This window comes from Drosophila grimshawi, unplaced genomic scaffold, assembly GCF_018153295.1.
Source record: "Drosophila grimshawi isolate 15287-2541.00 unplaced genomic scaffold, ASM1815329v1 contig_311, whole genome shotgun sequence".
NCBI lineage: Eukaryota > Metazoa > Arthropoda > Insecta > Diptera > Drosophilidae > Drosophila > Drosophila grimshawi.
Window position 1 is genome coordinate 21,420,275 of NW_025063098.1, and position 144,179 is coordinate 21,564,453.

The 144,179-nt window shown below is 41.0% G+C and overlaps 4 protein-coding genes across 6 annotated transcripts in view; 3 read left to right on the plus strand and 1 right to left on the minus strand.

The window, feature by feature from the left end:
* Nucleotides 1–15,439: 15,439 nt before the first annotated feature.
* LOC6568299 (stAR-related lipid transfer protein 13) lies at nt 15,440–112,602 on the plus strand. Of its 3 annotated transcripts, XM_032740713.1 has the most exons (16): nt 15,440–16,464; nt 39,043–39,231; nt 51,477–51,518; nt 70,223–71,571; nt 75,711–76,408; nt 87,142–87,750; nt 93,347–93,981; nt 94,063–94,984; nt 95,512–95,554; nt 104,560–104,631; nt 108,271–108,422; nt 108,488–110,138; nt 110,201–110,687; nt 110,783–111,055; nt 111,123–111,302; nt 111,407–112,602. In XM_032740713.1, the coding sequence occupies exons 4-16, from the start codon at nt 70,248–70,250 to the stop codon at nt 111,519–111,521; spliced, it is 7,161 nt and encodes a 2,386-aa protein (XP_032596604.1). In that variant the 5' UTR covers nt 15,440–16,464; nt 39,043–39,231; nt 51,477–51,518; nt 70,223–70,247; the 3' UTR covers nt 111,522–112,602. The 3 variants fall into 3 exon arrangements, with proteins under 3 accessions (XP_032596604.1, XP_032596605.1, XP_001994880.1); XM_032740714.1 differs by lacking the exon at nt 39,043–39,231; XM_001994844.2 differs by lacking the exons at nt 15,440–16,464; nt 39,043–39,231; nt 51,477–51,518; ... (4 more) ...; nt 94,063–94,984; nt 95,512–95,554 and adding an exon at nt 98,395–98,539.
* On the minus strand, nt 81,773–85,593 carry LOC6568327. Its single transcript, XM_001994848.2, has 3 exons — nt 84,848–85,593; nt 82,915–83,309; nt 81,773–82,686 (listed from the first exon to the last, which is right to left on the minus strand). Exons 1-3 carry the CDS (start codon nt 85,414–85,416, stop codon nt 81,899–81,901), a joined length of 1,752 nt encoding a protein of 583 aa, XP_001994884.2. The 5' UTR covers nt 85,417–85,593; the 3' UTR covers nt 81,773–81,898.
* Nucleotides 112,603–122,789: 10,187 nt separating the features above from the next.
* Nucleotides 122,790–123,511, plus strand: LOC6568298 (male-specific protein scotti). The gene has a single exon (XM_001994843.2). It carries the CDS (start codon nt 122,970–122,972, stop codon nt 123,420–123,422), a length of 453 nt encoding a protein of 150 aa, XP_001994879.1. The 5' UTR covers nt 122,790–122,969; the 3' UTR covers nt 123,423–123,511.
* A 10,300-nt stretch (nt 123,512–133,811) lies between these two features.
* LOC6568297 (dynein axonemal assembly factor 5) overlaps nt 133,812–144,179 on the plus strand; it is a 13,028-nt gene continuing 2,660 nt past the window's right edge. The window contains exons 1-3 of the mRNA XM_001994842.3: nt 133,812–134,239; nt 136,775–136,999; nt 144,039–144,179. The exon at nt 144,039–144,179 is cut by the window's right edge and continues 2,660 nt beyond it. Of these exons, the coding sequence (XP_001994878.1) occupies nt 144,129–144,179 (51 nt within the window). The 5' untranslated portion in view covers nt 133,812–134,239; nt 136,775–136,999; nt 144,039–144,128. The remainder of the gene's footprint in view (nt 134,240–136,774; nt 137,000–144,038) is intronic.

Sequence of the window (144,179 nt, forward strand, 5' to 3'; positions counted from 1 at the left end):
ATGTATGAACAAAACTGATCTTAGAGACAAAAAAAAACTTGACACTTAAGATTTGAAATGTAAGTTATCGTTTATCACACGCAGATCAAGTTTATTAATTATATCGATAACTGCCATCCATTTACGATAACAATAAAATACAGAACTGTAAAGAGACAGGCTTTCAATTGATTTAGAATATGCCAAGATGCGTTATTGATCAGCTGCATCGATTTCCGTAAGATTGAATAAGAATCACAGTTTTTCATATTGAACAAACTACGATGGCCAACTTCGTTTCAGGGTATCTGCCAGTCGATTTCTCGCGACCAGAGCTCTCTTACTTATTTTATTATTTTTCTTTTCTATTTTGGCTGCCAATTTGTTGCCAGGCGGAAATAATAACAATAATTTAGCGCACTGTTTGCCCAAATCGAGTGAACATAATAGAGGCCATTATCCGCCTGCCATAACCAAATACAAATCACAAGACAAGTCCAAATTTTAGCCAATTTTTTTTTTTTGGCAATGGCGTCTTTATTGTGTTTGCCAGGACGAACTTATAAGCCTGCGGCCACCAAATGCACACACACAAACACATTGGCAATTTCAATTACAGTTATTTGCGGTTGATTTGAGTCTCGCATTGCATCATCATCAGTTGCAGTTGCTCAATTTGCATTATTATGGCCGACATTTGTTTGGGGCTTATTAGCTGAGATTCGCATAACTGTTTGTTTTTGTCTTTGTTGTTTTTTTTTTCTTTTCTGCGGTGTCAGCTGTGCACTTTAGAAAGCACTCACAAGGCTAGTTGTTGTATTGGTATTGTTGCAAAGTTGTCGGCTGATATGCTTGAATAACTTGCAGCTATGTGCCACAAGCGAAAGGTGGAAAGGTGTTGCCTTTTGGATTTGTATTGGATTTGTTTTGCGACGGCAGCATTGCACTGGGAATTGGGAATTGGGCACTGGGAACTGGGCACTGGGAACTGGGAAGTTACGCCATGCAACGAAAGTTGTTGGGTCACAACTTCCTCTATGGATACCAATAAATAGTCGAACACTCGTATAATGCATACACACTTCCCAAGACTAATGAAGCCGATTGCCAAGGGTTACTCACTGTGACTACACTCGAAAAAAATGTGCCCTTTAATTTTGGGAAGAAAATCGCCATAAAACCAGAATAAATATTTGTATTCTAAGAGCAATATCTAAATTTACCAAACATATTTTATTTATTTCTATGATATAATAATATAATTAATATAATCTATTTATTTCTATGATATAATAATATAATTAATATAATCAACTTTTCTCTATATTCTTCAAAACGAAGGCAGACAAATATAAAGTATTTCATAGTCTTGAAAATCTAAACCTGATATAATTTTATACACAAAAAAAATACAATTATTACTTTATCTCTTTAAAGAGAAACAAGTGCGTGTGAAAAATAGGTCATATTATTTTCTGTGAGTGTACAACAACTATCCGCATTAGCTTAACTACTTTTAAATGAGCTCTGAGCTCAACTCATTTATTTCAAATTGCGCTCGCTTACAGCACAATAACAAACAAAATTCAAAACAGTTTGCCCTGCCCTGCACTGCTATGCTCCTACTGATTGGCACATACACACATACACACACACACACACACACACACGAGTTTCTAATTGAAATAAATTGGTTGACTTTAAAGCTGAGACAAAAACGGCAGCCAACTCCAGCAGCCGCCGGCATGCCCTTGAATTAGCAACGAACTTAGCTTAAATTCACATAAATTGCTTCGCCCGCATATAGATAGATAGACAGACAAAAGCTGCTCGTCATGGCAACTCGGCGCTTTTGAATGGAACTCCAAACGCAGTTCGAAGCGCTCTTGTGCCTCTCGTGACCTTGAGCAGCAAGCCCAAGCCCAAGCACTGCACCTGGCACTGGCTGTGGCACTGGCACTGGCACTGGCAGTGGCAAGCAGCGAGCGGCAAGCGGCAAGCGGCAAGCAGCAAGTTGGAATCCATCCATTGCGGCCGGATTCGAATGTGTGTCAAATGCATCATGCGGCCGTCGACGATGCTGCAGACGTGACTAACCGACTTTCATGTCATAACTTACTGCGCTCTTTGAAGTTCAAGTTGGTGATCCACACCCCCTCCGTCTGTGCGACCAGAAGACGGGCGCATTGTCCATGAGCCATGAGCCGGTTCAATTAAGGGGCATAAATTATGCGGCAGCCGCAACGGCCGCCAAATTGAAATCGTAAATTAACATTTGCCAGACGACGATGTTGCTGTTGTTGCTATCTCTATTTGTGGCTGCAATAACTTTTACATTTTGACCAAATATTTTTGCAAATTTTCACTAAGCTCTGCCCACGCAGTCAACGCCCGATGGGTGAATGTTACAACAACAACAACAGCAACAACAACAACAACAAGAGCAACAAAACATTGCCGAAAATTGTCAACATTGCGGCAAACGAAATGAAAATGGTAGCAATTGGCGCAGACATGCAACTTGGCTGAAAAGTGACAGTTGCAAGTCAGTCAGCGGCTGCAACTTCGCTCTGCTGCCCCTTGCCTGCTGCCTCTTGCCTGCTGCCTGCCGCCTGTTACAAATTCCAACAGCTGCCACATTCGTACTCGGACTTGGACTTGGCCACGGCAGTTGGTGTCGCTCTTGGACCTGGCCAGCACTCGTTTGATTTTTTTATGTGTGACAGTTGCTTTATGTTACAATTTCCAGCATTACTTTTTATTTCAAGTGCAAAATTTATTGCCATTTGCCAAGGTGCACACCAAGTTTGCGCCAACTGTGCTACTGGCTAATCAGTGGCAATGTTCGTTGTCCGTTGTTCGCTATTCGCTGTTCATTTGTGCTGTGTTGTGCATTGCTGTGCTGCTCTGCTCTGCTTCCTTTTGGCTTTCACTAGTTAAAATAAGAGCACTTTTTTGTGCCTCTGTTCAGCTGGCATGCCTTTAAATTAGCACTACAAATCTGGCACTTGGCATTTTTCTCATTTCCGTATTGTAGCAGCAGCAACCAAGCACTGACACACAAATTGTATTTTCAGGTTTATGCAATTCTCTAAGCAATTCTAGAGCAAACCAGAGTGTTATGAAAGTCTAACCTTAGCTCTTTTTCTAACTTGTAGATTATTGGATAAGAAAAATGGAACAGCCCTAAAGTAATTTTTAGACTATATTGGATATGCTTTAATGCTTAACAGGCTAGAGAGAAAATACTTATACAAATGATGTGCTTTATAAAAATTGGCTGTGTTTGCCAGTTTTTATGAGAAGCTTGCAAGTCATCAGTCATCATTAAATTAAATTTTTCAAATATTTTCTAAACTGGATTATTGTATTGCCAAAGTTTATTGTCAGAATTGTTTGCTTAATTATTTAGCTTTTTCTATTCGCTGCTGCTGTGCTTGCAACATACAACCGCCCACCAGGACAACAGCTTTCTTAGCTGCTAAGCAAAAAAAATAAATAATATAAAATTAATGCCAATTGCATAATGCCAACATTTCTATGCTCTTCCCGTTGCCGCCAATCTTCCAGTGCCAAAAAGAAACCAAACTTTTCCTGTAACGAGCCGCCAACTCGCGTTGAGCTTTGGTAATATGAGCCTGGCCAGCAAATGCCACTAGAGGTTGTTGCCTGGTAATAATGACAGTATGTGTCACATTGCAACCCACACGCATTCAATTTTACTGCCATGGCACTGCAGCAACATCAGCAGCAGCAGCAGCAGCAACAGCAACAGCAACCACCAACAACAACGAGCCAGCAATTTTATGAGCCATTTGAACAGAGCCTCAGACTGGGTCCCTCCACAGTTATTGGTGTTGTTGTTGTTGTTGTTGTGGTTGTTGTTTCGTTTAGTTTTTGGCTTCACTCTTGGCGCAAATTTGATCCAATTGCGCACTCATTTAATCGTGATCTTTATGCGATTGTACAGTTGGATGTGTTTAGCCTTTTATGTCGAGCCAACCCAGGTCTGTCTGCTGAACAGTTTGTCGTTTCGCTGTTGGCTCCTTTTTGCTCATTGGCCTGAGCTGTGTGACCTACATAACTGGTAGTCGTCGTCGTCATCGTTGTTGTTGTTGTCATTGTTTAACTTAATTTACTTTCGTTGCTGTTGTTGTTGTTGTTGTTGCTGTTGCAGTGCAATAATTATGTAAAAACATGTAAAGCGTTTAAGGAAGTTAATTAAATGGAAAAATAAATGTGCAATCAACGAGCCTCAGCCGCAGCTTAATTGGCAATTGTGTGGGAGCTGAATGCACTCAGGATTGGGTATTCTTTTGTTTTGATGAACTGGCGACAATGACAAACTTTTTGTTGATGGTCAAGTGTAGTCAACAATGAAAATCAATTTTATTACTATGCATTTTCGCAACGGTATTTCAGTTATTGCTTCCCGCCGTATAAATGATCGTTTCCATCATTATTACCCAGCAGCCACTAGATGAGAAAATTGCTATTATCATTTGTTGTAACAGAGACCTTGCACCTAACTCGAATTAAAGTTCTTGTCTACAAATTAACATATTGTTAATTACAAGAAATCGATAAATTATTTTAATTATTAACTATAATTATTTTTTAAGCGTTGAGTCTCTCGATTTACGATCGCAAAACAACTATAAATAATTTTAATTTTAAACATCGATTGGCGTTCCCACATTTTTTTATTGACATTTTATTCCTTTCCTTAATATATATTTTATAACTCGTTAAGTAATGTTAAATCACATTAAGTCTGAGTAATGAGCATGTTCTAGTCGAGAACTTTTTTGTCTTCAAGTCAAGTTTGAAAATGAATTGTCAGAAGTGACTATTAAACAAGACTTTGGCATCTTATTGTTTATTCCATTAATAAAATATCATTGCCATTGCCAAAAAAAAAAAAAAAAATCGTGAATACATCCACGCTGATTACGAGAAGCTTTGGCATTATCTGTTTGTCTCATCGGAGCCGTCAAAATTTAGCCAGTTTTTATTTTTTGAGTATTTCGATTTTGTTGCTTTGATACGCCTCTTGAAAATCAGATTTGACATTAAGGCGTAGTTCAGGTTAATGCCATGTGGCATTGTCTAAAGCAAATTGTATGGAATTTATAATGCTGACAGCACTGTGTGAGACGCCTTGGTTATGTAATTAAGCCAGTTACCATAATTACCATAAATATAGACAATAATTTGGCATATTGAGGTGCACAAAGTTGTGTAATTAAGATGCGGCCGGATATGAAAATTGACATGATTAAGCGCAACTCTCCGCGCTGGTGGCATATAATTTGAATTTGCCCCACACTTTTCAACAGGTGCGGCTGTCAGACAGCCAAGCAGGCAAACAGACCGACAGACAGGCAGACAGGCAGACAGACATGCGACTCAACAGTGTCAAGGGCATAACTGAAGTGATCAGACAATATGAAATTGACTTACAAAGATTTGGCAACACTGCATTTTCATTTGAAGATTTTCGCATTGCTGGCGAAAGCCATCCAGGTGTTGTTGTTGTTGTTGTTGTTGCTGTAGCTGTTACTGTTGGTGGTGGCATGAATAAAACATTACGAAGGCGTTGCAATGCACCAAAAGAAACAATAACTAAAGGCGTTGCTGCTACCACTGCTGGCTGCCATTGCTGCCGTGGCTGGCCAAGCGGTAATACGTCAATAACCGTTTAGCGTACAAATTGAAATTTTTATTAGTTACGGACGGAGGCCAACAGCAACAGCAACAGCAACATCAGTGGCAGCAACAGCAACAAAAACGGTGAGCAAAAAGCAAACCAAAGCATTGGCCTGCCGGCGTTTCAAATAAAAAAAAAAGAAAGAAAGAAGAAAAAAAAACAGGCAGCGGCTGCAGCTACTTAGACAGTTGCTGAGGGGCGAGGGGCAGCGACAGTTGCAGTTGCAGTTAAAGCTAGTGCTGCTGCTGGAGGAGCAGGCCAAGGAAGCCACACGAATGCCGCTGCTCGTTGAGATATCGCCAGAGATTATGTTTTGTGGCGGTAGCAGCTGCCACCATTGTTTTTGATTTTGTTGTTGCTGTTGTTGTTGTGTTTGTCGCTGGCCTTTTGGCTTGTATCGCGGCGCTGGCATCTGTGCGATGTGCAACACTTGCAGACAACTTGGCGCTCGCTTCGATGCCATGCCACGAGTGAACGGCCTAACTGTAACTGTACATCAAAGTTCAGGCTCAGCCGGGTCGGCGCTGAATGAAATTTGTTTATTAAAATTAGCCAGCCAGTCGCAGTCGCAGTCGCACCTGGCCACGCCCAGGCAGCGCTGTCGCTACACGTCTATCCGTTTATCAGCCCGCAGGTGATTAAGCCGTCGTCCATGTATATTTGCATATGTGTGTCTGTTGCATGTGTTTCCTGTGTGGCTATTGCAACAACTGCCAACAGCCAACAGACAACAGCCACCAGCCAGCAACCAACAACTAATAGCCAACAATCAACAGCTGACGGCTGACGGCTGTGCTGCATCCTGCTGTCATTTGGCTACCTCACTTGTGCCACCCCAACGCGTTGGCCATGTGATAATGTCTTTGATATGTTTGTTGATTTGTGAATTATGCTGCATCAAGTATATATATATATATATATATATATATATATATATATATATATCTTGCGTGTGGGCAATTGTTTTTTCTCTGTTTTTTACCTTTTCTTTGTTGTTACATTTCCTACAACAACTAAATGAATTTTGAGGCAGCATCACATTTCCAATTCGATGGGGAAACCACTTTGTGACTATGTAGATTTGGGATCTAGGGGTACATAAAAATCCGTGCTGCTCTTAATATAACTTTGAAAATATCCTATTAGCAGGAAAGTGCTAATTTTGTTCAATAGTTCTGCCAGCTATACACAGCCTCTGCACTTGACAGCCCACTTTCGAGGCTTGGCCTGAGCAAGGACGTTTAATTATATGGTGGCTGCTAAGTCGAAACTGGCCCACAGCTTGACTCTGTATAATCTAGTCGCCGGATCGCGAGAATAGCACTCGAATCGATGGTAGCAGGGTACGCAGTGTGGCAGATCTGCGAGAGTTGCAACGAGTGCTGAGTGCAACTCAGTTGCAAAGTGGGTTAAGTGCAGTTGCTCTCGACTTGCAGTTTATGTTATTCGTGATGGCAGCTTTATGATTTTTGTTTTGCCAACAAACACTTTGGCAAATAAACAAAACAATCAGCAGAACAAACGTTGCAACACTTTTGCCTCGTTGCATGTGATCAAGGCCGCTATAAATAAAACCAAACAGCTGAGCCGCGTTGCAGCCTAAGTACTATGAATTACAAGTTTGTTATTTTTTTTTTCGCAAGCGGAAACAGTCAGTATGGAAACCAGACCAGTTGGTGTTGGCGTTTCTTGCAGTCAGTGCTGCTGCTGCTGTTGCTGTTGCTGCTGCTGCTGTTGCTGCTGCTGTTGCTGCTGTTTGCTGTTTAGCTAAGCGTAATGAGCCGTGCCCAGATCGTAGCTTAGCTTGGGTCTAGCTGGGCAACTGGGCATAGCTGCCTTTCACAATGTCAGGGTGTCTGGCGAAAATCTAATTAAATCTTATCGCGCTAATAATCAACATATATCTGCTAACTTTCTAAAGCCAAGAGACGTCTTTTCTATTAGCTGGGCTTATTATGAGAGCCTAATTACAAAGACGGATGCCACAAATGTTATTGCCACTGCACTACTAGCTTGGGCACTCTATCATCTATGCAAAAAGCCAGGCCAGAAGACAAAAACAAATGCCAACAACAGCCGCAAACTGGTTGCCACAGCTGACGGCACAGAATTATGATTTCAGAAAACAAAGTCGCGCATGGCAAGCGGCAACTTTGGCTTTGGCCGCCTGACTGACTTTTCCGCCATGCTTTGATTTATGTGGCAACTGTGACACGGCGGCATCGAGCGTTCTCTATAATTATAGTAGCCATATAGTCAGTCAGGGGGCAGTCCGCACCAGGTAGACTTTGTGGCGACTCAAATCTATGCTCGACTGCTTGTGTTGCCATTCAAAATTGTTTTTAATAGTATGTTAATCTGTCTGTGTGTGTGTGTGTCTGTGTGTGTGTGTTGTGGCTGCGGTTAAAGTAATTTTAGAAAACCACATTTGAAACCGCAATCAACTTTTGCCTTTAAAATGTTTAAAAATCGATATAAGACTTGTGCAAAAATGATCATATTTTACACTTAGCTTAGATGACCCTGATGTTGGGATCAAAAATAAATTTTTGGAAATAAAAATAGAATTAAATAACTTCTTAACGAGAGCTGAATGTGCAATAAAGTGTTCTGCCATGGGAGATATTTCACTATTATAGAATTGGGGACGACTTCTTAAATGCTTTAAGCATATCGTAAAAAAAATAGAATATAGATATTATTTGAAAGATAAGAAAATAGCCAAACTATTAATAATAATAAGGAGTTTCTGTGTGATAAGCAACGTCAATAATTGACCTTTTGATAAGGTCGATTCTTGCAGTTTCTGAATGATTTCCTTTTTATATTTATAATAGTTTAGAAGAGGAGTCCCGACGGGATTTGAAATAAATATAAGAAACAAGACGTATTTAAATATTTTTGGGAATGTTGTATTAAAGGTAAACGTTCTTAATTTTTTTATGCATTGATTTTTATACATTTAGAAATCAAACTAAAAAAAAACTTTTTGGCTTTCAGAGCGATTTTAATTTTAGGGGGATTTTCATTTTGGGGCAAGTCTTTTTTTAAGCTTACAAATAAATTACAAATACACAAAAATGTTCCTAAACACAATTCCAAAGTGTCTTCTCAATCGGACGGTGTGGCACAAAAGGCAAAACATATTCAAAGTGCTTCAATGCCATATAAATCACAATATTAATAATGCGTTTATTAACTCGAGTGAACTTCTAGGCTTGCTTAGTTGTATCTATAGCGTCTGTCAACGCGTTGCATATAGATTTGACTCCACACATCCACACAATTGTTTGCAACCACATGCTGTCAGCGGTTGTGTTGCTGTTGCTGTTGCTGTTGGGCTTAATGTTGTCAGCGGCGCATTTGCAACAGCTCATAGGCTGCACATTTCATTGCGGCTCTGAACTTAGTACCCCGGCAGATTCGCACTCTGTACAAATTCTGGAAATATGAGTTTCCTGGAATGTGGTTGCTGTTGCTGCTCCTGCTTCTGCTATTGCTATTGCTTCTGCTCTGGTGTTGATAGCAGTTTTTAGCCATGAGTTGGCGTCAAAAGACAGCAGCGACTAACAAGCCATAAATAAAAATTAAATGCAAAACAAAACTACGTCCGTTGTTGTTGTTGTTGTTGTTGTTGTAGTGTTGCTATTGTTGTTGCTGCAGCTGCGGGCTGTGCACTGCTGAAATAAATAAACCAAAAAAAAGGCCAACTTTCAATGCACCTCGATAAATGCTCAGGCGGGCGTAACAAGTACATAAAGGCAGAGCCGATGCCAATGGGCCACTGCTGCCGCTGCCAAAAAGCTGACCCATTTATGCAGATTTCGTTGGCGAAACAATGGCAATGTGCAACAACAGCAACAGCAACAATAACAACAACAAGAGCCACAGCAACAGCAACAGCATAAACAACAACCGCGGGAGCCGTGTTCGCCAGCAAGTACAGCACGCTTGTTATACCCAGTGATCAGTGGGGCAAACGGGTATGTCAACTGATAGTAACAGCCTATGAATACAATATTGGCAAAGTCTTAGAGATTGGTAGCAAGAGAAAGTTGGAGAAGAGGAAGTGGATCACACGAAAATTAAACTTTTGCTAATCCAAAATATATTTACCAATTATAGATTTTCGATCTTTAACATTAATTGCATGAAAGCGAAAGAATATTAAGCCATTTTCAATAACTCTTTATTGATTAACATATAAAATGCTGAAAGAGCTGCCGTAATGCACAGAAAGGCGAATCGGTGCAGCAATTCGTCTCTAGATTCATTACTTAAATATGATCACAGTATGTAAATATGATCACAGATGCGTGGTATGTTGCCGTCGAGCAGCGACGACTGCCGCATTGATACTTGTTTTCTTCTTGTGATGTTGTCGGCATACAGAATATTTAGTCATTTGTCATGTTGATTTATGCTCGTATTTACTCATTGGCGTTTAATGTTGTACAAGATTTTCACACGACGGCGGTCAGTTTGCAACTGGCAACTGGCAACTTGCGCTCACAGCTTGCAGCTCGCAGCTCGCTTGACCCAATGCTGGCGGCAACCTTGAGACCTCGGCCCCTGCCCCCGGAGCTTGCATAACTGGAATAACGGCATCTGCTGCTTCTTGTGCATGTCTGTGAGTTGCTCCTTGTGCGTATTTTAGCCACACATAGCACAGTTTTCAGCGTGATCTGTAAGTGTATACATATATATATATATATATAATTATGTACTTATGACTTTTGGGCTGTTTGTACAGCAATGTGTCTTCCTGGTCGCAAGTCAGTCTTTTGAAGGTGTCACTTGCTTGTTGTCTGGCATTTAAAGGATCTGCGTGTGTTTTATTCTTTATGGCTTATCTGCTGGGCAAACAGCACTTAAATATTTGTCGTATTTGCCTGCAACAAGTAACAAGTGGCTGGCAAGCGGAAGTCCACAAGAAAGGATCCCAAGCAAACAGTGAATGCTGCTTCATGGCAAGCACAAATAAATATACACATTTTGGGCTGTCATAGAACATTGGCAGTAGCCAAGCAGCCAGCCGTTGCCACTTGTAGCATTCTCAGGTTGTGCTGTGCGCATTTATCATGGAATTGTTGCCACTAAAGTCCGGCAGCTAACTGCTGACCATCAATAAAACGAAGCGCTGTAAATAGAAATGCATTTGGCGATCCTTTAAAGTTGCCAGCTGCAAGCAGCAAACTGCAAGCAGCAAACTGGGGCCACATGCGTGGGGTGGCGCTTGGATTAATGAGCGCGCCACGATTAGAATCCATTTGAATTAATGAGCATTTGAAGCGACTTTGATTTTGTTTAGCTACAAACACAAACAGCAGGCAGTCAGCAGTCAGTAGTCGGCGGTTGGCGGTTGGCGAACAAACACAAACACAGCACAAGCAAAAACAAAAGACTTAGGCAACGAACTTGATTTGGAGATTTAACTTGCGTAGCTGGCTGCTGCGTATCTGCTGTCCGTCTATCTATCTGTCTGTCTGTCCTTCTGTCTGTCCTTCTGTCTATTTGGCTGGCATATTAATTTCACATGCCCCGGCTATAATGAAAACCGATTTTATATTACCCGGCCGCCTGCGGTCGTTTACAATCAAGTTAACTGCGCGCATAGCCATAAAAACTTGACTTATCAAATGGCCCAAATGCCCCACCGGAGCAGGACTGCGGTGGATCCCAAGTGCACCATCATCCGGGGGCAGGCAGTGTGACCATTAACAGAACGATGTCGCCGATCGTTGAGCGAGTGCGCGAGCAATGGCAATTTTCACTTGGTGTGGCTCAGATGGGGGAAAACTCCCAACAAATCGCCGTACGACTTTATTGGCCAGCTGCCCGCTGTGCGCTAATATACAACTATCGCTTATCGGCTTTTATTTGCATTATTTATGCAAAATAGTGAAATGTGCGTTTACAGCTGTCACACACACTCTCACACACACACACGCACAGGGAAATCCACATGATATGATATTAATATTTACTGGAAAATTGATAAAATAACAAAATTAAATACATCCATTTGTGGCATCAGAATTACGGGGAAAAAGCTGTCGTTGTCGAGCAGCAGATATATAACGATCGTTCATTGAATCTATATAGTTAAAGGTTTTTCACTATATAGTTAGTGATTTTATATGTCTGAACTGCTGGAAATCTTTGCTTTGCAACGCTCTTTTGCATCTTTAGTTTGTTGCCACAAAATTATTTCAGTATAATTAAGCATAAAATTAAAAAAACTGACCGATTGTTCCAATGCAAACTATATGATATATCAGTCCAATATTGATAATGTTTGGAGCATAAAAACAGGCGCAACTAATGAGTTTCCTCAGTAAAGAAAATAACTAATTATCGAAAGGACAAATTGATATACCATATCAACTTGGCTAGTGATGCTGATTAAGAATATATATATATACTCTATGGAGTCGTAGACGTATCCGTCACGACAAAATTGTGATATTTATGTATCTATAAAACCGATCTTTAATCGAGAAGTCAAATTTTGATTATATTTTATTTGAAACTCTGATTTTTTCCAAACTGACCAGATCGAATCATACGTGTTGCATAAAAAGAATAAAAATACTTGTGAGTATTTATTATTATTAGGGGGGAAGCTGCACCGCGACCTATTTGATCTATTATGCCCCCTTCTGAGCCTATAGCTCTTCCATCAGCCCTAACTCCCGTACGAATGTGAGGATCTTTGTTGGGTTGAGGTCTTCTATGTCTCTGCAATTCGAAACATGCGTCCCTAGGATGCTGCTTCTTCTTCTCGTTAAGGCGACACATTCTGCTAGGATGTGCATCGAGGATTCCTCCTCTCTTTCACAAAACCTGCACAGATCGCGACTATATACACCCAATTTAGTTAGGTGACTCCTTAGTCTACAGTGTCCTGTCAATAGACCGGTGAGTATCCTAAGGCTGTTCTTTCGCATGGTTATAATTTGTTTGAATCGTACAAGATTATAACCACCTAGGAGACATCTGGCTTGTCGGAGTCCTACTGCCTCTGACCAGCTCTGTTGCCGTCTCTGCCTCTCCTCGTTTCTAAGTTCCAGTCGTATAGAGTGTCTCCCTATGCCGCAATACGGTTCTGCTTGTGAGTATTTACAGAAATATATATTATATTGGTAGAATAAAACACATAAATATATGCATTGCGTACTTTCGTTTATTCTTAACTATTTCAGTTTGGAAATGGACAAATGGATTAAAGATCTCGCATATTTGTGGCTGTCGCACAGAGGCCAATGTGCGTGGCAGTCATTGGCATTGAAAACTATTCAAAATATGCTCGAATCTATCAGTGTGGCATCTTTTTGTTTTCGTTTCTCGTTTCGCTGGAAATCAAAAACAAAAAACAAAAAGCAAAAAAATAAAAAGACGAAGTGAGTAAAAAAAAAAAACGCGAGACGGCGATCGATCAACATGCAACGCGAGGAACGCTTAGATTTCAACACAATGGGACGTCAGAGGTTTCGATTTCAAAGCCGCAACACGCAGGCACGTACCCGGGCAGATATGGGGCGGGGGGATTACTGTGATGTTGATGTGCACCTTTGATAAGGATGTGGAATCGCCGCACATACAAACAACAACAAAAAAAAGGAGACAGACGGCGACGAATACCAAACAAAAATCAAATAAAAGCAAGCAACTTCGAGCGGAGAGTGGAGAGCAGAAAGGGCTAATCCTGATGAATCTACTCGGCTAGGAGTCCTCCCGCGTGTTTCCTGTTCCCCCTCTCCAAGACATAAATTGTTTTGATTTATGCATAATTTTTTTTTGTCATTTTGTAATTTAGATATATAAAATTGGGCTCCTACACCAATTGTGAAATTTAAAATGCAACACGTCTGATTTTGCGTTTGAGCTGTGTCCAAGGAGCTGCTGCTGCTGCTGCTGCTTCTGCTTCTGCTGCGGGCAGCTCCATCTCCTGACCAGATCTGTGCGCTTGGCAGTTGGACGGAACTGAACGGAGTGTCTGGTAGTGAATGCTGTCGAATGCTGTGTTGCTTCTGGAGCCAGGCCGTTTCCAGTTGGTCTTGTGATGGATTTTGCGCTTACTGCCGCTCGTCGTCTTCTTTTTGCGAGTCGACTTTCTGGATTGCCGGGGCAGTGGCTCGGATTGAGCCAGGTTGAACGCTTGACATGATCTGCACTCCTGTTCAGTGGACAACTTATGCACCTCAGTGGGGGCTGCGATTGCCAGATCCGCGTGCGATGGACTCAGATGCAGCAGCGATTGGAGTCCGTGAAAGCTTTTGTTGCGCCGACGCTTGCAGATCATCTTCCGCTGGATCTTCCTCTTGCGACTCGTTGGCCTCCGGCCGCGTGCCGTCCTTCTGCTCTCCAGCACCAGATGCGCCAGATCGGAGATGTCTGTCGGTGGGCAGCGCATATCGATGGGATTCAGCGCTAGTCGCATATACTTTTCCTTCTGCTCCTCGGGCAGCTCGTTCCATTTCCGCAGAGCCGTTTTGCGCAACTGCGATAATTGGCAGGCCGTCACCCGTACTCTGCCCGGCTCCTCCAACTTGGCCAGCAGCAGATCGTTCAGAAAGTTCTCCAGCGGTATGGCCAATGCAATGGACTCCAAGATGCGTTCCCGATCGCGATTGATTGCGCTCCGTGTGAATGTCACACGGCGCTTCTTCTTCGAATTGCCCAATGCGTAATCGCAGATTCGCATTACGAAATTTAGTATGACGCCCATTGTGGAAAATCAGAATTTTTTTCAAAATCTGTAATTATTGTTTTTGTTGACAGCGCAAAGAAAAGAAAACTAAAAATTTTTAAGTTTATTTTTGTATTATATTCTATTTGTATGATATTGTACTGTACTGTAAGTCTACGTGGAGTCTACTTAAAATAGTACTCGTCCCATTTGAGATTGTTTCAAAGGCTGCTCTGATCAAAATGAAGATGTTGAACGAAAAAAAGTGCTAAGCCCAAAATCAAACAAGGCGCTATTCAAATTGAGGCGGGATGAAAGTGTTAAGATGCCTTCCTGGAAATTGACACCAGTCGTAAACATAAGATAGAAGACACTTTGCTGATAACAACTAATGATTTAAGACGGCGATAAACGCTGCGGAGGCTGGCTGCAACAAGCAAGCGATGCATGCAACAATTGCGTGCTGCCAGCTGTGAATGGCCCCATAAAACCCATAAGGGCGCAAACAATATGCGCACAACAACAAAACAGCTCAGAACCGAACTCACACGCATACATGCATGGACTGAGGATGAGAGAATCATTACATGGTGTTTTATTGCCGATTGTGTGTGTGTGTGTTTACATTGGAAAGTGTGAACACACCGCACGTGAACTTTTCCCATTTGGTTTTACTTTCGTTGATGATGAAAAAGTTCTGGCAACCGTTTCGACGCGAGCGCGCTCACTGGTTCCACTGCCAACAAGTTGGCGCCTCGAAACGGTTAAGCTGCCTAAGGCTCACTCTGTTAACGCGGCTCATGTTAATGTTTAGTGAGAGAATGAATGAAATCTATATATAATTAGCAAAATATGGCTATTTAAATATGCATATATAGCAAATAATTTAAAATTTGTTGACATTTCAATATTTTGAAAATACAAGTCAAATTTTGAGTTCAAAGAGCTCTGTTAAGCCTAACATGGGGGGTTGCATTTGTACGTGTGGAACATGTTCGATGGCAACATGAAACGATCGCGTTCGTCGCTGCCGATTGTTTGGTTGCAACCGTTAGTCGGCAACCGCTTGCCAAGCTAAGCAGATGTGCAGACGGGTCGTGAGTTAATTTTTCGTCGCTGATTCTCGAAACGAACCGAACCGAACGGGACCGAACGATTTATGAATGAGCGGCGCGCAGCGTGAGACAAACATTCATTATTCCCATACAACCATACAACAATCGTTCAATCTCGACGAGAACGTGAACGAAATTTCAAAAGCAAAACCGAGGAAAATACGATAAACAAGAAACACACACACGAAACGATAGCGCAGCGTAAAAGTTTATTAAGAAAGAAAACGTTTGTTATTGCTGCAACAACAACAACAACAACAGCAACAAAAACAACTGCGAGCACTTTGGTATAAACAAAAAGAAAAAAAAAAACGAGCGCGGAAATTGCAGTTGCAAACAAAACAAACGCTTCGATTGTCAAGAAATTCCCTTAATTTTTTTGCATTTCGCACACCTCCCCCCACCCCCACAACATAAAAGAAAAAACCAGGAAAAAATTACAGAAGAAAATATAAAGCTAAATAGTGCGTAAAAATCGGTTTTCTGATCGCTTCGCTTCCAGTTGCGTTGCGTTGCGTGCGAGTGTGTGTGAGAGTGAGTGTGTGTGTGAGAGTGCGTGTGTGTGCGTATGTGTGTGCGGGAGAGCGCGTCGCGTGTGTTTTTGTTTTAGATTACTAAAATTCTCGCATAAGCTGCAAACGAATGAAAAAAGAAAAAGGAAAGAAAAAAAAACATGTTGAAATAGAAATTGAAATCGAAATTGAAATGTTGAAAACCACAACAAAGTCAAATATGCGTCAAGTGAAAAGTGTGCTTTTTTTAAAAAACGCTTTGGAAATTGCACAAATATTTTAAATTAGTGAAAAGCAAGTCAAAATTGTCGATTGGTGTATAAATAAGAAATAAGAATTGTTTTGTGCGTATTTTTTTAAACTGAGTTTCTAGTTTCTCTCGTCTCGCCCTGCTACAACCCGTCTTGCTCTAGCACCATAGAGAGGCCGCCGAGCAGCTGCAAGCGCGTCAAAAAGGTACGTGTAAGTTTGGCAGAAGAAGAAGAAGAATATGGTGAAGAGGCATAGGTAGAAGAGGAGAAGAGAAGGAGAGGGAGGGGAAGAGTTCGACCCCATGCTGCTTATCAACGGCAGCGGGTAAACATAGGCTTATCTATGTCTCTCTCTCTCTCCCTTCCTCTCCTCCTCTCTCCCTTTCTCTTTGTGCGTGTGCAGTAACAACAACAACAACATACAACGTCTGCAAATGGCAAAGTTAATGCGAGTTGTTTCCTAGAACGCAACGTCAGCTTTTTTTTTTTTGTGGCTTAAGCGTTAGAAAACATTTACTTGGAGATTTGTTGCTGGATTAATGTGTGTGTTTGCCGCTCACTTTCACTTCAAAGCTAAACAAATTAACGAAAAAATTAATAAAAAAAAAAATAAAATAAGTTAAACAAGCAGAAGAGTGCACGACTAATTTGCTAATAGAAATGAATTAGGAAAGCTCGAGTCGAGAGCGCTGAACTAGCAGACATGGAAGTTGTTGCTTTTATTGCTTTCGAAAATCGATTTGTATCGATATTTGGGAAGCGTATGCAGTTGTCGATGAAGTGTTATAAATTTGATTTGTGTATGGTATATTTTGAACCTTAGTGTTTGCGAAATAACTACCAGTTAAGACCGACTTTCAATGTCTTACAATATATATATATGTGCAACAGTATGTAACAGTCAGAAGGACTCATCTTCGAATTTTATATATATTTTCTAAAATTACTTTGTTCAGATATACATAGCTATAGCGACTCAACTTTTGATGCAGTTGAAGAATATATATACATATGTTAAAAGATCGGAGATGCTTCTTTCTAATTGTCACAAGCTTTTGCATAAGTTCATTACATCCTTTCCACACATACACAATGGAGGACGAGATATCTAATATAATATTAACGAATTTTAATTGACGTGTAAATAAATAAATATATATATATATATATTTTATCGAGGATGAGTCATCGACCAAAAAAGGAATGCTAACGATATTTCAGCTGTAGAATATATCCTCCACATTCCCATAGACAGTAAATATTCTCTACGGAGAATTCTCAATCATGATTAAATATCTCAATGGATACTTTTCAATGGAGAATAAATATTTCGCATGGATATGCCTCAATTCTCAGTAATTATTCTCTATGAATAATTCAATGTGTAGGATTCTTTTTCTGCCTGTGACAAATAAACGGCACAGCTGAGTTACACCCATTGTAAGCATTATGCCAGGGTATATTTAAAACAGAAAACAGTCGCTACTCGAACCGGCATATGCCACACAAGCACCAAACACACACACACACACACACACACATAGAGAGCTATCACTATCACTATCGCAATTGGCCTGTGCCTGGCCTGGGTCTCTGTCTCCGTTTTCGTCTGGGTCTTGGACTGGGTTTGGGTTTGGGTTTTGGGCTATTTTGGTTTGTGTCTCCTTGTTTAGTCTGCTAGTCTGTTAGTCTGCTTGTCGGATAGTCAGATAGTCAGATAGTCATATAGTCGGCTGACTTTATCTTGTCAGCTCGTTGAGTGCTGGCTGCTTGAGCGACTCTGAGAACTGATATGGCGATAACCTATATTATGTATGTATACACGACGCATGTGCTAACAGTTAGTTAGTCGCATGCATTATCTGCTTCTCTCTACCAGTTTCATCACAGACAGCGATCCAAATCGTTTCATACTTGAGGCGACAACAACAGAAACAATAACAATAGCTTCAGCCGACTTTATCTCGCTGCGTTTCCGTCGATTTATATATTTTTTCTCCGATTGTCAGCGTTTTTCAGAGTCAGATCATGCAACGTAAATCGTTATAAGTCGTAAACACTTCTTCCTGATCGCTTAAGTGCTCGAACATATTGTTGAGGAATATAGTTCAGTTTCTGAGGTTTTTTTTTTTGCTCGGACTTGTTTATTTTTTTAGACGGCACTGATGGCAATTTTCAGATGTTTTCTTAATGAAATAAACAACAATGCATTAATGAGCTCTGCACTTCTCTGATTTGCATCGAAATATTTCCGGTCTCTCTTTCGATGCATGCGTCATCCATCATCCCCTTGCGTGCAACGCATAAGGAGGGAGTTCAACGCGATTTCGATTTCGATTTCTTAGTTATGTAGAACACAATTATATGAAGTTGGCACTTTTTTATAACACACAAAACACACACACACACCACCATCATAATCATAATCGTATATGTACAAACTGGTTTTCTGCCTTTTTGTATATAAATATATGCATATATATAAACCTATAAAGAAACACTTGTGCGTGCGAGTTGTTTAGTTTAACGGCAAACTCGAGTAAATAAAACTGAAACAATATGGGCTTGTGCCCACATATATATATATATATATATATATATATATATAGATATATTTATATTATTAATAACTGTTTGCCCGGTTTTTCGGTTAACTGCTGCCACACAGAGCTGATATTGCACTCGTCGCACAAGCTAAAGCAAACAGAATCCTTGTCTATAATTTTAAATCGATGCCAGATGTTCTCTGTCTCAAATCACGTTTATAACTCCCACCTCCCCACATTTATGGCAGGTTCATCAATTTATTTGTGGTGATAAATGTCGTACAGGAATTTACATAAATATACATACATATATATATATATAAATATATATATGTATAGCTAACGAACAAGTTTAGTTGACAAAATGATTTGTATGCCGATGGTGTTGTCGCTGTCGCTGCTGCTGTCGTCATTAACGGGAGGCGACACTGAGCGCCACCCTGAACTTACAACCTAAACAAACAGCATGATGACACATACACATTCAAACACACACACACACTGCTGGTTGGATGCAACAATATTCTATCCAAAAACAGCAAACTAATTCCAAAAAATGTTAAGTATAATTTATTTTTAACTGAGGTCATCAGCGACGTCGTCGTCGACGATTACAACAACGCCTTTAGTCAACAATTGCCTCTCTTCTCCGCTCTCTACCGCACTTCTCTCCGCTCTAATCTACTCCGTTGACTCGTAGATTCTTGTTGTTCTTATTTCAAGTTAATGTGCTCGTGTTGGGTTGTGATACCCTGTAACCACTCCAACTTGACAAAATAAGTATCGTTATGTTTTGCATCCTAAACGATCGCAGCGCCGAAGAAATTTTGACAGATGATAAAATTGTGTGGACGAGTTCAGATGTTGGCTAAAAACAGCCAAAAAATGTTATAAATAAAAATGCAAAATTCAAGTTATAAATTAAATTATATAAAGTTAATGGGGGAAATAGAAAATAAATATGTTAGTACTGAGAAAGAGTTCCTTCGGCAATTCGAGAAATAAGGCAAGCAAATCTTGTATGTATGCGAGGTAATTGCTAGTCTGGCATTATTGTTTAGATCACTCTTACTTGCTGCTATTGTGGCCGTTTTTCAGCTGTTGAACTCGAACTCTCACCAAATTATGCCACACAACGTTGCCCGCCTGCCTGCCTGCCTGCCCTCAAGCAGAGTAGAGCAGAGTGTAGGCCCCAGTCCCAGACCCAGTGCTATAGCTATAGCTTTTTCTTAGTGATATTGCTAGTGCTGATGCTAGTGCTGATGCTAGTGCTGATGCTGATGGTGATGCTGATGCTGATGCTGATGCTATTGCCCAGTGGCGTTGTGGGGCCTCGGTCGGGGCCAACAAACATTATTTGAAATATTTATGCTTGACTTTTGCGCCTCAATGACTTTTGAATTGCCTTGCCTTTGGCTGCCAGTATTAACACACAAACACACACATACATCGTTCTTATGCGTTCTGTGTACATGTGTATTTTTGTTTTCGTATATTTTTTTATGCTCCAGGGCCTAAGCAAACTCACATATGTTGCCTCAAATTGCAAGCAGATGCATTTTGAGCGACGAGATTTTCTCTCGCGTGTGGAAACATTGTCAACATCTGCTTGGGAAAATTTCAAGTTGTGGTATTAGATTATATACACATATTTTTTAATAAAAATTAAATTTTAGAATTAAATGACAATTATTTAAGAAAAAAACAATAATTTGAAATTTAACATTAATTGGGAAAAAAAATATATATATATAACAATAACAAATAATAATAATATTTCTCGCTGGTCAAGGTTTCTTTTTTATTATTATTTTACATACTCCGATATATTTCGTATTCGGCAAGCGAAAAACATATTCAAATTATAAAAATAAAGCAATAAACTATAAAACAATTATAATAAAAAAAATAAAAAATTTGAATGGTTCCGAAATATGACTTCCATTAATCCAATTTATATGCTAATAAGAATCATCAGTGTATTTTTAACATTTTGCTCAACATTCGTAGTTATTAGTCAAGCATTTTGAAGAGCTTCAATATTTGCTGAGCTCTTCTACAATTTGAGTCGCTGATTTACGTAAAAACGAGAAGCAAACAAGAAATGCTAAAAAAGTAATTAACATGTGAAAATGATGCAACAGCTAGTTTTTAAAGATGATTGTTGATGTTGATGGGGAATTCACGGCGGGATCTGTAGCCGCCGTAAAAGGCGAAACCAATCAACTGGACAACGCACACATTAAACACACATTAGACTGCATTTAATTTGTCAATATTAGCTCGTCAGCGCGACCCTCTTTGAGGGCTGAATGAATGGCTGGGAGAGAAATGCTTCGATCGGTTCTCAGGCCGCGCACTCTTCTTTTCTTTCGGATATTGGAAAGTGAGGCAAGTAACAGCAATAACTCTGCACGACACACGACAGGCAGACAGACAGACAGACAGACATACAGAGAGACTGACAGACAGACTGATGGACAGACAGACAGCTAGACAACCACACACAGCATGTCTGGGCCATTGAAATGGCTGGCTAAATGTCTGGGTCTCTATGTTGACCTTTTCACAGCTGGAATCATCATCTTTCACATCACTGTAGAGTTCTGCTTTTGCTCTAAGACTGGTTGGCGGTTGGTCTTACCTCCCCCAACCCCTGTCCCTATCCCCTTCCATTTGCTCCCCATACATTTGACGGTCCATTGCTCGTGCGCTTGTCAATTTCTGTCAGTTGCTTGTCAAAAAATTTGTTTGGCTGTAAAAATGCAGTGAAAATGTTAAACAAAAAGAAAAAAAGAAAAACAAAGCCAAAACCAAAACCAAAAAAGAAAAAATGAAAAAATAATAATAAAAACTACAAACACGATTTTCATGTACAAGTAAGTAAAGCGCACAGTGATTGACGAACTGAGTGACGGATGAAACGATCGACTAGTTGCATGTATTGGAAAAAATACCCTGTGCATACCCTGTGCATAATTAACCTTTTGCCCGGCTATGCATATTTGTCATACCTTCAGTCGATACGACTAGCTAACTATCTATATGTTCCCGCCCCCACTCTCTAGTCACCTGTCTGAATGTCTGTCAGTCTGTGTGTTTGCCACGTTTGCCTTTTTGTTTACGGCGTAATTTGTTTATGTATGTGAAAATGCAAACAATCACAACAACCGTGCTACGCAACAACCGTGATCAACGTCAAGCGCTGACTAATGCCCATGTACACCTGAACTTGGTATATGTAGACTATAGATATATCATTTTAGGCATATTTCCTTTACGGACACAACAATTTGCCAATTTGTCTATAAACTGACACGTCTCTCGTCGTTCTGCCTGGTGGTGTATGTGCCACAGTTTTTGATTGTGTCATGTTGACAAAAAAACAAGCCCTATGCTAATGGCGCGGGCGGAAATTTTGGAAAAAAACACAATTGGCATTATTAAATTATTATTATTACTGTTTTTTTTTTTAAATGAAATTCACGCATTATTAACTGTCATTTTTGGCACGCTAAAAAAGAAACTAAAGCCACAAAATTTGTCGCTATTTTTTATTAGTCTAATTATGGTATTATTATTTTTTTATTTCCATTCACATTTGTCGCTAGATGTGGGGCAATTGTGTACGCCAGGTGGGATAATCACAAGGCGTTCAATTGCTGTCAATTTTTGGTCATAATTAAATGCAATTAATTTTGCAGAAAAGCGGAAATGGAAAATCGTTTTGCGAGTTGTGCGAGCATTTCATATTGATAATAGGCGAAGCAAAAAAATATATATATATATCATAATAACAAACCATTTCTTAATGATAGACATTCACTTTTTACGGGTGCTCAAGAGTGTGTGTTTTAATGGAGTGAAATTTCTCGTAATTGACCGAGACGAGCTCTGACTTTTTAGGTGTGCATTTGACGAATCTTGACTATATTTTGCAACGATCTGTTGTTTTGTGTTTTTGGCAAGCCATCTTTTAGCTGCTTTTGATATGCTCCAGCAAACTTGGCGGTTTTAGCTGCTGCTGCTGCTGCTGCTGCATTTGTTATGCAAATCAAGTGCCTACATATATTTAGATACATATGAAAATGTGTATATGAACTAAGAAACAAAAAAGTCACCGCTTCACAGCCAGTCCGCAGAGCCGGCCAGACCAGACCAGACCGGAGCAGCGTAGCGCAGCGCAGAGCAGAGCTAGCCACAAAATTGAAATAAACTGAAACGGCGAACTGGTTGTGTAGGCAGCACACGTACAAGGTCTTCAAATATGGCTATTTTGTTGTTGCTGTTGTTGTTGTTGTTGCTTTTAGTCGTTTCTAAGCATTTTTCTTCTACATAGTAGTATTTTAGACGCTATAATAGCATTAATTTAGCATACGATTTCATATTTATGGCCATTGTACGCTGAAGTGCAATTCGCCTGTTTTTTATTTTCTAATTTTTTTGGTGTTATTTTTCAATTTGTGCAGTTGCCTTGTTGTCTCTGCCTGTGCCTCAGTCGCTGACACAGCCGCTGCCCTCTGCCACTGTGTGGGTGGCTTGTTGACTTGTGCACCACATTTTTGATTTTTAATTAAGTTTGTTTGTCGTTAGGGGTTTTTTTTTATTGTTGTCCGCTTGCTTTTAGTTTGCTTGTTTCCTATACAAAATAATTGTTTTCATATTTTTTCTTTATTTTTGCTTTTTTAAATGTTTTTATTTATCAAATTCAAGTCTTGTAAGCTTGCGTTTCCATTAGAACGTGTGAATCAGCTTTGGGCTGTGCAATTGATAATTGCCAATATATAAAAATTGATATCTACAAAAATATGTACATATGCATCTACAGATATAGATAAGTTCGAACACGTTCGCGTCCACTGCCTCATGTCGTGCCTATTTACCCCTAAATGGATGATTAATGCGCTGCGCTGGCGCCTTCATATACTTTTTATTGCATGATCTATCTTCATCGCATATATTGTACAAATATACATGCATATATTGTATAAATATACATGCATATATTGTACAAATATATATGTATATATTGTACAAATATATGATGTTAATGTTTACATTTTCCATAGATTACATTCGGTTTTCCTAACGATTTGAAATTTAATCACGCTTATAAATATATTATTTGTTTACATTTAATCTGTTGGGCTTTATCATTTGATTACAATGTGAATATTTGTGCTATATTTATTTGTATAAATGTTGTATAATATTTTCGTACTAACTTTGCATTATTTTTCATGTTCTCTTTTGCAGGTACGTGCTATATGTCATTCCTTAGAATAATTCCTACACAATTTTTGAATTGTAAGTAAAATTCAAAACAATATGCAAAATATTATTTGTCTGTATAACATATGCCGCAGAGCGCCGTCGCGTTAATGTTCTTGTTTTGACTAAAAAAGTAAAGTACGTAAAAATGAATACAAACACACAAAAAAAATGAAAAAAATTTCATAAACGTGCATTTTGTGAAAAGTGCTATCAACAGCAGCAGCGGGCCAAAAGCGACTAGCGCCATATGCGGCCAACCGAGCTGACCGAGAGACCAAGTGACAAACTGACAGAGCGATATAAAAACCATTTCCATTGTCTTGCAATGCTATTTTTTCTAGTGACTGCGGATGATGATTGTTCAAGATGACGTCATTGACGTCATCAAGCTGCCCCAAATGTTTAGCATAATTATCCGACCATAACAAACTGACACTAGAAACGTTGAGTCAAGAAATTCGCACTCGCTATATTTTTCAGACTCTTTAGATTTAATCAGCGCTAAAGGTGTGAGTCATCGGGCTGAGTCAAAGAAATGAAGCCGCACTTCGAAGTTATTGTTGTTGTGGTTGCTGCTGCTGATGTTTTGCCAGTTTTATTGTTGTGGCTGCATTTCCTTTTAGGCAGCCAAGCAACCAGCGAGCAGTTCCTGTTCGCCGGCTAAAAAGTCCATTAGGTATGTTAAGTACATTTTAGCAGGCAGTCAATAATAAAAAAAAGCCAAAGTAAACTATACACATTGACTGACTGACTGTCATTTTTGGGGTACTGTTGTCTCTCGCTTGTCTCTCTGCGCTGTGCCGCTGCATGAGCAAAGCAATGAATGAGTTCATCGTCAGCTTTTGCCATTTTCGCCGGCTGTGTTTTTGTTTAACTAAATAATAAGACATGCGGTCAGTCTGTGTGGCTTTTGCAGTGCGTGGGGTGTCCAGCAAACAGTTCACGTTTAGTCATCGCCATCGCCGCCGTGATCATCACGATTGGGCGTTACGAGGAAACCGACGACGACGAGCAGAGTGGCAGAGTGGCAGAGTTGCAAGCAAAGTTGATTGCACTTTGTCAACGTTGAAATGATAAGCTCACTGTTTAGTTTTTGCAGCGGTGAACAGCACAGCACAGCAGCAGCCCATTCCCAGGCCCAAGCCGAAGACGAGTCGGCAGTCAATGCAGATAAGAGCAGCTCATTCACTCAGATCGCGTCTGCTAGCAGAAAACATTTCCAATTTGATTTATAGCATGTAAATTTATGGAAATTTACTGCACGGCCCAAGAAAAAAACAAACGGAGCTCAGCTCAGCTGAACCATGCTCATGGCTTGATAAAGTGTAATACAAGCCAATAGTTTGTTATTTATAAACATACAAGTACTCTATATGTATATATATATATATACATATGTGTGTGTGTGTGTGCGACCAATTGCAGCACATTCCAATTTTATTATATCATGTGGCTGGCAACATTATCGCATATGGTGCGGCTACACATTATCGCCCGAGTTTCGCCTGCCGCATGCCGCATGCCGCCGGTCCATTTTGAAATTCTAGTCTATAGACGGTATGTAAAAACAAGTTGTAGAACAAGTTTTCAGACGCCTTTTCGTCGCCTCCACCTCCGCCCCCCCTATGTAGCCACATTGTGTTGCGAGTACTCGGTTATATCTACATATATAGCAGACAAGTCTTAATTACCCAACATTTATTTATATTTTTATTTTTATTAAAAATTTTCGTGTGCCTGCGGCGCTAATGAACTCCGCTGTCTTGTTAATAATTATTAAAATTTTTGCTGTTTTGTTTTCTTGTTGTTGTTGTTGTTGTTGTTAACCATATATATGTTTTTTATCTGTGGCTGCTGTGGCTGCTTTTAACGCGTTCAACTGGCTTTTGAATTGATTTCGGCAATTAAAAGCCTCTAAATGAAATTGAAAACGCTGAAAGCTACTCGCTCGCAAAAAAATTTCAAGTTATTATAAATATTTTTGTGAGACACTCGAGCGCTTTGATTGATGGGCGTTCAAGCAGCGTCAGCAATTGTTATACAAAATTTGTTAAAATTAAACAAAAAAAATGCCCAAAGATAATACTACACTTGAGGAGTGTTGTGCCTGCAGATACCCTCTTCTTATAGTGTTTTTTCTTTCAAATAAATTTTCAAAAAATAGCTTAGCTTTATTCAATATTCGTCTAAACCAAAAATATTGTTCAGCAGTTTTTGGGGGTGTAGATACGCTATTTCTGCTTCTAATTATTTTATAAATAATAGTTTGATTCCACTATCAACATTTCTCTCCAATGTCTGCAAAACATAATCTTGTTTCCTGAACATTTTCCTATAAGGTACAACATTCTCAAATTATGTTGCGAATATTAGAAATTCATTCCGAATATTTATCAAATTTCCCATCGATGTCTTAAAGGTATGGCAATATCAATGTCTTGAGTTTTGAATAATTGTGAAATAGTACAATCCGGCTATAAATCATAATCTTCTAAAAACTAAAAATATTTTGCTAAATTTTCGTTAAGTTTAGTTTTCAGTTACAGTTTATTTTGAAATACACTTACAGCCAGTTGTAAAGGGTATACATACACACACACACATACACACTCACATATGTTCAGCTTGGTTTTCTTTTTGGCAGCACACGTGCATGGCTTAAATACAATTGGGCTACTCTTATCACTTACCGCGCTTCATTCATTATGGGCCGATAATCAGAATTCAGTTCTCTTTCAATTTTTCTACAATATGTGAATATATGCATATGTGTGCTGGTTTTCTCATAGATTGTCCGCGTTTCATTTGGGTTTTGTTATTGTGTGATTTCCTCACTGTGTTTTTGTTTTGTTTTTATATTTTATTATATCGCTTTGATAAAAGTTGGCGTTATGTATATGCGACTTAATTAGTTTGCTATGCTTACGTGGGCAGCAAAGTCGCGTCGACCGGATCTCTCTAGGTGAGTCAAAAAAAAAAAAAAAACAAAGGAGGAGAAAAAAATTAATTAGAGACGCCGCACCACTGATAAGCAAATAAACAAATAAAAACAAATAAACATGCATGTCTATATGATGCATATATCTCGGGCTGTTTTAGCTGCAACAAGAAGCTGAGGCAAGGCATCAGGTAGAACTTTCTTCAGCTTACTTATATGTAAGTGGGTCGCCAAATAGAAAGGAAAACTCGATTTCATATTTTTTGTGTGTAATACGATTTGTTTTGCCGCAGCCCATGAAAAATTATTCGATGTCGCTTGAAATTAGCTTTCGTTTTGTGTATTTCAATTTGTATATAATTTGTGTGCCCGCATCCAAATCTGTCGTTCCCTCCACATGTGCGTCAGCCTTGAATAATTGCCAAAATTTTGCCAGGTTGTTTTACTTGTTGCTTTGAAATTTTATAGTAAAGACCCGATCGACTAATGGTAGAACGCCTACAAATTTTATAGTTGTTTTTGTTGATTTCTAGAAATCAAATTTCTCATATATATTCATCATCTAAATATATTGTTTGTGGCGCTCGCTGTAGATATATGTATATACATATAGTCTGACAGGCCAGAAATTAAGTTGGGAGCATCGTAAAAACTTATATGAAGTCTGAAAAGCTACAAAAGTCGCCACTTATAAATACCGTAATAAATTGGTTAAGGTCGAATCGCACATAAATCTCTGGAGGGGCAACAAAGAGCAACATTAAACGGCAGATAAAATACGAATGAATTTGTTATAGCAGCGCAATCCCAAAGATACCTATGCATAGAGAGCTTGATAACTGTAGAGGTTTCATTTTTTGTTTCATTATGTTTTTTATGAATGCAATCACACGTTTATTGAGGTCTTTAAACGTACCCAAAACAACATACAGATAGCTAGATAGATAGATTATGCATTTTTTGTTATGTTTTTTGCACTGAACGTGCGAGTGACGTCAATGACCATAAATTATGTAGAGTCTTATTTATAAGAATTATGATTTACAGTATAAGTGCAGAGGGCGACTATGTAAATATATTTGCATGCCAACAAGTCAATCAGCAACATGACGCTGATTAATTTAATCGCTGCCGCGGCCAGCGGCCAAGTAGCCAAATGGGATGGAAAACTGATTGCATGAACATTATTTGCGCTGCCTCATTATAGAATTTATAATTAAATGCAATTTTTATACAAGCACAACTACAAGGCGACTATGTGCGGAGCACTGACCAGCTCACAACTAACTGAAGCGATTGAATGCACACACACACACACACACACACACGAGCACACACACATACAGCGAACGTCCGTCAAATAACCGCAATTGTAATTATTTCTACAAAATGCGCTCGATACGCTCTGTTTGAAATAAACAACGAAAACAAATGATTAGATGCGAAAGCCATGTTGTTGTGGTGCCATATAGAAATGGGTAAATAACTATCCATATATATATATATATATATATGTGTGTGTGTGTGTGTGTGGACAATGTAACAAACGCGTTTGCTGATAGACGACGCACTGGCCGCCTGAGTGACCATTACAAATGTTCACTTAGCCGGGGCATAGATATGACCACTAAACCAAACCGACGCAACGCCTCCTCCCGCCTCACCTCCCTACCCTTCCCCCGCCGCCGGCTCCTAAAAACAGAGATGGACACTCGACGGAAATTCCGCATCGTCTGCCGCCGCTTGCAGTTTTGCCGTTTTGCAGTTTTTTTGGTGTCGTTGTTGATTATTTCTACAAAAGCCACTAATGGATTTTGATATGCACAACACAGCAGCTCGCACACACACACACACACACGCAAACACACACACACATGCACAAGTCGAAACACATGTACACTGGCAAAAATATCAAGAATTTCGTTAGTTTCTTATCAGTGTTGGCAATGCATTTAATGCGAATTTTCTTAAGCAAGCACAAAATTGTTGATTCAAGTATTTGTTTATTATACGTCATTAAAAATGTGTAACAGTTTTAAAGTCGAAATCGGCTTGATAAAAATGGCACCGTCATAATACCATATTATTGCAGTGCTTATTATTGCAGTGCTACCTTATTATTAGCGAGTTAGTTTGATTCACTTTTATTATTGTTTCAGTTGTTAGTAGTTTTAATAATCAAAAACTGTTTGCATTTAAATTCTATTCCAAATTCCTACCTCTTCAAGGAAAAACGATTAAAACACGAATCTTAATTTTTAGCTCGAATAATAAATGTAATTGTAATATGCAATGCAATTTTTTGCTGTGTAGCTAAGCACGCATGTGTATTTCTATTAAGATGATGCGCATTTTTCCACTGGCCACTCTCCAGTGGCAGCCACTCTACGCTTTAAGTTGCTACTTTTTATGCCTGCCTCGTGGCAAGCCGCTTGCGGCATGCGGCATGCCAGATAAAGTTCTTGCGCTTTTCGTGAAAGTGCAAACGTTAGAATGCGGACTGAGTGTGGACTGAGCGTGGAGTGAGGGCGGACTGAGTGCGGAGTGAGTATATAGTGAGTGGTACGCTGGCCCGTTTAATTATCAAAGACATTTTTCTCAACGGCCATCATTTTGGGCTTGGTCAGCTGCTGATAGTGCCCAAAGAGGAGTGGCTCTGGCTCTGACTCCAGCTATTGCTGTTGCAGCGGTCGTGCCTGGGGTCCGGTTCGATGTATTTAAGGCGAGGTCACTCCAATGGCTGATGGCCAAGTCGAATGCGAGACGCCTGTCAGACACTGATCGAATGTGCGATTCAGGAAGCGCTGCCAGTTGCTGGTTGTTTGCCAAATAGTTGCGGCATGTGGAGAGAAGAAAGGCAGACTGCAAAGAAAGGCAGCGGTTTGAACTTGGGTTAAACATTAAATGCGCCATGTCTTAAACAGCAATATGGCAAATACAAAAGGGCTGCCACACAGTGTTGTGTTGTGCTGTGTTGTGTTAACTCAACAAGGGTTTGGGCGTGGGTGCGGGCAGGGAGGGGCTGGGGGCACCGTAACGAACACTAAACTAATGGCAAGCGTAGCTGGCTGGTTGGCGTAGCACGGTTCAATGAATTACTTCATTAGTGCAGGCGTGTTCCGTGTGGCATGCGTTGGCCGGCGTCGCCATGTATCTCAAAGATGCACACACCACACCAGCCAAACAAACAGACAGCCAGCCTTTCTGTCAGTCTGTCCGTCTGCCTGCCTGGCTGGCTGTCAGACAACGTTGCTGCAACGCGTTGCCAGTGGCCAGCTCTGATGTTCCTGCTGGCCCTGGCCAGGGCTCATACACAAGTTGTTGCCGTCGCTGATCGCGTCAACTGTGCGTGGAAATTAGCTGCTGTTACCGACTCCTGCTGCCCGAGAGAGCGAGTGAGAGAGAGAGAGAGAGAGAGAGAGAGAGAGAGAGAGAGAGAGGACTCCGTCAGTCTATCAGCCTTAATTGCGGAAGTTATGAGCATGGAATTTTAATTATTTCACTCGACTGGCTGCTGTCGCGACTGCCGCTCAGATGCTCTTGCATTCTTAGCTCGTTTACAGTTAGTCTCAGAGTCAGTCTCTCAGCAATTTTATTTCATTTTTAGTTTTTGGCGCTTGGCAAACATCCGCCCCGAACCTTTTTGTGGCAGCCAAACACTCTGTCTGTCCCCGTCTGTTTGCATTCTTCATTTGTGCGGCGGCGTCGGCGGCAACATCGTCTGCTCGTGTGGCTTAGAAAGTGTCAAGTCAAATGATTGCGTTGAAGCTGTACCCAATTTTCACCATATTTAGTTCTAGACATTTCACCAAACGTGACACTTTCAAATGCTTTCAAAATGTCGACGTCCATGACGATTTCCCAAACGCCAGAGCTGCAATCTGTACACTCGAAAAAAGTTACGTACTTTAACATAGAAATTCACCATAGATGCTCGCAGCTTGACTTATTTTTTAGAAACTGCATTTTTGAAAATATTAGGTTTGTATTTGACTTTTTGAAAATATGAATTGTACAAAAATTGTATAGTCATTGCTCTTATCTATCTATTTTTTTCCAAAGTTATAAATGTATATTTAAACAAAAAACAAAAATATGTTTTTGGAGAGATTTCTTCATTCTGCGGCATATTTGTATACCCTGTTGTACACATTATAAATGGGCAAATGGTGAGTAGCAATTGTGCAAAATAATGTAACAGGCAGACGCATCCATTATAAGTATATATATATTCTTTTGTCCTTGTATTATTATGTCTTATATCCGTCTGTCTTTATGTCTGTCTGGAGCAAGCGACTTATTATAAATAAATAAAATAAAATAAACTAGATATGGTGAACGGAAATTTGTATACGATATCAAGTTTATTTAAAATTCTCGTAAACCATATCAAGTAAATGAAAGCTCGTATAGCATTGCAAGTTTATTTAATTTTACCAATAACTCCGTTTCGCGAATTTTGATACATATCGATATCAGATTGCAATAAGGTCATTTAAATTGCTTAGCGTTCGAAAATATATTTATAATCTTTATATATATACATATATATTACAGTTTGACATGTTATTGACTGATTTTTACAAATTTTGTCAATATTGGTTAAGAAATATCCAAGTTGATCTTGATTGATTTTTACCACTTGAGAACTGCGGTCATTTTGCACTCTAAAAATAATAATGTTTAACAGTTGGATGCAGTGTATCTGCGAGTCGAGCAATCTATCGTCACTTGGTTGGTCTTAGCGCAGTCTAACCCAGCAGCACACTGGATGAGTACCTCGCCATGGCTCTGGGACTTTCTGTGCCAAGCTAATTTGTTATGAGTGCGCGTTGTTTACTTATTTGCTGTATGTGTCGCAGCAGCTGAGCAGCAGCAGCAGCAGCAGCAGTTGCGGCAGTTGCAGCAGCAACTTGCGTTGGAGTTGCCTTCTAGAGGCCAAGTGGGCCCCCTTCGTCTCTGTTTAGCGCACAGAGTGCGCTGCTCTCTGCGCTGCTCAAAGCAGCATTCGGTGCCTAGTGCTCAATTTTTCACTTCGTCATTCTGGCAGTGTGGCAGTAAACTTCCTTGCTTGTTTTCAAATGCAGGCAAACAAAAGCATCAACACAAAAACTAGCTAAGAGCAGCCACTGCCCAGCTGATGTTGATGTTGATGTTGCTGTTGTTGTCGGCTGCCTTCTGCGATGGATGGAGACGTCGTTTAAGATTAAGACGACTTCTTTTTACAGCTGCGACGACTACAACGACGACGTTATTGTTGTTGTACTTGGAGCTTGTAGTCTTAGTTATAGTTGTAGTTGTTGCAGCATTAGTGTGCGTGTTGCAGTTGCTGCTGCTGCTGTAGCTGCTGATGCTGCTGCTGAGGTGAGTGATGATGATGAATGTGTTACAACGAAGGTTAACGACTTTCAGCTTTATAAACAACAACTTCAAGCTTGTGCCTGCAAACAATGCGGCTGGCAACAGCTGATAATGCAGACACTCTGCCGTGCAGCAACTGTATTGCATTAGTCTGACTAAGAACTTATCGAAAATGCCTTTTCAAATATGTGTGTGTGTATGTGTGTGCATGTGTGTATGTGTGTGTGTGTGGCTGCTAATTAAGCCGCCAACTGACTAATAATGAATGCAGTCGAGCGGTTTAGATGCAATTTAAATAAATGCGACAGCCAGTCGAACTTCTTTGAGTATGCTGGCCAACCAGTTTGGCTGTTGGCCAAAAAGGCGCGTTTTAAATTTCAATTTGTTGAAGAGTCAACGTGTTGTCAATGCTTGCGGCTGCTGCTGCTGCTGCTGCTTGAAAGTTCTTGCAGCAGCTCTCTCTCTCTCTCTTTCACTCACTCACTCGCTCCTAACAACTAAATTACACTTGTCTGCATGTTAACAATTTACTCACACACACACACACACACACGCACACACAGATGTGAGCAATAAATGTAGAAGTGATATCTAACCAAACGAGCAACACTCAACTGTAGTCAGTTAGTCACTTTGGCCAGTCAGTTTGTCTGTGTTGCCTCTTTGGCTCTGTATGCAGCAACAGCGGCATTGGCTTGGGCCAAGATTGCAATGAGGTTAGCAGCGCAATCTGCTCAAATATAGATAGCTAGCTAGTTAGACGCCAGGCAAACCGAAAAAAAAAAAAAAAGAGAAAAAAATACAAATAAACACAAACAAACAAACCAAGCACAGCTAGCTCTGTCGAACTAGCAACATGTGTAGCCATGTTGCAACAACAACAAAAATAACAGCAACTTGCCTGCTGCTTGGCTATTCTAATTGCGCACAAGCTTAGCAGCTTTTAGTTACTTTGTCGACTTTTAGCTGCCATCAAACCTGGCGTCGTTCTTGGCCAGTTTACGGCTTTTGCATACAGATACAGATACAGATACAGATAGACATGCATAGCTGAACATAGATGCAACACATGTACATATATGTGTTGTATATATGCAGATACTACTGCGGACAGCTGGCTCACTCGGCCCGATGTCGTTACAATAAATTGCCTGCCAAGTGTTGCCCAATAAATGTTCTATTGAATTTTGCAACACCTTGTCTAAAAAAGGCTAACTGACTAACTGTTCTGTCAAAATGTTGCGCCTGCCCACATTGACCCAGGCAACCGCAACTCCAACAGCAAGAAAAACAACACCAACAACAACAACAACAACACACAAACAGTAAACAGCAAAAAAAAAAAAAGAAAAGCAAACAACAACTTTTAAAGACCCTGCATTGCATGTGGCATAAAATTCAGTTGAAAATAATGACACACCCGTTTCAATTTATAGTTGGTGTGCGTCGCACACACACACACACACACACACACACACACACACACACACACACACACACACACACACACACACACACACACAAGCAGTTACAGATATACATCTCTCGGGCTCATACATAGATTTTTCACTTGAAAACAAAATGAAAATTACTGAACTGTAACCATATGTGGCTGGTTTCATGCTGCTTTATGGCTTTGTCAACTGTGTTTACCCTGTCTTTAGGTAGGGCTGCCTAACTATGCCGTCTATATGTAACACACACACATTATGCCCATTGAAAGGTCTCTTGAAGCTCTTGTCCATAAAACTTATGTTTAATTATGCTATAAAATACACCAAGCAACTGTTAATTAATTTGTGCAAATATGTGAAGCTAATTTTCCAATGGCTAATTGGAAATATTTTTTAAGGTTTTATGCATCTTTAATGTATTTCAATTTGTGCTCAATGCCCATTTGAGTGTTTTAGTGTCTTACACACATTTGACTGCGTTTGCTGTTGTTGTTGCTGCTGATATTGTTGTTGTTGTTGTTGCTGTTGTTGTGTTTATAGCTTTCCTATTGGTTTTCCATGCCCCACTTTGGATATAAATCATTTGCCAAACGACCGCCCACAATTTATTTGCTTTGGCAATGTTAAAAAGGTCAATTACAACTTATTGCCGGCTTTTCAAAAACCCATCAAACGTTCGACGTCGACGCTGCCGTTACGCTCTCTTGAGCCATGGGGACGGGGTCTCGTTTCGACTGTGTCTGGTCTATGGACCATGTCCCATGTCCTATGATCGTACAATTTTGATTAGCAGCAAACGACAGGCGACGTCAACAATTTAATTGCACATTTGCATTAGAGTGGAAAGCAGAAATGCAGTCTAAACCTGGGCCTGTCAACGATGCGGGACTGCTTCATGCAACGAGGTGGTGGGGCAAACAGCTACTGCTGCTGCTGCTGCGGCTGGTGCTGCTGCTGCTGCTGCTGCTGTGGCAGCTCCTGGCAAGCGGTTGCCATTACAATTGCCAGGCGCAGGCCAGGTTTGATTTCTTAATTGTCGCTAAATGCGGGACTGCCAAACATTGTCTTGAAACGACTTTGTCGTCGTTGTCTGCAGCCGCATTATCGTCGATCATTTTGTTTGCAATGAGTTTTTGTGGTTGTTGTTTTGTTTTGGTTTTGCTGGGCACACGAAATGAATGTTTGAGCATACACAGCTGTAAAGGAATTGTCGAACGACGATCATGGTGGTAATTTCAGCAATGGGAACGGAATTGGTAACGGCAAAGGCAACGGCAACGGGAACGGGAACGGGAACCGCATGCGCAATTGTCATGCCAGCTGCCTGTTGTTGCTGCTGCTGCTGCTGCCAGCAGTAGCCGGGTTGGGGTCGTATTTTAATTGCTTCAATTTTAATTTATTTCGATATTTCTCTATTTTTCTTCTCGAACCACTCAACACTTAAGCCAAACATTTTTAGCATGCTTAGTTGAAATGTTTTCGGTTTTTATGTGTCTTATGCGCAGACAACCCTCAACAACCCTCATGTGATATGGATGGCCTTTGTCTGCATGTAATTGAGCTACCTGCATAAGTTAGTTGCTGGGCCACGCAACAATATAAGTTGCGCAGAGGGAGCGGAGAATGCAATCGTCGTCACACTGTGCCAGTGGGGTCCGTTTTTAGTGTTGATAGATGGATCGCATGCGGCAGCTTACATTTTCCATGTCAGACCCATAAACTATGCTTTAATTATGCACGCATTCGATTATTATTATTGTTTTTTTTTTTTATTTTAAATTTTCGTTTGGTTTGGTTTCGTTTTGTGCTCTCAAGTTTTAGTTCGCACCCACTCTACTTAAAATGGATGGGTTTCGGATGGCTCTCATAATACTTTCACTACTTAAAACACTAAAATAACTTATATTTGGTAATTTTTGGCTCACTTAATTTACATTTAAATATAATTTTTCGATTTGGCTTTTAATATTTTTGTGTTGCGGCTGAGACCTGCCGACAGTTTCTAATCTCTTCGGGCTGCCCGTCGTTGACATCAAAACGCAGTTTTCAAAGCAGTTTGTTAATCGCCAAACTGTCACATAAACCTTACATTTTATTTGACAAGCACATGCTTGGCATACAAAAATCCAAAAATGTCTGCAGCAAAATGCGTACAAACAAATTTCTTTTCGATAACATGCACAAATACAACTCGTATCGACGACGTCGACGCCGACAGCGACGCTAGCAGCGACAGCGTCAGCGACTTGAAAGCACAACGCGGCGTATACGCAATGTTACAAATCGCTCTCGTGGCATATTAGTTGAAATTATGACAATTTTCCTAATACAATAATTCAAAATTATTTTGTGTATGGCGGACAGCTATTGGCTCGTTATTATTAATTCAATTTGCTTTCGATTATCAGCAGCTTAGCGATAGACTTTGTTTTTTTTTATTTTTCTGTTTGGCTCTTTGAAATGTTAATGCGCATTTTGGTTTTCTGGTGAGCTAATCTTTGTGATTTGTTAGCTGGCACTGGACTTTTGTTCATTGTTGTAATTATAATAATTTTTATGCAAATTTTTAATCGATTTATTACGTCAACCAAAACAGGTTTATACCCTGTATGAAGAGGATAAGTGAGTATATTAAATGAATTGACAGATAACCTTTGAACGAGCTACTGGATATCTCTGAGTTTTTCCACATATATTCCTTGTAACTTGTTCTACCTGCATAGAGAATGCCTTTTGGGGCTTGGCATGCGTCTGGGCCATAACTTTAATTGCGTTGCCTCAGACAGGAAATGGCGCGCTGAATTCAGCGACGAAACAAAACCACATCAGCAACAAATCTGGGACTTAGAGAGTAAGATAATTTTTGGTTGGTTGGTTGGCGGATATAAAATGCCATAACTCATGTGGCGGCAAGAACAACAATTTGATATCAAAGAGCTCTTGCCTCTGGATCGCATAAATTATGAACGGCTGGCGATTGTGCAGTCCATGGCAGAGTTAGGTGAAGTTTTGGTAGAGGTGTTAGAACATTTTGGTTTTTTCGATTTTGGCTTTCGAGAATTTATGGCGCCTTAAAGAGACAGATATGCTCGGTGCCATTAGTGATTTATTGTTCGACAACAATCGATTGTGAACTCAAGCTATGTCTCTCTTCCTCTCCCTCTCCGTCTCTCGCTCTCTTTCTCTTTTTTTCACACCATCTATGTGGAGAGTTTAGCTATAGCTTGACATTGAAAACAAAAGCCAAGTGTCGCTGAAAATGGGTTGTCTGTTGCTGTTGTTGCTGCCACATTGTTGGCTGGCCAAGCGTGTGAATACTGTTTTCGTTGCAACTTTCAAAGTAAAAAGAGACGCTGCAAATTAAGTCAAGGCTGTAGAATTGCATTACTCATAAAGTCAAGCTGCTATATTGAATTTCACATCGTTGCATCGTCAAGTACATTAAATTGCAATTCAAATTGTGCACACACAAAACTGTGGGTGACTGTTTGCCGTTTACGATTCCAAGGCATTGTTTCAGAGACCCAAAATTCTTATCAAGCCCCTTTAAATAATGTAAAGAAAATGTTGGCATGAATAGGAATTCATTGATAAGCACAAAATGTACAAATACATAAGCATAAATACATTAATGAAAGTATATATATGAACTAAACAAAGAAGGGTTGAACACTTTTTATCAAATGCATGTGCGATAAGATAAACAACACTTGAATTAAGCTACCACATATTCGGAATATTAAGAAAGAAAAAATCGACATTTTGTAGAAAATTATTGCAAATTTTTTATTTTTATTTTTTTTAGAATCTACTTGATCTGAAATCTATCATTGGAACGTTAAAGAAATTCTTTTCTGTTTGCTTCAACTCAAATTTATCGTTAACCCAATCTGAGCGACTACTCTTGGTTAGGTAATTGTCTTCAATCTGGTTATTCCACGCCTTGACTACTTGGAGCGCCATTAGATTTGTTTGCATTTCGAATAGCAGCTCATTCTCTTCCAGAAACATCACTTGATTCACCTTATTCAACAGCTGTTCCAACCCCAGCTCTTCTAACAGTTTACGCGCTAATATCACCGCAGTAAGCTTCGTCGGCATTGGGCCCTGTCTCGTTCTATACAAAAGACGAGGGCTGAGTTGGAGTTGTATCACATCACTAAGAACCGGAATTGATGTCCTGCTATCAAAGCTTGGCGAGACTAGCAGTAGTGCGACGAATATTTCCGAAGCTTTCATTTCGTGACCGAAAACACAGACGTCTGAGAAACAACTAAAGTTCACCATATACTGATAAGTCTAGCTTTCGATTTTCCTTATCAGCCTTATCCTTTTGACCTTTTAAAGATTATATTTTTAATTCGAATTGATCACTGATGTATGTATTTATTTTTAGAAACACAATCGGTAATTATAATACTTAACCAAATACTAATAAAACAGGGTGAGTAGTATTTGGCTTAATCATAGATTTGAATGGCTTTATTATTATGATTGCATTGTTGACTTTCAAATAATTTTGTACTGCTTGCAGCAATAAGAAAGTTGCAGCATCACACAAAAAACACATCTTTGAATGCTTTAGCCAAGCGTAATTAAATTGGAGATACCCTATAAATTATGGTCGCTTGGCTCACTTTCATGTATAATGAACTTTTTGTTTTTCAGATATATATATTTAACAATCATTAGACTTTCCTATCTGCATACCCCTTGTTTTTTTTTACACTGAACACTGAATGGTATAGGGTATATTGTGAAATAAAATTTATATAGAAAACTAAAAAAAGTATTTCACACACAAAGTTGTTGGTGGTGTTGTTGTTGGTTTTTAGATTTGGTATAAACAAACGAAGAAGTTTCCAGCTGTGCGCGTTGATTGCCATACGACACGATGCGTTTTCAAATATCTACAACAACTTGCAACAGAGTGGTTGTTGTTGTTGTTGTGGCCACTGCTCAAATAGCGCATACGCCGCATGCTCCCTTGTCGTCGTCGCAGCTGTTGTTGTTGCTGTTGCTGTTCGTTGGTTGAACCAAACAAAAATAGCAAAGATTGTAAACATTTTTTATTTTGTTGATGGTGTGTGTGTGTGTGTGTGGGGGGGGGGGGGTTGTTGTTGTTGTGGTTGTATACAACAACTGAAAAACATTGAATTTACAATTTACAATTAATTTTCATTGTTGCGCCTTCGTTGGTTTCATTACAGATTCGAAGCGTTTCTTCCATGGATTAAGGTGCATTTCATTTTTACAGCAGGCGGCCAGTTGTGTTTAGTTGTTCGTGTTTTTTGATATCGACACATTTCTCCATTGCTGTTGTGTCTGGTTTTGCCTTGGGCGCATGTCAATCATACGCAACGTTGTGCGTTGCTCAAAGCCAATCGATTGAAGTAAAGGTGAGTTTGCATTTACTTACTTACCTATGTATAAGATACACACGCGTACACATTATTAAAATGCATTGGAAAAGTGAAATTGAAAATAAACCTGAGGGAAATTCATTGTTTTGGTTGCTTGCTTACTTTTTTTCCTGTACTTTTGTTATTGCAGTTAGCAGGCCATGAAAAATTTCATTGGCATTTTTAATGACATTAAACCTTGAACTGCAGCGGCCATTATTAACACCCGGCTACAAACCAGCCGTGTATATGAAGTGCCAAAATTGATAAGCCAAATCAGAACTCGATTAAGTACACATTATTTTTGCTCTCTCTCTCTCTCTCTCTCTCTCTCTCTCTCGCTCGCTCTCTCTCTCTCTCTCTCGCTCGCTCTCTCTTTTCTTCTCTATATCGCTGTCGTTCTTAACTAAACTGTTTTATCTGAGCTGTAACTTTTTTGACTTCTCTCACCTGCTGTCAATTTGGCTAAAAATAAATTATTACTGCCTATAGTATATACAATATGATATCATGCCGTTTCGCTTTTGCCAATTAAAAAACCAGAAAATATCTGTTGTTGTTGTTGTTGTTGCTGTAAATTATGACTAGTGATAATCACACTACGTGGCATTTTGTTGTTTTGCTTACTTTTGAGAACTGTTTGCCAGCCATGAGTTTGGTCTAGTAATTAGCTGGTTGTACGTCGCATGCGTAGCTCAAATTTCAAAACTACATGCACTTTGCACAGATACTCAGCAGATGCTTCTTGTGAAGGCTGCTCGAGCGGCTGGGTGTGAAAAGATTTATGTGGCTGGCAAGCATCTTGCCGCAGTTATCAATGCGTTGGCCCCACAGCAGCCACTGCCAGGCAGCAGCCAGGCAGCAGTCAGGCAGCAGCCACTACCTCAGTATCCACCCCATGCCAACCCGAACCACAGACAACAGCAGAGCCACCACATCCACATTCAAGGCATCTTCAGCTTTAGCTTTAGCTGCATTGGCAGCCATTCACCCGACCGATATTCCAGTTTGTTGCATTTCTGTTGGTGGCATCTTCAGGCATTTCATTGTATTGGGCTTTTATTTATGGTCTGCTCAGCTTTATTTTTATGACTCTTCGATTTATATTGATTTGTAATTCACATAAAAAAGGCCAGAGATTTTATATGCAGTTGACCTTGTCCCTGGCAAGGATCGTTTATTTGTTATTGTGGTTGTTTTTTGGTTTCTCTTTGTCACCATGTGAATTATCATAGTTACAAAATACCGAAGGTCAATGCAGGTATAGCCTAAAAACAAACTATGCAAAATGAAGCTGCCGTCAGCTAGCAGTCCGAAAAAAAAAAGCAACAGAGTCGTCGTCTCACATTACCAGCCGCGTCAATAACAAGTGCAACATGGCATTGTTGTTGTTGTGGTTGTTGTTGTTGTTGGTGTCTGCAACACGTCAAAAACGAAGCCGTGGCCCGACCAGGTGCAGCCCCTGCCCAGCCGGGTGACATAACTCGAACTATGCGACGCCGACAGCGCTGCAAATTAACATTTTTGCATACCCTAACCGAGAGTGGTATAGCTGTAACATAAAGTTGAACATTCATTTTGTCTGTCTATAAGCTAATATAGGGTATTGCCACATACTTACATGGCTCGTTTTCCCTTTTATCTTTAGGTGGCATGCCACCTACAAGTGAGCCAAATGACAGCACTGGACATGCCATAGATAAATTCAAGCCCCAAAAACCGAGAGCAAAACACTTGTGTATGCAAATATTTTACAAACTGTTGTTGGCAGAACTTGTTAGAAAATTGGCATCAACAATAAAAGCAGCAACAGGCAAAAACTGCGCACATGACAATGTGTAAAGTTATGACAGTGTTTATTGCTGTTGTCGTTGTGGCTGTTGTCGTTGCAGCTTGTTGCATAATTTAGCTTTTTGCCTGGCTTTTATGCGCACCGCAAATAGCAAAATATTTGCTTTATTAATTAGGCAACGCTGCAATTGCATGCAATGTTTATCAATTAATAATATTTGCTTATGCCATGAATATTTCATGATTTAGCAATGCGTTTCGTGGTGAGCAACTATTTAACAGCTGAGGCGATTAAGACTCATGCACTTAGCCAAATGTCAACAAATCGGCCGGTAAACAAGTCAAAAGACAAAAAAAAAAAAAAAACAAGAAAAGAAAAGAAATCATCAGCATCACGTGTGGCATGCATTTATGATTAATGCCAAAGATGCGGAAGCCGATCGAACTGTCGGTGCAGTGACATTTAAGAGGGGCTAAGGGAATGACCAGTTTGTTTTGTTATGGTTATAAATTGTTGTTTGCTCGTTGGCGATTGCGTAAATACGCGAGAGACCAAAAAGGCCATTAACCGTTTAAGGGGAACGGCCTGCGGTACCAGGAAATAACTAACTAGATCAGCAATTGCAAAAGCCGCTTCCAAGAACCAAAATAAAAAGAAACATCATTGTAAAATCTACAAGGCAGCAAATTGAATTTCAATTAAAATGTGCCAGTGTGTGTGCGCTTTGTGCTTGTGTGGGTGGATTGGGCATTTGTCGACATACCTGTGAACATATATGGGTCAGAGTTAGTTATTAGCGGTCGGCCTATGCCATGACCATGCACTTTATGGGAATTTTTCAATGAAAATTTAGGCAAAGGCCGCTCTGCTATTTGCTGATTAAAGGCGCTTTGCCTTAATGCTGAGGCTTTCACCCGGCATGTGGGTCACCTTTCGCCAGCCAGTATTCCCATTCTGGCAACGGCAACATCACACACAGTTCGTAAGAGTAATGGATGAAAGAGCCCAGTGCTCCTAATGAACTTGTTCTTGCAGCCATTTGGTGGCAAAGTTTCCCCAACTTGTTTTTGGGTGTAGGTGTTTGACCCTCAGCTAACGATTTGTGTTGTTGTTTATTTGGAACTTTGAATTATGTAAATTTTGTTCGATTCCAAAATTCTTATTCAATTAGCTATTTTTGGGGCTTTTTTTTGTGAATCTTTTGCCGCAGCTCAATCAATACGAATTTAAATACATTAATCAATTCCCATTTCAAACATTTGCTTTATTTTTGTTATTCTGTTCGACTTGGGTCGCAAAAAAAAAGAACAACAACAACAACAATATTGAAAGAAAACAGCGACAATTTAATTATAACAACAAACAGCAGCGGCAACAACGACGGCTACACGAGTGTATCTGAAATTGATATCGTGACTTTGTGTAATTTGTAATTTACGATGAGATCACTTCCTCCAACAATGTATCAACTTAGACTCGGCCAGCCATCGTTTGTCGCCCTCTCTCTCTCCCTCTCTCTCTCTTTCTATCTCTATTTCCATTTCTATTCTCTTTTTGTCCCATGAGCGTGCCCCCAAACATACGTCAATTCGTCGCCGAGGCGCAACAGAGCGGATCGTAGCGGAGATGTTTTGGTATCTGGCTTTGTGCCTGTGTGACAAGATAAGCCTCGTAGTTGTTGTCGACGCTGCCTGATCCATAGTCCAAGCTACAGATCTGTTGCAATTCACTGTTTCAGATTCAGTTTGAGTTGCAAGTTTCTGTTTCTGTTGCTGTTGCTGTTTTTGGCTTGTGCCTGTTTTTCCATTGCAGTTGCAGCTAACTGACAACAGCGTCCTGCACATCAGCATCTTTCTATCTCAGCCAGCATCAATGGCAAAACGGCGCAAAAAGTTCAAGTGGCCCGAGACAACGCCAAATTTGCATTCGTATTCGCATTCACATTCACATTCACAATCGCTCTCGTATATGTGTATTCGGCATCGGAATCGCATCCAAAAAGCCATTGGCATTGGCATAGGATTTGGCTGGAGCCCACAGAGTCAGTCAGACAGTCAGTCGATGGCTCTTGGTTGTTGCCCGTTGTTGTTGGCTTGGCTCTTGTCTTTTCAAATCGTATAAATTAGATTTGGAATTCGGCTTTTGCTGCTCACTAATAAATTCAGAATGCGCAATTGAAATGAAAGCAGCAGGCGCATAAAATGTAAATCAAATGATTTTCTTCTGATTGGACATGCATTTGAAATCGCTCAGTTCTCAGGTCTTGCTCATTTGGCCAGAATGTGAATCTGCAATTGCATTTGCAATCAAACAAATTGTGTGGGGGCTTATTCTCTCATTTGGCCAATTATTGGAGTGAGAGCTACTTGGATTCAAGTGTCACTGAAAAAGTGTAGTAATCTTAAAACTATTCAAAGTATTCCTATCTATTAAAATGAAATTAAAGATGAAATAAGTAATACGTATTTACTATTTGTAGTTTCCATTAAAACTGCATCTAATTGTTACTAATGAGTAGTAAAAAAGTACTACAGATATCTTACATAATTTACATGTATATATAATTGGGGTTATCATTCTAGAGAGTTATGACTGTGAACAGTTGTTGCTATATTCTGCTATTTTGTACAGTACTACAGTATACTATATTAGCATCTACATGAATGTATATCGTATATTTCTATTCGCATTCTAAGCGTATATTTCAAAGCTCGAATATCTAGATTCAAGGTAATTTTAATCTACGCCTGACCCATTTGCGCTTGAGCTGTGGCTTGAAATTTGCCCAGTCCTTGACCTTAGCATTAATTGTGGTAGACTAACTCACGTCCACCTTTTATGGCTACCGCCTTTAAAATCTATTATTATATTGTTAAAGTGATCTCATTAAGTTTGTAACAAGCGCTTTGCGGCGCTCTTTTATCTCAGTTTGAACGTAGTTTGGTTTAATGGGCGGTTTTTTTTTTTTAACTCATCAAAGTTGAGCAAATGTACAAAAATGTTTATCGTTTCTGTGTTTATTTAGCTCTTCTTTTGGCAAACAGTGAAAAAGTTGTTTAATTAGTTGCAAGCCCACGCCCGAGATTCTCGATTATGTTGCAATATCAAGTGATTGCCTCACTGGCCAGAGATAGTCGGCTTTATAGCTTTATATTACGGCTGCATCGAACACAGTGTGTGACAGATTTAAAAGTGTCAGCAGCATATTTAATGCCTACACTTGGCCGGGGCTGAGAGCTGAGAGTTGAGAACTGAGAACTGGGGGCTGTCTGCTATACTGTGAATTGGCGGCCTACGTTCGTTCTATCCTATTGATTTGTCAGTGGATGGATGGCACTGCTGACTAGCTAGCTAGCTTGGTTGGATTGGGTTGGGTTGGTTTGGGTTGGCTGACTGACTGGCAGCCTCTTTAGGCGGCACAAATAAACAGCAACTGACAGTCGCCAAAGCTGCTTTACATGTGCAGCGAAGCGTGTGGGCAATGTCTGACAGTTGGACAGGCCCCCAGCCTCCAGCTGCAGAAACAGCTACAGCTTTAGCTTTAGCTTCAGCATCAGCATCAGTTTTAGTTCCAATATTCAGTGTGTATGACAGTTAAGAATGCCGCGAAAGATTCTCAAATGTGGCGCGTAGGTCGCTAATCAGATTTGCTGTTGCGATGTGCACTGTGAGAAAAAGACCTGTTTTAATTACACAATCGATAGGCAATTAAACGCTGGGTGGCCCATTGACCACTGACCACTGGCTGGCTGGTTAGATTGTTCGTTAGATGGCCTCGTAAAAACAAGAGTTCGTCATAAAAGTCAATTGAGAATCGAAAGGCAGACTCTCTGAGAGACTCTCAGACTCGCTTTTCATATGTGCCGCGGGTGCAACGCAGCCGCTTCGATTGCATAATTCCCAACGAAGTAATCACACACACATAAACATACACACACAGAGGCACAACAGAGTTAATTTCAGTAAAGGCAAACAAACCCAAAGCGACTGCGACGACGCAATGTGAGTCTCGGGCTTGGCTGTGTGGTCCAGACTCTTGCCAAGCCCAGACTGTTGTTTCTTGCGGTGGTGGTGTTGCTGTTGCTGCTGCTGCTGCTGCTGCAGGCGACGTCGCTTTGCGTGTGTTTGAGTTTGGGCTTGCAACTTGCAACAAAAAAAAAGAGAGAAATAACCTAAAATTACCGCCGCCAATTTAATAGTCACACTTGCAACAGCATAGCGCCCCAGCCCCAGTTGCTGCTGCAACAAAGCTGAAATTACAAAGTCTTGCAGCAGCAGCAGTCGCAGCAACAACACGCATGCCCCGCCTGCATGGCGTCGGCGTGTGAGGGCATTAAATGCTTCTTAGAAAAGTAAAGATACATTTTTTATTTTTTTATTCTTTTTCATTTTTCTTCTTTTCTTTTTTTTTGTACACATATCTCTAACAAACGTTGCCCGCTTGCTCAGCTGGTGGGTGGGTGGAGTATGCGTGGCGGGGTTACACACACACAGAAGTTTTCTCATTGCTGCCTCATGTTGGATGCATTGTATAATTTTGTTTAGTTACTGTAATAGTTCTTAAGAAAATGTGCAACCTCATCGTAATGATGTTGGTAAATACTCAAACGACAACAACACGCAGCGCAACGAAAGTTGAATGCAGGCGGCAGCCTAAAAAGGTTTTGGAGCTGGAGATAATGGTTAGCTGGGAATGGCTGTAATTTCAAGGTTATTTTTTAAAGACTGACACCCATACGACTGGGTTAAGGGCTGCGCTGGTCTTAGGGTTGCAAAAGGTTATACCTAATAGTAGAGTTCAATATCTCACGGCAGATGCATTCTCCGATTTCCAGAACAAAAGTCTAAAGTAATTGATACTTTTTATTCAGCTAATAGCATATCCCATAGCTCCCAAGCAGACCTCGTTTCCCTAAATGCGAACGCTGCCAAATTATATTTTCAACAGCGATCGATCAAATTCAAATGGAATCGCACACACACATACACACACACACACACATAAACAACACACGCACACAGAAATGCATATATGCAGGCCAGGTTAGGTAGGGTATCGTATGTCAACCGATGCATTCGCTGCGCATGCAGCAACTGCCACCGGACGGACAGGCAACCCGGTTAGATAAACAGACAAACAAACAAACAAATAAACGGGCGGACAACCAGACGCTGAGCGCCATATGTGCGTACACATACCGTTCGCTTCATACATAAAAACATGTCAGCACACACAAAAAAAATAATAATAAGAAAAACTGGATCCTATTGAAAAAATGGACAACATTTTATTGAATTATTAAAAATCATAAGGTCAACCTTTTGAAGAAACTGTAATCAAATTGTAAATTATTTTATTGTAAATAAACTTTTATTTTTTCTTCTCAAACTTTTTTTTTGAATGTTAAAAATTTACAAAAAGTATTAAAAACATTTCTGAATAGCTTACAAATTTGTCCATTTATCTTAAATAATTTAAAATAATAATGCATCCTTTTGAAGAGCGTGGTGAATGGTACATTATTTTGTTAAACAAATTGTTTACAAATTAATTATTTAGTATTAAAAACAACGTTTGCAATGAGTTTAACCATTTTTATATTAAGATAACAAGAAGTAGTTTGAGTAGAACTTTCTACAATCAAAGTTAATAGTTACTGAAGCCATACAATTTCAAACTGATTACAAAAATGTTGTAGTTTGTGCAAAGAAAATCATTTTCATTTTTTCTCAGTGTATGTTCCTGTTTGTGAGTTTAAATGCATATACTTACAATATATATATATGTATATGTGCATTAAACATACTGTACTGTATGTGGTGTACGTGAGTGTGCCATGAGTTGAGTTAAACATAAAACTACCGTTTGATCGATCGTTTTGATTAAAAATGCAACACATTTCTGTATGATCTGTCACAGACAGCAGACAGCCAGACAACCAGACATCGGCCTGAAAGCAGCCGCAAAAGTCTTTGACTGCCTCTCGGTTGCCCCTTGCCGATTGCCGCATGCTGCTTGCTGCTTGCTGCTGGCTGGCTGCGGTCGGCAGTGAGACAAGCGAAATGTTTGTTAAAGTGAAATTAACGTCGCCAGCTAACAGCCTACCAATCAACAATGCCAGCACAGTGTCCACCACCAGTGTGTGTGAGTGAGTATGTGTATCTGTATCTCTAGCTGCAGCTGTAGCTGTATCTATAACTAACTCGCCACCAATACAGCTGCAACACACGCATCATCTTTGTCTTTGGTGTGTGTGTGTGCGTGTGTGTGCGTGTATGTGTGTCTATGGCTGTTTTTATTTATTTATTTTTTTGCAGACAGGCAGCAGCCTTTCATTGGCATGCAGTTGTCGCCGTGTTGCCAAGTTGCCAAGTTTCCAACCATCGTATTTTCCGCATGATTGTTGTCGACGCTTCCTCAAGATATATATACTTACATATACATATAAATAAATATATATGTATATATACATCTATGTAAACCGAAGCCAGCAGCTCATCTGGGTTTGCCACTGCTTTCCAGTTTTGTTTTACAATTAATGAAATTCGATCGATTTATTAACTGAATATACTTTGTTTGTATTGCGATCCCTCCTAACCCCCACTTCATCATTTCCACTCGTCATATGTATGTGAGTTTTGACAATTTTTCAGCTGCATTTTGCTGTCCATTAACCTTCATTAGGCTTAGCAGTAAATTGTTTTTGTTGTTTTTGTTGTAATTGCACTCGTTATTTAATTTTCTTTTTGGTGTGATGTTTGAAATTGTCGTCGTTGTGTTGACAGTTTCGATCGTCATCGATTTCACAATTGAACTTTATTTATTTATTTGTTTCTCTTAATGAACTGTGTGAAACAAATTCGTTTTCGTAGTTTTACTGTACTATGTTGTGTGCAACCGCCAATACCCACCCACACACACAACCAATAATAAAAGCGGACCCTGGCCCCAAACATTTTGGCCAGGCTAGCGCTCTGAAGCTGTCTCTTTGTTTAGCTGCTTGTTGTTGGCCAGTTTGCTGGCGCATTTTTGTGTGCAGCTCAAATTGTTATTGCACAATTTTCGTTTTCGGGGAATTCAATGCAATTACCACAACTGGCCACAGTAGACATTGGTGCAAGGGGGAGTTAGCTTGAAAACCACTTGAAAAGTGTCGACAACAAAATGCGGCTAATTGTCGCCAGCAATTGTTGCGCATAACACTTTGTTTTTTTTCGCTAATTTTATGTTTTTCTTTTTTGTTTGCCGCCATAAATAAATACGTTTATTACCCACTGCTGCTTGTAATGCAACTAACGAAACTGATTTAAGGCCAAGAACCAGTCAAGTTAAAAGCAAAGCTTCTTTTAGGGCCAAGCACGTGACCGCTCCACCCTTTTAGGGGGGCGGGGTGAATGGCAACCAGTTTGTGATCCTTTTCTGGGAGCGTGGTCACCGTTTGGCTACTGGGAATTATCATCAACACCTTAGCATTCTCTGTCTCTCCTCTCTCTTTCTATCTTTCACTATCGGTCTCACGGTGTGTGTCTCTTTCTGCTGCAGTCAAACACGCAACCGGTAAAAGTGCATGCCTTGGCATTATCAAACTGAGGCATCAATCTGATGGGGCAGCAGCAGGCAACACAATTGCAATTTGCAATTGGCCTGGCCAATTACCAGGGGAAAATGGAGCATTGATGCCAAACTGAAAACTAGTTTGGCTAGCATAGAATAACTGTCTAAGGCCTAAGAGAGTGGCCAAGTCACTGCTGCCCAGCTGCCCAATGATTATGCAATTTACATGATGTTTTGTATACGCTAACCCCTCGGGGTGCTAAGTCGACTTTGTCAAGCCAATTGTATATGAAAAAGAGAGAGAGAGAGTGTGTGAGAGAGAGAGAGAGAAAGAGGAGTTAGATTTTCTCTAGTTGCGCCTGCAACTATCCCAATTGACCGGGTTGGATTGTTGTTCCATTTTTTCATTGCTGTTGCATCTGAATATAAATCATTTTTGAATACTGCCCAAATTAGAGACTAAATAATCATAAATAACTGGGTTAATTTGTAACGCTTGCATGCATGCGTAATGAACCGTTTAACCCGATTAGCAACAGAGCAACAACCGCTACAGAAAAAAAGAACTAAATACTTCTGATAGGTTTGTTCGTTCTTTTTTCTTTTTCTTTGGCTGTGATAAGTAGTTTAAAATTTCTCAACGAAGCGTACAAATAAAAAATCGAAAGAAAATCGATAGCGAAGGGAAAAGCTGGGGCACCATGGAAAAATGTTAATGAAAACGAAAATCAATTAACGCTGTCATACCAAAAAGCGAGAGGCCACAAAAAGAGTCGGCTATAAAAACACAGTCTCGAGACTCGCGATCTCTTGGCCCCCATCAAGTTCAAAGTTATAAATGTGCCACAGCGCGTGCAGAGTTTATTTAATTTTTTTTGTTTCGATTTTTGGTTTTTTTTTCATATGTGTTTGCCTTCGCTGACGGCATACAAAATCAGTTTCGAAAATCGTTTGCAATAGCATTTTGTATTTTTCTTGTATATTTACTTGTTGCTGTATTTCCTGTGCTGCATTTGAAAGTCACAGGCACAGAATTATTCTGTCATTGGCCGCCTGAGCTCGGGGATCAATTACCTTTCAAAACCAATTTGCATTTGAAATGCATAACAAAATCGTGTGCACACAATATTTTGGCAGTCACACGCTGTGCCCCAAGTCTGTGGCACTCTGCTTAGCAGTTTTCAGTTGTTCGATTTTTTCGTTTTTTTTTTTTTCTACTGTGTTTTGTTGCTCAGCAATCGCATTGTTTGCCAGCTGATTGGCAGGCTTTCAAATTGCAAAGCGAATGCTGCAAATGCAGGTGGCTTCAACTTCAACTGTGGCACCCACACAAATTGTCTTATCTTCCAGGCAGTTGCTCATTATTGCAACAGTTGCCGCAGCAGCAATAGCAGCAATGCCGTTTCTCGACTTTACCTATAGGTGTGTCAGTAGTTGCAACTGTTGCTGCTGCTGCTGCTGTTGCTGATTCGATCACGTGGCTCTGATCAATAAGCTCCAGGCACGCAAGCACTTTTCCCTCTCGCTACCTATCTCTCTCTCTCTCTCTCTGTCTGTCTTTATGTCGTCTCTTTTTCTTTGGCAAAAAAATATGGGTTAATGCGCAGGCAACAATTATTTGTTTTCATTGTTGATTGTATTTGTGTTTGTTATTTGTATTTGTTTATGATGCTTGACGCTGTCCGTTATTAACAATTTCTTTACTCTTACTTTTGATTAGGCAATGAGTTGGCGTTATTTGCATCGCAGGCGGATTAATTCTTGAAAAGTAAATCTGATGATGATTTGTCAACGCTCAAGTGGCATTTGATATTTGTGGGTTATAATAACAGATAGATGGAAACAACAGCGCAGCTTTCATTTTCAGGCTGGCAGGCCAAACATTGTGCAACATTTCCCATCGCCGCCTAATTGAATTCTTGCATGCGATGCGGCGGCATATGTTGCATGTATTTGTTTATGCATCACAATTACGGCAAATTAACAGGCGCATCTGTCAGTCTGACAGACTGTCAAACTGTGGCTCTGGCCATTTGTCTATTTTGTTACTTCCAATACAATGTAAATTATGACAGCCTGTCCATAATTAATCAAAGACTTAGGGCCGCCATCCGGCAGATGCCGGCCCCAGCCGAGCAATTGCCTGCTGCCATTTAGTCTCAATTAACACACGCAAATTATCCAGAGCTACCAATAGCCACAGACCATTGACCATCGAACCACTGACAGTGGCTGCTGTTGTTGTCCGCTGTGAAATATGCGCAGTATTTGAAAGTAAAAACAGTTCAGCACCTACTGGAATTTGTTATACTTGCATTTAGTATAAATGCGGAGCATTCAACATTCCCAGCCTTTTGTGTCACTCAACCAGTTTAGAAATTCTACTGCTTTTGAGTGACTGACTGACGATCTGACGGACTGTCTGACTGACTGACTGACAGTCGGCCTCTGCTGGCCATGGTGAAACCTGATGTGATACGTGTAGCGATTTGTATTTCAAATGACGTCTGGTTCCGTTGACTGAGCCAATGTCAGCTGATTGAATTGCAAAATCGAGCTAGCTCTGCTCTGCAATCTCCCTCCAAGATACATTTGGCAATCACCTCCTCTAGCAGCTGCTAGCTATTCTATCTGTCCTCCTTCACACATGCATATATCATTTGGCATAATGAATACCCAATCAGTCGACTAATCAACTAGCCAAATATTCGAACAGTGTTGAACAAAAGCTGCATACTAATTTTGCAAATCAATATACTTTACACATTCAACACTTGCCTTGATTTATCGGCAAATATTTATCACATCGATTTCTAGCGAAACTCTACTAAATTATCATATATAGCTTGAAAGTTGAACAGTTTTAACTAAGAAACTTTACCTTTCTCTTTGCAGCTTGAAGCTGGTAGATTTGCATGAAAATTGCAACCAAAAAAGGTATGTATACAATTGATTTCATTATTAACACGTAAGACGTTTTGCAAAACACCAGCAAGATGATCAAATATGCCATTTTGAACAATAAATATTTACCAGCTGCTGATGTCAGGCGAAGCTATTCATATTTTAACACCAAATCGCAATAAAGACTTCCAAAATAAAATATTTCTTACAAATAGCATAAGACCAACAACAAACCGCAGCAGCAACAGAAGATGACAAGAAATAAACAACAACAACAAGCACAACAACAACGTGCTGTGAGGCAGACAAAAATCATTTATGTTAATCAACACATGTTTTTCGAAGTCATTGGCCAGACCCGTAGACCATAGACCCGAAGACCAGAGGCCCGACAGATCTGGCTAATGTAATGTCTGCCACACTGGACTGTGTGTGCTTTTTGTTTTGTTTCTTTTTGTTTTGTTTTTTTCTATATGCATATTAAAATGCCCAAAAAACCGAAACAAAATAAATATATGCGACAAACGTGTTTTTCTCATCTGTGTGTTTTTGTCGCACAACAAAATCAAATTCAAATTGTGCGCCGTTGAAATTTGCGCTAATATTGCCATTTGTGTTACTGTTGTTGTTGTTGTTGTTAATATTGTTGCTGTTGCCGCTGGCAGCATTGATGGGCCAGTTTGGTGCTGATCGTGTCGTCGTTGTCGTTGTTGTTGCTGTTGCTGTTGCTGTTGAAGGTGTAGACACGAGAGTTATTTTGCTGTGCCGCCGACTTTATATGGCCGCCCCATGCCGTACAAGATATCTGCGTGCCTCGCTGTCGCGCTGCGGGTTTTCTAATTCTTATGCAAATATGCAGTGCCAATGCCGACGAGTTGTTCCCATAGCTGTTGCTATAGTTGCTGTAGCTTCTGTTGCTCCCAAACTCTCTTTATAAAGAAAAAAAAACTTGATATGTAAGTATTCTTCGCCCCTTGTACATGGCGCTGTTTTGGATTCTTGCGAAATTTCTGTGACTCAAATCGTCAAACTCGTCAAACACACATTTCAAAATCGAATTCACATTAATTTCTAAACGAGTTAAGCGCAAAAGGTGAAAACAACTTTTATGCGCTCAACTCTCGAAACCAGAGACAACAGAGAACAACAGCAATGACAACAACAATGATAACTAACACTTTTAAATAACCATAAGTGACAGAGCAGATAAAAGCTGCCCATAAAGTGGTAACTGACTCGCCATGTGACGTGAATGCGGCGCTTCTGTCACCGAGCAGATCAGAACCAGCTTGACACGAACAGCGCCACAACTGTAAAAGCAAACAAAACAAAAAATGTGCTCAACAACATTACGCATACGCCCCGTGATGTGTTTGTGTTTTTATTCCCAAGACATGACTCACAAAAGATGACTTGATATATGAGCAAAAACACAAAACACTGCACTTTATAATGAATTTCAGTTCAAAAGAAATTTATTTAGTCCACGTATTGACTGAACAATTTCCGATTGAACATTGCAAAATACCCATATCTTGGCATTTATTGGATTTTTCTAAGCCAATTTAATAAAGAAACTTATTTATTTGTTGACAATAAATGAGTTATCCATGCCATCAACTCAAATGATAACAGAACAACATGAATCCGGTTTATTATCTCACTTGAAGGCCAGCGTTGCTAATACGCACGCGATAATTTCGACAGCTACATAATTACCCAACTAATCAGTATTTATAGCATAGATAGAAATACCAATGTGTTTTTTTGGTGGTTGTTTTGTTAGTTTATAAACCTGTTTGTAATATTGGAAATATAAGTACATAAATCGTATGAAAATCGCTTCAGAAATCTGTTGATAACTACATATCAATAACCACCATAAATAAATGGGAAATCATATAACTTTTACTTCGGCTCATAGAAGACTTTCGGTTTTTTCCTTAAATAGTAGTTTCTTTATGATATTGTTTTTATTGCCAAGTCATTTCTGTTCTGTTCATCTGCAGCAGTCATAATGTGTCGCTCTTGTTTCCCATTTAAGCAGAACGCGTCTAAATATGCCCGCCTGTTGCTTGATTTGCGTTAATCTTAACGCCGCTTTTGTTATGCTGCCCCAAATGGAATGGAAGCCCGCGTCCGATGCCTTTCATTACCAGGCACAGCATGGCTCCAGCCATCATCTCTCCGCTATCCGCTCCCCTTACCACTGCTGAAGCTTGTTAATTGTGTGCGCTGCTTATGAACTTGACATGCAGAACGAAGGCAAAGCGTTGCATTCAAATCAGTCTATGGCTATATAGACATGCTGCACTCATCGGCCGCAATCTGAGTCCGTGAGTCCATCTGCTTTGTGAGCGGGGCCACAACATAAACTCACACTTAAAATCAATAAACGTAAACTGTGCAATGCCTGCCCACCTACGAGTGGTGCGTTGGACATGTGTAAGCTATAAAACTATAAAATAGCACAAACTTATGCATACAATAAGCATAAACAAGCCATGCATAAATCGGCCGCGACAAGCCCTACAAAACTATGCCGAAAAGAAAATGCCGAACTCCTTTCAAAGTATAAAGTTGTTCTTACATGGGTAAACAAGTATTTTTATTGCTACGCATAAAAGGATGCCCAACGGCTATGGACCAAGTCTCAAACACACACACAACGCCAACGGGTCTCCCCAACCATAAAGACACTTAATTGCCATTTTATTACCTCAACTATTAGGCCTTAACTGCTCGCCAGCACAGTCACAGTCTGTCCTTTATTAGAACGTGTACTCTCTCACTTGTCCTGTGCTTCATTTACGGATAAAAAATGAAATAAAAAAAAAACAAAGAATGGTTAGGGCACATATTGCACCACTATGCCACAATCAGAAGGCACACAGAAGAACAACATCCGTTGATGGTGGTGGCATGCAAAGTGGCTCTGGTCTGTGCGCCCTTCAACGACAGCAGTCCCCCAGTCGGCGATATCTTTAATGAAATCTGCATGTTTTGTGCCTTAACAAGCATTTTGCTTGTCTACTCTTGTCGCTCGCTGTCTCGCTCTCTCGTTCTCTCGCTCTGTCTCTCTCTCTCTTTCTCGCTCCTTCCCTGTCTTGAGCGTAGATGCGATCCTTTTGTGTGGGATTCCTTGCTAGGCAGACAGACAGACAGATCAGGCGTTCCATTTGCTGGCTTTGGCTGATCGCCAGCTTTGTTGTTGGCCAGGCAAATCTTGTTAGCGCAAATATTAACTTGTAAATATGATGATACCCCATGGAAATTGTATAAATCGCTGATAAATATCATTAGGTCTCAACTGCCAAACAACTGGCGAGACTCCATTGCTTTTATTTTTTCTCTTTATTTATTTTGTTGTTGTTGTTGTTGGTTTTGATGTTGCTGTTGTTGTTCTGTTGTTGTTCTGTTGTTACTTGCAGTTGTATTTGTACAAGTATTTGTATTGCAATGTGCCTTGCAATTCTATTAAGATTTTTATCTTAAGTGCTTGTTCAGCCTATTTGCAGCACTGCCAGAGAGCGTATACTTGCTCGTACTCGTAATTGTTTAGCAAATCAGTTGAGAGGGAGGGTTCTCTGTGCAATTGCAATAAGTGCTTTGCTCTTTCTGCAAAATGTTGTTCAGCTGTTGTTGCTATTGCTATTGCCATTGTTGTGCCTGATTGCACAGTAGTTGCTGACAATTTGCAATAACATTCGTTTATGGACAGGAAGTGCGTTAACTCAATTGAATTGAATACAATGCGAATGTACTATGGAGATGTGTAGGAACTATCATTACATAGTACTCGTATCTCATGTCTTATCAGTCAGCTGGCTGTCACCAGGAAAGGGGGTTTGTTTGCTTGGCTTAGCTCCTGGAAACCACCATTATAATGCCAAGCAGACCCAACACGCTTTGCGCTCGTAAATAACCGCATAGAAGCCAACCAACGAAAAATAGTTACTGTATCAACAAGAAAGACGTGACGAATGCGCTAAACGAGCTACTTTAGAGCGTGGGAGTTGCATTCTTCTCTCGAAGTTCATGGGAAACACTGCAAATGGCGCCATATCATTCTTGCTATGCCCAATCCCAGTCCCAGTCCCAATCCCTGTACCAGGCCCTGTTGCTATCCCGGCGATAGAGTCACTTAGCTGCTCATATTTCAAATAAAACGTGCACACAGGCTGCCTACTCATATACCTCATATATGCATTCAAGTTTATTATATATATATATATATATATGTATATACACAGACACAAACACACACAGGCAGACAGACACACTTGTCCATATTTGGGCTGCTAATCAGTGCCGCCCTATGGGGTTCCAAAGCCATTTGGTAGTAATTTGGAGCACTCAACGCGAGCAGCGGGCCAGCGGTGCTGCACAGTTGGAAATGCAGCACTTGGCTAACCAAAGCACACCACAGCCACAAAACGCTAAACATATCGCTGCATGGTGCACGCTGCGTATGCGCATTATTTTTCAGACGGGTTCAATAAACGATTAGCTGACCGCCCAGTTCTAAGAGACGTCGACGGTATTGTTGTTGTTGTTGTTGTTGTTAGTGCTGCTGTTGTTGTTAGTATTGTTGGCGTTGCGTTGCGTGTGCGTCTGCCAAAGTTATCGCGGCTTTTTACACTAAGACGATGGCTAATATGTCATTTGGTCATTGATACGTGCGACGACGGCCGAGCCGCCATGCGCATGCCGAACAACAAGAAAGAAGAAGAGTTAAAAGGGGCAATGTGGTGCAGCCTTTGGTGGTGGTGTGAGGGTAAAATGCGGCACCACGGTGCGACCAAAGCAAAACGCTTACTGTCAGTGTGAGGCGCGTATAATTAATTGCGCCTATCAATATCGCTGGTGTGTCGTGGTTGTTGTTGTTGGTGTTGGCTGTTGTTATTGTAGCTACAGCAAAAGCTGCACGCATATGGCCAAAGCCAAAGCATAAGCCAAAAAGTTGGCTGCGTGCTTAGCCAGGCCCCCATGGCCATCGGCAGCAGCAGCAGCTCATTGAGATAAGCCTGTCCGTTTGTACGCATTTGGATTTTGCATAAATCATGGTCATGCGAAATGTTATGTCAGCAGCTCTAAAATGAAGAAATAACAAGAAAAGGCTCTTCTATGTATCTACAATTTGGTCAGCATCCATATCGTTATGTCTTTGTTATTATACGACTTTGAATAATGTAAGTGCTGCTATTCTGAGGTGTTTGTTTGCTCTTCTTGCAGAGTAGCTAGATTTTTATTGAATACGCGGCTGTGCGGGAAACTAATGTTTTTCTTAAAATGTATACTGCTGATTGCTGAAATATTATCTATAAAATAAATTTGTCTAATGACCTTTATAGTTTAAAGAGTGAATTTTCCACACAATAAATGCTGATTTCAATGAATTTTCAAATCAAAAACCCCATTTTGGTGCCTACGTCGTAAATCCCAAAATATAAATATTGTAAAAAATGCCAAAACTCTTACAATACGTATATAAAGCAGTTAGTCTAGTTTTAGTCCAACAAAAGATAGTAGTAGAATAGAGTATTTGCGGTTCTTTGTAAAAGAGACAAAATTCCTAGCTTGTTGCGTTTGTTGCCTTATCAGAGAATAGAAAACAAGCCAAACAACAGGTAATGGGTCGTATCTGTAGTTACAAGTATTTGTGCCTGCTAACGTTATCGGGCTGCAATGAAAGTGACTGAAAGCAGCACAAAATTCTAAAGAATGTTATCAAATTCACCCATTTCCCGTTGGGCACACGGCAAACGTGTCTATAACAATCCAAAATCCAGGCCTTGACCTCCATGAGAGATTTTTATGGGCATTGCAGCCAAATACAAAATGCCAAATGCCAATTGTGCACAACAGGGCAACATCCATCTACCCACTGGCCGAGTGACTCACCAAATCGTAGCGGATGTGGTCAATAAAATTGAATGGGCTTGACTGAGTGTGGGTGACTTGGAATACACCTTTAAGGCAAAAAGCAGCGAACTGGAAAAAAGAAAAACCCTCAAGCAAACATGTACGCCAACTATTAAGACGATCAGCTTAATGACAATACAGGGCTCATGGGCCAAGTGACTCATGCGGCGCGTCGTTGGCCATAAAATAACCTAAGAGTTGCGCCTTATGTGCACCTTGTACTGAATGGACCTGAGGCATTCTGAATGGTTAGGGGCATTGTCGGTGGGTTGTTTACAATTGGCTGTCCATTGCTTTAACTGCCCTCAACGCTTGCTACCCTCATGCAGCTAAGGAGGGCAGAAGCCGCAAGTGCAACACGGACCCTGCAACTAATTTATGTATTATTTCTATTGTTGTTGCTGCTGTTGCTGTGGCTGCTACTGTTGCCTACTGCATGCAAATGTAAAATTTAAAATGATTGATGTTGCCACATTGCCTTTTTTTGTTGTTGTGGATTTTTGCTGTGCAACTGCAAAACAAAACAAGCAAATAAAAAGAAAAAACCATGCATAACGAAAAATTCTCTTTGTTCAAAATGTTGGCATTTTGAAGTGCGAGTAATTGCAGCTGCAATAGTTTTTCATGTTGTCTTGTCGACTGGCCAAGTTCCTCGGCATTTTGGCAATATTGTTGCTGTTGTTACTGCTGCTGCTGTTGCTGTTGTTGTTGTTGCTTTTGTCTTCCTTTCACAAGGCAGCCAAGAAAAATGGCTGTGGCATGCTGGCATGATGGGCACTTGAATGTTTGAAAATTATAGACTACTCTGTCGTATACATTTCACAGATGTCGGTCTAAACGTAAAAATCCAAAAAAAAACTGCAAATCCCACGAGCAATTGTTGCAAGCTAAGCTCAAAAAAAAAAAGAATATCTAACTTTACATTAGCTTACACCGGGGATAAGACAGACAAATGGCAAACTATTGAATTTGACAGCAATTACAAAGCTGGTAACAAGCTCGTTTTCAAAATTAAAAAACATATGTGTTCAAGTTTCTAACAAACCGGTAGTCACCTTGACAGTCCAACAAATCTATAAAACTATGCCCAGCAACACCAACAAGAACAACAACAGCAACAACTGCCAAAGCGGTAACAATATTATGCAAACAACATGTTTTATTAACAAAATACTCGTACCTTGAGACAAGGGCCTTCATTGCGTAGCAGCAACAACATGAAATTAAAAAATGTGGCTAATTACGCGATCGAGCCACAACAAATATATATATAAATATATATATATATATATATATATATATGTGTTATGTGTGTGTGTGAGTGCGTGTATCCACTGGTAATTACAGGTCGAGCACATGCCACATTATTCTTTTGTGCAATGAGCACGAACCCGCTCCATGAACCCACCACCTCCCCCTGCCCATGAAGCGCATACTGGTTGCCGCTTAGCGGATTTTATTTTCGTGTAAGTAGCTCTGGTAGATGCGGGCGCAGACGCCAATATCGACGACACTTGTGCGCATGTGCAGCCTCACATATACATACACACACACTCACACACACTAGCACACACACTAGCACGCACACTTACACAGACATACTAGCACACACACTAGCACGCACACTTACACAGACATACACAAACATACACATTCATTTTGCTGGCATAAAAAAGCTAAAAACTGCCGCTAGCACAAAACAAGCAACATAAACGTCAGTCAGGCTCGCCGAAAAACCGGTTCAGTTATGAAAAATTATGATTGTCACTGGTCGCTTGGTTCGCTCGGTTTCGTTTGTTGTTGCTGCTGCTGCTGCAACAACAATAACAGCCAGAGCAGCAGCGAAATAGCAACAAAAATGTGTAACAATTTCAAGTTAAACATGCGCATTGTTTGCCGCACTCGCTGCTCTTGTTGATGTTTTGTTTTTGTTTTGGTTTTTGGTTTTGCATTTACGCTAAAGGCAACACCAAATAGACAACAATTACAGTAACTACAACAACAATAACAACAACCACAAGAGCAATGCCAAGTGGGTCTCTATATAATTATTTGCCCACGTTTCGCATGTTTTGCCAGACTTACTGTCGTCGAAGTCGCTAACGTTGCTCTAAGGTGTGTCTGTACACAGAATGCTGCCACATTGATACCCTGTAGTCGAAAAAAAATTACAGAGTGGGCATTTGCAGACATGACTCAGCTTGCGAATGCAGGATATCTAAGAGTCGTGCATATTGATATGCCATGATGTGCACAATTTATTTGGCTAGGCGCAATGTGTCCAACATGTGTTGCCAGCAATTGCAGCAACAGCAACAGCAGCTGTTGGCAACATGATGCCAATGCCTCATTTGCTAGTGGCAATCATCAATTTGTATGCCGCGCGCAGTTGCAGCTAATTTAAATGATCGTCTTTTAAATTGCATTTCTATTTTAAATCGTCGGCTGCTTCTTGGTTGATTGTAATGCATGCTTTGAAGTGGAGCTGAAGTTTGCTTTTCGCAATTACGCGTGCAACATTTCAATTGAACAAATGCACTGCAGCGACATTTATTATGCGGCTTATGGGTTAGGGGGAATTGTGGGGAGGGGAGGGTACAGAATGTGATTGGTGCCCCAGACATCATACATTCTTGCGGAGAAACTAAAGGCGCAGCTCACTTGGAGCTTAGCTCGAATGCGCCTCAGTGTCCCTTTGGAAGCAGCAGAAGCACCAGCAGCAGCAGCTGCGTAAATTGTCATCAGCTGTCAGTGTCAGTTTTAATTAGTTTGTTTACAGCAGCAACAACAATAACAATCATAATAATAATAACCGCTACAGAGACAAAGACAAAGCCAAAGACGCAGACAACTCGCACTGCGCTTGCCCCATTGCGTTGCCTCAATCATGTCAATTTGGCTTCTCAGTACTCTCCATCGCTCTCACTCCCTTACTATCTGTCTCAGTCTACTCTTTTAAATAACTTGAAATTGTGCGTGTGTATGTGTGTGTGCGTTATACAAAATATTGTTTTTGTATAGATCAAACGGTCAATAATGCACTGGGTTAATTACCAGTCGCCAGTCTTCATCTATTCGAGTTGCGGCTGGAGCTGGGGCTGTGTCTGGGGATCGAGCAATGATTAAGTGCTGATTACGGAACGCATGGACCATGCTCCCAGTTCTTATCAACACACGAACAAGAACAAATTCAATGAGCTAATGCTTAGACCCAATTGAAAGTTGATCAAATGAGCAAAGTTTGAACTTTGTTTTCTAAGTTGTGTTCCAGAAAGTATATAACAAGTAAACTTAAACAAAGTAATTTTTCTAATTTAAAGATAGAATGGACAACCTCGAAAAGTTTATATTTAATTAACTTTAATATTTCGGCAATGTTTTGATAAGAAATATGAATTGAAAGTAGGAGTTTGTGGACTACATTTAACCACTTACAAGCTTAACTTCATACTTATATTTTCTACGTAGAGTAGATCTGTTTAAGAGTCTTGAATGCTTCCAATTTTGATTTTTTTAAATATTTGCAAGAGAGTATCGGCATCAAATTCCATTTGGCGAAATCGCGAGCTCATAAAATGTTATAAAAAAAAAATAAATTGAATAGATTTTTATGGCTGGGCAACATTGTTAATGTTGTTGCCATTTTTATTGTTTGTTATTGTGATATCAGCAAACAATAAATGTTAATTAGTAAAATTTATACGTTGTGGCCTATTGACACTTTTCCGTTTTTATTTTTGCCAGTTGCTCTGCCCATAAAAAATAAAAGCATTCAAAATAGCTGAAAACAATCTAGCTATAAATGCTTTTTGTTGTTGATTTTTTGTCTCGTGTTTGTAACACAATTCGCAATTAAGCGAATTTTGTTGTATGACAAATAAAAATAAAAAAGCAAAGCAAACAAAGTAAATGGCATATCGAGAATGTTTTTTGAACCTGTTTCGAGTTTCGCTATATGTGTGTATATATATGTACTTGATAATTATTTGCATATCTTCTGAGTTCTTAAGTCCTTATGCACGATGAACAATGGCAAAAGAATCCCTTGCAATACATAATTTATATAAATTAATATGAACTGCAAATTCGCTGATTAAAACCAACAAAAAGTCAATATCAATGTTGTGCGCAACGCAGGCGTCGCCGATGCCAACAAATTTTATCAAAAATTATAGCAGACTCTGCAAGTGGAGCTTACGAATACAATACCAAACTGAGTAAACAAGATGGGTTAAGACCCGGCACATTTTTCATTACAAATTGAGTCATTAAATTTATTTATACGCGACGAAAGGCACCAATGAATCCAATGAACCCACCGACCACTGCAGAGCAGTAAAAAGCACTTCCGCGTTACTGCAACTGCGACTCCCGGTTCTGGGTCAAATTTTTGGAGGAGCCTGGCAACTGGCAGCAGGCAACTGCAACTGCAAGTCTGCGACTTCATCTCCATTTCCCACTTCGACTTTGTTATATGAACATTGCAAATAACTGCACTCATATAAGTATCATTTTTTATGGCTTTTCATTATGGTCGCATATATAATTCTTAATAAGAAAGTTGGCCCCGCTGTTCTTTGGCTTTGTTTCGGTGCCTGCGCAGGCGCTACACAAAAGAAAAGAAACACAAAAAAAAAAAACAAAAAAACTGGCTCAAGCTATACTCACATATATCAAGTATTATATTTTAATAGGCCATGGCAAAAATTATTATGAATTTTGGACGCTTTGTGGGTCAACTGAACTTTTGATTTCACTCCAAAACAATTTGATCGGCGTGAAAACCGATTCAGCTGATAGTTATCAGCCGCTTGGCATCTATGATTTAGTATGCCGGGGCACTTGACAATAATTTACGCAAATAGCATAATTCGCTTCATGGGCGCAACATGATGACGATGAGGATGACGATGATAGTGACTGGCTGGCTGCATGGCTGGCTGGCTGTTGGCTGGTTGGCTGGGTGCTCCTGCAATGACTATAACTATGTACTTAAGGAGGAGTGCTCGACGCGCTTTCAACGCCAACGCTGAAATTGAAACGAGCCCAGATCCAGACACAGACAGAGCCTTCGACTCTCAATTGCATGTATGATGATGCTGCAGACTACGACGCCTAATGAGGCTTTTGTCTGTGAGCTGTGGGCTGTGGGCTCAGCCTGCTCTCTTCTGTGACTCACAATGATTTTCACTTGTAAGGAACTTGGCACTGGGACTGAAACTGGGCGTGCGTTTGTTATTTGCGTGCCGGCGCGCCAATCAGCTCTTGCATCTGCAATAACAACAATCACAACAACAACAACAACCACAACAAAAACAACAACAGCAACAACAACAACAACAAGCTGCTTGATAAGCAGCACAAGTTTGAAAAGCGCCGCTTACATGCACAAAATTCATGCTCAAAGATTGCAGCTGTGGTTTCTTTTAATTGCAATTGCAAAAGCAAGAAACAGCTTACAATTCCACGCACATTTACATTCACATTCACATCGATGGATGGGCCACAGATTGGCGATTGCCAAATGGCGATTACAGACTGCGATTGCTTTTAGTCGTATTGCCTCGCGCCATATCAAATGTCGACATCTCGGCGCACCGCCAACCACTTCAAACATCATCGGAGTGCACACCTTAGAATTATTGGCGCTAGACATGCAAATCCATGTGGCACGGCATCCACTCGTTCTCGTTCTCTTTCCTTGGTCGTTCTCCTTGGACAATCGGTGCAGCGACTGGAACTGCAACCGCTCCGCGCCACAGTTCGTACAAATTTCATAATCATCCAAGGAGCATAAATCAAAATCGCTTTATTTATGCGGCGACAGTTGTTACAATTCTATCAGCGAGCAGTGCTTTTGCCCAAAAAAAATAAATAAAATCAAAGAAAAATAACAAACAAATTGGGTTTCGGTTGATGCGTCCCCAATATGCAGACATGCCAAATGGTTTGCTCCAGCTCGTAAACGAGTATTTATTGAAATATGTTTTTTGGGGGCAGCAATTTCTAAACAATTGTGAGCTTCAATGGAGCCAACAGCCAGCAGCTGTATTTGTCTTTTCCTATTGCATTGTGTGTGGCAAGCATGCGAATGAGATGATTGAGTTGTTGCCACAGTGGCAAAGTAAACCATCTATAGAGGCTCAACTTGGGAAAATCTGGAAAAGCACTCGAAAATCTCATTATATATAATAGCTTTGCTGTGATTGAAAATGTAATACTCAATTTATCACTCAAAATTTCAAGAATAAATAAGTAAAAATCTTCAAAACGTTGCTAGACCATGAAATACCCTTTAAATTACTAAAGCTTAAATACTTGACAAAGTTATATGAATTACTATTAAAAATTTAATATTTGTTCTTTCATACACTGTGCTCAGAATTATAAGAAAGTATTATCTAATATTCTACTCTATGGGTATTATGATAAATAGTAATTCTCTGCTCGAGTGAATGCATTTATTTAAAATCCCCACATGCCTAAGCAGTAAAGAGCAGAACGAAAGTATTCCACAAAATGTAATTATGAAAACATGCACGTGAGAGATTTACAAAAGCTCATTAAAGAACGCTGCTGCAGATGTCAGGGAATAGAAAAATAAGGTGAACAAAAATTGAGACGACTTGAAAAATGTTTTCGGTGGTATTTGTGCAGCTTATTTACCTTTGGCACCTCATTATGACGACCCAAAAGCCACATGGCGTAACCGCAGACGACGACAAGGCCTCGCCCAATCATTTAGAGAACAATTACAAGCAAAGCTCTTCAAACAGATCTCTCAACGCACTTGCGGTATGCCATTGTGGAATTCATTAGTAAACAAAATAGTAAACAGAATGTGGCTGAGTGCATTAACCTGCAGCTGGTGCAGTAGCTTTTATCTATCTTGAGTGGGGCATGCATAGATATTAGTGGAAAGATCTAAGAGTCAACTAGGTCAATGGGCAGATTAGCGCTACATCGATTCCAATTTGAATTGATCAAATCGTTCACAGACTGATTGATTGCACCCAATTATTGGATGCTGCCTGTCGACTTGTTGTTAACGGGGTTATATAATAAATTTTCATGTGACTTTGATCAGTGCACAAAGCACAAAGCGCAGTCAAAGTAAACAAAACTGTAACAAGTTTTATGCATTGAATATCGATTTTGATGTGAAATGAAATGAATGCGTTCAATGTGTGTGTATGTGTGTGTGTCTGTGTGTGTGTTGTGAGTGGCTGTGCCGATGTTTATTTTGTTGTAAACATCCGGACATGCAGCAAAATGTTGCATATTGTGCAGGAAGCCAATGTCGAGTTATGGATGTTACTGTTGCCGCTGATGCCGCTTGCGGCAGCCTACAGGGCGTGCATTTTTCGGGGAAACGAATTTCGAATTTATTTGTCAATGAAGTTGCTTGCAGTGCACATGTCTACCAGACGAGTCCAGTCCAAGTATTCCGCGAGCAAATCTCTATAAGTTTTATATCTTTTTTTTTAGTGCATTTAATTACTAGTATGTGAACGCTTGTGTGGCAACGAAGTGTCTACAATTTATTGCACAAGGCGTGGCTATAGACTTAAATGCATATATGCATACATAAAAAGAGTACTTATTATTTTATTTTATACTTTTGTTTTTGCCAAAAATAATTTATGTCTCTGTTGTTTATTTGCAGGTATGTTATGCAAATGTTTTGCGCGATTTTTGCTCGCGACTCAGATGGGGTTTAAAGATAGCTGTGTACACACACACACTCACACACACACACATATATATATGTAAATGTGAGTATATAGAATTTAAGTTGAACGTGCCAATAGACTATTGCCATTTGACTGAGGTGCTGTTAGAAAAAGCATATGCGAAAAAATGAGCACCAAATTACGTATACGCAATGCGGATTTAAACAAAGAGTTTGTTGCTTAAGAGATTTGCATAGTTCACATAAAGTAAACAATTGTTTCAAAATATAAGTCAAACGGTGACTTACAACTAGCATTGGAATAATAAAATGTAATTTGAAGAAATTGTGTTGACAGCAAATGCAAACGTAATGTGAACACTCAGCTGCCAGCATACATGTTTAAATACATAGGCATGGTGGCGTACGATATCAATACATAAAATGTGGGTGCCACTCATTGTTGCAAGTGACATGCCCTCACATGTTGGCTGCTCCATTTGTAACCATTTAACATTCACTTGGCATCGCCAGTCCTTGACATCTTTAGCTGCATTATTTTAATTACCTTCAGCAGCACCATGGCCAGCAGTTTAATATGCGCAAATGCCATGCCAGCAGCCAATTCGATGTACGCAATTTGTCATCCTGACTGACAGTGTGTGTTTGTGTGGCTGAATGAGTGTGGCAAAAGCGGGACAGTGGCAGAGTCTGTGGCAATGTTTGGCGAAAATCAACAGCCATAACATGGTTGTCGTGGAAGCTTTGTCTTTTGCACTGCTTTAACTGCATATTTATGCTATTTATGCATGCGCGCGCATGCTTAATTACGAATCCGCTAAAACTGTCACAATCGCTGAGCGCTGAGCATTTGTCAAAGTTATCTCCCCGTCTTTGTGAATTTGTCAAGCATCAAGTTTTAGAATACTTGATGCTGCCATCAGGTTTGTGTGTACATAACTTAGCCAAAACATTCACATCCGTTGGCCTTAACTAGATCAAAAACGTTATGAAAGAAGTCTTGCGTAGTCTTAGCAAACTAAACAAGATTATGCATAGTGCATGAGATATTAAACATATGTGATCTTTTGCCAATGCGGAGTTATAAATAGGCAACAAAGTTAATTTCAATAAAAAGCCATCGCTGTCTGTGGCCTTTGGCACGGTGGGGCCCGTTGGGCGACTGTGTGTTGACTGGCAGAGTCGTTGAGCATTTGGCTGGAAGAAATGCCGCCCAAAATCCGAACGCATGTTAATGTTACCGTTGCGCATTGGCTGACTCATGACACGGATCGGGCCCGCTGTCATTTTGCCCATTTGCGTTGTCAGTTTGCTTGGCCATATACGAGCACGAGTGCTGGCGAGTGTACATACAAAAGGATTTGTCTGTGGCCAAAGGCGCTTTGATTAATTGCCGACTTAGAGCACGGCCATTCTCGTTAGGCCAAAATGACGCTGACACTGATGCTGACGGTGACGGTGACGGTGAAGCTGACGTGTAGAGATGTCGGTTGGCGGATGGCAGATGGCGTTGGCGTGAATCACTTGAGCCAAAAGGTCAGACAACAAGGTTGAAGAAATGCAAACGGAAAAATTAATTGCCAAGTTTGTCTGGGAATTGCGGAAATTAATTGGGCGAAAACCACAACACCGAAACTGCAACAAAGCAGCAATAAAAAGAGGAAAAAGATAAACAACAAAGTGTTGTATCGCAGCAAATTGGCAACAAATTCGAGTACAGCAGCTGCCCGGCACTGCACTGGGCCAATACTTGTTATAAATGGCAAATGGCAGATCCGCAAACCGTTTGGCTTCTGCGCATTTTTGCGTGAAGAGAGCGCATGAGAGGCCAAACAGCAGAAAGAGAAAAAGAGTCATTACCAGCTGGCCGGCCACGCAATGCAGCAGCCAGTCAATTCCCGGGGTCAGCGGGTTAATGGGCAGCATTAACGGGCCAACGTACGTGGCCAACAGCGCATTGGATAGCCTAAAGGCCGATGCTGAAGCTGAAGCCGGAGCGTTAATGTCTGTCGCTTTGATTGCCAATGTGCCCGTGGCTGAAGAAACTTTTCCCGCGCAGTATGCGCCTTTATAAATCTATTGGATATATATTATATTTTCATTTTCTCTCGCTCGCTCGCACAATGCTGCGGCTCTTTCTCGGTCCGCGATGCTTCAATTGAAAAGCGAAACTTTTTAGATGCACAACTGTAATGCACTTATAAAAGCTGGAGACATTGCGGCAATTTGTATGCGCTTTGTTGAACTGCTCATGCATATGATTGACTTATTGATTGCTTGATTGATCGATGGCCGGCCCGGCCAAAGTGACGGACCGGCTGACATTAAGCGGCTGCCATCAGCTCCCCTCAATTAGCCTAAACCGACAATTGCGCTGCGGGCCGGGTTCATAGAACTTTGCTACCGTTATTTCGCAGCCTTAGGTCCCAGCAAGCGTTTGCCACATTTTTCATATGCTAATTATAAGTATGCCAAATCGGGCGTCTAGACTTCATAAATAATCCAATCGAGTCATGTACGTGCCACGCATGCGCTCAATCAATCAACTACATATAGTAGCTACTCTACTCCTATGCACAGATATATGTGTATATATATTTAGTAGTTATATTTATACACATACATACATTTGTATTTATTTTTATACACGTCTTGAAGTGCATTGACAAATATGTATTTACGATGTCAAACGAAATGCATTGAAATGCATTGCGAAATGTGCGAAATGTGTTTTCCAGCTCTCGTTGCCATAAATTACGAGTTAAGCATGCGAGAAGGGTGCTCAGTGTCGGTTTTTGTTTTTTATTTGCTGTTTCCTTTATTTTCATGCATTTATTGTGCATACAAATAGTATAAAAACGGCAACAACAAAAACTGTCAGCCCACTTAAGTTTTAATTTATGCGTAAGTCTGGATTTAGTAGCTTTTCAATATTAATTTTGTGCTCTTTGTGACAAAAACAGCAACAAACAACAAGATCGAAGCATTGGGGTCATAAATCACAATATCATATATATAAGCACGCGATTATATGCCGCATTTGGATTTATTGAATATAAACAATGAAGGCAGCAGCCACTTTTTTCGGGGGGTTTTTGAGGTTTCAGCATACTTTGAGTTTTTGTCGTTTTTTTAATGACATTTCTCATGTGGTAATTGCCTTAAAGGGGTATATTAGGGGCATTTAATAGGTGTATAAAAAATAGAAAAACACGAAATGCGTACAGTAATAAAAGTATGATAACATTTTCTAGTCATTCGCAGGTTTCCATTTTTCAAAATCAATTAAAGTCGAAAATAGTAAAATGTGTGCATCAGGCATGTTACGAGCATGAGACACACATAAAAAGCCATACTAAATTAAAAAAAAAAAAATGTATGAGATCATTGATCCATAATAATATTTAACAATGGATTAAAATATGAAAGATCGTTAACCTCTGGACTTTCCTTAAGATTTGTGAATAATCCACCATATAGCATAATTTAATGCTGTCCAGTTCTCCCATTTGATTATAATCACTTTTCGGGGCTTATTGGTCATTAAATGAGACAGGCTCCATAGTTTGTGACATGCCATGAATGAAATATTGACAAATCGTTGGTAGCACACCCATTGGCAGCTTCTTGTGTAATTTCTCAACTTTAATAAATGAAGTTTAGTTGTAATATGAGACCCGTCGGCGATAAATAGGGCGTCACAAAGACAAAAACAAAGATAGCCAAATTTGAAATTTCCCAGCAGGCATATGGCGCATTTATTTATATGTATATATGTATGTATGTACATATATTTATGTGGTACTGACATCAACGGCTGAGCCCAGCGGACTTTACAAAATCCTATTAGAGCTGTCCGAATTCCCATAGGCGCACTAAAAGCCTTGGCAAAAAATTTAATAAATAAAAAAAGGAGAAATAATAATAAATACAAAGAGCGCTGTGCAGCTGTGCAAAGACTCAAAAATAACCGCCAGTTAGTGGCAAAGATCGCAGCACTCCATGTCGGCACGGGTACGGAGTCAGGCTCGAGTACGGCTACGGGTTGGGGTTGGGGTTGTGGTTGGGGGCTTGGGTGGGGACACGGGCTCGGCCCTGGGCCTGGCGCACACATGGTAAACAATTGTGTGCTGTGTGGCGTTTGGCTTTTAGGCTTTCGCCTTGTTGCGTGGGTGTATGTAATTTGACATCTTCATGAAATAATTAAAATTATTTATTGTTAATTTATTTTCGCTGTCGTTCGGCAATCGATAAAGTGAAAGATAAGCCGAGTGCATTAGACAATTGAAATTAATTTGTCATAGATTTGACAAGAGGCGTGGCACACACACAGTCTCTCACACAATAGCTGTAGGTTTGCTGGTGAAAGGAATTTCAGTGTGTTGCTGCGGCACTTTCACAAAAGCTTTTACGGCCGGCTCGAAAGGTCAGCGCCAACACGCAAGGATGCTTGCGTTAGCCAAGTTTCGAACCGCGCCGCATTAGGCAAGCGTCAGGCGTGGCACAGCTACCTGCTGCTCTCTGGCTGCCCTGCAGGCAAATATTTTGCTGCTGCTGCAGCGAATGCAATTAAATGGATGCAGACCGCGGCCATTGGCAGCTTAACGCGGCAGTTAATCATGCATCGACATGTGGCCGGAGCTGCTGCCAACTGCCAACTGGCGGCTGTTTGCCATCTGCTGCTTGCTGGCTGCCGGTTGGCAACATATTTGGCGGTCACTTCTAAGCCGCATTCGAAAGTGTTGCGCAAAAAGCAGTTTGCAATTAAAACATGTCGGCAACTGTTGCTCCTGTCGCCTAAACGAGGGGCAGCTACCATGACGCACAGATGGCGCTGCTCTCTGTGTGTGTGTATGTGTGTGTGTGTGTGAGTCGACTGATGTGCGCAGCGAATTTGGTTTTCAGCGCAGGCAGACAGAGTCGGCGCAGGAATGAGGAAACTCTGGTGAAAAGCTGAGATGCGTTGAGAAATGTGGTTAATTGATTTTTAGTGCAACTCCCATCCCTCCTCTTTTAATAATCCAATCTTTCTCTATCTCTCTCTTTCTGTCTTTGTTTGTCTGTCTTTGATACATATATGCAATTAATTTACGTTGTACTTTCTGTCTTCTGGTTGCAGAATCACACTTCATGGCCATACTACAATGACCAATGCTCGTGAGCTGACATTGATCGAGAAATGGGCTGACATTGCAACGCCGCCGACTCCGACGCTGCCAACGCTATCGCCAACATCGCCGCGAGCAATCATCAAGTTCTGCTGTTGTCCGCAACGCAGGCGCTACACTCTAAAGCCGCCCAAGTTCAAGTCTTCGGCAAATACGCTGCATGCTAGAAATATATTCGTTGATAGCGATTTTACATATATTGATGATGTGCCACGCGCCAGTCACAACAGCAACAGCAACGCCAATAACAGCAACAACAAGCGACGCCAAGATTGCGAAAGTGATTACGATTGCAATGATTATGATGATGATGAGCCAAATGATATCGCTGAGATCTGTGGCAACAACAAAAGCAGCAACGACCACGACGGAAATGTGGCGCTGATATTAATGAATCAACGAAATGTGCCTGAACAATGGCGGCAGGACTACAAAGACAACAGCAGCACCAACAACAGCAACAAGCGTAGCAGCGAACTAGCAGCAGCAAGACCAACAGCAACAACTACAAGTAAAACTTGCTCTGTCACAAACTGCCAGCAGAGTGGCAATGAGCAGCAGCAGCAGCAGCAGCAACAACTACAACTACAACAACAAAAACAGCAACAAACAACCCAAAGACTTAGCAATAGCTTGCAACAGCAACAGCAACAGCAACAACTGCAACATAGCAATAAGGAAAATACACTAAGCAACAACAGCAGCAAAAACAACAACTACAATAAGCCGCGCTGTAATTATTGTAAATTACCCGACGACGCCGAGCCCCAAACGAACAACAACAAAGACAACAACTCGAAAATTGATTCACCGAAGTCGTCGCAGAATAAAATGACAATTACGACAGCAACAACAACAACGAACGTGGCAGCAACGGCCACAAGCAGCGAGTGTGGGTTGACACTGCCAACAGCAACATCAACAGCGACAACAGCGACAGCAACGGCAACAGCAACAGCAGAAGAGTTTGTGGGTGCTGCCACAGAAGTACTGTGCAGCGATAAAGCAACATTGACAGCAGCAACAACAATATCGACATCGCCGACGCCGCCGCCAACACCAACACCAACAACACCTAAGCCCAGCATAGCAGCACGTCCGACTACACCCAGCCGCCTCAAGACTGTGATCAAAACGACAATGGTGAAGCGTAGTCCTAGCCATGACTCAACGCCGGCAACTGCGACGCATATGCTGCAACCGAACAGCTGCAACGGCAACAACACCAACAACAGCAATGGCCACGACGAGCCCAGACGTTCGGTTAGGGAGCGCATCGCCGCCTTTGCGGCAGGAAATGGTGAGTTTTTTTTTGTTTTTTTTTTGTTATTTTGTTCGCTCTGCTTAATCAGCTTTGGCAACTAAGTTGCGTTGTCGCCAGTGTCTGGGCGGAAATGTTGTTGCTGTGGGAAAATCGGCCACGAGCTGAGTACACAGTCATTAGGCTAACTAATAGCTAACAATAAGTTATTAATTGAGCTTTATGACTAGCTTCAGATTGCAAAACTGACGCCTAATTTCCGTGTGATAGACTTCTCATGCATCCCAAAGGGGCAACACACATTTAATGGTCAGCCAGCACATCGTCCAGTCATTTCCTGGTACTGAACCTTTACATCAGTAGGCTGAGACAACAAATACATATTGTGAAAAATATTCCGTAGTTGAATTAAATATCAGTTTCAGAATCTCCAGTATTTGAATCACTTTCAGGGCAATTACTTAAAATACTTAATGACATCAATTAAATGTAATTTAGTGACAATCTGGTTTTCTTGATCGTTCATTAACGATTTGCTAAACAGATTCTGGAAATTTCAGAATTATAAAATTCCTAAGTGATTAATATTTAATGTCAGCGAACACATGCAAGTTTTATTTTCGTTGTATTTATTTGCTTTTTATTAGCTTGGCGCATTAAAAATCAAAAGAAATTGACTGCAATTTCATATGAATTATGCATGACGTTGAGCTATGAATTTCCGTTAGCCTGACACACTCACATGGACACACCTTTTGCATAACACAGCCAGACACACATACAGGAACACATTCGACTCTATTACAAATCAATTAAATGCCTCAATGTTTAATAAAAAGCCACTTAAAGCGGCATGAAAAGTTTTCATGAAAAAGTCACTTCAAATTGTGATTAATAATAAAAGAAAATTTTTTTTTTATTATTAGCAGTACGTCTGCATTCGTCTGGCATTTGGAAATGTCGTAAAAGACCCGACATTTAACTGAGTTGCATAAAAAATTATTACCAACTGTAGCTGGGTGCAGTTATCCGACGCACTTGCGTCCCCAAATAAAAAAATATAAAAAACAAAAGAAAACACAAATACACAAACTGAAAAAAAAGACTGTCACCAACCGCAAAGTGCACCTCACTTGGCTCATGACTCGCACCACAGCCAACTCACAATTGCCACCCGCTGCCAATTGTCAGTTCTCGGTTATGGGTTTTGCACATGCCACCACAACAACAAGAAACACAGGAAACACGTACACCGCGATCGACGTCATGAACGCATATTATCTCATTTTGATAGGCAAATGAGGCTTGAAAGCCAAGCTGAACTGGACTCGACTCCAGCTAAGCTAGGCTCAGGGCTCTTGCCCTTAGCCAGCTGACGTATGACGGCTTAAGGCACCAATCTGTTGATCATCGCAACAGCGACGACGTTGTCCAAAGCGAACGGACGTTGTCAGCTCATAAAATGAGCGGTATTCATTTGGATCTGTTCAACCATTGATAATCGTTGGCATAATCATCATCATAATGGACGGGATGCCTCCTCTAACGATTCAGCGATTTTCATTGTATTTACAAAGGAGGTGGCAGCTTCTGCTGTTGCACACGTTTACTTACTTATTTTGTTTTCGCATTGCTTCTTTTTTGTATAATCCAAACAACAGCTGTAGAACTGCTGTTGCCATTGTTATTGTTGAGGTAGGCCTAAGAGGGAGTCGCCATTAGCAATATTTGCTTGAGTCATGCCCACACTCAATATACTCTTGAGAAACCCTCGCAGTTGTATGACATCTGCTCTGCGTTCAATGACACCACTCCCCCTGCCCCGCTAATGCCTTGTGCATTGAGCAAGTAATCACGTTTAAGTGACCTCAGTCACAGAATCAATCAGCGGCGGCAGCAACAACAACAACTACTACAACAACAATAATAACAAAGTAAACCACACGCCCATCCACGAACAATAGTCTGACGGACAGTGGCCATTTAGCGGACACACCCAGTAAACAATTTTATTTTAAGTCAATAAGCAAATAAGTACAAATATATTTTGTTTTCTCGCATTCGCTTTTGTTTGCATTTGTATTTGTATTTGTATTTGTATTTGTATTTATATTTATATTTGTAGAGTCGCAAAGTCTAAAAATTGCTTATGGCCAGCCATTAAATAGAACAAAGGCCGGGAGACTTATTTCCGCTCGTTGGCTTGTGCTAATTAAATGCCCAACTAAAATCAAGAAACTGTCAAACTGCGCACACATATGTCGCCAACTTGGAGGGCAAGCAAAATGTGGGGACCTCCCATGAACTTTCGACGCGTCTCCCACACACACACACACACACATAAACTCATATATGCATATATGTACCACAGAGCAGTCAGTTGCCAAATTTACCGTTAGCGTTGCACAATTGATATATTGCCAAAAAGGCAGAAGAAAACTGCAGCCCAGTGTGGGTCTGCTCTGCTCTACTCTGCTGTGCTGTGTTGTGCTGTGGCCTTTACTGGCCCAGCCTGGCCTGGCCTGGCGGCCTGCCAATCGCCACAAGACGATCAATTGGCGAACGCTTTCCAGCTGACTCCGGCCAGACCCAGACCCCCATAAAATGTGGCCAACTGTCGCTGTCTTCGGCCTGACTGACTCGTTTGCGTCGCTGATTTACGAGCTCGCCACGGGTCGTTGTGTTTGTTGTGTAACGCATGCGATTCAGAATTTTTAAATGCCAAACGCTGACCAGCAGCAACAGCAGCAGCCAAGATACAACCAAATCTTTGAGCCTGCCAACAGGCCCGTCGCATTTACTGTTGCTGTTGTTGCTCTTTTTGTTGTTGTTGTTGTCGACAAGTCGCGACGGTGGCGACGACATTTTAATCAACAAACTCAATCGAACGCACGCATGCGCAATAAAAACAAAATAAAAATAATATCAAACCTATAAAATCCACAAGAAAAAATATACATAACACACACACACATATACATATATCCATACAAAAATTGATACAAACATTCCCGGCCTGCAGGGTTCTCTTTTGGCATTCGATTGGGAGCTGGCGACTACAACGACTGACGGACAGACGCCAAATAAAAAGTTCACTTGATCTTCAGACGCTTTGCCCCTATGCGAATATTTAATGCGATTCATTGCGATACCTTTTTGCCTATTTGCATATCCACGTGGGCTGAAGAATTGCAATGAACTGCTGTATGTAGATATATCAACTATTTCTATGCATGGGTTACACACACTTGAGCACATGTGTGTATGTGTATTCAGAACCCTTGCTACCGAGCTTATATATGTATGTGGTTTTCAAAATGACAATTTTCCGTATGACAACGGAAACCAATAAGAAACTAAATTCAAATCGTAAAATGTTCAGGGATTTGTCCTCAACCGGAATTTAAATTTGATTGATTTGTCATAGCACAATGTTATGAAATTACACACTTTGTAGTATATTTGATGCGAGGGTGACTCGTATTCATTTAATAGCTGACACACTCGTATTTCACTTCTGGTTTGTAAGAACCATATCCGAGAAGAAATAAATCCATTGGCAGACAGTTGTTGGGTGCGGCAATGAGTGTACTGCAAAATAAATACATATTGTGTACAATTGGGGGCATCGATAAACATTGAGGAGTGTGAGCAATATTATCAAATATGCAAAGAATTGCTTGCCATTTTTATGACAGTCAGAAATTAATTAAATCATTTGCAAACACACACAGACTGCATACAGGCTGTCACAAATTGGAAAAATATAAGTCCATACACATGAGCCGAGTATGTTTCGTAAATTTATGACAATTTAAATGGCACACATTCGGTGAACAATTTGAGGCGATTAGCGCAGAAATTTTCGCGGATTTGGCTTAAAGTCGATGGCTGCCACATGGGGGCAGCCGCAACTTGGCACATTTTTTGCGCAATTGACGCAATTTTTCATTTGCTGTAAAAGTCATTATAGAAATGTGTCTTTTGGGCGCGCCATTTGTATGAAGTGTTGCCAGCAAAATATGAGCAACATGTTGAGGCAACAATAATTGCAGTTGAGTGTATATGTGTGTGTGTGTGTATGTGCATTGACAACTTTATTTCGCTCGCTGGAGAATAATTGCTAAAATTAAATACAAAAGCCCCCTCTTACACTCTACCTCTCTTTACCCTTTCAGAGCAACAACAACAACAAAAAATCGGAGTCAACGCGGCGCGGCAAAATAGCAGCGGCCAGAAATTTAGTAAAATTCAGTGCAATACAAATCAAAACACCATGACAAGCGATGTGAAAAGTGCAATTAGCAGTGGCAGTCACAGCAGCAGCAACAACAGTCAGCAGCAACAACATCAAACGCTTATCAACGGCAACACAACGCCGCCGGCAACGGCAGCAGCCATCACGTCAGTCTGCAGTGCGACTATCGCAACTGACACGACGCGCTACAAATCGGGATTAAGTGATGTAGCGGCCGACGAGGACGTTGATGATGCAGCCGTGGCAACATCAACAGCAATGGCAATGGCAACGGCAACGGCAACTTCATCTGCCACTTCTGCGCCAGCTGCAAGCGTTTTTAGCACCGGTTGTGCAACTATGCCGCGCACTCGCCAATACGGAAGCAATGTTGCAGGAGGAGCAGCCATGACAGCTGATAAGAAATTCTTAAGCCGTGTACCCTCCGCCAACACTTCAGCAACACCAGCATCAGTTTCAGCTGCACCACAGCAACATCATAAGCTGCAATTTGCGGATAAGGCCGAACTCAAATTGGCCACACTAGACAATCTGGACCTGGCGCACAGTCTCGACCTGATAGACGACGATGGTGAGGATCCGTACGGTGCACTCCAGGACTATTTGGAGCGTGTTAAGGTGAGTACTAAAAGTCGTTGTATAGCCCTTTCAATTAGCTGTGACCCAAAAAGATTGTTGTGTTCCCATGCCATGCTGGCCATGCAGCCGGCAACTGTTGCTGTTACACTTGTTTCTCGCTGCCAATATTCAATTTCATAAATTTTCATATAATGATAAGCGACAGTTGCTGTCGCCACAAACTTTTCACTTTGCCACGGCCTCAGCTAGTCCCCTTCCTGGCTATTACATGCGCTTGTCTCCCCTTGCTATACGCACACACAGTCTCTCTCTCTCTCTCTCTCTCTCTCTCTCTCTCTCTCTCTCTCTCTCTCTCTCGGTGGACTGTCAACACTGCGTGATTTTGCAAATGATTATTTTGCGTGACAGAAAAATGTGTTAAAGCAAATACAAACACTTGGGGCTCAGCGGCGTATTCGTAATGTGTAACGCATACGACGCGTTGCACGCTTAGCCTTTTTTGTTTTTCTTCGCGTTGCTATTTGCTGTCTCAGTTGCTGTTGCTGCCGTTGTTGTTGTCGTTGTCGTTGTCGTTGTCGTTAGCGCTGTCAGCGTCGTGTACATAAAATTTTATGTTTTTGTACCGGAAAGCGCAATATTACTCACACACACACACACACATTCACACTCAAAAGGCACATCGTCACCGTCAGCGTCAACGTCAACGGCCGACCGCAGCTTTAGGTTGTTTTTTTAATAACTGTTTCGCATGAAATTTGTCCGCAGCCCAAGTTGCTGCTCTGCCCATAGCGGAAGTAGCGCACGCACGGGTTCTTCATTAGCATTGCGTTTATGGTTCTACGCAACTTGACGCGTTCTTTGGGGCCCGAAGACTGCAGAAAACGCACGCAAGTCGCGCGCGCGCTTTTTAAAGATACTCGCTTTAGTTAACGGTTCAAATAGTTAACCCACAAAAGCGGACGCAGTTGTCATTCATTTCTTATTGAACTGGAAAGTCTGCTTATCTTTTCCTATCCATTTCAAATTGAATATTGCTCTATCCTATTGTTGCAAATCACAGTTTTATGATTTACTTTGACTTTTATGACTTTTCAATAAACAGCGAACAGTTAGTTAGAATGTTCATGTAGGTCTTCAATCAACAATCCTGTTTGCATAGTCATTTTGTGTGTCAACCCAACCACTCATATATCGATGGCTATTTGCGGGCGTTTGCGATGCGGTTTTGGCTTAACTCTGGCTGCCATTTTTGTATGGCTATTGACTGGCATTAGGTCGCCGATCTTGCACGCTATCTATGCACATTTTATAATCAGTGTCATCGCCTCAACACCCATCGCGCTGCCAGCCACGCCCTGAAAGGCGTTGCATGCGATGCTTGCTGCTGTTTTTGTTGTTGTTCTTGCAGTTGCTGCTGCTCTTGGTTTTGTTGCTGCCGTTAGTGTTGCTTAGCTGGCGTGGGCTGTCGGCTTATGGCTCGGACTCTGGCTCTGGCTCTAGCTCTGGCTCTGACTTTGGCCCTGGCCCCGCGTACTACTCAGTTATTAACGCCTTTTTTCATATTTCAGCTCAATGCGGCTAATTTTATTTTCTTCTTTTTTTTTTTTTTTGGCTAAATTGAAATTATTAGCCGGCAACTGTGGCTAATGATGACAAAATGTGTCACACTGCTGCCCACACGAGAGTGGGGGAAGTCGCTTTCTTTTGGTGGCCCCGCTGCAGCACCGTACACCGCGCGCGAGCCTTCATTTGTGCGACGCGCGTTTATTATGACAAATAGTGCAGCACTTTAGCCCCAAATTGCCGTTACTTGTAAGACTCGGGTAAGACGCTTGTTGTAGTCGTGGCCTTAGGCTTAATTTGCCTAGTTATGAAATGCGTTTTGTGGAGGCGGCGATGTTGTTGTTGTTGTTGTTGTTCGTCGACAATATTGTCGTTGTCGTCGTTGCCTGACCTATTTTAGTCGCGGCAACGAAGCGTGCAGCATATCGGGTGGGCTGCCTTTGCAACAGATGCAACATGACAAGCGCTGGCAACTCGTTTGCTTCGCGCTTCCTGCATCAATTAACGCTTGTATTGCATTTTGGCTATGCGCACACACACCAACACACACACTCTCGCAAGCACGCACGTACATAATCCATAATTTAACAACGGGCAAACACCAATAATAATTGGCGCTCGTTAACGGGCCGACGAGTTCATCAGCTCAATCATGCCTTCAACGTCTAACGTTTTTAGCCATTCAAAACCAAATCCGATAAGCTATCGACAACAACAACAACAATAACAAGGCTTGCGTGTGTTCTCAAACGATTTTAATTATAGATATTGACAATGCGGCAATCTGAAATTGAGACGTAAAACTCAAAAAACCAAATGCTGAGGCGGTGGCGGTGGCTGCAACTGCTCCCATAGGAATTGTCTCAGTTTGAGACGGACTGACGGACGGACGATCGGGCGGTTCAGTGAACCCACGAAAATATCAGCCAATTATGCGAATGCTGTTAATGAATGTGGGCGAAACGCTTTTTGCCTTCAACTTATCTGAGAGTCTATAACTTTATGCAACGGCTTGAGCTCAAGCTGGAGCTGGGTAATTTGCGCCTGTAACTGCGTCTGCGCAGCTGCCTAGAGAAAGTTGTCTTTGCCCAATTTGCAAATGACGTTTTTTTGTCAACGTCAACAGCAATGGAAACAGCAAACGGCAAACAGCAAATGGCAAATGGCAATAAAAGGCAGTGCCAGCGCGCACGTTACTATTTTTGTCAACCAGGAGTTGCCGCCGTGTCCCAATGCAGACAATAAACCAGAAATCGCAGCCATGCACCAAATGAATCCAAATAAACAAACAAAACAAAAACGAAAAAAACAAATCAACAGTGTACAGCCAACAATCAGCAGCAACATGTTGCTGTGCTGTCATTGCCACAAATCAAATGAAAGTGAAGCGACTCTCCAGCTGTCCGACTGTCCGACAGTTCAACTGTTTTACTGTGCTTCTACAATTTCACCAAGCAGCTATCATAATTGCAGACAGCAATTAAGCTGCTGTCAAATATTGCCAGCTACTCATGCTGCTCGTGTTACAGTTGCAGTTACCAGTTACCAGTTGCATGTTGCTGCCGTGCGCCCAGTTGAATCACCCGCGCCCCGAACGGAGATTGAGCCCCAGACTCAGTCGCAGTCTCAGACTCAGCCTCAGCCTGTGCCTGGCATGTTGTCAACAGCATTCGGCTCATTGCCGCACTGTTGACAATGCGTTGAGATTTTCCGACAAGCAAATCAGCTGCAACAAAACCCAAAACTATTGCCACAAAAATTGCGCCAATTTGCTGAGACTGGACTCAATGGTTGCTGCTGCCACACAGTTTGTGCTCTTGCTGGGCATGGACTTTCTTTTTGCACTGGCATACGGTTTGGGCCGTATGTTTTTTTTGTGACTGACTCGGCAAATGTCAAGTCCAAGTGACACAAAGTAGTTGCTGTTGTTGTTTTTGCAGTTGTGATATCCGTTTGAAAGTCTGTCAGCCTTAAAAGCGCAAACTCAAAGCCAATGAAATTTAATTTGTACAATCTTCACTTTTGACACATTTGGTTCAATACTCAAACACAAACGAGTAAAAAAGTTATGAAAAAAAGAAAGATGCGGATGGCCATAAGTTTCTGCAATATTTGGACACTTGAGTATGGTGAGTTTTTCACTTTTATTTTATTTAAGGTTGTGAAACGGATGTAGGTGTCGATTGTGTAAGGGTAAACAACTGTTCATACTATAGTATAAGACTCTGCGTCAGACCAAAATCATGATTATATGGCGTTAAGAGTTCCTAAACACATTCGTTAAGATAACATCTTTTTTGTGTAATCTTATTTTATACTATTCAGTTTGGTTTATTCAATAAGCATGTTCTGTATAATTCATTTTGAATGTATCTTCTGACCAATCGAAAACCCATTAAATAATCCTGTAATTTAAGTTATTTCTAAAAAAAACATATTTAGATATCAGTTTAATATTGATTACAATTTGTATCGATGTGATAGATAGCATTTCTAAAATTATTATTGAGCTCGTATTAGATAACCCACCTCACTTAATAACATTAATCCCCCAAAATTCTTACCCAACTCAAGGCAAACCTCATACAAGCATGACTGTATGTACGATCAACATATATGCAGAGCTGCACGTGTGATTGCTCTCTTGACCACTTTGGTGGATCACTCGAAGTGTCATTGCCCAGTTGAGTACCCACAGCATCAACTGCTGCATTCATTTTTCTAGCCAAGCAACGAGTTGGGTTCAGTTGTGTGGTGGTTGCCCCCAGACTGAAGTGCCATTGAAATTACGATGATCTTCATATGTTTTTGGACTGATCACAAACGTCAAGCTACCAAAACCCGAAACGCAGACGTTGATGCGCATCTGTTTAAAATGGGTATAGGTGTGTGCGTGAGTCTGTTTGCTGTGAGTATTATTTAACCAATTTGTTGTTGGCTGCTATGACCTTCAATGGTCATTTGTACAAAACAAAGAGTTGGCCTGGCCTGAACTAAGCTGACTGAGTGCCTCGCCTGGCCTGGCCTGGTCTGGTCTGGTCTGGTCTGACCAGCAGACTTTGCGTCTCTCCAAATATTTTGACGTTGTTGTCGATTTGGATGCCGACTGCCAGTCAGGCAACCAACTGGTCAATGTCAATGTCAGAAATTTGTTGAAGTGGAAAAATTCAGTTGCTGTTGTAACGGAGGCTTAAAAATTGTTTTGTATTTTTCTGTATTTGTTTTTTTTTTTTGTTTTTTTTTTGGTTTTCCTCTAGCTGCCAGCTTGATATTTTTAGGTTCAATGCTTGCTAATAAGCTAAAGCCACAGCCGCTTGATTGATGTGCGTTTTGGGGATTACATTGCAACGGCAGCCATGGCAGCAGCCTGACCTTAGTAGTCACAGCTCTGCTTCTGCTTTTGCTATTGCTGTCATTGCTGTAGCTTTTGTTGTAGCTGTTGCTGTTGATGTTGCTGTGTGTTGTTCTATCTAGCTGCATATCTGAGAAGCGGACATATCGCTGCCTTGGCATCGGCAACAGCAACTGCGTGCCACGCCCGCGTCGCCATGCTGCAGCTGTGTGGAGTCTGCGTCTGCGACGAAGTCTAAAGTTGAATTGCTGGCACAATGCTGATTGCATTTAGCGATAAATTAGCCAATGAATACAATTAAAAAAAAGAAGAAAACCAGCAACAAAAAGAAACAACGATGCCTATGAGGCTGCCAGAAGGGCAGAGACCTTCACAGCACAATTCTAGAAAGGCCCCAAGGGCAGTCATGTAACCTTCGATTATTTCGATTTACTCAAAATCAATTGCATGCTTTATTTTATTATCTTTTTGTTTTTTGGTTTATTTTTATACATTTTTACTGACCCTTCGTGCACCACAAAATAAAAACAAAATACGTAGTGAGAAACAACACTCGAGTGCCTTGAGGGAACTGGCCGAAATATGCGCTTACAAAACGATCGCCATCGCAGCATTTACATGTCCAATTGGCCATAATCAATGTCAATGTCAGTATCATGGCCGGCACTAGCAGCGTTTTGCACCCGCGTTAATTGTGTCTCGCGGGCATCGTGCACAGATCGGTGCCAGCGATGCTGGTAGCCCCCAGCTGGCCAGGATGTTTTCACCTGCTGTTGTTGCTGCTTGGACTGCTGATGGCGCATGCCCGGATTGACAATGGAGCGCAGGCGCTGTAAATTTGCTGACATTGATCTTGTCGGCTGCAATCTATTAGCAGACTGTGGCAGTTGCAGTTGTAGTAAACGTTGCAAGCTAGCGCCCTCAGTTGCATCGTCGGCTGACATTGATGGCTTGACTGATTGATCGTTACCATTAATTTCATGCGTTGACATTCTTTGCAGCCAGTTGTCGCTGTTGTCGCCTTTGTCGCTGTTGTCGTTGCTCTTGTCTCTGCCTGTAGATTGTAGTTTTCTCTGTAGTTTTCCCCACTTGCTAGCCGACAGCACATTTCGCTTGCCGCGATTCGGAAAGAATGGATCGTCAATGTTGTACAGATCGCGCAGATGCAGTTTTTTGCCGCGATGCGGAAAGAAGGGATCGTCCAGTTTGAAAATCTCGCGATGCTTTTTGCCGCGATTCGGATAAAAAAGATCGTCATACTTGAACAGATCTTTGACTTTATCGCGCTTGCCGCGATTCGGTACAAATGCCTCGTGGCGTTGCAAGAGCTCTTCCAGATCGGGTGAAGTGTACTTACGGCCTCGGGGTGGTATAAACGGATCATCCCTTACTTTTAAATCATCTAGTTAAGGGAGAGAGCGAGAGAGAGAGAGAGAGAACAAAAGGAGAGATAAGAAGAATAACCAATTTAATGCGTGCATCGAGTTCGAGGCAAGTTACAAATATGCCATGCCACATGCATTTTAAATTAAACGAAGCACACTCAAATAAACTAGAGGCTGTAGCACTTTGCAAATTCAACACCCTGCTACTCGATTCGCCCCGGGAATTATGATTTATTCATGCTCACCGCCCAATTGGTAGCTATCCTTTTGATCCTGCTTCTCGCGCCGCACCAGCACATATTGTGGCTCGTCCACAATCAGCGGCGGCTCCAAGTGCCCTGAGAAGTTGAACGTCTTCCAAATGAACATGCCTGGGTGATAAAATTCAGCGGCACTTGCGCTCAAATTATCATTCGGATGCTGATGGGGATAGAGCTGCACCATGGCCCAATGCAGGAACTTCGCCAGATCCTGCTCGCCCGTTAGCAGCATGAAAACTTCATTGTTCGAGTTCTTCACGTTTGTATCTTCATTTGAGTCGCTGGTATCCATGTCGCTGGTAGCATCATTATTGCTAGAATCCAACTGATCCTGCATATCGTACAGCTGATGTCGCAAACGGGCGACAGCTTCTCTATTTCTGTCGTAAAATGGAAATGGAATCGTTTGTAGTGCTGTTTGACATTCTATAACATCAGTTTTGAGATGCCAGAGTGAAGATTAATGATGTATCGTTTGTTGTGCGACGTCAGTTTAAGGATCGTCATTGTGCATCATCTTTAAAAACATTTGTCTTTTGATGGTGCGTGGGCTGCTCAGGTTTCAATTACACGTGCACGGCTGTCGCAACGTTTCTCTTTTCTCCACGCAGTGCCTGCCCCAAAATTGATGAACATGTCTGTGTACGTGGGCTGTCTTCAACAATGCCAGCCACTCAAGCAGCTGACCCAGAAAAGCCACCAAAGACCTCCCAGCCCCAAGATGCTATGCAGAATTAGCTGTTGGCTCTGCGTTAATCTTGCTGTCATGTAGGCTCATCCAATCAATAGACGATTTTAGGCAATTCCATTTTTATAAATTACTGTGTAAAATTACAAATTAAAGGCACAAAACAACTGAAAAATATGCGGGCTTAAGGCCAATTAATCGACGCATTTAACAAATCAACAAAGGCACGAAACGAAGAAAACAGAAGAAATGATTAATTGTAATTTAATAGCAGCTCCCAATACCAATCATATTTCAACGCAATACTCTTTAAAAAGCGTAATAGGCGGGTAAGCTAAACTACTTGAATCTGTTAAATTATTTTTGAATACGGGATAAAATACATAAATTATGATATAATATTTTAAAGATATTATTAATGTTACAAGATTAAGAGTTTCTTATGATATTGATAATATAATACAAACTTCCAATATACTCTTTTTACTTTGTCTGGTACACAGTATAATTAGTATGCAAATATTTGAATATCTAAAACCATTAAACTGGTAGCATATCAAATTAAACAGCTACCCAAGTATTGAGTAAATGCGTACATAAATTAAATATAATTATTACTAGCCACAATGAAAATTTACTGTCTGGCAAACAAAAAACCATTCTCACCTCTATACGGATGGCGAGAGGAGGGCTCCCTTTCAACTTTTAAGCTGAATGAAAAGTGAAGCTCAATGCGCATTGCAATTTGTTTCTTTTTTTTCGCTGTTTTGTTTTGGACCAATGAATTTGCTGACAGTTGTTATTTTGCGAAAATGTATAAAATAAATCAACATATGTATGCGATGCGGTGTTGCAGAAAACAAAACTGCAATCGTCGAACTGATTTTTTCACGCCCATTAATTGGTTTTGCGTGTTTTTGGTCGACAGCCAAATTGTCGACGATTTGTTGCTCATATTGTTAACTTTTCACATTGCGATTAAAGCATGGCGCCCGAGCGCTATACTCAAAAGGTTTTACCCCCAAACTGAACTGAACTTAACTTTAGACTTAACGCGCTTGATAAATTGCTGACCGGCTTTAATTGGCTTACATGCGATTTGAGTTGAGGAGAGAAAGTTTATTTATTTTTTTTTAGGGCACTTTCTGGTGCTACCTTGAACCCGTTACCATGTAGATTTAACCCGACTGATTACCACCCAGAGGCAGACACATCCTTAGCTTAGCTCACCTGACCGCCAGCATGGCGCGATTGTATTCCCGTGGACAAATACCATTCGTGGCCGGGCAGCGACTTGTCCAGTATTTGTGTGGCGGGGGCGTGGCATATTTGACTCCAAGTTGTTGGCCATTTCGCGGCACAATTTCCTGCGGTGCTGATTGCTGTCGTGCCTCTAAATCATAAGCCTCGCTCAGTGCTTTTCGATTAAAATCCGCTGGTCGCAGTTGCTGCTGCATTTCGACTTCGACGTCAGCGTCGTCGTCATTGTTGTTATTGTTGTTGTTGGTGTTGCTCTTGTAGGGCAAATTGTATTTACCCTCGACTGAAGCGGACTCCTTACTGTGCGCCATATCGCGCGGTGCATCGTTGCCATTGCCGCTGCTGTCAAACAGGACGCGTGCATCCTTTTTCCACAGCGGCCGCTCGTGGTTCAGCTTTTGTCTCAAGGCCACCGCCTCCGTAGCAGCGATAAGCGATGGTGGCAAAGATACGACCACATTGCCTGGGCCGTTGTTGGCGAAACCGCCGCTACAATAAATCGCCAGGCAGACACAGATCCAAACGAGCGTGAGCCTCATGCTGTCTGTGGACTCTGCTACAGTCTGGCTCTGGCTCTGGCTCTGGCTCTGTCTCTTCGAAGTCTGCCCCTGGGCTGCCTCGATCGGAAAAGGCTGTTCCAATTTTTGCTCGTCGGGCACTTTGAAGCTGTGCGACCGCTGTGTTCTGCTCTTAGAAACTGAAAGTGCCTGCACAGCAACTTCACTTTTTATAGCCAAGATGCTGTCCAGTCTGCACGTTGAGTTTTGGGAATACGCTCCGGACCTTTGGTACTGCATGTGGGCAACCAACCAAGTGTGTGTGTGTATTTGTTGCGATTGTTTGGCCAGCGCAGTCTACCATGAAATTAATAAAAAGAAAATGTTATTGTACTTTGACGCGTTTTGGCGAACTGGGAAATATGAATACAGTCTCAAGAGATCGCCCCAATGGCGAGTGCTGGAATATCAACTAATACACATTTATATGCCCTAACTTAACTGCCAACTATTTTGTAAGCAGCCAGATCAAGTTTAGACAGAGTATACTGATGCCACATATTGGAGTCGGTAGTTAAGTTAACCGTTACTTTAATGTTTGCCCATCACTGATTGCTCTGTTCTATTTCTATGGACCATCATGGGAAAGTCTGTTAAGGTGTAGTTGGCTTTTTTCTCCAACACAGCCTGGCTGCTGTACAAATTAGCTGACAACTTCTCACACGCGCAGGACAAATGAGGCAGCGTCTGTGCCAAAACATTCCCAGCGATAAAAATCATTGGCCAAGAGCAAGCGCTAGGACGCGCTACGTTCCAAGTTCCAGGTCGGCGCTTTCGTTTCATGGCGCAACCAATAGATCAGGTCTACCTTTGAGAATTTAGTACTTGCTAATGCCCGATCGCATTTGTCTGCTGCAAGGGCCAACCACAGCAACAAAAGCAAGAGCAGCAGCAGCAGCAGCAGCAACAACAACAACAACAACAATAAGAGAAACACAAACACAATTGTTGAGTAATGAGCTCGGCACGTTATTAATGTCACTGTGCCTTGGTACTGGGGGCAGATCTCGTTCCCGTTCCCGTTTTCGTTCTTGTTTCGAGTTCTCGTGCACTCGCAGCAGATTCTTTTGTATCTTAGGGCCACGATTTTTAATTAAGTAATTCGCTGACTTTGTTAGCCCTGTGGGTCCTCTGTCTGATCTTCTTTAGAAACTCTGCACTCTGCTTTTGTTGTAGCTTTTTTGTTTAATCTGGCTAACAAATTGCTTCATTTTAATTTATTTGCGTTTGTTGTTGCTGCTGTTGCTGTTGCTGCACGTCTTAGTTGTTCTTCTTGTGTCATTGATGTTGTTGTCTGCAGTTCGTGGCTGCAGTTTTCTTTTGCTTTGGAAAACCTTTTTGTATGCCTTTTGCGGTCGTGTTCTAATTTATTTGTATTTGATTGTGCCCATGTCTGTGTCGCTATGTAAGTAATGTCTGATCGTGTCTCTGCCTAACTGTCTGTCTGTCTGTCTGTATGTCTCTCTCCCGGTTGCGTTTGCGTCTTTTATGTTGGGCAAATTAAGCAAACATACATCATAGGCCGATCCATTAGAATCTGGCGCTTGGAGCACCGCAGAGAGCGATTAATAGACCTCTGCTTCTACCGACTGTCGACTATTTTACCTTGATATATGATCGCAATTAGAGCTCCTATCAAAACCAATCGCGGGCAACGCTCTGAATTTATGTGCAACTGCTAACTAACAACTGGTATTCTAATTGCAGCTGGAAATCAATGAGGTCTTCGAGCTACGCAAGGCGCAGCGTTTACAGCAGCAACTGCAGGAGCAATTCGAATCGGTACGCCAAGCAGCCGCGGCAGCCAAACAGCTTGATGAATTGTCGCGTTCTACGGAATCTGATAGCGGCTTTGACAGCAGCAGCACCACAGCAACAACAGCGGCCACAACAGCAGCAGCAACAACTGCGCAAGGCAACAGCAGCAAAACAGTGACAACTAAACTAAGAGCTTTGCCTCCAGCACCGCCAAGTCCAGAATCAGGCATCGTCTCCGGCACGAGTCGACGCCCTTCGACAATGACATTGCCAGCCGCTGGACAGCCGGATGATGTGCACATTTGGGCAAACAAATTTCTACGTGATTTGGACAATCTGATGGGTGGCGATAAGCTGCCACCGCATATAGCAGCCATTGTCGACTCCGATTCGGCGTCGACCAGCAGCTCGCCCACGTCCAGAACAGCGCCCATGCTGCTCTCGGCGGCAGCCAGCGCAGCACTGCAGAGTCGCTTTGGCAAGGGCCCAAGCTCAGTTGTAAGCGAAGAACAGCAGCAGAACGGTCAAAACGGACTCGTCTTGAAACCGGAGAAGCATGTAAGTTAAATGCAATCATAAATTCCCACACTATGATTTCATAATATATAAAATCGCTTGGATTCTCTTGTAATCTCTGGCACGATTTCAACATGCACATTTTATATAGGTTAGATAAAAAGCGCTTAAAACAAAGGCATTTAATCTAAAGCCAAACAATGTTGTCCACACATAATGCAAAGCCCCACGCCCTCTTTCTCAAAAGAAAAAAAGCAAGAAAACCAACACGAGCATATTCCCAAAAAAAAAACAGGAATGTTCTTCTCTGAAGAACTGCCGCCATATGTGCCATATGCTGTGCTTGGAGGCAGTGCCGGATGCGCAAGTGAAGCGCGTGAAATTTATGAGCAGCATTGATGCTGCTAGAAACTGACACAGTGGAGGGGCAGGCAGCAGAGGGCGGTGATAGACAGTCATTTCCAGAGTGCCACTTGAATGAGTTAAACTTTGAACTGTTGAATAGATAGAGAATTGATGGTTTATAAAACAGCGGCGAGTTTTACGACGACGACCAGTTGCATTTTGGGTTGAAATGTGAAAAGTAAAAGAATCGTTGACTGGCGGCGCTATAAAATGTGTAATAAAATGGTCTAATTAGAGAGCTCCTTAAGAGTCGAGTATTAAAAGTCAATTGATGGATGATTGTTCCAAAAGAGAACAATTTACAAACTCCTCAACTATGTATTGTTTTTATTGTATAGCCCAAAGCTAAGCTGATGAAACTGCAGCTATTACAACTCTTTTAGACTCAGACACAACTCAACTGCGGTCATAGCTTCAATTCACACACACACACAGCCAAACTCGATGACCTACTTAATCCAGACTAAACCATAAACCAAAGCCCAGAAACCTAAGCAACTTGTTAGCTGTCTCTGACTTATCATATCAAATAGATCTAATTAAAACATTTATAAGCCAAAGCAGCTCATAAACGGCACTGAGTTTGTGGTCTCCTGTTGTTGTTTAGTTATTTTGTTGTCTGTCGTCTGTTGGTTGTTGTTTGATGCATATGTTTAGCATACATTTCGCTCAGAGCTGGTTGTGATTATCTGTAGAAAAACCTCAACAAAAAAAAAAACACCAGCAAAGCAAATATTAATTTTCAAAACGCGTGCCAGTGGAAAAATACAACACCAAAATACCACTAAAACCAACAAAAAAAATAAAGCAACCAAATTAACAAGATAAGGCTCGACTAGAAGTTACTCTGCACCAAAGTTTGTGTAAAAAGCAAAGTCGAAGTTTTGATTAGTGTGGAAATTATTTTGATCTTTAGTGTCTGAGATCTTTGGATACATAGACAGAGACAGACATATATATTATACTGTTTTTTACAAGTTGATTCTACCCTTTCTGGGAACTGAAAAATCAAATCAAAATATAACTGAAATAGAGCTAACACGACTCATGGCTGGAGTAATTATTGTTGTATGCCGCCAAGTTTTTAACATAAGTTAAGCAATTAACTCTTACATTAACACTAGGACTACATACATATACATTAATATACGCTCTGCGCTATCCAAGCATATTTTCTGTGCTAATGATATGCATGCCTGCTCACCATCTCTACTCTGCACACATTATCTCCGGCGCTGTCTCTGTCTGTCACTTAGCGTGTCTTTAATTTTAAGCTGCAACAGGAAACTCATGTCGACTGTTAAATATTCCATGGCAGGCTTGTGAAATATTTGGCGCAGTTTCGGGCATGATTGCACGCTAAAAGCTAAAAGTGCTACCAGGCTGCTGGAGCAGCAGCAGCAGCTGTGTGAAATTGATTTCCTTTAGGAACTGCAGCAGGCAATGTGGGCGACTGTTTGACATTTTGCTGCTTTTGCTGCTGCTGCTGTTGGCCCCAAAACGTGGGCCGCCGAGCTGTCATATTTCGCAGCAATCGTTCAAGTAAAAGTGCCAATTAAAAGCGCTTAGCAGAAAACATGCAGGGCACTAATTAACGCAGAGAATGTGGTACACGCTCCAGGCACCACAGTGAGCCACTGAGTCTGTTAGTTAGTCAATCAGTCAGTCAGAGAGCTGGCATTGATTTATATGCAGTCGATGGCTGTATAAATCAAAAACAGCAAGCGGCAACCTTATCGAGGACACAAGTGCGTGCCTTGTTTGCCAATAAGAGCCCGAAAATGGCTAAAAAACCGACAAACTGTCAACGAAAGTAAAGCAAAAACAGATGTTGCTCTTTTTTTTCTTTTTTTTTTGGTTTGTTTATTTTTGTGTCTTTCTTTCGAAAGGTGGAGTAGCGAATTGGGTCAATATGCCGCCCTGCGGCTGAGATCCAAACGAAGATCAAGACGCTGCAGAGCAGTACACTTCACTCATGCCCAGCTGTCAGCACAGTGGAACTGGAGCCGGCTGCTGTGCCAGACCAAGTGGAACCGAACGCCCCAATTTATGTTGGATGTGCGATGTTTATGAGGCGCATTCAGATTGTGCTGCGAAAGTGAATCTTCGCATGTGTGGCTTGCAATGCCAGCGCAATGCAATCCGCGCTTAATGATGACGAGCCATGCAGATATGCAGTTGAGCAGTTGAGGCACATGTTGCACATGGGGCAGGTAAACACATAGGACGCGGGCACACAAAGCTTTTCACGCATGCCCGTTCTGATGGGCAACGTGTGTGCAACTTTGTTTTTGCAACAGCAACAGCAGCAGCAGCCGCAGCAGCATCAATGGACCGCGGACATTGGACAGTTTTGACTTAAGTAGAACTTGCAAATCACTCCAAGGCAAACAAACATGACGAGCAACAGTTTGGCCAGGAAAGAAGGCAAGAGGCAAGGCGTTGGATGAAGGCAAGGCAAGGCAAGGAAAGGAAAGGCAAGCCCCCTGGCAAAGATGTGCCTTAAAACGATGGGGCTGGGCAGGCGTTTAAGTGTTTTGATTTGATAATTATTATCAGTGGGCATGCGTGACCGCAGGCAGGCAGAGGCATGTCCAATCGATTTGCGATTGTCTGGACGGCGGGCTCGTACACATAAATATGTGTATCAAGTTGGTCCAGCTGCGGGTGTGGAGTGCGGATGGGGCTGAGTTGGAGCATTGCCTGCACTGCTTTCTGGGTCATACATCAATGAATGTGGAACATTGAGGCGTTGCCCATTGCATTTGTCATTAAATATTTTAATATGGAGACATGGCAAACGCATATTGACAGCTGAGAGCTGCAGAGGGGCGTACACAAATTTTTCTCTGTCCGCATAGTTTATGATCAATTAGTGGCATTTACAGTTGCCTATTTTCAATGCATTTCCCAGATAACCCCAGAGGGCTACGACAATATTTTATTGTGTCATTTTGTGTTCATTTTATTGCATTTTTCATTAACTAACCGAAGAAAACATTTCATTTGGCCATCGGCGATGAGATCGCAGCGCGTTGTCGCGTTTGTTGTGAGAAATCTTTACCATTTTATTGCATTTAAATTGGCTTTTGGCAGCGTTTCGGATATCGAATTCTACTGCAATACATATAAAATTGATTTTCCTTGTCACTCGACCCAATCGTAAAAAGCTTCAATTTCAATCACAACAAATTTCCAAATCGAAAATAAAAAAAAACTAGAGAATAGAGACTTGCAGGGAAACATATGTAAAACAAGTTCAACTTGAATGCATAACTGAGAATTTTGTTCAGTTTTTGATAAAATCGCTAAATTAAAAGAGCAACCGGCTGGTTGACTTCATCAATAAATAGCCGTAAAATGTAAAAGTTTTATTAGTCCAATCGATTTATACAATTTATAATCTACTGAAGAACATTCGGAGCTGTGGTGACTGGAAACTGGCGCCTGCTTGGCTATACATAGTCATGTGTGGATGCCCATAAAAGATGTGGTGGTTGGCCGCCCAATTAATGCGTCGCCAGCGAGAGTTGGCGGCTCATTAACACGCAGTTTGTCCGATCGCCATTGGGTATTGGCAGCGGTATCGGTATCATCGGAGTCAGTATATCGAACCTATATTAATAATTCATCGAAGGCAGCGCACACAGACTGCATTCGGGTAGCTGCTCCATAATGCATTACAAATTCGATTGTCGCAACAGCAACTGGAGCTGCAACTGCCACTGCAAAAAGGGCAGCAAGTGTTACCTTGGCTAGCCATAGTCCCTAAGGAGATGATTGCATGCATTCTCCTCCAGTCCAGGCACTCTGTCCGCATCCTGTGTACAAATAATTACATTATAGCTCTTTCTTATATGGCCACACGTCTGAGCAGAGCAGGACAATCAAATAAGTGAATACGATTCTGGGCTCGAATATGTGTTTATAATGCTGAGCAGAATATACTAGGCACATATCAATATAATTACTAAACATAATTCGTTACTTTTTCGGAAAACATTTTTGTTCGACAATCGCTTACATATTTTGTGCAAATTTCCACCTCATTGCCTTATATAAAACACATGATTTAATCATTATTTCGAAAAGCAGCAAGAGCAGGTCGCCAACCAAATACCCAACATTTCTTTCCCATCTCCCTTAAGCCCCGGTATTCTCGTCATATTCCTGTTACAGTTTTGCCAGTCTCGTTAGCCATTTTACTGTTGTTACAGTTTCGGCCGCCAAAAGCCCCCAAGGAACTGAGAGTGCTTCCAAGCAACAACAGCAGCAACAGCAGCTAAAAAAGCAACCTGCTGTACATTTTTTTCTTTCATTTTTTGTTCATTATATGCTTTGAGCCATACACACACATGCGCACTTCAGGCATTTTTTTTTTGCCAATAAATCATTTAAATCAATTTCCGCCTGTTGCTGCTTTTTAAATGAATTTTCGCTGGTCGTCGCCAGCGCTGACAACGCAAGCAAAAAGTAAATTGTCAATCGCTTGCCAAAGGCTTGTAAATCGAATTGACATAACGAACTTAGCGAATGCACCACAGGCGCAACTCCTTAGACCAATAAACGAATAACCCGGGACAGTTACTGGCTCTATACGTAATGCTGGACACTTTAAATATTCTGCATAGTTCGTGGAAGACCGGGGTCATATCATCTACAGCTTATAAATCATAAACCACAACAATAGGACATTTTTTTATACTATAAAAAGTGGTTGTATAAAAAAAAGTTACTTTTGCGTGTCGGCCACTTGAAATGGCTTTTAGAAGATTCCACAGAAAACTTACTTGCACCATGGAGGTTTTTTTTCTCTCTTGTTTTGTTTTTCTGTTGCGATTTGCATAAAATACAAATTCTGATTGTATTCGTACTTGGCTGCAGCCACTTGACAACGCTTAAAAATGCCATTGATATTTCCTTTGGCATTGTTTTTGTGCGCAAACTGTCTTCGGGGTATTGGCAACGGCTGAAGTCGTGAAAACGCGTTGGGTCTAGACACAGATAACCAGTCAGCAGACTCCCGCTTCCAGCTCAAGCTCATTATGCATTCAAGGTCCTTCGTCTAAAGGTTGAGGTTGCGTCCCCTTGAATCTGTCAGCGGTGTGCACTGTCGACTTTTCTATATTAAACTTGACTGACTATATTTTAATACGTTGCTTCCCTTCTTGACTCACCATCACTATAAATATATATCTCTCTCTCTCTCTGTCTCTGTCTCTGCGTGTTGCAGGCAACCATTCCATTGCAATCGTTTAACCTTGATTGCGGACGCAACGAGGCAGCAGCAGCCAAGCCAAAAGTTGTTGCCTATATGCGAACGCTGTCGGCGCCGGGCGGCCATGGGGCAGCACCAAAAGCAACTGTGGCACAGGGGGCACAGAGCCAGCGCAAAAGTCTGGCGCTGTCCGCATTTAATGGCCATGCAGAGACGTCGACAGCGGCAGCGACGTCAACAACTCATAAGCTGACAAATTTCCAAAGCGCATTGAAAATCGAAGAGCTCACAGCGGCGGCGGCAGCAAAATCAACTCCGACCACCATGGATGATTTGAAATCTAGGCGACAGCGTCAATTCGGTGGCTTGGACATGGAAACCGCTACCATGTCGATGCCAAAACGGGTGGGCATTAATCATGCAGCAGTCGCGACGTCGCCAACGTTGACGAGCAGAAATGTTATAACCCCGCCGCCAGCAAAGGCAACCGCCGTTGGATCTGCAGCAAGTGGAACGCAGCTGACCTCGGTGAAAGGCGCTGCCACGCCTGGCTATCTGGTGGATGTGACCAAAAAAGGATCCACCTCAACGATATGGACATCAGAGGAGTCCATACTGCGCAGCGTTGGCGCCGTCGATGAAGATAACAAGTGAGTAGTGGCCAATAAAGTCATTACTGTTTCTCTGTTCAATATTAATTTGTCAAACTCTCCCATACGTTCTGCCCGCAGCTCCACTTCGTCCTCTTCGGCCTGTGAGGAGGCAACCGGTGTGCTGAGCTCCGGTAAGTCCGGCATTTCGCTCGACTCTTCCGGTCTGGATAACGACAATAATGAGAGCGGCATTGGGACAGCCACGCCGCCCAAGGACATGTCCTACTGGAAGAGCCACCATCTACAGCACCATCATTCGCACCATCATCATCATAGGACAGGCGGCAGTGCGCCCGACAACGAGTCCGTGAGCAGCCTGGAGGCGCTTCGCAAGATGAAATTCCAAAAGAGCGGCTCGGTAGCCTCCTCCGACGATCCCGATCTGCTCGAGGTGCTCAGCCTATGCGGCAGTGGCGGCGAGGCAGCCAATGAGTCCCAGGATGATATGCTGGACGACCAAACAGGCAAGCCGCTGCCAAACAAAACCGCTGCCGCCGAATACGACGAATGTCAGGATGAATTCGAGATGGCCCAACACTACTGCGACTGCGATTGCACCGATGGCGATGCGAGCAGTGCCAGCGGCGGTACTGCCTCCATTGCCACACCGGTTGTGCTGCGTCGCAAGTATAGCGCCGCACCGCCCATCATGGTGCCGCTACCATGTATGACACGTCGCAACCAGCGCAGCCTCTCGCTTGACCATCACCATCAACTGCTGCTGCAGCCGAGAAAACTGCTGCCGCGCCACAACCACAAGGAACGCGCCCAACTGTCGCTGGCACTGCGCCAGGAACCCTTCCAGTCGCTGCTCTCGCCCACAGCCGCGGCAGTAACGCAACTGCATCACTTTGTGGAGCTGCCATCGCCCAGCAGCGCCTCGCTGCACAGCGACACCGGCGGCATTCAGGAACTGACCACCAAGTCAAACTCAGCCCCGCTGCTGCTCAAGGAGCGTGAGCGGAGTCGTCGATGCGATGATTTTGCCGCACAACATTTGGTTAGTATTCGAGAGCCACCTGACATAAATGTAATAGATCGCATCAGCATTTGATGAAGTAAATATTTAAAAAAATATTCAAGCTGATTTTGTTTTGAATTACCGAACGCTTTAAAATACGACAGTAGGAATAAATACTAAATAACAAAATAACAAATACTAAAGCTAACCGTTTTAATTGATAAAAAATATTCCCCAGACAATATTATATAAAAATATAAATATTTTTATTTTTCCCATATGCTACTTGCATTTTGAATCCGTACTTCAATATACGTATCCCCAATCATATAAAACTATAACCATTAACTTAACTTTGGTATTAAAATAATTCATTTAATATAACACTTGTACAAACTAGTTACGAGATAAACTTACATTTCAGAAAGATATTATTCTCCTTGCGATTTAAATTAACCAAAACAGAATCAGTATAATTACATACCATTGGCAATATACTTTTCGAGCAACACTCGCATACCGCTGATCATCAGAAATTAATATGTTCTTCTTCTTTTATCCCACAGACGCTGCGCTATTCTCGTTCGCAGAGTGATCGCTATTTAGCAGGTAAGTGGCTAGCAACGAGTTTCTGTATGCACTAAATGAGTTATTTAAATGGCCTGGCTTACCAAGATCGAGGCCGAGCCGGAGCCCGAGCCCGAGACTGCAAAAAGGCTATTGCCAAGATATGAGTATGTAGAATGGTGGCATGTTGATTTGATGCGCTGGTGGTCCTGCCAGCCAATTAGCGGCCTGTTATTAAGCGTGAGTGGTTTATAATAACAGTGCAGACTGTATTTCATAATTTCTATAATTATGACTAGAATTTTTGCCTAGATGCGCGTTCATCTTGCTGCCATAATCATACGTGACGAATGAGTCGAGTTTGCCTGTAGTAAATCGCAGTCCAAACTTTCGTTTTCAATCAGTTGGCATAATTTGATTTTCGCAGCCAAACAATTGAAGGCAATCAATGGCGACAGCTTATAGGCGAGGGGGGGAGGCAGCTGTCATTTAAATTACTTTCATGTTCTTTGGACAACAGCAGCAGCATCAACAACAGCAGCAACAGCAACAACAACAACAGCAATATCAAAGCCACCAGGGGTGGGCAGCCGCAGCTCTTTTGCCAATCTCCAACACTTCCGTCAACACTTCAACACAAATGGCGAACCATGAATGACTGTCAATCTGTCAATGTGCATGCGGCTGTTGGCCAACACACAAATAACACACACGCACACACACACACACACACGCACACACAAACGTTTTGTCTGTGTTGTGTTTGGCAAGTGATGGCGTTGGTGGGTGTTTTGGGTGTTTGGCTTCTTTTATACCAAAACTGGCATTTAAATGAACTAAAATTGAATCAACAGCAAAGTGCTCTCAGTCAACTGTTCGGCCAAGTAGTCAATAGACCGAGTTGGCGCTCTTTCAATTTCGATTCATTCGCTGCTTGGACATATCAAACGTCAGCAGCATTATCAGCATCCAACGATGACGTCAGCCAGCAACACCATTGCAGAGACGCCATAAAATGCCGTTTTTTTTTTTGTTCAAATCAGATTGTCTGATTCGAGTTTATGTTTGCACTGGCCGTGACGTCATCAGAGTGACGACTACAGTGGCCACATTCAAAGGTCAGGTCAGAACAACTTGTTCTTAACGTTGCCGATGCTGTGGCCTTTAGCATCGCTTGTATTTATATTGCTAATATCGCATTATGGCCATTTGGCCATTCCGACATGACACTCAAACCATTTATTATGTACTCACTGTCAGGGTTGGAGGCCTGAGATGGGCAGGGGTTTGCTTTTGGGTTTGGGTTTGGGCACGGGGATTGGGCATGAGAATTTGAATGGAGGCTGGGCTGCCTTTTGTTGTGGTTGTCGTTGTCGTTTCATAACGGAAGCAGAAGGCATCGCAAGTAGCTGGCGCTTCAGCTGTTGTTGTTGTTGCTGTTGTTGTTGCTGCTTCTGTTGATTTTATTGTTTATTTTGTTGAAAAGATTAACACGCAGTATTTCGTGATTTATTTCTGATATTGCACAAATAAAAATTACCAGCATTTATTTTATTTTTATTTATCTTGCTCATCGTCTGAGTAAATGCTTTAAGATATATATACATAAATTCGCACAAGTACTATATGGACATACATACACACATAAATTTATGTATACGAATTACGCGGCGATTGTGAGCATGTGTCAATGTCGTGTTTGTATAAAGCGTCTTGTCATGCCCTCCATGAAGTGCAATAAATAGGAAAAATTGCTTCTGTGATTTCCTAAGATTTAAACACTAATTTGCTGTTTTAATTAACCAATTCAATGGAAGCCAATCAAAAAGAAAGAATGCTGTTAATTAAACCAGCTTCAAGTTTATATTAAAATTATTGTATTTTGAAAAGACAATAACAAAAGTTGAGCACTCACAACGAGTAACTGTGCCAACGGGCACAAAAGCCACAAGCGTCCCTTCCCATATTGTCGGCTCGGAATGAGCAACAGGTGTGGTTGGCCATCGACTTAAAAACTTTCACAACCCATGTCACAATTTATGTGTACATGGCCGCAAAAAGCAACTACTTAAAACAAAAGCTGTCCCTATTCTATAGAGAGGTTATGAATGTGCTTGTACATGTGCGAGTCCTTTCAATAAGCATGGCAATGGCAAACATGACAGCAGTTATTCATTTGTTAATTTATTTGTTTTTGGTTTTTTTTTTTCTCGAAGTCAAGAGCCAGCCACAAGGCACAGGTTGATGTTAAACATAATACATAATATGTAATAATAAAAATAATAAGAGATTGTCCGACTGATAGAATTGCCCGGCAAGGGAATCACAAGCAGCTCCAGCGGCTATCACAAGGAACAAGAATAACGGCAGTCAGACAAGCAGCAACACATTGCTCATACGCCTCGTTGCTTACTTGTTCAGTGCTATATGCACTCGACTCGCCTCTGCTAGCCTCGCGTATGCCTCGTCTTGCCGGTGCTCGGCTCGCTTCGGGTCGAGTACGGATACTGCTCGGCACTGCCATTTTGCTTGGACGCGCGGGCAAAATCATTAGTGCTCTTACAGGCGCCGTGCACGGTAGACGCATTCGTGGCCGCATCGAGTCATCGGGGCAGGCAAAAGGGACGCGTCGACGCCAGCGACTCAATTTGCTGTGTAACGGCTAAAAAGGTCTAACGCTCATTTAAAAAAAAGCACATCAAAACCGTGCAGTGTACACAGTGCGTACAAGTGCCAGAATGTGTGTGATTTCTATTTAAGAAGTTTCGCTTTTGTATCTCCTCGAACACGAACAAAATTGGCGTTAGACTTTAGGCAGTGAAGGCTGTCAAGTATTTCGCGCAACTTACTTGCAAAAGGTGACAACAGGCAAAACGGCGCTGCCAACGTTAGTCAAAATGCAGCGCCGCATGTCCGTATCGATACGGGAGTACAAGTTCTTTAGGAGCTTCTCCCAAAAATTCGAGAACTGGCCAAAACGGAAGGCGGAGGCGTTGTGGCGCAAAATGCGCGAGCGTAAAATTGCAGGTGAGTCTTTCGACGATCTCCGAGCAGAAAACCAAAACATTTCCAATCGGCCCCAAGGGCAAAAATTATTAAATTTGAACTCGTATTAGTTGTATACAAAACACAACACACTTTTGTCTGTGTATGGACGCGTGCCACTGGCTGTTTATTGTTTTTCCACACCCCATTAAGAGGCTACCCCGCCAACTATTTTAGGAGCCAATCGGTGCTATTTTCAGCAGCACCGTATGAGCACAGCCTGTACATATCAATCGACGCTGTACGGCGCACAATTTAATCGAATTATTCATTGCATTATTAAGAGATGCCTATATTTATATCTATCTATCTATATGCCTGTCTGTGTGTCTTTGTCTGGAAAATTATAAAAAAGAAAAGGAATAGGGTAAATGCCGCAACAAGTTGCCGTCATATCATGCACGATATATGGCCAGTCTGTCATTTGCATTTGCTCTACAGCTGGCCACGTCTGTCAGTAAGTTCAGTCAGTATGTCAGTCAGTCACTCAGTCCGTCACTTCATTTTGTCAGTCTGTCCCAGCGGCACTCTTGGCTAATCTTACTCATACTCAAAACCCCATAATCATTTGCGCTACGATTTCGCTTTTTTTTTACACCCAAGTGAAATTGCGTGCCAGTCAAGCAAGGCAATTCATTTAAATAAAGAAAATTGTTTGCATGTAGTAATAAATGAGAAAAGTTATTATACAATTAATATGTGCATACTATACACACATATGTATATCTGTGAGCCGAAAAACAACAGCAACGAGAAAATTAATAAGCACCTGCCTCCATGGTTCGTGCCCCCCGCCAAATGTGTTCCGTGCTGTTGTATAAGCATGCGGCTGCGAAAGTATTTCGATTTCATTCACTTTGAATACTGCCTGAATCACAAGTTGTCTCCTCCGGTGCAATGAGCTAGACAGAAGCCGTAGCAAAATCAGTCTAAAATCAAGTGCATTAAATAAATGTCAACAAATTTTTTTAAAATAGAAATATCGAGTCGGCTCCAATCTCGATAGTCTGACTTGAAAAGGGTCAAAATAATGAAAATAAACAGACGAACTAACCACCTAGTTACTTATATTCTTTCAAAGGCCAGAGATATTCTCGAAGGTTCTTCTTCTGTATTATTATCCATTTGAAACGACCCTTCTTTGACCATTTTAAATTGGTGTCGGGTACAAGAAAGGTAGTACTTTTTTGATTGTCATGGTCAGAATTATGCAAATTATATTTGTACCCTCTTGAAACAATTTTCCACAAACATTTCAAACAGCATTATGACTCGCGTTTAATTTAAATAGGTTTTCTTTAACCCATTTATTGGCATAACAATAAAACGTATAAATTTTCCGCTACTCTTTATTTAATTTGCTTGTTTTTCTTTTTTTTATATAATTTTTTTTGTTTTCGCTATTCAAATGTAATTATTTTTATATGCGAATTTTATTTTGTTTTGCTTTGGACGTTTTGCCTGTTTTTGTGTGTGTATTCGTTGTTGGTATCAAAATAACAGCAAGTTGGCTGAATTATTTTTATTGTATGCGGGCGGCATTGGATGGGTCGACGGGGTGGGGTGGATGGCAGGGGTAGACGACCTCCCGCTCGATGGCTCAGCAGGAAATATGCGGCGTATAATACGCTGACATTAAAAACGCATTAAGAGCTCAATGATCTGTTATTTCTGTTGGACCACATCAAAGCAGGGCAGGTGGGCATCTCAAATTGGATACAGTCTCTGAGAAGTTGTCTCAGTAGCCATGGCTAAGTTATTGCTTTGAAGCGTTCTTTGGGCTAATTTCAAGTCAAGCATTTTCATCAGCAACAAGAGCTGCGTGGCTCATCGTCAAGTTCACGGCAAATTGAACTGACAGCCTGCCACTTGTTGCACCCAGCCTCTGGACGCAACTCATCCGCATGCCTTGGCACGCGCACACAATCTGTAGATATTAGAACGGCAGCTTACCTTGTGCCTTATGCACACATTTATAAATAACTTGATCCTTTGCCAGCCAGCCAGATGAGGGCATTGAAGAGAAAATTTGTGTGCAAATACCCCTAACCTCTCACTCTGACTATCTCTCTCTCTCTCTCTCTCTCTCTCTCTCTCTCTCTCTCTCTCTCTCTCTGTGTCTCTCTCTCTCTCTCTCTCTGTTCAATCTATGTATATTTATAAGACCGACTGTTATTTTGAGTGTCGCCTAAGCCTCAAAAGAACTAAATGTTGACAATATTTTGTTTTAATTAAACTTCCAATAAAGTGTATTTCTAGTCTGTTGTTTTTGCTCCGAAATAATATTGTTATTTATTATATAATAACAAAATAACTACATTTTGACAACATTTTGTTTTAATTAAGCTTTCCGTAAAGTGCATTCTTAGTCTGTTGATTTTATTTCCCAGTAAAGTTGTTATTTATTAAGCATAGGAAAACCTAACTAATTCCAATGCAAAGCAAATATGTGTTGCATGCGTCTTTTGTTGTCAGTTTTGACTAAAATTTATGATTCAAATGACATTTACGTAAGTGTTTAGCCAACAACCAAGACAATGATCTGCGGCTGTACAATGCAATTAATTAATAGCAGACACCTACAACAAAGCGACTGCATCAGATAATTTCACATTTTGCAGATGCAGGAAATATATTTAAAATTTTTGCATACACTTATGTGAGTTATGTGCGCACTTACTCGTTATAAGGCATTGTCGGATTTGTCCATAATAGCCTTAAAAATACTAATAGCTGCTGTGGCAGTTGCTCCTGCGGCTATGCGATTAGCTTCAAAATCGCACCATAAACGGCCAACCAACGCGGCACTTAGTGATGGATATGTGCACAAACTTTAATGCATAATGGTTGTCACGTCAGCAACAATAATTGCACCACAAAATGCTGCCGAGGGCAGTAGCCATAAGTTTCATTTAACTAAATTAATTTTCAATTATCGTTCAGGCTCGTAACACAATTATTTATTATTAACATTTTTGAAAGGGCAATATTGTTACAAACATACAACAAAACCAAGGTAACAAAACATTTTATCAAGTTGGATAAACATTTCATTTCATGCTTTGAACTTTGCACAAAATGAGTTTGTGTGAAAAACAAATCAAGTGCAAACATTTTGGCCTGTTTGAAACGCATACGGCCATTGCCACGTGCCACGTGCCACGTGCAACGAACACCAGTGGCAAACGCAACAATTCACATGCGTTCGTTCAGGCATGGATTGCAGTTCAGCCAGTTCAGCCAGTGTTAAATAACAAAGCTTAGTATGTTTATGCCTTGGTTATATTAACACATTTTATATAAGTTCCATACTACGATGTTAGCCTCAATCGGAAGTGTGTGTCATTTGCATGCAGTGCGTGTTGTGTGGGTGTGTGTGTGTGTGCGTATGCTTGTGTGTGAGTGAATGTATGTGTATGGTTAACTAAACGTTTTCTGGAGCACGCGTAAAGACAAAGCATGTCACTGACACTGACAGCCAACACACACATACACACACAATCAGACTCACTCAAGTGGAGACAGTCAGTCAGTAGCCGACTACGCAGCGGAATATCCTTGACGCAGTAATTGTGTTAAGGATTCTTTTTCCATTAAAGCATTCACCACAATGAAGTTCCCCTAACAATTGATTAGAAGCCGTTCAAGTCATAAGAAATTGAATTTTTTTCAAATTTAGAGACAACTAAATCTTGTTTGTTTTCAATTAACAACATCTAATTTAGTTAATTTCAAATTTTGCTATAAAATTCAGCAGGCGCAAGCAACAACTTTAAGCGCTCCTCAGTTTATATCGTTATCGATTTAATTTAAGGTCATTCCAATTAAAGCAGATTTTTAATTAGATCCTGAGCCGATTTACTTTTATACGCATGTTATCGCTGCGCACTTAAATCAACCGACTCCATCGGCATAAGCTCGCCCTAAGCCACGCCCCACAAACACGCACACACACACACACACGCAAACCATCCAGGAAAATAATTATCGAACGTAAAACCAACTGCAGAAATTTGCGCGAGTTTGGCTTTAAAATTTTTAACACGACCAAACGTCGAAAATGAATCGCACAATGTGAACGGGAAGAACAACAAAGGGAATGTTTGCACCGCCCGCGCTCCACCCCGCCCCGCCCCGTCAATCGTGTGGGCGAACGTTTGGCCTTTGTGTGACCAGGAACAACAACAAATATTGACTCTGGCGCAATAAACTTCGCAGCACACGCCTCCCAACAAGCGTCCATAACAATATTGTGCACACTTTAAATGGCATTTAGATGAGCAAGTGGCTCAGCAATGACAAACGCGGCGTATGCGCAATTTTAATAACGCTCAAGTGGCATTCGCATTGTTAGATGATGTCTTTGTTGTTGTTGTTGCTGTTGTTGTTGTTGCTGTCAGAGGAAGAGTTGTTATCGCCAGGTGTCCTTTGCATACGCATGGATATTTAATGAGCTGTTGCTTGGCTATTTTTGGATACCTGCCACCTGCAGCACTTTGTGTAATTATGGGCGCAGTGTGGCTAATTGTCTCGATATTGTCCAGTATTATTTGTAGAGCATGTCAGTCTACTCAACAATACTCTTAAAGCCCTTTAAAGCTGACATCGCTTTAGGGTGGGTCAAGTGTGTTTATATCTAGAGTAAGTAATAGCTACAATCTCCAGTTAACTTGAATGGATTTGAAATGCATGCTAGGGGGTTGTGTGTGGCTGATTTAAAAATAGAACCAGAGACACGAGTGAACCCTTTCACAGGAAACAAGCTGCCAGCATTGCAGCTTGGCTGACTGGCTGACTGGCAACAGGCAACTGGCAACTGGCAACTGGCAACAGGCAACTGGCCCAGTTCGTTCCATAGACCGTCATCCTATCCGGCCATCGTGCAAGTTAATCGCTTGCAAAATTCAATAATAATTCTCCCTATGCATCAGCCCTCAATCACACAGAATGTTGCTTTGACAGTAAGCAGCCGGAAAGTGTTTCATGTTGTCGTTCTATGTGTGTGTTACTGCCTGCTCTACAAAGTTGATTAAAAATCAATAGTCCAGGTAAAAACAAGGTCTACCTCTACGTTGCCTGTATTGCGCTAGAAGTGTGACTCAAATTGATTTCGTTTTGAAAGCCAACGAACAATGTAAAATAGAACAGATTAGCATTTAAAATAGCAGCTCAGCTATCACATATATATAGATGAGCAATATATATATATATATAGATACAGATATATATTTATTTATTGTTATCTTGCGTCACAATTGGTTGCGAGTATCACGAATAGATTGAATGTTTAGCTCTGCTGTGGCAGACGAATCGAAAAGGCATTCATATATTCGATGGTTGCTTACAAAAGAAATTGTTGCCTATTTCTGAGCAGTGGTTGGGCAATTTGTTGCTTTTGCTAATGCTTATGCTGTAAAATAAATATATTAGGATTGATTGAAGCGCCAAATGACATAAATTAGGTATTTAAGCTTCAGTAAATATAAATTTTGTTTTTTTTTTTTGTCAAGAACAAAAGTAAAGGTTACTGGTGCGATGAATTATAATTTGCCTTAGGCAGCCAGAAAATCATCCTTCAATGTTCGAAGAATTCTTCGTAACTTTTACTTTCATATCAAGCCAACAAAACAGGCAGCCAAAAAAATGTTGTTTAAATCAGTAATGGCCAAGAGGCAAAACCAAAACATATTTTAAAGCGCCGTCAGTCAGCAAAAGTTCGCGGCTCAACGCTTTCAACGTCGACATCATTTGGACAGCTTACAACATAATCCATCAAGTGGCCATGTCTGAAGACAATGGCTGCACCACAACGCACCACGCACCACTTTAACAAAACCGCTCACTTCACTGAAATAAAAGCGCAATTCAGACCATAATTGAAGTTGTGTCAGTCCCAAGAATTTGCACAACAATTTAATTACAATTAACATGATTTGTATGCGAAATAGCAATACTCTTTCCTACCACCATCACTCATCCCATACTCTTTCTTTCTTTTATAGAAATCGAAGCCGTGGAGGCATGTAAATGGCTGCGGGCGGCTGGTTTTCCGCAATACGCGCAAATGTACGAAGGTAAGTCGACTTGTACGAGTTGTACTCAATAAAACAAAAAAAAAAATAAGAAAAAGGAGAAAAAACACGCACTTCCGCCTGCCTAAGACTTGGCCATGTCACGTTGAACATGCTCGCCTCGTGGGCGTGGCCACGTGGGCTGTGCCGTGCCAGTGTCAGAGTAATTGATGGTCTCGCTTGACGCCAACAATGACGTTGGTGGCGACGTCATCAGGAGTGACTCGAGTAGTTGTCTTGCCATTTAGTCTTTATTTTGCTTGGAGTATTTTACGCTTCCCCAGTGGCATTTATTAATTTCATGAAGCGAACTTTCACTTTCGCCTGCCACTAAAATAAATAGCCATCAAATAAACCCAGTTGGTCAGCTCAGCATTTATGACGTGGCAAGTTTTTTGTTTCTTCACTTTTTGTTAAAAAGAACAAGCCACAACAAATTTTTAGTGCTGGATCACGCGCAGCTCATTGTTGAGCGTTGTGCAATGAACCGCACAGCATCCAAAGATTCCGACACCCCAGCTAAAATGCCATGCCATTGATATGCTGGCCAACCGCCAAGTGAATCTGATATCCTCAGCACGACGGCGCGACAACAATTAGGAGCGAGCCAGAGAGCGAATGAACTGCTCTCAAGCAAAAACGAAAGCAAAGAAACACCCCAACTTTGTGTGATCGTGGCCCGAAAGAATTTTATAAAAACATATCCAAAAACACACACACACACACACAGCACAGGTAACAACAGCAACAACACCAACCGAAGAACTTGCTAAAAACTCATCAAGCTGCGCAGCGCAGATAAAATATAATAAAAGGCTAAAGGACACGTTGCGCAAGAATTTATAAAGACCACCTTTGTATGAGAATATAAAAAAAGACGATGATTTCGAGCACCGAAATTAAAATGGTTTCGTTTTTTATTATTTTCTGGTTTTTTTTCGCTTGCATCATTCGTTTTTTTCATGATCACGGAGGGCAGAGCCCCTGCTCAGCCACTAGCCAAAATGTTAGTATGGGTTTATTGAACCCGAGCCAAGCTACATATTTATTTGGGTCTCTTAATCGTTATCGCCGCACGCAGATCCCCCCGCCCCCCGTGTGCCTTCACTCCACACCCTTCGGCAATCACTGGTTGCTTTGCGCATTTGTCGCCGAGCTTCTTGTGAGCCGTCGCTTTGCATTTAACGCCTGAAGACCGCTCAGATGGATGATGCCGCCAAATCTGCAAATTCAAATAAATAATAAAAAAAATCAAATTCCTTTGAGCTGGCCAAAAACGTTCGCCGACTTCACTTGAATTATGAGTAAAACTGAGCCGAAAAACAACTAACAAAAAAAAAAAAAGTGAATCTGAAATGAAGAACCCGCTGTTTTGGGCATAACCCGAGGCGCCCGAATGCTTCAGCCCGATCTGCATTTGCTGCACACGACTTACAATTTACGCACACACAGATGATTTGTATGTGTTGCATGTTTATTTGTATGCGGGCTGTCGCCGACCTTGAAATATGCCCATTTGGTTGCATAAATTCGCCACAGCCAGAAGAGGAGGAGGAGAACCGAATTTGTATCTGGCTGCACCACAACGAGCACCACAGTGCCCAGCCCATCGCCGAGCCACACATGATAAATGCGTATTTTAATGAGTTTCGAGTAAACAAGGCAGCGGCGCATGCGCAGAAGTTGCCTCAAATATAACCAAGTTGGATTTGTGCTGCAGGATTTCGGGATTCTTTTGGGTTTGGTCTGCGTTTGTGCAGATTGAAATGCCGTAGGTGTTCAGTTCAGCGCTTTATTGCTATGTCATTTGGACTCGATGCTGCTGAAAGGAGGTGTAGCAGCTGTAAGCGGCTGTTAATTTGCTTATGGTTACTCTTACAGCCACAAAAACAAATCCAAAAAAAGAAGAAAGAAAATAAAAAATTGAAGAGGAACAAAAATAAACAAGAAAATAAGAAGACCCTGTGTAATTTCTGTTTGTTTTGCGTTCTCTTCAAGCTCTTTCATTCCATACGCACATTATTCACTAAAAGTGGCAGCCTTAATTCGAGGGTGTGACTTGCACCGTGTCCACATCCACATCCATATGTGAGTGCTTAAGACCGAACGAAGTTCGATTATGGCTGGAATGGAGAATGATTTATAAGACAACCGGTCTTTAATATGAACAACAAGTTTCCACAACTTTGTGATTACCCAATTCAATAGTATCAACAAACCAGCTGCCGCAAATGTCCAAATCTATTCTTAATGATTTCCAAATTTTCCCCAAATTAACCATAAATACGAATTTATTACAAAAAAAGATGTATATTTCTGCAGACTGCGTCATCCGCTGCTGCTGCTGCTGCTTTCTAATACAAACAAACATTTCGCTTTTCCATTTCCATTGTGCGATGGCGAAAAATTAATCATATGATTGGCCCAATAAACTGAATACCGGCACTGAACGATTCCGGGCGCTGCCCTGTAAGTTGTTGTAAACTGTCGAAAAACTCAAAAAAAAAGTTTACCAAGAATTTCACTATGACGTCAGCGGAGCGGGGCCGATGATGTTGATAATGATGCTACTGCTCCCGCTGCTGTTTGGAGGGGTCTGCGGTTATTGGGACCACCCGCCGGGTGGATGCCACCACATATTGAATTAAGTGGTACACTCTCAAAATTGGGTCTCCAATGTGCTGGTGGCTGGTGGCGGGTGGGTCTTGAGCAATTCTGTTTATTTCATTAGCATCAAAGTGCATACAATTAGAAACTAAACACAACGTTTAGTGAAAACAATTAAATTAAATTATAAATAACCCAACAACAACAACAAGACCAAAAAAAAAAATCGAAAACAGAAAAAACTGTCTGCGCGACGTAAACAAAATTATAAAAAGCTTACAGGAATAGTGCAAGGGATCGGGTTTGAGGCCAATCGGGATCGTCAAAAGTTCAACAACCTGCGAATCGTTTTTATTTTATCGGTTTTTTTTTCTTCTTTTTTTCAAGAGGCACAAGATAATTGTTGTAAATGGTAACAATATTTGTACAAACAAAAGCGCCAACTGAGCCCAGTCAGTCGCGCCAGCTTTTTCAGGCGTGCATCCTACGGAACTGCCACAGTTCGTATCTCACGGCATCGCCTGCCACTCAGCTAGGCAGCTAGCCAGCTAGCCTGACTCCCTGTTGCCGTAGCCGTAGCTGTAAATGTATCTGCATCTGTATCTGTAACAGTGCGACGCGACATGTGTAAATGTCTGGCGTATCTGTTTTATGTGGTCGCTGGTCTCTCGCCATCGTCGACGTCGTCGTCGTCGTCGTCGTCGTCGTTGTCTGCCAACTTGATTTCCTACGTGCAAATTGGCCACGCAAATAACTATGTGGAAAAACTCTGTGAAATTGTTGTGCAGCGCGACACAGCGCCAATATCTTCCATACTCGCACTCACACTCATTTATTTGCATATGTATATAGTGTTTAATGGGCGCCTAGCCGTTGCGACTGTAGGCGCAATAGGCGCTCGATTTTTCTGGTTTCTCAATTAGAATTTCATTCGCCGTCGAAGTGTGCGGACGCAGCAAACAGCAGCAGCAGCAACAAACACTGGCCAATAATCAGCATCAATTGAAAAAAAATATTTTTTTTTGCCTATTGCAGATCATCAGTTTCCGATTGAACTCAACAATGTAGCCAAAGATCACACCAATCTTGAGAACGATCAGCTGCAGTCGCTCTATCGGCGACTCTGTGTTCTCAATCGTTGCGCCAACATGCGACTGGATCAGTCACACAAGCCGCAGACGCCACAGGTAAGTTGCAAAATGTTTCGCAGCAAGGATTCAGCTAATTTGTGATCTCGCATTCGATTTCGCAGCAGAAGGAGGAATCTGATGATGAGAACTTTGCGCTTAGCGAGAACTGGACATTCCAACCACACATTCGACGCTGGTCGCGCATTGGCGAAATGGGTTTAGAGCTGCCACCGCCGGGACATCTCAATCTGGAGAAAACCGAGAGCTCCTCCAAGGAGTCCAGTCCGGATCGGTTTGATGACGATACCTATGACATTGGCGGCGCTGGCATCACCCTGATGATACCCGGCTGCAGCAGCAGCAAGGGTGACGCCAATGACAGTTCCCTGCTCGAGAGCTCCGATGGAGCTGGAGCACGTCTGCGTCGCTCGGGCAGTGAGCGCTTCAAGGATGGCGCCAAGGCCTTCCTGCGGCGTGTCGAGTCCATCAAGTCGCGACGTCGCAAGCGCCAGAATCGGGAGAATGTGGTAATTAGTGGACCCCAAGTGCTTGATCTGGCACAGCTGGGCCAGCGTAGCAGTTTGCGTAAACCGGACGCCGTCTACTCCACGCCCCCCTCGCCGTCGGCTCTAAGTCCCATACACACATTCCCCAAGGTGCCGTTCTTTGGCAACGAGCTGAAGGTGCCCAGTCATAGCGAGAACTTCCTCAGTCCCAATCGTTCCAGTCCCAAGCGCACGCCCACAACACCCCGCTCGATGCGAACAAGTCCGCTGCACTTCTTTTCCAGCCCGATGACCCAGCTGAAGGAGGGCAAGTCGGATGATTCCTCCTCCTACTACAGCGACAGTCAAGAGTCGTCGACGGGCGGCAAACTATCGCTATCCCTGCGCAAACCCTCCAAGGCTAGACGTTTCCTGCAGCGCTCCGGCAAGGTGGACGACATTGGTGCCCACTCCGACTCTGAGTGCCATCAGGGACGCAAGCTGCTCATCAAGGATGCCAATTCCAATACCACTGAGGTGAAGATCAAGAAATTAACGCGCGGCGGCTCACTCAATCTGGGCAAGGATGCGAAGAAACGGGATGGCATCCGTTCGTCCTCCTTCCGTTCGCGTAGCACATCCCGCAAGGAGCCGAAGAACGAGGAGGAGCACACTGCCAGCTCCAAGCGACAGCCAGTGGTGCGCTGGCATAGCTTCCAGATGGAGGAGCGTCCCAATATGATCTTTCGCAAATGCTTCTCCCAAAAGATCGAGCCCCATGTCCCGGAAGAGGATGCTGGCATTCCCTTTGCTGCCATGTCAGCTGGCCAGCTGCAAATCATTCGCAAGTTGGCTCTGGTCACACTGACGGGCTACATGGAACGCTATTGCCCCAGCCATCGCTCCGGCTGGAACTGGGAGCTGCCCAAGTTTATCAAGAAGATTAAGATGCCCGACTACAAGGACAAGAAGGTCTTCGGAGTACCACTTCTTCTAATCCTTCAGCGCAGCGGTCAAACCCTTCCGCTGGTGGTGCGCTCTGCTTTCCGCTGGCTGCAGCTAAACGCTCTCGACCAAGTGGGACTCTTCCGCAAGAGTGGCGGCAAGTCGCGCATCATGAAGCTGCGAGAACAGATCGAGGTTACCGAGTCCACGGCAGAGTGCATGGACGTGTTCGACTTGCAGCAGGCATACGATGTGGCCGACATGCTCAAGCAATACTTCCGCGAGCTACCCGAATCGCTGCTAACCACCAAAATGTCCGAGACTTTTGTGGCCATCTTTCAGCGTAAGTTAACCACAAATATAGTCCTCTGAATGGCTAAAATAATTGGCATGTTATTTCACTAGATTTACCCGCTGAGGTGCGCCTGGATGCGGTTCAATGTGCTGTACTCCTGCTACCTGATGAGAACCGGGAGATACTCTATGTGCTGCTGGAGTTCCTCACCATTGTGGCTGCCAACTCGCAGCTGAACCAAATGACCAGCAACAATCTGGGCGTCTGCCTGGCCCAGTCCATATTCCACTCGTCCATCTCAACAGGCTCCGCATCCGTTTCGGCATCGCCGCGACGCAAGGGCAAGGGTTCGGGCATGCCCGATATGAAAGAGCTGGCCGAGGCGAAGGCCTCCCACGAATGTCTCTCCTTTATGATCGAGCACTACAAGCCCATATATACGGCCTCCAAGGAGAAGCTCGGTAAATGCAACTTTGGTTACATGGAGGAGTCAAAGCCCGTGCCACTGGAGGCTCTCGGCGAGGGCATGCAATTCCACAACTGGCGCGGGTACCTATACGAGTGCACCAGTGCCACCATTAAAGAGGGACGCGAGAAGTAAGTAGCTTACAGTTTGCTTGTAAATATAAGTATTTTATTATTATAGTCGAAAGTTGTAAACTAATCTGAATAATATGTTTATTTCTAATCAGAACGCGAAGCTGGATCACGATCAATTCACTGAACGACAGCAACGTGGACATTGCTTACAAAAAAGTGGGCGATGGTCATCCATTGCGTCTCTGGCGCTGCTCCACGGAAATCGAGGGTCCGCCGCGTGAGGTACTCGAGTACATAATCAAACAGCGTGCCTCCTGGGATCCCAATCTGCTGCAATGCCAAACCGTTAAGAAGCTGGACGATCGCACCGAAATCTATCAGTATGCTCTGGATGGTCAGCTGACCACAGACTTTTGTGTCCTGCGGTAAGTGGATAAGATTACCCACATTATTATCCACCATGACAACTGCTAAGCCAAATATGTATTTTAGATCCTGGCAAACGGATTTGCCGCGCGGTGCCTGTGTCATTGTGGAAACGTCAATCGATCATGCCAAGGCCAAGCCGCTGTTCTGTGCTGTGCGTGGCGTCGTCCTGGCCTCCCGCTACCTTATCGAACCCTGCGGCAGTGGACGTTCCCGAGTCATGCACTTGGCACGGGTGGATGTCAAGTAAGCAAAGACAGCATCTATATATATATATATATATTATATATATATATATATATATATATATATATATTATAGAAAGTAACATAATAATTGCCTACTTCCAGGGGCAAGACACCGGAGTGGTACAACAAGAACTATGGGCACATTTGCTCACATTACTTGGCCCGCATACGTCAGGCCTTCAAGCATGTCGCGGATGGGCCCGAGAGTAAGGTTTAATATGGATCTATATAGATACAAGTGTAACCCACACTTCTCGCAAGCATTTCGATATTACAACCCCAACGAGTAGATAAATCAAACAACCTGGACCACATTGAACTTTTAAGATACACTACTCAGAGCGAGGGCAGTAAAAAGATATATAGACATATATATTTTAAAATAATATATATTTTTGTAAATACTTAACTAGTTATGATAATTCCAAAATCTTGTTTACAAAAGCTTCAATACGTTTTTTGTTTAACTATAATTTACTGTATTATATTTATATGTGGTCTTAATTTATGCATACTTTAACTTTAACTCTTACTTTACGAAACGAAATCTAACATCCAAAATACTCAACACATAAATATCACAAATGTACTTTTATGATTTCTTACAAAAGCTTCAAATTATGTTTATGGCACCCCAATATCTTTAATGTTAATTAGTTTGTAGACTTCGCACTGTGTAAAACGTTAAACATAGATAAACATTTCTAGAAATCAGAAGAAACCAACCTTTAAATATGTAAAGCAAATTCAGCTAGTCAAATTCTGTAATTTTAAGTTAAATTACTAACCCCAATACACTCAACAAAATTGCTTACCAAGTTAACGACAAATTGCATTGGTTCGGTTTCAACCAGTAAAAAAAAATTATTTGATTGGGTAATATTAAGCAACGCCTTTATAAGCATGTTTTCAAATGCAATTCAAATATTTATGGTGTTGTATCGGAGTTAATGCTAGTTTTAGGCACATCGTATATATTATTGATGTATGTATGTACATGTATGAACCTTATGATCCTTGATCAATATATTGTAAATGCCCTTTTTGGCGATATAGTTTTATGAATGTATATCTATGTATATCTATCTATATATCTGTATGCTACGATAATATAAATGTATGACAAGTACGAGTTATCAACTACTACAGGCAGTAATGACAAATAAAACCAAACCAACCAATGTCAAGGAATGGTGTGTGGAAAGCGAAGCATATCCCTATGTATTACTTATACATAATCAAATAGATACAACTGAAAAGAAACACAATAAAATTACTTTGAAATGTGCAAAAAATAACTGTAATCAATTATTTTAATCTTATTTCGTCCATATTAATGATTTCGAATGAATACAGACTTTTTTTGGCTCGCAGGAGGAAGAACTATCGATTGGCATTAAAAGAATAATTGCACAAGCGAGAAACATTTAAAAATCCGGCACTATTTGGCCAAGGACATATACATCTTTTTTGGAATTTCTGAGATATCAAGGATTTCGTAATTTGAACTTATATCCCTTCCCTACGCAGTGACATTTCTACAAGTGTTTGGATTGCTGAATGACTTAATAATCCTTGAATATAGTTTGATAGAGGTTGTCCTTGCGATTCTAAGGAACTATATCATTTTAAAATATGTAAGGATTTGGCCAAGTGAGAGCCTTTTCCGCAAACATGGGAGTTCCGAGAAGTATGCTGCAAATTTTTACAGACTTTTGCCAATACACCAACCTTTTTAGTGTGCATATCCTAAACAGCAACCTGCCAAAAATACCAGGTGGAGTAATCAAATATCCCACTCGAAAAGAATAACAATATCAAAAACTCTACACGAAATATTTGTTTATTTGATATGTCTGCAAAACTTATGTAATTGCCAGCAGGAGCTATTCGCAAAGCCCTCATTATTATTATTATTAATATTATCACTTCAATCAACCATTCACCTTTGAGCTGCGCCATCTAGCAGCAACTAGCGAAACTAAATATGTTGTAAGCGTATATAGTTATAGAAGTGGGAGATGGGTGGCGTCATCTGTTGCGCGTGAGCATAAGCTTCAAGCAAGCAGTATAAATAACATGAGTAAGCAGTGCATATAACTACACAAAATAAGCAGTTATTTATATAAAAATAGTTAAACTAAAGTTGTTTAAAAGATACAAAATAAAAGAAGCACAAAAGCCGAGAAACTTTTAAAAGTTGTTAGTTTTGCAGCTATTTTAGCTTTTTTAATTTATATATATGTACATATATATGTATATTAGTAAATAAAACTCACTCAAACTAAACTGTTTAACGCCTTTAAATGTAGATTCGAGTGAATTATCCTAAACTAATATTTAAAAGCCAAAATTATACTCTTCACATAAAAGTCCAATTGCTTCATAATGAAAAGCAGCCGGAAAACCCACCTATGTTGCTTACACATGTTAAGTACCAACGGCCGCTAATTGTGCACAGGCAATCAAGTTGACCTCAAAAAGCTCACGCGACACATACACACACAGACACACACGCATACACACGCACACACACATAAACGCCAGCTAAATGCAGGCGACAAACATTAAAAGTCCATTAAAAAATTATGTTCGCTTTGGCGTACTGGACTCCTGTTTAGGTGTTGTTCGTCCAGAGCAACCTTAGCGGACTGGTTAGCTCTTTAGATATGTGTGTATGTACTTACATACATTCAGTATACGTATGTATAGCCAAATTTAGAGCATAAGAAATTGTTGTATTTGACTTGCAGCCAAGCACTGCGCAGTCATAAGCCGAAGTGTAATTGCAAATGCAAATGTCGCACGTATTGATTGCATTAATTAATTAATTTGTGACTTAATTTCATGGGCTTGCGGCAATCAACGCACGCACGACTGCCAAAATGTATTAATATTGCAGCACCAGCCGCAGCTGTGAGTGCAGCAGCAGCAGCAGCAGCAACAACACCAACAACAACAAAAGCAACTGCAAACTGTCGCTGATGCGCTGCACGTGTGTGTGTTTGCGTTGTTATTAATTGAAATTTAATGGCAAAATATATTTTTATTTATTTATTTATTCGACTGCAACTGCATTTATGCGCACTTCCGTCGCCCTCACACTCTGCAACTGCAGTTGCTGCTGTTGCTGCTGCTGTTGCACCGACTGGATTGTGCCCCTTTGTTGTCATTCGTCGGTGGTTGGCATTTAACATCAAAAGCCTTGGAGCAGCCGCCACCCGTCTCGGTCCCTTTTCAGGCCAATACCAACGAGCTTATAATTGATTTCACTTAAAATTTAAATAATGCATGCGGTTTTTACTGCAAAATGCATTTTACAAAGGTCGTTGCTTTATTCCTGTGTAAGCACACATGCACAATATATATTTACCTCTTTACGATTCGACCGATTCGATGAGGATGTGTAAATGTGTTTGTGCGTGTGATTGCCGGTCAGTCGTGCTGCCATTTTATTTTCGCGTTAAATTAAATATGAAAATTAATATCAACATAATTGAAACGGCAACAACGCATGCAACGCCCGCCGCTCCCCAGCTGAGTACCATAATTGATGAAATTATTTCAGAATTATTTCCCAAATGTGCCGTGACAATTAAGAGGGGTTTTCCTTGTATGAATGATGCCACTGCGAGAAATGGGGACTGAGAGTTCGGAACTAATTGCATTTTAAAGATACCTACAAATATTATAAGATATTTATTAATTGTTCTGTTAAATAATGTATGCAATTTCGACTTAATAATTATTGATGAATGCGTCTTAAATTCGTAGAGTGTATGAGAGCCAAGTAATAAAGCAAAGAAATCGGAATGCTTCACTCGAAACTACTCAACTAGCCTTTGGAATTCATTAAGATATTTTCACAAACATACTTCAAGTGTTTTATTTTTTTCTTAAATAAATACAAATATCTCAGAATTGAAGGATGATACACCAATTTAAATGTATTCAACATGATATTACGCTTGCAAATGCGATTTGTAAGGTGTAAGGTGTTGTCGTGGTTGTTTTCAAAATAATTGTTTAAAGCTTAAAAGCTTATATCCTGTATAGCTTGGTTATACCCCTTCAATCTTGTTTGTGGATATATGATATGAGAGTGTGTGTAAACAGCATGCATAACTCTACAGTATACATATAAATATGTGTGTACATATACATATTGTGTATGTGTTTGCTTTCAGATCATATGCCAAACTAATGAACCAGAATCATGAACAGAAACAAGCTGATTGGCATCTGTCAAATTGAAATTCGCATCAAGTTGACCATGAACTGGATTTGCATGTGTTTATTGCGAGATATGAAGCGAACTTCATATCACATGCTGCACAGATTAATGATAATCACATAAATATATATATATATATATATATATATATATATGTATAACAACAATTAATTGTCTAATTGATATTAATAATTGCTACTTTCAGTGAAGCCAGTTGCCAGACACCAATTGATACGTGTATTTATCAGAATAGACAACATTTGATTTGAGCTCTTTTTGGCACCTGTCTAAACGGTCATTAGCTTCACAAGCAAAAACCTTTAAATGCACACGAAAGTGCCGAGTCAATAGCAGCAGCAAGCTCTTTGTGATGTAATTGTTTATAATTCCTATTAATTTTGCGCTTATTAATAATTCAAATTTTCTGCTGACAGCAGACATGCAAAATTCATGCGAACTGCAGCAATGGAAACAAAGGCCACTAAAGGGTCGGTTCGGCAGTTGACATTTGCATGTATTTTGTTAAATTAATTACGAATTTTTCTTCTAAAATATATATATATATATATATATATTTCTACGTGTTTCGCGGAAAACACTGATGATTATAAAACTTTTCCCAGACGCTCAGTACTCGGCACTCGGCGCTTGGCCCGGCCAATTTGCCATTGCTGTTGACTAAGCAAATTTCGCATTTACAAATATTTACAGTCGACCGAGAGCATTCTCATATGTCGCACACACATTTGGCTAACGCTGAGAACTGCAAGCTAATCAGCGGCACGTCAAACGCCTACGCGAAAATGTGCGAACAAGTTGAAAATCGACAAGAGTGGAAAGAACAGTCAGCAGACAAACAGACAAACAGACAACAGGCAGCAGACAGCCGACATCAGACAGCAGACAAACGACGAGCAGGCAAAATGTTGGCTATGCGACAAATTTTTACAATGCGCTCTCTGTGCCCTCTTGCGCCTTGTGGCAGTGTGCTTCATTTTGTTTGTCGTTGGCTGTTTTGCGTGCGCACTTTTAATTGCAATTGAATTTTAATTACTGCGTTGTCAGCAAAGAATGTTGCAGTCGGCCGCTTAAGAGCCGACAGGCAGGGCAATATGCGAGGCATGCGGAGACAATGAGGCGCAACGCAACAGCAACAGCAACAGCACCAGCACCAACGCCAACACCAGTAACAGAAGCAGCCCTAACAACAACAACAGCAACAACAAGCGGCAACTGTTGCCGTTGCCTCCAGATGTTGCTGGTTGAGTTGGGTCTGCTCTTTGCCGTATTTACAACCAAGTTGGCATTGGAGCAATTAATGAGCTGCTGCCGACGGCAATCGACGCTCGACGCTTGACTTCATTAATCAGCGGCCATAAAAGTGATGGGCTGATAACGTTTATCGAACTCTGATGATTCTATTTACTGCTCCAGGTATGGTGGGCATAGATAACCTAATGAAAGTGCCTTGCAATTAGCAATGTCTGCGCTTGATTGTGAAGACCCACCAGCAGACCATTCGACATGTTGTAGATGGATTCTCTTTTAAGTAGTTAAGTTGTCTTCATTTAACTTGAGCATTGATAACTGATTAGAACTCAAGACTTAAATAATCGAAATTTAAGCTATGCATGTGCAATCAAAACTTTTAGCTACTGGCAATTACCAATAATTAGCCATATAACTTATCTTGATTGGAAAGGCAAAAGGGTTTACTTTGATGGATTGAGAACTTAAGATATATTAACTTAAGCAAGATTACAACTCTGTTATAAGTAGCTGAAATAGTGGCAAAGTCATTAAAAACACTGATGACAATTGGGGTTTTGGTTCAATTCCCATGTTGGTATTATAATGTTATAATAGTCGTCTTTACAGCTATTTTGTATATATCACAAATAACATTTATGGTTCAACAAGAATAATTTTTATTAATTTCTTAACCTTTTGCTCCAGCAATTATGCGTTGCGTATTCGAAACCAAATGGCTTTATTAATGCATTTAAAAACTTTCTTGACTACACAACTTCACCCTAACAAGATTTATACATTTGCAGTGCGGCCATTTATCTAAATTTACACCGCACTATAGATGTGGGCGCCCGCTGCAGGTGCACAAAGGGGGAGGCGCCAAAATGCATAACATAAATGAGTGGGTGACATGAAAAGGCAGAGGGAAGCGGGATGGGACTGGATGGAAGGGGATGGGAAGTCACACATTCTCGGGGCGGCAACTTCACCAATCGACAACAACAAAAATAACAAAATGTCAAACAGAGCGCATGCAACAATTTATTTAAATACCTCGGGCTCATCAAATTTAAGTTAACACACCCCAAGCAGGGCGCATTGCGACAGACGGCGGCGAGAGAAAAATAAAATGAAAACTCAAAATGAAAATGAAAATGAAAATTCAATTTTCCACCTAAACGCAGACACCGCATCAATTTTGAAAATACGTACGCAAGGCAAACGAACGACGATTTCCTCGGTTGGACGAGGAGCCGCACTTCCCACTCCCATTTGCAGTCGCAGTCCCGTTCCCATTCGCATTCCCATTCCCATTCCCACTCCCTCACACGGCTCTCGGGCAGGGACAGGCACTCAAAAGACAGGCAAGAAGTCAAGAGAACCACGTCGTTGTCGATGTTAAAGAGATGCAGGCGGTTGCCACTGCCAGGCAGACAAATAGAGAGCTCCCCTCCTGGCACCACAAACTACAATTCCGATTCGCCTTTTGGTCGGCTGTCAACGAGAGGCTATCCCTGAAGTAAAGATTGCCAGTTATACGTCAGCATCACACACACACACACACACACACACACACACACACACACACACACATAGACGATGTCGGTTTATGTGTGTCAATTGGTATACTTGGAGAAGAAGCTTATCGTATTATTTTGATTTATACAAAAAAATTCCATATTTGAACGACTTGTCCAAAACTCTTTGTCATCGCCCAAAAGATTCTTTTGAATTAACATTTAATTAGCTTTTATTGGCCATTAAAATTCCAATCATGATACGATAACTGTATCCACGGTACCCGCGGTATCCAGAGCCACAGTAGCCAAGTAAGTACTACACCCACCATTGGCTGTGCTGGCGCAACTTTCTACATTTCTTGGGTTTTTATTATTTTTCAGCAAGTTTATGGGGCCGACAGCGAAGTATTTATGATATTTACAACAAAAGAGCGAACGAACCAAAATTTTACTCAAATCGAAATAAAAACATACAAATTAATTAATACCAATAAACAAGGGGCGCGCTGCTATACAGCACTTGGGGGCGGGGTGGGGGCGGCGCCCTACGCATTGGTGAGTTTATGACTACGAGTCGGAGGCATCCACAGCAGTAGCAGCCAGCCTTTTGCGTGAGTGATCACGCCAGATCAGCCGCGGCCAGGCGAGGTGTGGCAAGGGGTATATGGCAGGGGGCGGGAGCGGGGGGTAACATCAGCTTGGCATCCACTTCGCTGCCAATTTAATGGCGTTTTTACAACTTGAAAGATTCGTGCCTGCCACGCCGTTTTGAGCGATGATGTTGGGGGCCACTAAATGCATACGAAATGCGGCGCAACGAATGTCATTAGAACATAAAAATGATATTAATTGCATGCGAGAGTGCAGAGTCGACTGCTACAGACCTGAGACCGAAAACCGGAGACCGGAGACCCAACTTGGAGACCAACTGCCACTGGCATGCAATAGAAACGTCAACATTTTGATGATGGAATTGAGTGGCGCACCAGTATCTTAACGCTGCGATCCACTTAAATCTGCTCTGCGCCTGCCTCACTCTTACTCTGACTAAGACTCTACTCTTTGAAGGGGACCTGGGGCATGACAGCAATGTCGTCGTCGTCGTCGTCTTCTTCGACGCATCATCTTCGCAGTCTGCAAGAGAGATCGCGTAGCGCAGATAAATAATAAAAATTAAAAATAAATTAACACCTAGTAAAGAGGCAGCCACTGCATTACTTGGGCGCTGCATTCGGTTACGGGTATGGCCATGTGTAGGGGCATGGCTATGGGTATGGCTATAGGTGTGGGTATGGGTATGGGTATGGGTATGGTCCTGTATCGCAGACAGCTCAAAAATAGCGCAAAAGTAATTAAAAACGAAAATATAAAAGCAAAACGCACACACAGTCAGTCAGCGCTGGTTCGCTCGCTCCCATTTCGTCGCATCTCCGCTTCTCTCAAAGGCGATGGCCATAAAAAATATGTTTGTCTATATTGGATTCAACAAGCGAAACGTCGCCGCCATCGCAGCCAGCAGCGCAGATCAAAGGCCCGGTTGGACCGGCAAACTGCACCCGAGCAGTCTTTCGACTGTAGCCATTATGATGATGATGCTAATGCAGTTGACACTTTATGCGACAACCAGAAAATGCAACCAGGCCGAGTCGAGCCGAGCATTACCGATCCGAGCCGATTGCGTGGCTCAGCCACTGCTGCTGCAGTGGCAGTCGTCCTATCCGCCACAACGATGAATGCCAGCCCGATAATTAAACGCAATAATATTTCAATTTAATTAGCTGGCAGCTGATAAATACCATGGGGCACTGTTTAATGCCACAAACATTGAAAGATTCATTAGTATAATATTTGGGTTATGTTAATGTGCTTTAATTTATCATGAACTGATAATGACAATTTTATGATGCTCGTGAAATTGGTTTGAAATCGACAACTGTTCATCGATTAAAAGCTTAAATATTTACAGCGTCATTAAAAACACTATAATTTTGTAATTTAACTATGTAATTAGCAACTCTAATTACGAAAATCACAGTAAATTACTTTTTACCTGACTATATTTTTATATAAAATAAATTATTTATATTCCATTTAAATATGAATGCATATTCCTCTAAAGCTAAATACGTGCATTTAATAAGCCAAATGTCATAAAAGAAATTGAAGTTTCATATTTGTAAATTTGAATGCATTTCCGAAGTAATATTGTTTTTCCACATAAGAAAACTTTTTAAACATATACTTAGATTTTATGAAGTTGTGACAGTTGAAAATTTGGATTTTGGTTTGGGTTAGAACATAAAACTTGCATTTTGAATTAAACCCGAATTTAATTAATTTAAATGCCTTATTAATCATAATGAGAAACCTTGACAAAAAAAAGTTATACCATTTGAAAATCGGTTCAGTTTTAATGCAGTTAGGATTGTGGAAAATTCAGTCAAATTACATTAATATATTTTATTTATTAATGACAACATTTCATATGCTTAACTGATTGTTCGTACTACTTGCACATTTGTAAACTATTTATTTAATCGATGAACAAGTGGAACAAATGTTTTCTGCTTATTCATTTCTTAAAAGGTTGCAAAATGGATGATTGTGGGAATATCTCGTCATTTAGCCAACTGTATGCAATTAGTTTACAATCTTTAATTGTCAGTCAAGCACTTAATTAACATACAAATACTTGCACACGCCCCACAACACTGGCTCTGCAGTGTAGCTGCAATAACGGATAAGACATATTGACAGACGAATCCTTTTATGCTACTGCGCACAGACAAACTGTCTATGGAGGCATTTCATTGAATCCAATTATCGCTGGACATGGCATAATAATTACTGTCTGCTGTCCGCACGCACACAAACTCTCTCACACACACACAAACATACGCACACAAACACAGAAGCAAGGTCGCTAGAAGCGAGTTGAGAGACATTAAGGGACGACTGCCGCTGGGTTTGACTTCGACTGGATGGTGGATTGCCTGGCCTTATTGCTTAACCAACTAAATCGCAAGTGTTCGTGGGTGCGATGTGACCAAGCAAAAGAGAAAGAGAGAGGGGGGAGAAGTGTTGGGGGCGGGCGAGAGCAAAAGGAAGGACGGCAGAGAGCGCGCCAAAGCTTACGCAAACATGAGCCGAAGGATGATGCCCAGCCACCAGCAGTAAAACAAAATTGCCACATATAAAAGCAAATAATGAAGTGAAAATGGCAACAATGTGATTACACCACAGGATGAGCCTTAATAAATTGCAAGCAGTAGCACAGCAAGAGAGAGGGGCGGAGAGAGAGAAAGAGCGGGAGAAAGACAGAGTGAGAGAGAGAGAGAGAGCGCCAGCGAAAGCGAGAGAGATTAAAGTGAGCAACTGCGACGGCGCTTTGCCCGCATGTTGCTGGCAAATGTTGCTAGCAACATGTTGCTGGCAGCTAACTTGTTGGATGCGCTCCGCTTTGCATGTGTAAGTGTGTTTAAATAAAGTGTGTGTGTGTGTGTGTGTGTGAGTGTTTGTGTTTGTCCTTGTGTGTGTTGTTGTTCGCTGCCACGCGCTTGCCTGACTTTCATTTAAGAGCCTCGAACTAAGCGCTGCGAAATATTATATGTAATTACATCAACTTCAGTTCCCCATCCAAACATATTGATTCAGCCGTTAATCTGAGATTGTCGATTGAAATGTTTCGATTGCGATAGCGAGTTACGTTGCCCAATACAATTATAATAAGTATAATAAGCAGCATTATTAATTGTGCAGCCATAATGGAATCATTTACAGCACATTATAAGCACAGGCCCAACTGGCAGCAACAACAACAATAGCAACAACAACAGCCATTTACAATAGCATCATGGGGCAGGCAGCAGCTGCGGCGCGCGATTCATGCAACATTACGACGAATTAAATTGCTTGTAATGATGATGGTGACGGCGGCAAGCAGCAACAAAATCACACACACACACACACACACACACACAAAATGTGAGACGCCATTGGGTTAAAGAGGGCTAAATGCGTGCAATCATTGTGGGTGAGTGGGCGTTTGTATGTGCGTGCGTGTGTGCTTGAGTGTGTGTGAGTGTTTGTGTGATAGTATTTGGGGGGAAGAGGGAGCACTGGGTAAATGTCAGACAGCATTTATCCATTTGTAGCTGGACGCTAGGGAGCAACAGCAGTATTTGCCGCTGGCCACACAGACGGCGTGCAAGTTATAGTAGTGTATTCCTGTATGAGCATATGAGCATATGAGCATATGAGCATATGAGTCCGTGTGGGTGTGTATTTAATGGATACACAGTTGTATCTTATCGCAAATGAAATTGTTTTCGAATCCAATATAGTCCAGTCTGGATCAAAAGTTTGCGCCTAACATTTTGGACGAGTGCAGAGAGTAATGTTTTTGGTATTGGACAGGCAGGCCTGGAAAACAACTTATTCAATTGTATTTGTTTTTTACTGGTAACCAAATCAGTTTTATTTCACTATCCGAACGCACAAAAACACAAAGAGTAATCGAACAAAAACAAAACATCATCGAGGACATTCCTTTGTTCATTTTAGCAGATATCTTTTAGCTGCCGTATTAACTTCTTCTTATTGTTATTCTTACCACTAATATATTCGACTGAAGACGACAAAGGAGAAGAACAGCAGCCACATGGAGCAGGGAGTAATTGAAGAACTGATTCACTTGCAGCTGCCCGAAATGGAAGTTGCCAACGTTGTCAATGTGCGTGACGGCAACGGCAACGGCAACGACATCGATGGCGGCAACGAAGTGTGGGCCCAGCACCAGCTGGATAATGTAAATAATCGCCAAATGGCCATCTTGCTGGATGCGCCACCAGAGCCGCCAATTGTGCTGCACCAGTTGCCGCAACCGGTGAACGTGCCGCAACGACTGCGCAAGAAACGCTGCTTTTGGACAATCACAAAGCACTTTCATGCGCAGCCGGAGAGGTGCGCTCTCCTGTCGAATGCCTGGCAAGCCGTGCAATATGTCCAGCCGGCGCAGCGCAGCGAACACTTTGCCAATTATATGTACAAGCATATGAATAGTCGAAACTATCCAAATGGTGAAGGATTGCCGAATCGCTGGGGTCACTTCTGAGTTGTTTGCATATAAGCAGAGATAAAGACAGACACTGAGACAACTAGATTAAATGTTTATAAGCCCAAATACAACTGACCAATGTGTAACTGATTTGGGAAACTCATTTAAGAACCACCCGGCCTGATATCTGTCCGAATGCCGTGAGGCCAGAGGCTTTGTGGAACCGCTTACAGACTACATGAAATTGCCAATTAATAAACGGCAAATTGCCAAATTGAAAACTGGCAAAATTCATCCACACACACAGACACACACACACTCAGATGCCTGGGCACAATCCTGGTCTGGCTGGTGAACAAAGCTCTGAGTCCCCCTCACAAAGTGTGGTTTTGCATTTGCAACGTGGTTGTAGTTTATTTGCCCATATGGATACAAATGACAATAACAATGACAATACAAAAGCCGTTGAACGAACAACTGGGCAAAGTGTAGCAAATAAATACAAAATTCAAAAGATAATTGCAATCAAAGCCACAAAATGTAGCCAAAAGGCTTATAAATTGAGGGCGTGTGGCAGCAAAGTATGCTACCACGCACACATACACCCACACGCACACACACATATATATATATATAAATATATATATGGTTACACAAATGGAAACAGAAGGTAAACGCTTTCTATGAATTGCAATAAAGCATTCAGCATCACCAAAAACAATGGCAACAGCAATGCATTTGAACACCAGCAGCAATAATAATTACAAATTTAATTGCAGGACTTTCAAATGCCCTGTTTATTTGTTGTTAGATTGCATTTCATGATAAACTAATCAAGACTTGCAAGCCTCTTGACACCGATTATGTGGCAAGCTTTTCCAAGTTACAATTTCTTGCTCCAATCCAAAATTTAATTCAGTCATGGAATTTAGCAAATAACTTTTTATGGGTTAATTAGTGGAAGTATTTTGATTTTGAAAATAGAAAATTAATCAAGAATATATAGGTAAATGTGTATATATATCACCAAATTGTTTGCTTGGCCCCATAATCTCTTTTAATCAAATCCGAACTTCATATTTGACACATAGCACAAATAAAGCAACTGCTTTATCGGATGTGTCTACAAGCTATTGTCTGTTCTTGGTCATTATAACAAGATGCACATCATCATTATTATGTGGTAATCCACACAAAACATGTTTACTGTTGTTGTTGCTACTAAAAGTTGTTTTTGGTTTTTTTTGTGGCTGCACCTCAACGATTGATATTTGATCGAGGCAAATGCAACATTGTTGTCGACGCATCTCTAATTGAATTGAATGCAAATGATTTTGAAATGGATTGCCTCATGGCTAGGGGGGGCTATGCATTCGAAACGAGAAACAAAGAAAGCAGCGGCTGCATTTCAAACGTAATTATGGCTTGTCACCCTGCAGACACGCCGGCCCCATCCCACTCCAAAACTCAGTGTCATTCATTCAGCAAGGGTTGATTAATTTACCAAATGCAGCAGCAATCTGGCCATGACAGTGGTGCTTTTACCCCACCCTCCACCGCCGCCCCCACGCTTACAGTCATTTGTCACTGCAGGACGAGGTTGTGGGTGGGGATGGGGGGTGGGTGCGGATTAGCATTGGGTTTGGGGCCAGGGTTGTTAGCCCAACAACAGTGAAAGCATGAAATGTGATTGCTTCGACTCGTCCGTCTGTCTGTCCGTCGCTACACTGTTTGTTACTTGATGGCTTTGATCTATTGCCACCACTAGCCCCACATCCACATCCACCTCCAGCTGCAGCTCCAACTCCAACTCCAATTGCAACTTCAACTGGTAGTCAATGCACAGCTTACCACAGTACCTGACTTTTATTGAGTAATTGATGTTGCCTTTGCTGTCCTTCCGTTTGCATTGTTAGTCAATTTCATTGAGCCGCCCATTAATGTCAGTTATCAATTAGCTTAATTTCAATGTCATGGCCAAATTGATTATGTTACAAGAAACTCCTCTCTTATTAAAATGCGACCTGGCAAGGCTGAAATTTCAACTAAAATTGCTGAACCTTATATTGAAAACAGCTGTTAATGCTCTTATTTAACAACAATTTTTCTTAGGTACAATACAAAGTTAAATAAAGTTTAATCAATTATGAACTAATTGCGATCCTTAACTTAAGATGGTTTGGCTTAATATTGATTTGATGACTTGAAGAATATGTAATTTGAATGGTAGCCAGATTATCGATTGCTTTGTAATTGAACGTTACAAAATAGAATGAAAACAGTTTGGTAACATTTCAACAGTTTCAAAAGTCACGTTATAAATAAGTTTTTACCCGAAAAGTGTATTCCAGTGTCGGTTCTGTTTTTGAAGTGAGTTTTTTGTGTTTATGGCGCAACGTGTGCAAAAACTTTTTCACTTACAAAACAGCTCACAAGTAAATTACTTACCTTGACTTCCACAATGCCGCCCAAGGAGAGTTGAGAGTCGGAGAGGGTCGCGTCTGGGGAATCGAAGCTTAAGACTGTGACTACGACCATTATTACCAAGTCGTGTGTGCCCCGGCAGCATATTGTGCACACACACACACACACAAAGTCAGGCCGAAGTAGATGTAACAAATTGCTGGAAAATATATGCATGTAAGTATCTAGTAAATACGGCAGCAGAAACAGCAACAGCAACAGCAACGACATCCACTGGATACGGCAAATGGCAAATGGCAAACAAAGTAAGCAACATTAAACAGGCTTTTCAGCGTAAGTAGCGTGGGTGGGCCACTTGCCAAGTGCGTTTGTCCGTTTGTTCGACTTCCTTCTGCAACTGTACTCAGGGGCAAGTTGTCTGTCTCAATACCATCAGTAGCATTAGTTAACAGCTCCTAAGGCTGACTCGAACTCGCCAACACTGCAACAGATTTCAATCCCATGACAACGCTGCAACAGATGCGGCAGCTTCACGGATTCCCATTCTTGTCTGAGTGGTGCGAAAGTCCTTTTAAGAACTGGCTGTTGCCATTGACTACCTTGTGCAAGGTGTGCATCAAATTATTAAGTGCAAAATGTTGACTTGGACTTGAACAACAGGTAAGAAGAATGCTATTCAACATTGCTATGCAGTGAAATTCAGACAGACTTTTTTTTTGTTGAATTTATGCGTATTTTTCTTGCAACTTCTGAAAGCACCATGATTATTAGCCTTCGCCAGCACCCTTTCCCGAATACGATTTAACATTGCAGTCCTAATATCTGACATCTGAATAATTCATTGCATCAATTTCAAGCTGTTGTTCATCCCATTTGAGTTCTGAGTAGTTTCCTAATAGTGTACTAACCCGATTTAAGTGCACAATATTATTCATTTCACTGCGCCTCGCAGTGAGGCACTTGATGGAATTCGGCAGAAGATGCACAGACAGACAACTCCAAAGACCAGACACACAGTGGATAGATACACCTACAAACACACACACATAGATATGGACATATACACAGATTGGCTGCCTGGCAGTCAGCAATGTTGTTGTTCTTTTTGTTGTTGTTGTCAGTGTTCAAGTAAATAGACAATGCAGCACTGCAAACACTCAGCTGGTCAGCTGTAGCTGGATAGTCGAATGCCTCAGCAGCATTTTCGACCAGCAAAACGTTTATAAATATTTTAGAAAATATTCGAAAACTTTAAATACCAGGCAGTTATAGTTTTGGCATTGGCATTGCTGTGCTGTCCCATTGCAATTCTCGTTTTATTTGTTTGCTGCAACGATTGAGTGAGAAAGCAATAAAACTATTGCAGTCGAATCGTTTTATTTGGCAAGCCATTAAATTGCATACTAAATCTCAAAATTGATGTTTAGTAAATGCTTTAGTCAGGCAGTGGAAGTGAACCATGCATTTGCCCTTTGTTATTTTAATTGATGGCAATTAGCAGAGTCCTTGGACTCCGCAAATGTATCTGTGTGCAAGTGTGTGTAGGACGAGCCATTAACACATTTTAATCTGCCGCTGGATGATGGCTCTTGTGTGGTCGCTGTGGCTCCAATGGGGGGGAGGGGACAGACGCCCAATGCCCAACGCCCGACGCTCTTAATCATCAGCATAAGCAATAATGGGAAACAATTGCCGTCTGCCGTCTGACGTCTGCTGGCAAGTCGCCTTTTGCTGCCGTTGCAATTGCGGGCAAACTTTTATTGCATCGCCATGTCAACAGCAATCGCAATCTGTGTGTCGTTGCACTTAAAATGCGAATACGAATTGTGGCGCAAAATGAAGCTACTTGTGTGCCCGACACTGATACAGATACATGCTGGCCAGAGCGAGACAGTGAGTGCGGCAGGCTGTGGCAAGAGACGAGCTCAACTTTCTGTACGACCGTCCGTCTACTGCATGCCTGCCACATTCAATTAGTGCAACAACATATCCTGTCAGCCAGCTGCTGCTGCTACTACTTCTGCTGCTGCTGTCGTATCGAGAGAGAGAGAGAGAGAGAGAGAGAGAGCTACATGAAAGGCAGTAGCAACAACAATAGCAAGAACAGGGACACAGCTACACTTAATTTTATTCATTTGACAGTTGCAACACAGGCTCACTTGCTGCCACACACAGGCTGGCACTCACACAAAACGCACACTGTCACACACTCGCCGTGCTGCACATGAATCGCTGCCACACGTATGCCAGCAATTAAGGTCATACTACCAGCAACAGCAGTAGCAACAACAAGAGCAGCCGCAGCAACTGCCTCATTTTGCATATGGGCAGAATTCTTTTTTAATTATGACATTTTATTGAGTGAACATTAATGCCAAAATGACAAAACCCTCATTGTTCGCCACTGAGCAGGTTTTTTGGGGGGGGAGTGGTTTTGGGGAGTATGCGATTTTAATGAGCGAGTCGACAGGGCTGCGAAATTCATTAATCAGGCTTGTGGCAAACGAAAAATCAAGCTTTCATCACCCTCAGCACGAGCGAAGGTAGATTAAACTCTCATGAAGGGTGATGTGAGAGGGCCATTGACATGAGAGAGAATGCCAAAAGTCAGTTAAACGAGCCCTTTTAAAAATTTAAATTTTAAATTAGAAATTTCCAATCAATGCTTGATCAATATTACCAAATTTAAAATGCAATTTTATTGAAGTAATTACTAAACACTAAATGAGTGTATTGGAACTTAATTGTGCCACACAAGTCTAACAATTTTAAAAATAAGTTAAAATCACAATAAAAATAATAGATGAATGACAAGCTGTGTTTGACAATTGTTTGAACAAAGTAATATTTGGTAAAATGTAATTTTTTGGTCATTTGATTGTTAAATGCACATAGCCCGCAGCACTAACATGAATATATAGATACATATCATATATTAAATGTTTTTTGTCAAATTTATGGTATTTAATAAAGAGAAATAGCTGGCAAAAAAAATTCAACTCTGCATTTTTGACACGTTTGAAATGTCACAGAGCTAATACAAATTCCATAAATACGCTAATGAAATACATGAAAGCAAAATGCAAGTCAATGCTCATCCCTTGAATTACAACAGCAGCACGAACAATCGAGTAGATGGGTCTCTCTCATCAAGTGCCATTCCAACTCAGTCCGTTCCCTGCTACAATTTGATTTTATTTCATTCGTATTTGTGCTGCATACTACAAAATTGCAGTTACACAGTTAAGCGAGCACACAGTCGCAGCGACACAGATACAGACACTAACACAGACATAGACAGAGACATAGATACAGGCGCACAGACACACACATATTTGCGGATACATGCAGCATGCATACGTATACTTATCGGAAGCACTGCCTTGCTCCCTGATGCTGTGCGCCTGTGACTTTTCAATGTGGCTGTGTGTGCTCTGCGTGGTGTGTGTTGAGTGCGAGTGTGTTTGAGTGTGTGCGTGTGTGTGCCTGGCTAGAATATTTGCCATTTATGAAACCATTTAACAAACACATCATAAAAATTCAATTCAATTCTGTGTTTACTTCGACTCGAAATGATATTGCTTTTTAATTGCGGACACAAGCGGAAATTGCTTTCAGCAACACACACACACACACACATACACACTCACACACACACACACTTGTTAACACGTGTGTGAGTGCAGGCAAGCAGGCAAGGGAGAGAGACCCATTCACATTATTGTGTGGGGGATTACAGGGTAGGCGGCACTTCGGAAGTGCGTTGATTGCCATCTGCTAAGAGTCGACGAAGAAATTGCAATGACCTTTTTTTGAGTTGACCTCAAAAACTTTGACCTTTTAGCTAGGTTTTCTACTTCTGCTTCTGCTTCGTTTTCTTTTTCTTTTTTTTTTTAATTAAACCACTTGCGCCTTGCAATTTATAATTGGAAACAGCTCCAGACTCAAACTACTCATAAGCACATGCACACACACGTAAAGTTCACACACATACACACACACACACACACACACACACACACACACACACACATACAAGCTGCGGACAAACGAACTGTTGTGCAAAAGGAGAAACATGCAGGCGCGCTCTCATTTAATATGAAAGTCACAGAATGTGAGCTAATTGAAAACACTTGCAATATTTATGAGCAGCGCAGCATGTTGCGAAAGCACTTGACTGCTCAGCGGCAACATGTTGCTGAACTAATAAAACAACAAAATGATTTTATCATAATGGATTTATAACGCAGGCCAACAGCAAACAGTCAGTGTATATAAGCATTGTGTTCGAGTGCGAGAGAAACAGCAAGAGAGAAAGAAAGATGGCAAAAGAAAAGGGAGAGCGATAAGCTGAGCAGGAGAGCGAAGGAGTGACAGAGAAAGAGAACAAAAGAGAGAGAGGGAGAGAGAGAGAGAGAGAGAGCGCGCGAACAAAATGCACTTTGAATTGAGACGCGAACGCGAACGCGGCAGTGGCAGTGGCAGTCCATTAAGCGCAATGTTGTTGTCATCATTTAATGCTTTTGTTGCTCATTGCGACTTGACAGCCGTTCATCTGTCCAACTGTCGGGACTCTCTGAATGTGCAAGTGTGTGTGTGTTCGTGTGTGTGTCTGTGTGTGTTTGAGCAAACGAGAGCACATTTAGCTTTGCGTGTGCGCATTTGTATCTCATTGTTGGCTCGCAGCATAAATGGGGCTCCCACAGCGACGTTGGCAGCAACAGCAAAACAAGCAGCAATGGCAGCGGCAGCGCCAGCAGCAGCAACAGCAGCAGCGGCGTCGGCATCAACCTCGCTTGGCTTAAGTGGAGATATTTATAATAAGTTTATTTGCTTGTACTTTTCGTAGCGCCTTTGCACTGGGCCCCGCATGTTGCGAAGCCATCCTTGACACGCAACATGTTGCCATTGCCACGTTGCCCATCCGTTGTTGTTGTTGCTCTTGTGGCTGTTGCTGTTGCTATTGCTGTTGCCGCCACTGCTTATGTTGCCTGGCTCGTTTGGCGCTGTTGGGCATTCACATTCACAATCACATTCGCAGTTGTAAATTGACGTTTTACGTTAACGACCATCGCAGTCATCCTCGCTGTATTTTTGAACTCGTCGTCGCCAGCGCCATCGTCATCGTCGTCGTCGTCGTCGTCGTCGTCGTCGTCGTCGTATGCATTGCATTAAGTAAGCCAATAATAATCCAAGTAAAACTCGTGCGCTGCTTTGACTCTGCCATCAATCGACAATGGCACATCACAATTTATTTTGCATGCAGTTAAATATGTTTCTTGTTGTTGCCACTCGCGGCACTCAGTGAGCAGTTTTCAGTGCCTGTCTTTTATCGTGCTCTCAAGTGCAACTAAATTGCTACATCTGCAGCAACTTCTTCAGCTCCGCACCATCCTCATCATCATCATAACTAATGGTATCTATATATATATATATATATATATATATATATATATATGCATAAATATGTGTATTAAACAACTTATTTTTACATTCAGGCTGCCTTTGAGTTGCTTCAGCTTTCTTTCATATTCTGTTCATTGCTGGCAGCCCTTTGCTATTGCCCAGCTTAATTCTATTTAAATCAGTAATCAGTGTTCGCAGTGCTGCTTTTGTTGTTGTTATATCTATCGTATTGTTGTTTATTATGAATTTCGCTAATGATGTTTGGCGCATGTATTTTCCTCTTTTCTTTTCTTTCCTTTCATTTTCTTTGCTTTGCTGTTGTTTTCGTTGTTGCTGATCACTTTACAAGAGTTCATTGAGTTCACCGTCAGCAAATGTTTATAATGTCATTGGCAAAATCTTTTGTTTTCATGCTTGTGACTAAGGGTTATGTGTTAAACAGTAAATAAGCCACTTGAATTAATATTGCAATTTATTTATGAATTTATTGATAATGCTAATTTTCCACATTTTCCTCATGTATTTATTACCAGTGAGCTAATTTAAATTAGATCTTAAAGAATCAGTGCATAAATAAACATTTCGATCTGGCCAAAATTTATGGATTTTTATTTCGATTGTTTAAAAGCAAAAAAATTAAACTGGTCGATTAATAAATATTTTAAAATACAAATTATTTGTGAATGGGATAAGTGATTATGTGAACGCATATGGAAAAACAAGCGTATTTCAAATTCGAAGAGTCAGAGGTCTTCCAACATTGTTGCTTGATGACTAATCGGTCTTATCGGTAGCATAACGCCTATTAATAAACGGAGCACACAGAACACTTGCACCCTTATTGCTAATTGAGCCCGCTCAAATGTGAATGTACATGCATACATAAACAAGCTTATATATATGTGTATATATATATATATGTATGTGTAGTGTGCAGTACGTAATAAATATTGTGTACACTTATAGCAAATTGCTTAGCTGACTAATTTGCCCAAGCTCTGTGAGTTACGACATTAAAATACAATGAAAGCATTTGTTGGCCCACGACCCGGCGCAGAGTTCTCAGGAAATGAAATTATACACCAATTATTGCACAAGCGACAGCAGCAGCAGCAAAGCCAATACTGACAACAACAATGAAGCGATTATAAAAGAAATAAATATGTATATGAACATACGTATCATTAAAAAAAAGAATGAAAATCTATTCAAAAGCGCCAAGCATGTTCATGCGAGCACAGTATGAAATAGAAATGGCATCGAAAATATTAATCAAATTATAAATCAGAGTGAACAATTAAGAAAACGAAAGACAAAAGCAGCCAAGCAAAAGGCAGCAGGCATCAGGCACCGGGCACCGGGCACCGAGCACTAACAATAAAAAGCAATCGAAAGCTGTTGGCTCAGCATTAATTAGCGCTAAACGCCGACGCAACAACAACAACAGCAAAGTGAATGGCTGCGAGCGAACGCCCTAAAGCAGCAACAACAACAGCAACCGCAGCAGCAGCAGCAGCAGCAACAGCAACAGCAATAGCACCAATCCAATCCAATCCAATCCAGTGGCTGAGCAACGCAGCATCCGCCGCCAACTTATTAAAGTACATACATATAACTCAATTATAGAGAATTAAAAACAAACTCACAGTCAGCCAGCCAACGATGCCAGCGAAGTCGGCAATTTGCAATGCAAAAAGATACTGGCGGCTGTGCTAAGGGTGCCTCAATGCGCAGCCAGCAACAAAAACAACAATAACACCAACAACAACCACAACAAGTATAACAACAATCAAAGCAATAAAATACATTCAGCATTTAATAATCATCCAACAAGCGGCGCTGACGTCGCAGCCAGCGAGCAACAGCAATAAGATACAATAAAATCCAAAGCACTCACAGAAATGGCAACAGCAACATGTTGCTGACGGCAATAGCAGCGACAGCAGCAACATCAACAGCGCCCAGCAATAAATTTATGAGTTCACACACTGCCAACAAAAGCAACAACAACAGCAACAACAGCAACAGCAACAACAACAGCAGCAACAGCAACAGCAACAACAACAATGGCTGTTGCTACAGATACAATTAAGCCGTAATGCATATGAAAATTTGTGTACTTGTGTGTTTTATGGCCGTGCGTTATGTTCACGTGCGCCGCGACTGTTGTGTATCTCTGGCTATATATCCGACTCACAGAGCGTGCTCACAGTTGAGTGTGTGTGTGTGTGTGAGAGAGCGCAACATAATTGTAATTATAGTAATATGTTTTATGATGGTTGCCTCGTTTAGCAACCCCCACACAAAATCCCCACACACATACACGGCCAAACAGGCAGGCAGGCAGACAGACAGAAAGACCCACAGACAGACAGACAGACCAACAGACAGACTGAGAAGAGCGCGTTGTGCTGGCAGCGACGCTGGCGTTGCGCTTTGGCCAAAATGTATCTAGATACATAATTGCCACATTCAGTCGTCGTTAAATAGTTGCACGGCGCAGTTCACAGCCACAGAGACAGCAGCAGCAGCAGCAACAGCAACAGCAACAGTTTCCAGTCGTCATCGGTCGTTGGCTGTTGTTGTCGTTGCCAACGTTGTTGTCGTCGTCGTCGTCGTCGTCGACGTCGCAGTAACAGTCGCAGTTGGCGTCGTCGTTGTCGTTTTCGTGCTTTATAGCATTCACTCAGAAGTCGTTTAGAATCGCTGCCATCGTTGTCGTGGTCGGTATTCGGTATTCGATATCGGATTGTGCTGTCGGTGCCCATTTAAAACACTTAAATTGCTAGCGTCATCGTCATCGTCATCGTCGGCGTGGATAACTTGGACATCGCGTACGCGCAAAACGTTTAACGTTTAACGTTATATGGCACAAGTGGTTCGGCCGGATCCGGATAATCGTTACGCCGAACAGGCAAATGAAAAAGAAGTAGGAAAAGAAGACGAAGAAGAAGAGGAAGAAGAAGAAGAAGAAGGAGCAGGCATTTTTTGACGTTGACGTATCTGAAATCAAATTCAATTTACGCACCAGTCCCATTATAAACGTAATTATAATGAGACATAGGCTATTAAAATAGAACGAACCAACGTAACGACCTCCTCAGAGCTCAGAGTGTACTATTTAAATTAAGTGTGTTACAGCAGCAACAACAACAACAACAACAACAACAACAACAATAGCAGCAACAGCAGCAACAACAACAATAATAATAGCAACACCAAAGAGAGACGCAGCAGTCACGCATGTGTAAATGTGTAGCTGAGACCTCAGTGAATTTGTGTGTGTGTGTGTGTGTGTGCGTGTGTGTTTGTGTTTTTGTGTGTTTGTGTTTGTGCCGCTTTTGTATCCATTAGTCACACATGAAACTAATTAGCATTTGGGCTGTTTGTTATTGTCGCATTTGCTGGCCAAAAGAATTAGCGCGTTGAACGACGTCAAGCAGCATTCATTTTGCGATATATTTACTTATGCATATGGCCCATACAGGCCTACATATATGTACATACCTACATATGTATGTCGTATATGTCTGCCTATATAGATATGTATCGGACTGTCTGGGTTTTTATGTGATTTTGCTTGGCATTTTCATTAATTTGTTGATATTGTGTGCTACGTTCGCTGGCCGCCGGCAATCAGCAATGAAATTTATAAGACGGCGACAACGATTTTTGTGTGCTCAATTATCATCATCATCGTCAACAACAATAACAACAACAACAGCAACAACAACAACAACAGCAACGTGCGGCAACAACAATAAACACTTGGTGCTCATGGCGCTAATTGCTGCCGTGTGGCGTCAGTGTATCTGCCAGATGCACTGTCGCACTTGAAGCCTCTATTGTTGAGCTTACTACATTTGTTTTTTGTTTTCATGTCAGCCACATACACATATACATTGTAAAAAAATAAAGTAAAATAAAAGTGTTCGCACGGTCCGGCGGCAAACAATTTGTCAATTGAGGCTGACAGGTTACGCAGCCGCAGTCGTGTCTCCGTCCAGCAATTGCCATTCGAAGCCGTTGCTCATGTATAAGTTATGAGCATGTGCGCCAAAATGGAAATTGTAATTTTCACAACAATATTTCAATTGCCCAATTAAGTTCAGTTTTCGCCGAGGTGTTACACATAAAACATTCTATGTATATGTATAGAGCTGTGTGCGTGAAGTCAACATGTTTGTTGTTGTTGCTGGCATAATTATTGCTGTGCGCGCATGTTAATAGCAACTTCAAAATAAATAACTATTTATAATATGTAAAAGTGCAGAAATTGCTTTTTATCCCAAAAGTTCAAGTTTTAATTGTCGGCGCGTGCACAACGTTAACAAAAGTCAACAATTAAATAAACGCAATTAATTTAAATTTGGCAAGCAGAACAACCAAAAAAAGCCAGTTAAACAACGAAGCAATTTCTGTGTGAATTTGACCTGCATAGCAGCTAAACTCTTCATCCCCCTCACCCTTCATCTATCTGTTAAGTTGGCCAACTGCGGCTATTGAAAATAATAAAACACATTGTTTTTATTTCGTGCAAGCCAATAAATATTTATATGAAGAGATTATTGCTTGAACGAGCTACGAATATCGAATGCGTTCATAATTCGTACAAATTAAACTAGATAAGAGCAAGAACAGGCCAATTTGTACACGCGTCATCAGAGTTCGTTAAAAAATCTACAAACATAATTCAAATGGTAGAAAAGTTTGACACAAGTGCTTCTCAATCCCACAACTCTTTCATCTTCAGCGCTTTGATATATCTCTTGTAGCTATTTCATCCATTATCATATTAATTAATTTGCTTAATTCAACATAAAAAAAATTTAAAATTTCATAATCCAATTTGTTTGAGATTCGACTCAATAAGCAATTTGCTTCATTGGCATTAGCAAAACGCTAAAATGTATAAATGACACATAATAATACATAATATAAATGTTAAGTGTATGCCAAATTAAAATGGTGCCGAATTATACTTATTTGAATGCAACTGACAATTAATTGAAAAGCAAATCGGCACACAACTTTGAGGCGGATTGTTCATTGTGTGAAAATAATGAAATGCATTTAATTGAATCGAAAGCATTACACCCGGGCAGACAATGGGCAATTGGCATGAAAACAGAGCACATTCAAAAATAATTAAAAATTAATTAATGGCCAACGTGCTGGCAATATCAAATTGTGTAACTAATGCACCAAAACAACTGAAACGCATTCAAATTAATTTTTGAAAATACAATGCTGGCGCAAAAAGAGGCAAAAACCATAATCAATAATTGTCAACTGGCCGGGCTAATGAATTAATTACATATCTCTCTGTTTTCTGCCTCTGTTTCTATCTCTCTACCTCTCGCTCCCTCACTCTCTCTGTTGTATTTTGTCGATTTCCTATTTCACATTTTGCCGTTTGCATTTAATTTCGTCAATTTTGTAATTATAATGTTCAGGCATTCGTATTTCTATACTTTGTCCGTTTGAATTGCCATTTTTTTTCGGCCGCACAGCAATTTAATTAAGCAAAGTGGATTAATTTGCGACTCGTTAGACTAATTAAGGATTATCACCAACAGCATTAACGGAACGCAGAAGGGTGCTAGAGAAAGCTGGCCGACAAAAAGGATATGTGAAATATCAGCGGCAACAAAACGTGACCTTTTTAAAACAAAGCTATTAATAGCTAAAGAACAAAAGACATAAACACAAAAAATAACCAAGCAGCCAACGAGACGAAACATTTAATTGGATTTCTGTTCGCATTGGCTTTTTTCGGATACAATTTACCGGTTGACGCTGAGGTAAGTGACATCGTCCAGATAGACAATCAACATTTTATTTTTTATTTATATTACATATAAAGCAAGGGGATTTTTCTTGTATACCCTACATTAAAAATGCGATGAGGGCATATTGAAGTTGAGTAAACGACTATTGCATTCGTTTACTGAAAAAAATCATATTCGCCAAAAAAAGATTCATTTGAGAAGAACAAACCGCAATCTTCTATGTACAAATACGGTTTACATAAATATCATCTGTAATAGTTTAAAAAAAACCCTTGACACATCACTCAAATGCTCGAAAACATTTTTACAAATACATCCGATACCCACAACTCTTCCATCTTATGCGCTATTGATCTATTTCTAGTAGACATTTCATTCATTGTCAGTGATCCCAGAAGTCTGGAAATAGACATTTGGGATGTCAGTTCTCAAATACCTCTCATATGCAGAACAAGTTCTTGTCATTTATCGAAAAGGATTTAAGATAGCAATCATCGACACAATTGTATATATATATATATAATATAAGTTGATAATATAATAATATAAGTTGATATATTATTCATCGACAGTAAATATTGTACTTGATAAAAACAGATTTTTTTATTTAAACGGTTATTTTTTTATTAAGTCAACAAACGACTAGGCTACTAGAACTCGCATAACTTCCTGATTAAATACATTTTGGCATTAAAACTTTAGCCTGAGCTTAACAAAATGCATATATTCGACAGCTATATTTAGGGTATCTCGTAGCCGAACTCTTTCACCAAGAACAGTCTAACTTGTTTGTGTTTTTGTGATCCCTATCAATTTGTGACCGATTTGAAATTAGTGTTAAATGACGGGTCAAAGCTGCTAGGGCGTGTCACCCTTCTGATAACAAAATCAACTCAAACAACATAACACGAGTAATGCGTACCAAGTTTTTTATTTATTATTTGAAGCTCTTCGCACCGGTTTTAATCAATTCCTAGAATTCTAAAACGTTATCAGTTGCGGTGCATAAATATATGCACATAGTGTTCACCTGGCTTAGATCCGCTGCAACACTTCACACCGAATTGCCAGTTTGTAACCATTTTCGAATTCCACAAATAATAATCAGAGCCAATTAATATAAACGACTGGAAAGTAGAGGTCTTGTTATCAAGCAATTGTAGCAGGAATATAAAATTACCTGGAAATTTAAATGGTTGAAATAAAAATACAAATAAATAAATCCACTTTAACTATGACAAACAATTTCACAGACACTATTAAATTTGTTGGTTGAATTTTGTTTCAATATTTATTAGTATAATTTGTGATTAACTTTGTAGTTGCTAGTTAGTTTTAGTTAATTAGCTGTTGCCGACAATATTTAAATTACAAACTACTTACGTCAGCAGCATGACACATTCACACACACACACACACACGCACAACAACGATAATAATTGGCGGGCTATTAATCAGAAACGCTTCAAAACTGCTGAAACAATTTCAAATGTGAGCAAACCAACACAAAAGCTGCAAAGGAATGAATTGCACATTATATTCATGTGTAGTCTTGTCCAACTTATCAATGAAAGTTGAAGACAGTTTGTAATTATAGACGTTAACAGATTCGCAGATACATTAACAGATACGTCGGCCACATACAATAAAATACAATTGAGATCGTTGCAGTCGGGTGTACCCGACTTCGGAATACTCTGGTACCCGTATTATACCAGCTGAGTGGGTGGCTGGTGTGGCTGATTGAATAATCTTATCATTTACACCACTAACGATTTTTTATAGCGATCTTTGAAGAACGTCGCCAACAAGATTGTAACCAAATTTGAGGTGCCCAGTTTTGCCACTTTTCATTCATAAGTGACTTAATCGATTTACCATTATCGATTTGATCTATTTCTTAGCTTTTTCCGAATATATATTTAAAGTTGCATGACTCTAGCTTTAATGGAGTCGAAAAAAGAGGGCCAGCATGATTGACATTGCTTAACATCAATATGCTCTTACACCTTCGGTATCAGAGTATTATGAGTAGTTATGAAGCACAGCAGAATTTGTAGTTCGTATCAAGCGAGATAGCAAATACTAGTTTGTTGTCTGCATCTGCATCTCTCCAAAAGGTTCTATTTATCTGTGTGTGGTTAACAAACTGTTAATGTTCGCGTATCTACATCAAGACACGTTCAGATAGATAGTTACGAAGCCCCTCCTCCTCGTGGTGTTATTTCAACGTTATCGCTGTGTTTCTCTTTTTTTTTATTTTTTTATAGAATGCCATGAGTATTATGCATAATTAAAAGGCATTTCCAATTTCATTCACAGATACTCGCACATACTCAAGCTCATATTCGTTGCTGATAAACGAGTGCATGTCTGACTTGCTGATGTTTATCGCATAGCTGGTTCGCATTACACTCGAATATTAATTAAATTGTTACTCAAATGGCTGCTGATTGAGTGATGGACAGACTGACTGAATGGGTAGAACGGTCACAGTCTGCAACGCGGCAAACTATGCGCCTGTGCAAATAAACTCTGGCGGCATTTAAATACCGCCGCCGATTACGCAAAAATTGCAAAACCATTTGCTTCTCGCGTTACCATTTACCCAAACTTCACTTTTCGCGCTAATAGTGCAAATAAACAAATATCAAATATAAAGAAAAACAATAGCTCCAATCGCGAATCAAAACGCATTTGCTTGAATCTACAATGGAAACCGCATGCGATGCTTTTAATTTTGTTAGCCGCTGGGAGGGGGGCGAGCTCAGCTAAAAGGGTGAAGGGTGTTTGCCACATAGAACAACCCGTAAATTAGCACAAAGCCGTTGACAGAAAATGCAGGGCAAACAGCAAAAAGTCAACGAGCAACCTAAAAGAAAAACAACACACACACACCCACATATAGACATACACTCAGAAAAAAGAATCGAATCGGAAATTAAATTTGTAAGCCAGAAGATTTGGTTTTTCTAACAGAGTTTTTCTTATTTTAATTCCAGCTTACATTCTTTTTAAATTTAGAAAAATGTGTCCAATTTTCAGAGTGTTTATAATTTGTTAACACAGAACTCAAACATTAATTCCATGTTGCTTATACTATTTTTAAACATTAGTATTTTAAGATCTCACATATTCAAAGAGATAATTATAATAATGATAATATTAAAAAAGAAGCCTATCTAAATTTAGGAAAATTTCTTTTGTATATTTAGAAATTACTTAAAAACAATACAAATTTTCTAGTTTATTTTTTGTGACTGTAGCAATTATGGGAATGCTAGACTATCGCTGAAAACAATGTGTTGTCTACAATTGTGCAACAAGGCTCTGTCTCAGTTGGAGAATGCTCAACTGCTCGGATTTGGTAAAAATGCAGCTTGCCAATAAAGACCAACTAATTAAATAAGTAACTGACAACAGGCTTATCAGCGATATATCGTTTAAATAATAGAATTTCGTAGTCTTAGCAAAAAGAACATTAACCAATCGACGATATCAGACATTAGGTTAGGTTAGGACACATGTATAACGCCTTATTGACATTACAATTGGAACACTTTACCAAGATTAGATAAAACCAACAGAGAAATGAGTCAAAGCCTGTAAATCAAATCAGCAACTCGTTTGGCACTGATCTTGGCTTAATCGGAGCTTGTTTTAAGAATGTGATCACGAAAAAACATTGCAGTTAAAAAAAAAAAGGTTGAAATACAATACAGTAAAATTAGTTGAAAAGCGATCACTGCCTAAAAATATCAAGCCAATAAAATATAATTTGTTTGATTCGATTGCGACCGCCTTAAGCGATTAACACTTTGGGAATTTCGCACCAATTGCTGTAATCAGCGCATGCATGTTTATTATTAATTTTGATATTACGCATTTTTCACGTACATGGGTAGGAACGGGTTCGTCATTTCTTTGTTTCTTATTTATTTATTTGTATTTTATTTTAATGATTTTTTTTTTACTTGTCATTATTAGTGTTAGAAGCAAAAGTGGAAGTGTTTCACATTTCAACGATTAAAGCATGTGCATGAGTAATGCTACGATATAGGCGTGTGAGATGACAATATTTTGCTCGACGACTAGCACGTGTCTACATAATTAGCTAGGAATAGACATAGTACTCCACTTAGTTTATGGGGCCAACAAAAAACAACTCTGGCTTATAATGGGGGCACCTGGAAACCACTATACTTGTCTGTGTGTGTGTGTTTGTGTGTGTATGTTTGAGTTGTATTTGTGCATATGAGGGCAGCCCATTAGCTGGTTTTCTAATCAAAAGTGAATTCCGAGAAATCGACGGCACAGACTGCACTCAAACAACATACAAACAAACATGTATACATGAGTACATGATTGTAGTTAAACATTGCTTGAACTCTCAGACTGAGAGCCACAGTTAGTCAGTCAGTCATTCAGTCAGTCAGTCAGTTGATTGGAGCCGTCAGTCACTCAGTCATTAAGTCAGTCACTTAAGCAGGCAATCGGCGCAGTTGTTGCCCGTTGAAAAATGAAACTAATTAGCGGCCACAGTGCCAAACGTCGATGCCAGCGTTGCTGCTAACTGCACGCCAGTTTCCATTCCAATCAATTGGAAAATTTGCATTTAGCCAGCCAATGGAAACTGCAAACGGCAAAACGGCAAAACGGCAAACGACAAACGGCAGCTGTAACAAGTCCATTTCAGAGTCGGTAAAAGCAAATTAGAGCGCAGCATGACAAAAAGCAATCCAACAAGCACGAATACAAGTATCTGTGTATCTCTGTATCTGAGTAGCGTTATTTTATGCCCCCAAGTATGTGTGTGTGTGTGTGTGTGTGTCTGGTTGCCACTGCAGCTGAGTATGTGTTGTGCGTATAATTATTAATTGCGAGTGTGTACTCGTGTACTATAATAACACAGCCAATTTTGGCTTTATAATGTGAGTGCAAACAAGTTTCCATCGCGGCCAAAATGCAGTCATGCGGCTTCCGTGCTGCGCCACAACAATGTTATTTTAATTGAATCACATTTGCTATAAAATCACACACACACATATGCACAAATACACACATATACATACATGCACCATTGCTTTTAAAAAGATATAAAAATATGCATAAGCCCATGAATTCGAATTATATGTACGTGGTCTATAGATACATATATATATTTATATATATGTGTAAAAATACCTATGCGAATATGTCTATTTGTAGCGTTGTCGCTGCCTGCCAGTCAGTCAGACATCAAATTGAATAAACGCGGTCCATTACTCTCCCAGTGATTTTGCCAAATGACTTCATTTCATATCAATTAAGTTTATTGGATCGGTGTGTATCCGTGTATCTATGTATGTGTATGTGTGTGTGTGTTTGTGCGAATGCAAGACTGTATGTTTGCATGACTTTTTTAGTAAAGTGGCATGGTCATATATATGTATATATATATATAAAGAAAAATAAAAAGAAACAGCCATAAACACAAGCACACAATATACACCCGTATTGCCCTGCCTTTTGCCTATGGAACGAACCTGAACCTGATTCATGCGCTTAATTGCTTTGGAGCGTGCGACCCTTTCTCTGCCCCTGCCACTGCCCCAACATGCTGCTCCTACCACTGCGCACAAGTGAGCAACAAAAAAAAGGTATGAAATCGAATTGTGTGCACAAATAACAGCAACAAGAGTTATAAATATTACCGGGCTCCACAGTCGGTCCACTGGCAACGTGCATCACGCGGCTTTCAATAAAAATGACAACAACAATTTTTGACGTTGCCCCACCAAATAAAAACAAAAACTCAAAAGCAAAACCGAGACAAATAAAAACAAAACAAAAATATGCTGTGGAACTGGAACGAGTCAATATGGAGCTGCTGCCACTTCGCCCCAAATGGGACACACACAAATGAAATGGCAAAAGCAAAATTGAAAAATGCCGTAATGGCATCAAAATATTTCGAGCACGCTGTGGGAAAAGATCTACAGATACAAATGAGAGCTATAAACGCTATTAACGATTAAGTTAAGTGGCAAACATCTTTGAGACGAAATGCCGCTAAAGCTACTGTGCTAAAAACTGTTTTGGTACATAAATTAACCAATTTTCGAGTATATTGTTATCAAATGTAGGCCCTAAAAATGTTTATGGCCAACAAAAATGGACAACAATCTGTAAAAGTCACCCACTCATTTGAGTATTGCGTTACCAGACAACTAATCGAAACTATTGTGTTAAGATTTATTAAGCATCGGTTACAGAGTCTATGGCATAAAAATAACTTTTGAAGCATTCTCGTAACTAATCTGTTTGACTGCCCAGCCCATTTTTATAACCCAATTTAGTGACCCAAAAATGCAATTAAGTTTCGCTCGATAAAAATAGGCATTTTATGTGATTTGTTTATCAGGAAGTCGTACGCCCAACCCCGCCTCCCCAAAATGAGCCAGCTTTGGCAATCAATCTTAGATATTGTCGCTCGCTCGTTCCTATGCTCGTTCGCTCGTTAGTTGCTTGCTGATAAGAAACGACACCACAATTAGATAGCTGCATCGAAGATAAGCAAACCGCTTTTAATGAGTCCACCCCAATGCCGCTCATAAAAGACAGCGCTACAAATTGCGCGCCGAAGCAGCTCTGCAGAGTTTCTAGTGAAATTTCAATTATGACTTGTTAATTAGTTGGGCAAACAATAAAGCATACTAACAGCACAGCACACCATACCGCCAACAGCAACAACCAATGTTTACCAGAGTTTATTTTTTTTATTTTTATTTTTTTGAAAAACTGCGCCCGAAATGTCGTTGGACAACACTGCACAGCACTGTGTTGCCAAACACTATCAAATGACTTGCTCAGCTGAGCTAAACAGCTGATCGTTCGTAATTGGCGGCTACAAAAAAAAAACAAGACAAACCAAAAAAAATATCGCGCACGTTGTTGTCAAGAAGACGACGCCGCTTAAAGAAAATAAACAATGTGAATAATTCGAATTGTGTGTAACGTAGCAACCGACGAATTAACGTTGCTTGCTGACGTGTTATTTTATGTTTTACAGAGCTCGCAACACAACGCTAGTGTAAATCGTGCCGGCAACAACAACTCAAACAAATCGAACAATTACAAAATTTCTCCGAAAATTCTCACAATGAGCTTCGAATTGGACGCCAAGTTGATTTGCGCAGAGCTGGAAAGCAGC

What these genes read in the sequence shown, in the direction of transcription:
- LOC6568299 (XM_032740713.1), top strand. Translation starts at nt 70,248, where the DNA reads ATGACCAATGCTCGTGAGCTGACATTGATCGAGAAATGGGCTGACATT. An exon ending in GCCGTCGATGAAGATAACAA is followed by an intron (nt 93,982 to 94,062) that starts GTGAGTAGTGGC and finishes TTCTGCCCGCAG; the next exon opens with CTCCACTTCGTCCTCTTCGG. An exon ending in ACAAGCCGCAGACGCCACAG is followed by an intron (nt 108,423 to 108,487) that starts GTAAGTTGCAAA and finishes TCGATTTCGCAG; the next exon opens with CAGAAGGAGGAATCTGATGA.
- LOC6568298 (XM_001994843.2), top strand. Translation starts at nt 122,970, where the DNA reads ATGGAGCAGGGAGTAATTGAAGAACTGATTCACTTGCAGCTGCCCGAA.
- LOC6568327 (XM_001994848.2), bottom strand. Translation starts at nt 85,416, where the DNA reads ATGAGGCTCACGCTCGTTTGGATCTGTGTCTGCCTGGCGATTTATTGT. An exon ending in CGCGCCATGCTGGCGGTCAG is followed by an intron (nt 83,310 to 84,847) that starts GTGAGCTAAGCT and finishes ATTTTACGACAG; the next exon opens with AAATAGAGAAGCTGTCGCCC. An exon ending in GGATAGCTACCAATTGGGCG is followed by an intron (nt 82,687 to 82,914) that starts GTGAGCATGAAT and finishes TCCCTTAACTAG; the next exon opens with ATGATTTAAAAGTAAGGGAT.